The 144179-nt window shown below is 43.2% G+C and overlaps 2 protein-coding genes across 5 annotated transcripts; one reads left to right on the top strand and one right to left on the bottom strand.

Moving 5' to 3' along the window:
• The first annotated feature begins 24170 nt into the window (after window positions 1-24170).
• LOC129863658 (F-box/WD repeat-containing protein 2-like) lies at window positions 24171-33579 on the top strand. Of its 2 annotated transcripts, XM_055935787.1 has the most exons (8): window positions 24176-24778; window positions 25468-25754; window positions 27157-27379; window positions 27803-27997; window positions 28348-28481; window positions 28833-28919; window positions 29144-29313; window positions 29563-33579. In XM_055935787.1, exons 2-8 carry the CDS (start codon window positions 25488-25490, stop codon window positions 29849-29851), a joined length of 1365 nt encoding a protein of 454 aa, XP_055791762.1. In that variant the 5' UTR covers window positions 24176-24778; window positions 25468-25487; the 3' UTR covers window positions 29852-33579. The 2 variants fall into 2 exon arrangements, with proteins under 2 accessions (XP_055791764.1, XP_055791762.1); XM_055935789.1 differs by lacking the exon at window positions 27803-27997 and having other exon boundaries at window positions 24171-24778.
• A 14679-nt stretch (window positions 33580-48258) lies between these two features.
• On the bottom strand, window positions 48259-143586 carry LOC129863657 (solute carrier family 12 member 2-like). 3 transcript variants are annotated; one of them, XM_055935784.1, is made up of 27 exons: window positions 142486-143585; window positions 113142-113261; window positions 110241-110316; window positions 109709-109804; window positions 105651-105790; window positions 104760-104870; window positions 102872-102980; window positions 102305-102432; window positions 102053-102137; window positions 101784-101950; window positions 100289-100396; window positions 99900-100023; window positions 99578-99679; window positions 94597-94752; window positions 92858-92957; window positions 91220-91331; window positions 90187-90327; window positions 86297-86403; window positions 84556-84635; window positions 83690-83830; window positions 75088-75135; window positions 65376-65492; window positions 64807-64918; window positions 60084-60170; window positions 54050-54185; window positions 53676-53743; window positions 48259-52684 (listed from the first exon to the last, which is right to left on the bottom strand). In XM_055935784.1, the coding sequence occupies exons 1-27, from the start codon at window positions 143029-143031 to the stop codon at window positions 52549-52551; spliced, it is 3453 nt and encodes a 1150-aa protein (XP_055791759.1). In that variant the 5' UTR covers window positions 143032-143585; the 3' UTR covers window positions 48259-52548. The 3 variants fall into 3 exon arrangements, with proteins under 3 accessions (XP_055791759.1, XP_055791760.1, XP_055791761.1); XM_055935785.1 differs by lacking the exon at window positions 75088-75135; XM_055935786.1 differs by lacking the exons at window positions 48259-52684; window positions 53676-53743; window positions 54050-54185; ... (2 more) ...; window positions 65376-65492; window positions 75088-75135 and adding an exon at window positions 75154-83579 and having other exon boundaries at window positions 142486-143586.
• Window positions 143587-144179: the final 593 nt, after the last annotated feature.

Here is a 144179-nt window from a genome sequence, read left to right as displayed (position 1 = left end):
AGCTTCCGAGATGAGATCCTCAGACCCCTTGTGAGACCATATGCTGGTGCGGTTGGCCCTGGGTTCCTCCTAATGCAAGACAATGCTATACCTCATGTGACTGGAGTGTGTCAGCAGTTCCTGCAAGAGGAAGGCATTGATGCTATGGACTGGCCCGCCCGTTCCCCAGACCACATCTGGGACACCATGTCTCCCTCCATCCACCAACGCCACGTTGCACCACAGACTGTCCAGGAGTTGGCGGATGCTTTAGTCCAGGTCTGGGAGGAGATCCCTCAGGAGACCATCCGCCACCTCATCAGGAGCATGCCCAGGCGTTGTAGGGAGGTCATACCAGCAGCATACCACCCTGCATACCACTGCTGGCTTGCTTCTGAAGCTAAGCAGGGTTGGTCCTGGTCAGTCCCTGGATGGGAGACCAGATGCTGCTGGAAGTGGTGTTGGAGGGCCAGTAGGAGGCACTCTTTCCTCTGGTCTAAAAAAAATATCCCAATGCCCCAGGGCAGTGATTGGGGACACTGCCCTGTGTAGGGTGCCGTCTTTCGTATGGGACGTTAAACGGGTGTCCTGACTCTCTGAGGTCATTAAAAATCCCATGGCACTTATCGTAAGAGTAGGGGTGTTAACCCCGGTGTCCTGGCTAAATTCCCAATCTGGCCCTCAAACCATCATGGTCACCTAATAATCCCCAGTTTACAATTGGCGCATTCATCCCCCTCCTCTCCCCTGTAACTATTCCCCAGGTCGTTGCTGCAAATGAGAACGTGTTCTCAGTCAACTTACCTGGTAAAATAATGGTAAAATAATGGTAAAATAAATAAATACAGGCACGTGGAGGCCACACACACTACTGAGCCTCATTTTGACTTGTTTTAAGGACATTACATCAAAGTTGGATAAGCCTGTAGTGTGGTTTTCCACTTTAATTTTGAGTGTGACTCCAAATCCAGACCTCCATGGGTTGATAAATTTGATTTCCATTGATCATTTTTGTGTAATTTTGTTGTCAGCACATTCAACTATGTAAAGAAAAAAGTATTTAATAAGAATAGTTCATTCATTCAGATCTAGGATGTGTTATTTTAGTGTTCCCTTTATTTTTTTGAGCAGTGTATATCAGTTCGTCTCTGTGGATGGTTTGTCCTCTGACAAATGAATTATACGTTTTGGTGTCCCTCAAGGTTCCGTTTTCGGACCATCTATTCTAGTTCTAGATTCCAAGAAACATAGATCTGCTGCTTGATGGTTGTGCAGTCATCTCAAATAAAACGAAATACATTTCAGTTAGTGCTAAAAACGGGTGCTAGAATTTTGACTAGAACCAAAAAATGTGATCATATTATTCCAGTGCTAGACTCTCTACACTGGCTTCCTTTTAAAACCTCTTAAGGATCCATCCCTGTTTTTCAATGTTTGCCTAATATGACATACCCAAATCTAACTGCCTGTAGCTCAGGCCCTGAAGCATCAATATGCATATTCTTGGTACTATTTGAAAGGACACACTTTGAAGTTTCTGGAAATTTGAAAGGAATGTAGGAGAATATAACACAATATCTAGTAAAAGATAATACAAAGAAAGAAACCATCATCTTTGAAATGCAAGAGAAAGGTCATAATGTATTATTCCAGCCCAGGTGCAATTTAGATTTTGGCCACTAGATGGCAGCAGTGTATGTGCAAGGTTTTAGGCTGATCCAATGAACCATTGAATCTCTGTTCAAAAGGTTGTATCAAGACTGCCCAAATGTGATTAATTTGTTTACTAATAACTTTTCATGTTAAAAGGTGTGCTCTCTCCTCAAACGATAGCATGGTATTCTTTCACTGTAATAGCTACTGGGAAGTGGACAGTGCAGTTAGATTAACAAGAATTTAAGCTTTCTGCCAATATAAGATATGTCTATGTCTTGGGAAAGATTCTTGTTACTTACAACCTCATGCTTATCGCATTAGCCTACGTTAGCTCAACCGTCCCGTGATTTCAGTGTGTTATTTCTAACCTACAAAGCATTACATGGACTTGCTCTTACATACCTACACGTATGGAACGGTAAAAAGACGCAGGCGTTTCTCCTACAGAGCTACATTTTTATGGAAAGGTCTGCCTATCCATGTGAAAGACACAGACTCGGTCTCAACCTTAAGGTCTTTACTGAAGACTCATCTCTTCAGTAGGTCCTATGATTGAGTATATTCTGGCCCAGGGGTGCGAACAGCAAGGCACTGGAATGACGAACTGCCCTTGCTGGCCGGCTCTCCTCTCTCCACTGGGATTCTCTGCTTCTGTCCCTATGATGGGGCTTACTAGAGCTCTTCCATCCCAAGGAGGGGTGCCTCATGTCCGCTATACTCGACTTGAGTTGGTTGTCCAGTCTTGCGCCCCCCTCGGGCTCATGCAGTGTTATAGATCTTTGTGGACTAAACTCAGCCTTGTCTCAGGGTAGTACGTTGGTGGTCTATTGATATCCCTCTAGTGGTGCTTTGGCAGTGGGTGAGGTTATCCCTGCCTGGTTGGCCCTGTCAGTGGGTATCGTCAGACAGGGCCACAGTGTCCCCTGAACCCCCCTGTCTCAGCCTCCAGTATCTTAGCTGCAATAGTCTATGTGCTGGGAGGCTAGGGTCAGTCTGTTATATCTGGTGTAATTATCCTGTCTTATCTGGTGTCCTGTGTGTGAATTTAAGTATGGTCTCTCTAATTCTCTCCCCCCCCCCCCCCCCCCCCCCCGGAGGACCTGAGCCCTAGGACCATGCCTCAGGATTACCTGGCCGTATGACTCCTGGCTGTCCCCGGTCTTACTGGTAGTGCTGCTGCTCCAGTTTCAATTGTTCTATGGAACTTTGACCTGTTCACCGGACATCCTACCTTTTCCCGGACCTGCTGTCTCGACCTCTGAATGACCGGCTATAAAAAGCCAACTGACATTTGTGACTCATTTCAGGAAACTCCGGTGTATTTCACAGGTCACTACTTCGCAAGAGAACCATTTCAATGTAAACTTATTTTTTAATCAAAATGCCTAGTTTTAAGCCACAGAAAAAGTCAGCAACCTTCCCACTAGCCATTAGATAATGACTGGGCTGGACATGCTGAGTTAGGAGTTCAGATTGGTCTGCTATATAGAAGGCTTCTGTCTATTTGAGCTGGTCAGTTTGTGTTGGTAATCCTGTCAAACGCTGCTTTTATTAATGTATCTAGTAGTGGAGCTGCATAAGTGTTGATCTCCACTTTCTGGAGGATCGAGTTTGAAATGAGTGGAATTACAGTATGATGGCTAAAGAGATGGAGAAAACACCTGTCTCCATATTACATCTTCAAACTAAGGGCAAACATGGCATTTCATCCGTGACCATCATGCGGGTAAGATAGTCTAGCTAGCTATAGTCTAGCTAGCTACATGATGTGTCCATCATGCGGGTAAGATAGTCTAGCTAGCTACATTTTCAGATATGACACATTTCTAATTTTGACAAAGTGGTTTCATTTCAAGCTAAAGTGTACTGTTAGCTAGCTACCTGACGTTAGCTGGTTCCTTAGCTAACGTTACGTGTATGATGTTATTATTCGTATCCAACCTGGTTGGTTAGCTACCACTACCAGGAGAGTCATGCAAGGCGTAGTAAAGTCATGAGTTGGCACTATGTTCATTGTTGTTTAACTAGCTAATGTTAGCTAACTGGCTCCCTAGCTAACGTTACGTGTATGATGTTATTATTCGTATCCCAGAGCCGTTTGCTTGGCTAGTTAGAGCCTAATGTTAGCTAGCTAACATTGAACCTGGTTGGTTAGCTCCCAGCAGATTCTTGCAGGGTAGTAACAACATGATTTGGTGCTATGTTCATTGTTGTTTACCTATCTAACTTTAGCTGGCTGGCTCGCTCGCTAGCCAACGTTATGTGACGTGTATGATCTTGCACATTGTCTACCTAGCTAGCTTGCTACATGTCTTGCTACAAAGACTCCACTATGTAAGTAACCATTCCGGGTACAGTCGGAGTATGCCAGAGCGCAGAATAACTCATGAAGGGGTGTTAAAATATAAATGAAATTGTTGCCAGCAGAGCTGGTTAGGCTGTTTTCATGTTATCCAGACGTAGCTACATTTTTTAAACAAATCATCAGCCAGAGCGTCAAGTGTGCGCTCTGAACACTCCGAGAGCGAAGCGAGATGGGTGGGGCTAAAGCTTGAGAGGGTGTGAACAATGCTGAATGGGTGTAGACAAAGAAGAGCTCTTCACTAGATACCAAAACATTCAAAGGCCATTTTCTCAAAAGTGAGTTTACAAGTTTATCAACTTTCAAAGCAGAATTACTTTCCCATTGCTCCTCAAAAATGCAGTGTATGATATACCATTTTGTAGTTCTGAGTCTCTAATTTTATCCAATGTAAAAAACACAATTTCAAATTTTGCTACGTTACACCCTCTACAACCACTGTGATTATTATTTGACCTTGCTGGTCATCTATGAACATTGGAACATCTTGAAGCACTATCTGACCTTAATGCCCATGTACTATTTTACTCTCCACCTGGCACAGCCAGAAGAGGACCGGCCACCCGTCAGAGCCTGGTTCCTCTCTAGGTTTCTTCTAGGTTCCTGCTTTCTAGGGAGTTTTTCCTAGCCACCGTGCTTCCACATCTGCATTGCTTGCTGTTTGGGGTTTTAGGCTGGGTTTCTGTACAGCACTTTGCGACATCAGCTGATGTATGAAGGGCTTTATAAATACATTTGATTGATTAATGTAGTATCACGGCAGGCCTAAACAATACAATTTACGGGAGCCTAGTATTTTAGGAGAAGTGCGATGTGTAAAGACGTGGGCTAGGCTCGTTGAAGCCAATTACAACAATGTTGACTGCCAACACTGCAAACATTGTCTATTGAGCAAACACTGGATGATTTTTTTTTACTGTTGCTATTACTCATAACTGTAGCCTATGCTATTTAATAAGCTGTAGTATCAATCCACAATGGACCAGGACTAGAATATTCTCTGCCTCCAGCCAAATTGGACTTGATGACAACGCAAAGACCGTCAATAACCTACAGAACTTGAGACAAAAATGGTCAACAGTATTAAGACATGGCATGCATTGATTGGCCAGTGAGTGGAAAGCCTTCCTCACACCTTGTTTATTCATCAAAACCCAGCCCTTTCACACAACCGCCAGACTCCGTTCATAATTCCAGCTGTGAAAATAGCAACAAATATTTCTGACACACTCCCGGACGTATAGCGCTAACACCAGCGTTTAGATGTACTATTGTGTAGGTTTGTTAAAATAGAGCAACTGGTATGACATACTCTGGGATGAATTGGATAACTGTGTTAAGCCCCCTTTTTTTCAATTTTCGCCTAAAATGACATACCAAATCTAACTGCCTGTAGCTCAGGCCCTGAAGCAAGGATATGCATATTCTTGGAACCATTTGAAAGAAAACACTTTGAAGTTTGTGGAAATGTGAATTGAATGTAGGAGCATATAACACAAAGAAAAAAACTAACATTTTTTTCTACCACCATATTTGAAATGCAAGAGAAGGGTCCCAGTTCTAGTCATTACTCTGGTTGTAATTCCGATGGTGTCCACAAGATGGCATCAGTGTATGTGAAAAGTTTCAGACGGATAACTTGAAGTATGAGCGTTGTCCATGACATTTAGTGTGAAGTCACCCAGAACCATTTGGCAAATCGTGAAGGAGACAGTTGCATTCATATTACATTTTTCTGCAGGAATATCGTCAAATCTGTATACTTGGAATTTGATTTAGTTTTTCCAGTATTTGTAGCCATATTATAAGTTCAACATTTACAAAACCAGTTTTCATAACTTGTCATAACTCTGAATTTACTTATAATTTTTGTCCAAAAGGAAAAGGCATGCTGTCGCAAAAGGTTAGCACCTACATTTAGGAGCTCTCCTCAAACAATAGCATGGCCTTTTTTCGCAGTAATAGCTACTGTAAATTAGAGTGCAGTTATATTAACAACAATTTAAACTGTCAGCTGATATAAGACAACTATATGTACCGACATTTGTTGTTTCTCTAAAATCTGCCATCTTGACATAAGGCGCTGCATGATTTACAACTGTCCCGTTGACGGGACGCCGATCCCTAAGAATTAATACATCCAGAAAAAATAGATGAGGTTGTGTGAAGAAAGGTTTCTAATGTGAAAAGGAAATCAAAAGAATTAGGAAAAGCTAAGAAATTAATTTAAAGCTTGTCAATATAATTTTTTGAAAAGATTACAATTTATAACACGTAGATTTAGGCAGGGGCAGGCATTAGAGTTGGAACAGTTACAGACCAATAACCCACAACCGTTTTAGACTTCAGATAAATAAGTTAGTCCTTCTATGTTTGATGAGTTTTTGAAAGAAACATGCTCTTCTTAGAGGAGGAAATAAAGGATTCTTACAGCCCTAACCACTCTTACTGTAACGTCAGGTGAATGATGGGTGCAGAGTCAGGCGCAGAGAGAGCAAAATATTCCGGGTACAAAACGCTTTAATGTCCACAGCATAAAACAGGAACAGGTACAAAAGGGTGACGCCAAAACACAGGCGCAAAACAACCCACAGACCACTGTTTAAATAAAGCTGGAATAGCGAAAATCCCACAAACAAATAATCCACTCACGACGTAAAACGTGAATACACAAAATAAGCCCGCACAAACACTAGCGGGCGAAACTAACCTAAATAGTACCCCTCCTAAAACCCAAACAAGAAACAGGTGAAAACAATTAGACAGACATAAACGAAAAGGAAAAAGGGATCGGTAGCAGCTAGTAGACCGGCGACGACCGCCGAGTGCCACCCGAACGGGAAGGGGAGTCACCTTCGGTAATATTCGTGACACTTACCCTAGAGGAGGTCATAATGGTGGTTGAGCTGGCTAAACCAAAGAAAGCCATAGGAATGAATGACTTATCTAATGAAGTTTTGAAGTCACCTGTACACAGGTAAATGACATGAGGACTGGATGGTTTCTCACTCTGTTTGCGGTCAAACAAGGTGATGTGCTTTCCCCAAAGTTATTTGCCCTTTTAGGGAACGACTTGGCACAGCAAATCAAACATGCTAATTTATGGGTTAAAGTACATGACACAACTCTGGGGATACTAGTGTACGTAGACAATATTGTTTTCAATTTCTTGCAGAGACTGAGCACGATTTGCGATGTATGTTGAACACTGTCAATCTCTGTTGTACAAAGTAGATATTAATGATCAACCAAGTTAAAACCCAGATGATGCACTTCAGAAAAAGGGTAGTGTAGGAAATATGAATTACTTTTCTTTGGAGCAATACCCCTAAGGTACACTTGCTCATATCCTTTTTAAATAATATATGACCTTTGAAGAGGGTATAAAGTCCCTTCTGCAAGTAGAGTGTTGGGGTCTGTTGGTAGTAAATAGAAAATCTGTAAAGACCTTGGCTATTTTACATATTCATGGCTCTATAATTAATGTGTGAGTGTGTCAATTATTGAACTATACTGCTGGAATCTAGGGTTGTAAAGAAGCCAAAACAGAGCCATAAGATGTTTCCTTGGAGTGCAGAAGCTCGCCCCAAATTAACATGCAATCTCAAAATGATCAAACACAAATTAACCCTTACTGTAGTTACAAAGAAAAATGGTCAACTGATATATATGTCTAAAGCCAAAACTCAGAACTTATAACCAAATCAAAAACACATATGATTCAGAACCCTATGTCGCCTGTCACCGAACAAGAAATCAAAGATCCTCGTGTGCCCAGTTGAGAACCAGGATACTGCCTCTGGCAATTGAAGTAGGACAGTTCAATGCCATAAATGAAGATGAGCAGCTTAGATTTAGGGGAGATCGAGAATGAACTGCAGTATTTTACTGTGCTTATTATGAGGATTTAAGAGTAACCTTGTTTGAAGAAATGCTATTCTGGAGTAGTGATGAAGAGAAACTTGAATTCAGAAAAGTATTCCTGGTTGCAAATGTTATTTCCAAAACTTTGAAGACGCGATAAGATAAGTTGTAGAATTGAACGTTTTTTGTTTTGTGTTTTAATTTCAGTAGGAATGCAAATATCTATGTACGTGTGAACATATTTAAGAACGATCATTTTATTTGGATAAAACAAATACAAAGTCTTATAAGCCCATGTGGGCTGGGCACCATGAAGATGCATTCAAATCAATCAAAACCAACCAATTATACAGACACACAGATACGGTATACAACGCAAACATGGACAACAAGCACAGCAAAGAATGTGTTTATATACACTGAGTGTACAATACATTAGGAACACTTTCCTACTATTGAGTTGCACCCCCTTATGCCCTCAGAACAGCCTCAATTCGTTGGGGCATGGATTCTACAAGGTGTCGAAAGCATTCCACAGGGATGCTGGCCCATTTTGATTCCAATGCTCCCTACAGTTGTGTCAAGTTGCCTGGATGTCCTTTGGGTGTTGGACCATTCTTGATACACTTCGGAATGATTCTTTAACCTGTCTCCTCCATCTACACTGATTGAAGTGGATTGAACAGGTGACATCAATAAGGGAACATAGCTTATACCTGGATTCACCTGGTCAGTCTATATCATGGAATGAGCAGGCGTTCCTAATGTTTTGTACATTCCGTGTACATCAGGCACACTAATTCAGATATACATTCTACACAAACGTTCTCACATAAACAGTGACAGAGGCATACCGTGCACACACAAACAAACATGATCTGATATCTGCAGACAGCCGAGAGGATGGGAACCAAACAGAGAAGCTGGATGGATCAGACATTTCTGGGTTATGGCTAATTGTCTAGTAGTGATGGTGTCATGTTCATTTAACTTTTTTTAATGTAGGTTAAGGCTCATTGTGATAAATTGTCTTGTAAGGGTAGCGCAAAAGCCAGAGACATCCTTTCTGACAAGACCCCGTTGAGATGCTGTGGGATTCCTTCCACAACAAATACCATCACACAAGGCCCCCTTGTGACCACATTAAAAACTACAGGTTAAAAGGGACCCCACTTTTGTTGCATCTGTATGTGAGTATGTTAATCAGTGTATGTGTTTAAAGATACTTTTTATTGTGTGTGGTCACAGCATGCGTGTGTGCGTGCACGCTTTCAAATCTAATCCAATTTTATTGGTCACATACACATGGTTAGCAGATGTTATTGCGTGTGTAGCGAAATGTTTATGCTTACAGATCCGACAGTGCAGCAGTATCTAACAGATACTATCTAACAATTCCACAACAAAACCTAATACACACAATCTAGTAAAGGAATGGGATGAGAATATATACAGTAAGTATAGAATATATGGATGAGCAGTGACAGAGTGGCTAAGATGCAATAGATAGTAAAGAATAGATAGTGAAGGATACAGTATATACATATGAGATGAGTAATGTAATGCAATATTAAAGTGGCCAATGATATCAAGTCTGAGGTAGGCAGCCGCCTCTCTGTGCTAGTGGTGGCTGTTTAACAATCTGATGGCTTTGAGATAGAAGCTGTTTTTTAATCTCTCTGTCCCAGCTCTGATGTACCTGTATTGAACTCGCCTTCTGGATGGAAGCGGAGTGAACAGGTAGTGGCTCGGGTGGTTTGCTTTTATGTGCTTTGTCATAGAGAAACTTCTAAGAAGGAATATAAACTTCTTACCAGATCACAGTCCTTAACATTCTAACCCTAACTTTTAAAAATCTCTGAGATACACTTTACCTCAACCTTTAAGGTCTTCTAGTGCAACTCTGAAAATGACATTTCCACTCAGCCATACTCAATGCCACACAGTACGCACAACACAGTCACTCCTTTGGGCCATCACACATTGTTCATTACACAAGGCAATGGAGGCATGAGCCTAATTGAGCATGGCTCTGTTTGAGTCACTGCCCATTTTTCTAGTCGTCGCATTTGTGCCTTTCGTTATGTAGGTTATAGCTAGTCATTGGTTATATAAAAGTGAAGCGTTTTAATTTGAGCAAAACATGTCAGACAGAACTAACGCATTACATCACGCTGTTGACTGGGGGGGTGTGTGTGTACTATAATCCAGTGCAAGGTAGTTCTGTCTTCACACTGATGTGTACACCGTACAGTGTAGGGTAATGAAATGTTCCCTTCAACTCAGCGTCAGCTATTTTTTGTTTAGTACACACAACCAAGGCCTGCAAGGGGTATTCTTTCCAGTTGGTTAGCTCCAAGCCTATGGCAGCTGGACAATAGGCTAGTCTCCCAAATAGCACCCTATTCCTTATATACTGCACTACTTTTGTCAGGGCTCTGGGCAAAAGAAGTGTACTTTATAAGGAATAGGGTGTCATTTGGGACACAGCCTGAGACATAATTAATACATTATTCAACGGGTGGGTCTAATCCTGAATGCTGATTGGTTAAAAGCGCATTCCAGCCGGTGTCTATTCCACAAGTTACCACCAGCTAAATCTATGATGTTAATATGCCTATTTACTCTGTTCCATCTGAATCCACTGTCTCATCAACCCAGGCAGGGAAGTTATAAACTTATAAAAAATTATCTAGACATTATCTCACATTTCTTTTAGACTAACATTTAGTTCTCCACATTGGAGATTTGTATAAAACTTACTGTCTGTCTCTCCGACATTTGCAACATTGTTTCAATATTCAAATTCGATCTCCAACTGTCCAATAGTAATGAATGTGTAGGTGTCGGGAGTCGGGACGAGAGAGGCAGGCAGCATTTCTCAGCCAGTCGAAATCATGAATCAGCTGGCATAATTTTATGGATATATACAAAGAAATGTCAATAGAAAAAAGGTCAAACAAAGTAGAGCTAGATTGCAGTCTTACCAGCTTCAGTTTGAAGTGATTGTGTTAGCTGTGTTGTTGGCTAGCTCCTCTGAACAACAGTGTCCTGACGAGTGAGCACATTTTCTATGCCAGGCAAAATCGTGCCTCATTAGCTCATTGTTATGGATGTATCCCAAAAAATGTCACTAGAAAACAGCTTAAACAAATGCAGCTACTGTTGTTATTCTGTCTGCACTGTTTGACGTGACTGTAAATTAGCCATAGTTCAAATCAAATGTTATTTGTCACATGCGCAGAATACAACAGGTATTCTGTACAGACCTTACAGTGAAATGCTTACTTACAAGCCCTTAACCAACGAGCAGTTTTAAGAAGAAAAAAAAGTTTCATTAAAATAACAAATAATTAAAGAGCAGCAGTAAAATAACAATAGCGAGGCTTTATACTGGGGGTACCGGTGCAGAGTTCAATTAACAGACACATCTCAACATCAACTGTTCAGAAGAGACTGTGTGAATCAGGCCTTCATGGTCAAATTGCTGCAAATAAAGCACTACTAAAGGACACCAATAATAAGAAGAGACTTGCTTGGGCCAAGAAACACGAGCAATGGGCATTAGACCGGTGGAAATCTGTCCTTTGGTCTGATGAGTCCAAATTTCATATTTTTGGTTCCAACCGCCGTGTCTTTGTGAGACGCAGAGTAGGTGAATGGATGATCTCCACATGTGTGGTTCCCACCGTGAATCATGGAGGAGGAAGTGTGGGGGTGCTTTGCTAGTGACACTGTCTGTGATTTAGCTTAGAATTTAAGGAACACTTAACCAGCATGGCTACCACAGCATTCTGCAGCGATACACTATCCCATCTGGTTTGCCCTTAGTCCCACTATCATTTGTTTTTCAACAGGACAATAACCCAACACACCTCCAGGCTGTGTAAGGGCTATTTGACCAAGAAGGAAAGTGATGGAATGCTGCATCAGATGACCTTACACAGCCTGGCCTCCACAATCACCCGACCTCAAACCAATTGAGATCATTTGGGATGAGTTGGTCTGCAGAGTGAAGGAAAAGCAGCCAACAAGTGCTCAACATATGTGGGAACTTCTTCAACACTGTTGGAAAAGCATTCCAGGTGAAGCTGGTTGAGAGAATTCCAAGTGTGCAACGCTGTCATCAAGGCAAAAGGGTGGCTAATTTGAAGGATCTAAAATCTTAAACATATTTTGAATTGTTTAACAGTTTTTTGGTCACTACATGATTCCATATGTGTTATATCATAGCTGTGATGTCTTCACTATTATTCTACAATGTAGAAAATAGTAAAAATAAAGAAAAACCTTTGACTGGTACTGTATAGTATATATTTTTTTATAAGCGACTGCTTATAAATGGTGAATCTGTCCTCTGCAGTGGCCATACAGCATTTACAGAGATGCGGCCTCCTCAAAAGTCTGAGCAATCATACTTCGTGTGCTTTGGGGAGCTGCCAGTATGCATCCAATAAATTGCACTGCACTGCACCTCTCATAGTGATTCAGTGCTAATCTGTATAGCCATCCAGCTAATTACGAGAAACTGGTTAAACAAAAATACCTTACCTCTTCTAAGATATTGGAGTCCGTTTCCCGATGCTTGACATAGGACCTCAGCCAAGATGGCATGAAGTAAAAAGGCTGCACTGTTTCCCACCTGCATCTCCATCCTAATTCTCCCCATTGCCCCCCAGCAAAATTAGCCTATACAGTATGTGTATTTAACATTATGTTGAGGTAAAAATCAGAGTATAATACTTGTATGGATGTCAACCCAAATACTTGTTCATATCATCATCAATCAACTGCATTACAGTTAAAACGACTTATTACCACCACCGATTTCTGTATGATAGCTACATTATGCTACCAGCTTATAGAAAAGGGAGTTGGAATTTAGCAGTCACTTTTTCTAAACCTGAAAAAGGACAACTTCTAAATGTTATGCAGCGAAAACAGCCAAATATATCCAAATCCGATTTTAGTAACCACACTGCGGGCCTGTTACAAAACATCAATCATGATGGATTTGACAAATATCCACTAGATTAAATCAGATTTGTTGAATGTGTGTCCAACCAGCATCCTTCTATCCCCCATTGACCTCTTTACCACATCTATCCCCAATACCTCCCTGATCTCTTTCCAGGAGTTCAAACAAATTTTGGGGTCTTTGAAATCCCTACACGAGGTATCATAAAAATGTATTTTATTTGTGAACTTGTTCTGATACTCGTTTGTCAAAGTTCTCCATGTTTGTTCTCAAGGAAGTGAGTTTCTGTTTATACAGGATGTACCGGCCCTACCATACGTAGCTCGATTTGGCCTCCGAACATTATAAATCAGACCTGTCATAAAGATGTGTGCATGAACAAGCATTATAACTCTGCATGGCTGATGCCCATCATTGTAACGGCTTTCTTCTGTGGACGAAGAAGAGGACCAAAGCGCAGTGTGGTTAGTGTTCATCATGTTTAATAACGACAATAAATGTGAACACTACAAAAACAACAAATGTGAAAAACCGAAACAGTCCTATCTGGTGCATAGACACAAAGACAGAAAACAACCACCCACAAAACCCAACACAAAACAGGCTACTGTCACGCCCTGGCCTTAGTTATCTTTGTTTTTCTTTATTATTTTAGTTAGGTCAGGGTGTGACGTTTGTGTGTTTTTTGTCTCGTCTAGGGTGTTTGTATTGTCTAGGGGGTGTTTGTAGAGTTCATGGGGTTGTGTTCAGTGTAGGTGTTTATGTAAGTCTATGGTTGCCTAGATTGGTTCTCAATTAGAAACAGCTGTCTATCGTTGTCTCTGATTGGGAGCCATATTTAGGCAGGTTGTGGGTAATTGTCTATGTCTAAGTTGCCTGTGTCTGCACTTTTGTTTATCATAGCTTCACGTTCGTCGGTTTATTGTTTTGTCTAGTTTGTATTAGTGGTCGTTTCGTCTTCTTCTAATAAAGAGAAGAATGTATTTATATCACGCTGAGCCTTGGTCCTCCTATCTTTCTCCTAACGACGATTGTGACAGCTACCTAAACATGGTTCCCAATCAGAGACAATGACTAACACCTGCCTCTGATTGAGAACCATATCAGGCCAAACATAGAAACGTAAAAACTAGACACACAACATAGAATACCCACCAACACTAAAACAAAGAAAACACAAAAGAACTATGGTCAGAACGTGACAATCATTCACATTTTATAGTGACAATAACGCCCTTATTTTGCTTTATTCTTTGGAAGTATTGGAATTAGGCCAAGACAATAACTAAAGGAAATAGCACTTGCAATCAAATGTCTTTGGAGGTGATGACAGAATGTTTTCTTTTCAACCAAATCAATCACATGTATTTATAAAGCCCATTTTACATCAGCAGTTGTCACAGAGAGCTTATACAGAAACCCAGCCTAAACCCCCAGTGAGGAAGCAATGCAGATGTACAGTAGAAGCACGGTGGCTAGGAAAAACTTATAAGAGTAGATGGCCATTAAGGCCAGATCGTTCTTTTGCAGTGACATTTGCCGTATCTGATCATTTCTGAAAGACAAAAACAATTGTAAATTGTTGTGGACCTCTAAACAGTTCATTTGAATCGTTTCATAAACATGCTGCACTGGCCGCAAATTCTGAAACATTTGTCTACTCTGAAAAGAATGAACTAAAGTAAGCCTACTTACAGTGGTAGCCTACACACTAGCATCCTGTCGGGCTGTATCACCGCCTGGTACGGCAACTGCTCTGCCCACAACCGTAAGGCTCTCCAGAGGGTAGTGAGGTCTGCACAACGCATCACCGGGGGCAAACTACCTGCCCTCCAGGACACCTACACCACCCGATGTCACAGAAAGATCATCAAGGACAACAACCACTCGAGCCACTGCCTGTTCACCCCGCTATCATCCAGAAGGCGAGGTCCGTACAGGTGCATCAAGGCAGGGACTGAAAAACAGCTTCTATCTCAAGGCCATCAGACTGTTAAACAGCCACCACATTGACTCAACTCCAACCACTTTAATAATGGGAATTATGTAAAAATGTATCACTAGCCACTTTAAACAATGTTTACATACCCTACATTACTCATCTCATATGTATATACTGTACTCTATCATCTACTGCATCTTGCCATCTTTATGTAATACATGTATCACTAGCCACTTTAAACTATGCCACTTTATGTTTACATACCCTACATTACTCATCTCATATGTATAGACTGTACACTATCATCTACTGCATCTTGCCTATGCCGTTCTGTACCATCACTCATTCATATATCTTTATGTACATATTCTTTATCCCTTTACACTTGTGTGTATAAGGTAGTAGTTGTGGAATTGTTAGGTTAGATTACTTGTTAGTTATTACTGCATTGTCGGAACTAGAAGCACAAGCATTTCGCTACACTCGCATTAACATCTGCTAACCATTTGTATGTGACAAATAAAATTTGATTTATGTGCAAAACATCAACTGTCTGTTCACCTGTTAAAATGTATGTTATAAGCCACGCTCCCTTTCAGATGCATAGAGCAAAACCAGAAAATGTAATTAGCCTATCTAATAGGCCTAATTTAACGAGAAATGTGCTTGGTAATTTTTGTATGGCTAGAAAAGGTTGAGGAATGTATTCTTCAATGGTTATGATATAATGTACAGTGCCTTCAAAGTATTTTACTTTTTTCAAATTTTGTTGTTACAAAGTGGATGTCAGCGGTGCGCAGCAGCTGAAACCTGGTCCCGACTGAGTCCGAACGCTCCTTGGCGACAACAGCACCAGGCTCCAGTGAGGTTGACCCGTCACAGTGCTGTCCTTCACAACACCAACAATCTTAGACAAAGTGTTCACTCTGGTCTTTCTGAAGCGCTGCTGGATGAGGCCAAAGCACAAGTCAGGGGCAAACTTGGTGTGGCCTGTGATCAGAAAGTGAAGGTCCAGATTGTGGTGTAGCTTGTGCATGGTCCATCAGGCACAGTACCAGAGCACAAACTTGTTCTTGTTTTGGCAACTGCAGTTATCACAATTCAGGTCCACATGTGTTTTCCCTGGTGCATGTAGTTGCTTGGGCCAGCTCTCTTTTTGATGACTGGTGGATTAGAGTCAGGCGTGTTCTACTGATTAATGCTGAAAGACAAATTCCAGATACAAATATTTTAGCATTATTATACAATAGATGCGAATTGGTATTCTGAGTGAACATCTCTACACACAGTTCATGCAGGTAATGTTAGCTCCTGTAGCTAGCCAGCCATCTAACATCAACTGGCTAGCTAACAGCAAGCTTTAACGAGCAATACAAACAGATTGTCATAGCTAGCTAAAGTTAACCAATAAGTTCAATGTTAGCGAGCTAACATTAGGCTATAACTAGCAATTCAAAATGTCATTCTGAGAAAACAATTTATGTTACACACAAGATAATGTTAGCCGTCAAGCAAGCCAGCCACCCAACCTCAGCTAACGTTAGCTAGCTAACAGCAAGCTTTAACTTGGGATCTTTTGTTTAGACATGTCACGTTAACTAGATAGCTAAATTAACTATAATTCCGATCCATAGAGTAACGTTACTAGCAATACAAACCGGTTGTCATAGCAAGCTAAAGTGAACCAAAGAACGTTAGGTCCATTGTTAGTTAGCAAGCCAGCCATCGAACTCCATCTGGCAATGAAAACAACTTTCTGACTAAATTAGAAACATAATAACTGAATCTGTAGCTAGATTCTTACCTGTTACATAGATGAAAGCTTCTGTTTAGTTTGCAGCTTGTTTTGGCTCGTTGTGTAACACTAATTAAAAAATTTGTTATGAAATGAGAGAGTGAGCATAGCATGGCATGATCGTTGTCCAGAAAGTAGCCCATCCACAACTTTTCCCGCTTACCTTTGTTGATGGTGCCTGATAAATTCAGGGCAGCAACATATTTGTAGTTCTCCATGGCTAACATAATATCTTTTTTTTTTTAAACAGTACGAACAGCTCATTTTATAGACACAAGATGCAACGTGTTATCACTCATTATCTCAACCAATCATGGCTAGCAGGAAGGTTGCTGCTTTTTCAACTAGGCTCGTAATTTAACAATTGTATTCATATTTACAGATGACATACAGGTTTGATATTAAGGCACATGAAAGTTCACATGTTCGAGAAACAATTTCTGCCAAAAAAACTAATTTTGATTAATAAAAAAAAATGTTAGTTCAAAAGGCTCTCCTGTGAAGTCGTGACTTGCGACATACGCCTAGTTTCCTGAATCGGATCACATATTACCTCGACTAATCTGTGCCCCTGCACATTGACTCTGTACCGGTATCCCCTGTATATAGCCTCGCTACTGTTATTTTACTGCTGCTCTTTAATTAAACATTTTACTTATCTATTTATTACTTTTTCTTAAAACTGCATTGTTGGTTAAAAGGGCTTGTATGTAAGCATTTCACTGTAGGGTCTAAACCTGTTGTATTCGGCGCATGTGACAAATAACAATTGATTTGATTTTGATATCCTATTACAGACTCTTCCTAATTTGCTCTAATCTCGAGAAATGCTCACATTGGGAAAAGCCTATAGTGGCCGTCTTGGCCTATTTTACTAGCTATGTTAGTAGATCATAATAATTTTTACTGCATTTCTGGGAAATTAGACAAGTGGCTTAGGAAATTAGATGTGTGCTTGCTGTAATGTCAATGTTCATTTCTGAAAGGAGTTAGGCTTCCATGCAAATATTCTAAAATCTGCATAAAACAATATGTAAATTATTCCACCAGAGATGTTTCCATCAAACGGACTTATTGAGGATAAAAGACAAAAAATAATTTCCATCGCATTTTCAACTCTACTGATGGTTGTCACAAAACTGATGACTTTTTTCACATTTTGTTATGTTACAGCTTTATTCAAAAATGTATTGAATTTAATTTTTTTACCTCATCAATCTACACACAATACCCCATAATGACAAGGCAAAAACAAGTATTCAGACCCTTTACTCTGTACTTTGTTGAAGCAATTACAGCATTGCGTCGTGTTGGGTATGACGCTACAAGCTTGGCATACCTGTACTTGGGGAGTTTCTCCCACTCTTCTCCTCAGATCCTCTCAAGCTCTGCCAAGTTGGATGGGGAGTGTTGCTGCACAGCTATTTTCAGGTCTCTTCAGAACTGTTTGATCGGGTTCAAGTCTAGGCTCTGGCTGCTGGCTGGGCATTCAAAGACATTCAGAGACTTGTCCCGAAGCGACTCCTCCCTTGTCTTGGCTGAGTGCTTAGGGTCGTTGTCCTGTTGGAAGATGATTTTTTTGCCCCAGTCGGAGGTCCTCAGTGCTCTGGAGCAGGTTTTCATCAAGTTGCTCTGTTCATCTTTCCCTCGATCCTGACTAGTCTTCCAGTCCCTGCCGCTAAAAGATATCCCCGCAGCATGATGCTGCCTCTACCATGCTTTACCGTATGGATGGTGCCAGGTTTCCCCCAGACATGACACTTGGAATTCAGGCCGAAGAGTTCCATCTTGATTTCATCAGACAAGAGAATCTTACTTTAGGTGCCTTTTGGCAAAACTCCAAGCGGGATGTCATGTGTCTTTTACTGAGGAGTGGCTTTCGTCTGGCCACTCTACTATAAAGGCCTGATTGGTGGAGTGCTGCAGAGATGGTTGTCTTTCTGGACGTTTCTCCCATCTCCACAGAGGAACTCTGGAGCTCTGTCAGAGTGACCATTGAGTTCTTGGTCACCTCCCTGACCAGGACCCTTCTCCCCCGAATGCTCAGTTTGGCCAGTTGGCCAGCTCTAGGAAGAGTCTTGGTGGTTCCAAACTACTTCAATTTAAGAAAGATGGAGGCCACTGTGTTCTTGGGGACCTTCAATGCTGCAGAAATGTTTTGGTACCCTTAAGCAGATCTGTGCCTCGACACAATCCTGTCTCGGACCTCCATGGACAATTCCTTCGACATCATGGCTTAGTTTTTGCTCTGACATGCACGGTCAACCCTGGGACCTTATATAGACAGGTGTATGCCTTCCCAAATTATGTCCAATCAATTGAATTTACCACAGATGGACTCTAATCAAGTTGTAGAAACATCTCAAAGATGATCAACAGAAACAGGATGCACATGAGCTCAATTTTGAGTCTCATAGCAATACATTTGCAAAAATTTCAAAAAAACTGTTTTTGCTTTGTCATTATGGGGTATTGTGTGTAGATTGGTGAGGCAAAAACATTTATTTAATTCACTTTAGAATAAGGCTGTAACGTAACAAAATGTGGAAAAATGGAAGGGGTCTGAAAGCACTGTATATAGCAAATGTGCCCACTCTTGTCTTTGCACGTGTGCTGTAGCCAATAGCTATGGGCAGGCTACCTACATGATTAAATTATTATGATACTAGCGAGATTCTTTTTATTTGTCAATCGGCAGCCAAGCATCACGTCAACAGAATAAGTACCTTGATATTTATTGGAAAGGAACATCAAGCTCATCACTGTGAAGTTCATCATAATTTATTTAATCTGTAGCCTAATAAACTGCATGCTTTCCCAAGTCATAATGGGAGGATCACACCACATATCATTGAGTGACTCCAAGTTTACTTTAATATGATGGTTATTATACCAGTATTTGCACATACAGTGGCTTGCGAAAGTATTCACCCCCCTTGGCATTTTTTCCTATTTTGTTGCCTTTGTATCATTTGATTTACACAACATGCCTACCACTTTGAAGATGCAAAATATTTTTTTATTGTGAAACAAACAAGGAATAAGACAAAAAAAATGAACTTGAGTGTGCATAACTATTCACCCCCCTAAGTCAATACTTTGTAGAGCCACCTTGGGGTATGTCTCTATAAGCTTGGCACATCTAGCCCCTGGGATTTTTGCCCATTCTTCAAGGCAAAACTGCTCCAGCTCCTTCAGGTTGGATGGGTTCCATTGGTGTACAGCAATCTTTAAGTCATACTACAGATTCTCAATTGGATTGAGGTCTGGGCTTTGACTAGGCCATTCCAAGACATTTAAATGTTTGCCCTTGAACCACTCAAGTGATTCTATAGCATAATGCTTAGGGTCATTGTCCTGCTGGAAGGCAAACCTCCATCCCAGTATCAAATCTCTGAAAGACTGAAACGGGTTTCCCTCAAGAATTTCCCTGCAATTTCCCACCATCCATAATTTATTAAATTCTGATCAGTTTCCCAGTCCCTGACGATAAATTATCCCCACAGCATGCTGTCACCACCATGTTTCACTGTGGGGATAGTGTTCTCGGGGTGATGAGAGGTGTTGGGTTTGCGCCAGACGTAGCTCAATTTTAGTCTCATCTGACCAGAGTACCTTCTGCCATATGTTTGGGGAGTCTCCCACATGCCTTTTGGCAAACACCAATTGTGTTTGCTTATTTTTTTTCTTTAAGTAATGGATTTGTTTCTAGCCACTATTCCGTAAAGCCCGGCAGGTTTGTTTTGGTGCCATATTCTTTCCATTTTTTAATAATGGATTTAATGGTGCTCAGTGGGATGTTCAAAGTTTCTGATATTATTTTATAACCCAACCCTGATCTGTACTTCTCCACAACTTTGTCCCTGACCTGTTTGGAGAGCTCCTTGGTCTTCATGGGGCCGCTTGCTTGGTGGTGCCCCTTGCTTCGTGGTGTTGCAGACTCTGGGGCCTTTCAGAACAGGTGTATATATTGAGATCATGTGACACTTAGATTGCACACAGGTGGACTTTATTTAACTAATTATGTGACTTCTGAAGGTAATTGGTTGCACCATAACTTATTTAGGGGCTTTATAGCAAAGGGGTGTATACATATTCACGTAGCACTTTTCCGTTTTTCATTTTTTCACATTTTTGTTATATTTTTCATTTCACTTCACCAATTTTGTGTATGTACATTACAGGTTGTAATGCAACAAAATAGGAAAAATGCCAAGGGAGATGAATACTTTTGGAAGGCACTGTAAAGGTGTTTCCACCGCCATTTCTCGCATTTTAACAACACAAAAAGATCCCACCATATTGAACGAACAAATTGTCCATTGACATGTGTAAAATTGTACCGGCATTTTCTGTTTCCATCAGCCCGGTCGTGATTATTTTCATGAGTCAGGTAATTCATCCGCATGAATTGTTTGGAAGGAAACCTGGTTAATGTGCTGAATTGTTTGATATCATTTGTATTTTGTGTAAAAATCCTTAAATGCCAAATGTATTTGAAAAAAATCTGAACTAGGACTTTGCATTTTCTCCATCAGACGCCCAGGACAGCTTGGTGACATTGAGCATCATATCTCCTGACTGAATGGTGCAAAATTATGATAATAAAGTGGCTTTATTTTAAATTCTTATGTATCTCAGCATTAAAATACACCAGTAGGTATTTTTCCTGATTTCTACAGTATGACTAGCTATTGAAAATATTGCCTAGTCAGGTTTTTTTTAGATTGGTTCTGTTTGGCGTAGCACAAACATTTTCAACCAACCTTAACGATACTTCCTCAATTCCCGACTTGGAAGACAACCAATTTCTTCTCAACGCCCATGTCTAGTTGCAGGGGGTTTGTTAGAATTTAGCTTCGTTATTAAATGAAATAAATGTTTTGGTCCATGAAGTAATCCAACAATGTGTCTTTCATTGCGACAGGTGGGTGTCCACCCCAATGTCCCGCATGTCATGATGACACTCACCTATCTCGATCAAATAGATAAATTTGAAATAGACAAGATGGCGGTGTACACAATGTTGGATTACTTCATGGAGAGAAAATGTATTTAATTTAGTAACAGGGCATTTCCTAAATTCAAATGAACCTCCTGCATCTAGACATGGACATTTAGTTGTATCCCATGTTCTTTTTTATAATAATCTTTTGGGTTTAGTAAAGTTAAACAGGGCAGCCAAATGCTTACCAACTCCAGAATTCTGGGGAAATTGTGTGTTTGCCTAACTTCTGCTTGCATTTATAATTATTTGCCTCATTTTCTGTTGCAGTTGGGGAGATTGTAAACACAGTTTTTTTTTTTTTTGGTCAATGGTGCTCTCATGTAATGTAACAATCCTTGACAATCCAGACTAGGGCTGTGGCAGTCATGAAATTTTGTCAGACAGTTTTTGTCAAGCAAATAACTGCAGGTCTCACGCTAATTGATCGTTAATTAACATAAACACTTTTAGCCTCTCCTGGCTTCCACTCATAGCCTACAAGCCACTGATGCAAACCTTTGGAACATCTACATTTTAAAAAGTCTAATAAATCCATGTAATATGGCCTACACCATCACAATAAATCCATTATTTATTTTAGACAGGTCTAAAGAAACATAATATGAAGAATATGTAGTCTTTTTCAGAAGAACAGAATAGCCTACTCTGAGTTGTCCTTATTTTAGGCCCTGATCTGGCTATGCCATATGGCTGTGGGCTTCACTAGTTAATTTAGCAGACAAGATAAGCTTTGAATTCTGTGGTATTATTTTATAGTATTAAGAATACAATTGAACATAGCTGAATAAAAAATAAAGGATATTTTCTCAAAGATAGAATAGTGCACACTACTTTAAGTGTTGAGCAGTTAACAAAGAAACAGGTATTCCGATATGCTTAATTTAGTTGATTATGTAACTTTAGTTGTGATACAAATATATTTTTACGTTTTGATATTTACTTTTACCCCCTTTTTCGCCCCAATTGTCCCATCGGTGCAACTCCTCTACGGACTCGGGAGAGGCGAAGGTCGAGAGCCATGCGTCCTCTGAAACACGAGCCTGCCAAGCCGCACTGCTTCTTGGCACACTGCTCGCTTAATCAGGAAGCAATCCGAACCAATGTGTCAGAGGAAACACTGTCCAGCTGGCGATTGAAATCTGCTTGTAGGCGCCCGGCCCACCAGAAGGAGTCACTAGAATGCGATGGGACAAGGAAATCCCGGCCTGCCAAACCCTCTCCGATGCTGGTCCAATTAAGCACCGCCTCATGGGTCTCTCGGTCACAACCGGCTGTGACACAGCCTGGGATCGAACCCAGGTCTCTAGTGACGCCTCAAGCACTGCAATGCTGCGCCACTCGGGAGGCCTTTTTTGGGGGATTTTTTTGTATATATTCTAAGGCTGCATGATGCATTTATAATAATGATTTGAAAAAAGTCTCATGAAAGGCATGAGCATGCTTTGTTTTTTGCGCAGGCTGTACACACTTAATCAGTTTCTCGTTCACAATTTGACGAGCACTTGATAATGCCTCAAATTTTCCGACTGCATCTCCTTTGTGTGGCATAATGCCCCCTAAATAAATCAATGCCTTTTGTGGCCGTTGCGCCCTTGGGCTGAATATAATAATTACATATTTCTGTCAAAATCTGATTGTTATTTGCAAATTTTTTGATTCGACAGAATTGGCTGTAAGGCAAACTATTTTCAACTATCACGATCAGTAGGTTTCCTGTAAAGATCAGTGTATAGAACGTTATCTTCACACAAAATCAAGAAAACTAATTTGACATAAAATTGCATAGTTTATCTCAAATGCTCAGAACAGGAGTTAAGAAAAGCATGGAACGCCTGGAGCTGTTTTGCATCACCCCTCCATAGAACAAAAACATCATCAATATACCCTTTCCAAATAATGATGTTAGGTAAGAAAACATTTTTGAGGATTGAAAATAGACTGTTTCTCCATGTAACCCACATACAAATTAGCATAGTTACGAGCCATGGGGGATTCCATAGCAGTACCCCTCGTCTGAATAAAGAAATAATTTAGAAACACGAAGTAGTTGTGTGTGAGTATTATTTCAGCCAACGTTATAATGCATGCACTGGAAGTTAGTTCATTGGGGTCACGTTGCAGAAGAAAATGTTCCATAGCTTCAATACCGCCATCGTGTGGAATATTTGTATATAACGACTCAACATCAAAAGTAACTAACAAAGTTAGTTGGTGTCCCTTTTGGTAGGCCGTCATTGTAAATAAGAATTTGTTCTTAACTGACTTGCCTAGTTAAATAAAGGTTCAATTCGCAAGAGGCTTTGTATTTAAGTTAAATTATGAAACACAAAGAGAAGAAAGATACATTCTTGTATCTTCCCTACGCATCCATGGATACACACCACTGTGACTATCTACTTCGTTCGTCCTTCACTAACCTGGCAGAACAGTCATTGCGTTCTGTGAATCCAAAATCATAAAGCTGGCTTTTATTTTGGAAAAAATGAGATTGACCCGGAAAACCATCGCTAAGTAGCCGGAAGAACGTTTGCAACATAAGGCATGCATCCATAGAGAATGATAGAGGCCTCTAGTGGCCAAAATTACATTGTAGTATAGGCAGCGCAATTGAGGGCTTCCACCATTTTAATGTGGTCAACTAGGTAGGACTTTCGACTTCATTGGCTGATCCGTTCTGGTGACCCTATTGGAGTCATATCCAACCGGGTCATGAGCAGGGCTAAGGCAAACGCGAAAAAGAAAATGGACTACTTCAAACCGGAGATTGCCTCAATGGCGCTGCCTATGCTGTCACAGACGCTATAATGGCACATAAACAAAAATGAGTCCTCTATCTATCTCTATGGTTCCAGCCATTACCTCAGTGGGTGCATCCATCGAGTTAGATTGGATATAGCTAGCTTAACGTTAGTAAATGTATTCATCTACGTTTAGGTAATACGTGACTGTACCGTTAACTTCGGAAATAAGCGGATTCCCTCATTCCAGCTAGCCAGCCATAAAAGCTAACGTAACGTTTATTTTCTAAGCTGATAAACTAATGACCTTTTGACATCTAGCAAAATTGAATATTCTGATAGTTCTAAGTAGCGTTCTATTGTTTTGTAGAACGCAAAGAATAACAGGTTTTCCCGTCCGCCTTGGCTAGCTAGCTAGCACAATACCTCCCACAGATACGGGTTCTACGGGAAATGGTAAGTTGTACTACCGTTTCTACAGCTAGCTAGATCACCTACATGTTCACGTTAGTGTACAATGCACCTTACTACTGAAACTAACGTTAGCTAGCTAGCTTAGCAACGTTAACTTTACAAATGCTAGTTACATTCCTTGGACTCTTAGCTATTACTTTAAATAAAAGGGGCAAAGCTAGCTAGCTGGCTAGTCAGAACAGTAGATGTCCTACTCAATACAACAGGGGCAGTCTTGTCTTCACGTTAGTTGCCTTAAACTTGTGAAGTATGTAACGTTAGCTAGTTAGGCCTAAGTAAACGATTGAGGTATACATTTGCAGGTAGTGTTAATGAAATATTCTAAACAGTCAAAGGTGATATTTGAGAATGTATTTTAACTACGCTGTAAAGGTAAACTCAGCCAAATGATGTTGCCACGAGCAGCACTGCAGTTGAGATTAGCGATACACAACACTTCACTCTCTCACATTATCCACTCATGTGCACGGATTCGCTTCACGCTGTTAGTTTGGTAGCCACGGGACCAAAACAACCGAGAAGTTGAGCCTCGCTCTTCAACACTCTTAGCTGTTGCAGAAATGCACCTACCAAGTTCTTTGTTTACTTTCTGCATCTACGCCATGTCGCCGAGTCTACCTTTAAACACAATAATAATGGTATGTAACGTTTACTGAACCCTGTAACCGCAGGTCGACGTTCTCATGTGTCCATGGAGAAGGCGGCCTTTGAGGGGTGGCTGGAGTCGGTCTCCGCCTCTTTCCTTACACTGAGCGACCAGCAGCGCAACCAGTCCCTGGACCAACTCATCTCGCTGAGCGGTGCAGTCCAGCTGCGGCACCTGTCCAACGGACTGGAGGCGCTGCTCAAGCGGGACTTCCTGCGACTGCTGCCCCTGGAGCTCACCTTCTACTTGCTGCACTGGCTCGACCCGCAGACCCTGCTCACCTGCTGCCTGGTGTGCAAGCAGTGGAATAAGGTCAGGCTCTCTCTGTCCTGGTGGTTGGATCTCTGGTGGTGTATAAGCAGTACGATAAAGGTCTGTGGCGCATTCAGCAGGACACAATGTTTTGGAACGTTCAGATAGAAAAACATGTTATATAGGACACACATGAACAAGGAATGGCTCTATTCATGGCATTTCTATCTGCAATGTTTTTAAACTGAATGTGGCCCAGGCTTCATGTTATACCCTTTTCACACCATCGTGCTGACCTGAACCATACTGTGCTGGCTTGGTTCTTTTTCTACTTTCACCTTTCCAGTGTGGTTCTGTCCAACTATTGGTGGATGCATAACCAGGCCAGCACAGTACAACTCAGTATGTTTGAAGGGGTATTTGTTAGTAGCTGGTGTGCAAGCAATTGAATAAGGCCCGGGTCTCCCACATGTGACACTAGCTAGGTTTCCATCCAATTGGTGACAGATTTTCATGGGAATATCTTAGAATCAGCATAAAGAAAATGTGCATTCTCACATCAGTGGTGTTTCCACCAAACGTACTAGTTGTGGATAATGAGAGTACACAGAACATTTTCTTTTTGCTTAAGTTTTCATTTACCTAATAAAAATCAGGTTCTCAATGTGTTTCCACTTCATTTTCAACTGTACTGATAGTTTGGTCACAAAACTGTTGTGATAAATGGCAAATGTGCCTCCTCTGGTCTTGGCATGTGCGCTCAAGCGGGTAGGCTAGTCTACATGATGTTATTATGGTTATTGAGAATATTTTTATTTGTCAAGCATCGATCATCATGCCACCAGAATAAGACCCTCAATGTTTATTGGAAAGGAGCATCAAGCTCATCACAATGCACTTTCACCACCCTGTGAAGATCATCATAACTTGTTTCATCTGTAGACTAATAAACTGCATTGTTTGAGTGGTAGTACCACACATCCGTATCATCATGTGACTATAAGTTGATTTTGAAATGTTGGTTATTATATCAATATTGGAGCATAAAGGCATTTCCACCACAATTAATTATACATACACAAAAAGATTCCACCATGTTGAACAAAAAAATGTGTCTATATTTATTAAATTGAACCGAAACTTCCTGTTTCCATCACAGCTGTCATGATTTAAATTTTTTGGTACGCTATGACTTTACTCGCATAACAGGATGGAAACGTGGTTACTGATAATATTTTGGATTGAGAAATGTACTAGTGGTGTGGTGCAAGTAAGGACCTATTTTAACGTGTGTTGTAAAATGGTACTTACTCCAACGTTATTGAGGTGAACTTTGATATTGGACCTCCACATTTTTCCTCCTAAGATTTGCCTCGGTTAGTTAGTTAGATTTGACGTTTGTTTGGGTTGCTTTGTCCTCGGTTCCGGTTGAACTATATAATCCTTTTGATAACTCCCGTAGGTGATCAGTGCGTGCACGGAGGTGTGGCAGGGTGTGTGCCGGGACCTGGGCTGGCGCATCGATGACTCCATCCAGGACGCGTCCCACTGGAAGGGTATCTACCTCAAGGCCAAGCTGCGCATGATGCAGTTGAAGGACCAGGAGGCCTTTGAGACCTCGTCGCTCATCGGGCACAGTGCGCGCGTCTACGCCCTCTACTACAAGGACGGCCTTCTCTGCACAGGTGGGTTATATGCGTATGGTCATTCTGGGGTGTGGTGGAGTGGTCTTCAGTGTTCTCCTACCATACATTTGGCCTATTACTCTTTTGCCTGTTAGGTTGAATTTAAGGTTTAGGTGTTAGCATCTGTGGATAATGCTTCAATTGGCACTTTTGTGCAAAATGTAGTATCTGTAACAATCGCTAGTTTGCTGGAGGTCTTTTGTCGTCTGTTAAAATGTTGTCGTTACATTCATACATGTAATTGTTTAATTCCTTATTGTAAAACTCTAATTATTTTGTAGGCTCTGATGACATTTCTTTCAAATAAAATGTTAAAGCTGCAACCTCCAGCTCCGGTGCGATAATTTAATTCACCAACGTTTCGACAGCCGAGCTGTTTTCACCAGGCTATCCTCGTTGTAAAATTCACAAATGATCTTGTAGGCTCTGATGACCTTTCTGCCAAACTGTGGGACGTCCGCACAGGGCAGTGCATCTACGGCATTCAGACGCACACCTGCGCCACAGTGAAGTTTGACGAGCAGAAGCTGGTGACTGGGTCCTTTGACAACACTATCGCCTGCTGGGAGTGGAGCACAGGTGCCAAGATCCAGCAGTTCCGTGGGCACACGGGTGCAGGTCAGCGTACCGCTGGGGTCCCTACCTTTCCCAGTTCCTGACTTAAGGGTGTTACATCCATTGTTCATTTGGGTTTTAAGAAATAACTTTTGTGAGGTAGGCATTGTTTCTTAGAGACAGCTGGACTGTGCTGATCTGTGGGCTTTTGATTGACAGGCATATATGAACTCTGATTTTATGCATGGGAGCTACCACTCCAAGTAGCCTCCATAGACCGGTTGTAGAGACCTTATCAGTGTCTAAATAGCTCAATTAAAAAAATCTTAAGGCTACGAATTATGATGGTCACAAATGGCAGAGCCATGTGTGTTGGTGTACTAAAGCCAGGTCTCTCTCCTTGCCTCTGGCAGTGTTCAGCGTGGACTACAAGGATGACCTGGACACGCTGGTGAGCGGCTCGGCCGACTTCTCTGTGAAGGTATGGTCCCTGTCGGCAGGCGCCTGCCTCAACACCCTCACGGGACATACTGAGTGGGTCACCAAGGTAAACCTGCCTATCAACCTCCTGTCCTTGGTTATGTTAAGGATTGCTGGAAAATTGAATCGGCATGTTTGTGGGTATCCGTTGAGGACCTGGGGCAGAATAGCAAAAAATGTTGTGCAAATCTTCAGTAGATATTTGGGATGCAAGGTGATTTGTAGGTCAGTGATTGTGCCCATTGTCTTGTGCAAATGGATGAAAGGAGAAGGGTTTGCAGTGTTGCAATCTATAGCAAAGCCCTATCTAGCACATTCACAGCTTTTGTTTTGCTGGTACATTTTGTTTACAAACTGTTCAATAAGAATACTAGATGAAGGACCAAAACTCGTCTCACAAACCATTTCCCTTGTGTAGGTGATTCTTCAGAAGAGTGAAGTAGAATCCATGGTACACTGTCCTGGCGACTACATTCTGTTGAGTGCTGACAAATATGAAATAAAGGTAATATGGTTCATTAATTTGTTCTTTGCATCTACTGCCATTCAAATTTCATGCAATAATTTAACCCTGTGCTTTTTGTCTTTTGTCACTGTAATACTTAAGATGGCTCCATACAGTGTCCCCCTCAGCACAGTTTGACCACAGTCCTGTTTTCTCAACAGAGATGCATATATTCACACACATATAAACAAATCAATGTGTGTGTATCATTGGTTATTTCACAGATTTGGCCTATAGGCAGGGAAATCAACTGCAAGTGCTTGAAGACCTTGTCCGTGTCAGAGGACCGTAGTGTGTGTCTGCAGCCTCGCCTGCAGTTTGACGGCCGCTATGTCGTTTGTAGCTCGGACCTGGGGGTCTACCAGTGGGACTTTGCCAGCTTCGATATCCTCAGGTAAACTGCCCAGGGCCTTGTTTCCTGATAGAAACAGAACTTTAACCCTCAAAACAACCAGGTTGTAAACGACTTGATTCCTTGCTAGACTTGCTGTGAATAAGCCACAGAATCCTCAGAACTTTGGAGTATATGACTCACAATATCCATGGTTGCGAACAAAAGGCGTTGTGTGGGTGTTCATACATGGAATGTATCGGAGCCCTTCATACCTGCCAACAATCAGTTGCTGAATCTCCTTCTTTCCAGGGTCATCAAAACGCAGGACCCCGCCAACCTTTCCCTGCTCAGCTTCGGCGAGGTGTTCTCGCTCCTCTTCGACACCGACTTCCTGTATGTCATGGACCTGAGGACAGAAAAGATATCGGGTCGTTGGCCTCTGCCTGCCTACAGGAAGTCCAAACGAGGTTCCAGCTTCCTGCCGGGAGTCACCTCCTGGCTCAATGGGCTGGATGGGCGAAATGACTCTGGCCTCGTGTTCGCCACAAGCATGCCTGACCATAGCATTCACTTGGTTCTGTGGAAAGAAAACCGATAAAGAAAGCTATCGGCGAAACCTACGAGGGCTAGGTTGTCAATTGCCATGCAAACAGGGTGCTCTGACTTTCTAAACCCAACATCAAGTTAGATAATGCATGGGCCAAAGTTGTTTTCCTTTTTTTGTTTTGACACGTGTTCTCATACATACATGCATCATGCTGTCAGATAGAGTATTGGAGATGGCTTCGCCAACCATAAGACGCACCGAAACGCTGCTATGAATACAAGGGGAAGAAAGGCCCAGTTCAGAGGGCCAAGGCAGCAGTTGATTTTAGTTCCAACCCTGCCATGGGTCTTCTCACTTTGAAGGAAATACAAGGACCGGAACGGTGGCTGAATGAAGACCGAACTCTCGAAAAACTGCATGGTCTACAACCATTAGACTGTGACAACTTTACAAAAACATTGCAAAACAAGTCCGGCTCTACAGCTGTAGACATTTCCCTTGTATTACCATGTATCAGAACTTTTAAACTTTGGACAAGGTTCTTCAAGCAGTTACGAGGCGGGAAGTTGCCTTAACACAATACTTTGTTACAAGAAAGTACATCTATGACTTTGGCACAGTGTGTCCTACGTTTTCCCAAGACTGTCACCAACCATCCCCATGAGAGTTTTATGTTGAAATGTTCAAAGTGGTTTGGTGCATCGGATTTGTACCATGTGAAGCGTTGTTGGATATTCAATGTAAATCCATTGTTTGATAATGCTTTTCTTAGGGGTGCTTGTTTTAAAAGTCAACTTGACATTAAGTTGTGCCTTTTCATTTGATTTGAATATTCACCTAGGTGTGACAAATCAAACTAGAATTTCATTATTACCAGGCACATTGCAATGAGATAATGAATGTTGTAATTGTATATATATTTTGTATTATCTTTCGTACTCTCCATACTATAACCAACCGCATACAATGTATTTCTAAACTTACTAGGCTTGTCACGATACCAACATTTTACATCAGGCCAAGTATCATAATGCCACGTTGGGAAAATAAGTGGGCGACCATTCTGTTCGCCCTGTCCCTCGGAAGCTGGTTTCCTAAACGTTCTCCAAAAACCTGTCACTCAAATTCACACTTCTACTCAATACAACACATTGAATTTAACTTCACACTGTATAATAGAATGGCCGATTTGGTCATATTTGGCTGGAGGAATATACATGCATAATGATCTGCATGTCATTGTCAGTAAGGGGAAAACACTGCTTGGAACCTTTACTCTTCAGTTAAGACATTTCCTCACGCTCATACACACCACTCTCCCTCCCAGAAACACACATAGTCCCATGGTAACAACTTTTAAAAGGATGGCACCAAACAGAATTCAAGGAGCACCAGAAAGTAATCGATTTTTGATATAGTTTATAGTATGATATAGTTAAGTAACAAACCCTTTTCCTTCCTGTGCCAATCAAATGTGCCTAAGCCTACTGTCAATTACCAGGTTGTTGGCTAGCTAGATAACATGATTGAATGTTGTTTGTAATCAAACCAATAATTAACAACCCGGGATTAGTTTAAAACGGCCCGCGACATGGTTTGTGAAATTATATCAAATGCGCACGAATCCCGATAGAAAGGGGAAAAAGGCATTCCGTTAATATGGGTAATATTTTTTGAACATTTAGGCCAACTAAAGACAACGTTTTTTGTTGTTGCTGTAAAGCATGCCTGTCGCGAAAGAGTGCTCCATTTCACCTCTCTGACACTGCATGCCGTTGAACTACTTGGACTGGTCTGTGTTCTTGGTAATAACAGGCGATGAAATAATACAATGTATCAACATTGCTCGCTATTCCAAAGTAACAAATGTACACATCTAACAGAAGACTCTGCGTCCTCGCTCGCCATCGTGCATACATTTATTTTGTCCCTCCACACCAAACGCCATCACGACACGCAGGTTAAAATATCAAAACAAACTCTGAACCAATTACATTAATTTGGGGACAGGTCGAAAAGCATTAATGGCTATTTAGCTAGCTTGCTGTTGCTAGCTAATTTGTCCTGGGATATAAACATTGAGTTATTTTACTTGAAATGCACAAGGTCCTCTACTCCGATAATTAATCCACACATAAAACGGCCAACCGAGTCATCTCTCATCCTTCCAGGTTTTTTCATCTTTGAATTTATATGGTGATTGGCATCTACACTTACCACGACTACCGGCAACACAGTTCGTCTTTCAATCACCCATGTGGGTATAACCAATGAGGAGGTGGGTACCTGCTTCTATAAACCAATGAGGAGATGGGAGAGGCAGGACTTGCAGCTCGATCAGCGTCAGAAATAGAAAGGAGTTCATTTTAGCCCTTGGCAACGCAGACGCTCGTTGGGGAGCGTGCGAGCAGTATGGGTGCAATAATTGAATAACATGGATTTCTACTGCGGCGCTCGCGTCCGGTCTGGTCAGCATGTAAATTCTATATATTTTTAAACTGACGGCGGAATAGACGCGGGTGAGTGAGGGCTGTAGTGGATGCAACGCACTGATTACAGCTGCGACACCTGATACGCGAATGACAGAAGTGGATATCATTGGACCTGCGCATACAAGAGACTAGTGGCTGTTGCTTAAATTCAACTGAATTTAAACATTTTACAGCAGGCTCTTTAGTTTGGCAGGGCTGAACAAGTTGGTAGTATCGTGAAACGGTACAATGGTGTTCTAAAATGTTGGTATTATAAAGATCATCCGTTTTGGTACCTTTTATTACCGTGGTACCGGTATACCGTGCAACACTAAATCTTGCCACCATGTAACACTAAATCTTGCCGCCATTTACCCTACATGATTCACTTGAATATTTCTTGTGAATTGCGGTATTGAAGTATAGACCAGGTAAATGTTTTTTTTTTACAGGATTTGATGTTGGGAAGTTTGCACAATGTAAATGAGAGTGAGCAATTGGTTATCAGCTTGGGAGTCAAAGCAAGACTTGACTCTCAGCTATGTTTTACAGTGACATTCGGTTCAGCAGTGTACTTAGCAGACCGAGTCACTAATTTAAGAGCAAATCCCCATCCATGCAGTTTTTAAATGTCCATTTCAACACTTACATATGTGACTTTCTCAAAAGATCACATTGGTTGCTCAGAGGTGAATTTAGCCCAGAGATGTTTTAATACTCTGAAAGAGACCTCAAACATATCAGGAGTCTTACCAGTTAAGTGGAAAAGACCGGATAGATTTTACACCAAGGCTGTTTCTGAAAATGTTAATGGCTGTTAAATGCATGCTTCTTCCATTCTTGTTTCATCAATTCCTTGCCCTCCCTCTCAAAGCTCATTGGGGGAGGTCTGAGGGAGGGACCTAGGATCTTCTCCAATGAAAGGTAAAGAGGTAGTTGAAACAAGGATGGAGGTAGCAAGGATTTGACAGCTGGTAACATTTTCAGACAGTCTATGCTTCCCTTCTCCCAAGTTCTATAATCTGTACAGACAAGTAGCTCTCCTACCATTCTATTGATGCCTTACTAAGCAGATGGTGAATGGTATGGTAAACCTAGACAATCTCATGTTTCATTAGTTCAAACAAGGCCTCTGAGGTCAGACCTCTACATGCATCGCCTCACTAAACTGTATTGCACTGTAATAGCATCACACACCCAACCAATCTTTTTTTCAATTGCATCCATCAATCAGCTTAATTCAGGTATGTTGGTTGTGTATAACAATATTGCAGTCTTTCAAATAAATGGAAGTTTTGCTAACCTTAATGATAGTTTGTCTTTTTTTCCTCCCTATGTCTTAAATAGGGAAATGAGATATGTTTCCTTACCTTGAAAGCGCCTATGTACAAGGAGAAACCGCAATCGACACTCCTACCCAAATAATGTCGTTGACTTGTTCTATACTCGTATTGGTGGCTAACACAAATTGGAGAAAAAACACATCTCAAAAATGCTTGCTATTTCCTCAGAGAACATGATATTTTGGCTCATTGGCTGAGCTGGCCAATCGGTGGTCTCCTGGCATGAATATTTTTAATGACCAGTATACTGGCTGAAAGCCAATTGGCGAAAGAAGTTGGCTATCACAAGCGATTTTAAGACGAGACCCGGTTAGACTGTTTCAAGTTACAGTGCATTCGGAAAGTTTTCAGACTCCTCGACTTTTTCCACATTTTGTTACGTTACAGCCTTATTCTAAAATGGATTAAATAGAAGTTTCTACAACTTGATTTACCACCTGTGGTAAATTAAATTGATTGGGCATGATTTGGAAAGGCACACACCTGTCTATATAAGGTCCCACAGGAGAGAGAATACAGTAGACGGCACACGTGTGTTTTATGACCCTACTTGATGGGTCATGTGTGTATGCCCATATATGGGCATCCTGCAGGACATCCTGCCTTCCGTTCTCATGGTAGGGGGAGGGTGTTTATTTAACCAGATAGTGCATCTGTTCCTTTGAAGCTGTCATGATGATTGATGTGTAGGGACCTCGTTGAACTGGGGGATGTGTTTACAACAGGGTGGGGGCCATACTCTTTGAAATGTTCAGTGACCTGAGGGCTGTTGTCTATGAAACAGGAATGCCCGGGGTTATTGGGGGGGCAGACGCATTATAAATAAGCCCCAGGACACCAAACAAGAAATTAATAAATAAATAAACCCAGAAATAAACCCAGAACACCAAACTAAACATGTCTCCTAGGCCAATTGTAGGTGTACTTTGTGCCTCGTGTCAAGAACACAGTGACAAAAACATCGAGGACATTCTGTGTGAGGCCCCTGAATGTTTTAATGGAGTTTTGGATATGAATGATGGACATATGGGTTACATTTTCCAACCGGAGGATTCAACTGTGAAGATTTTCACAGACAGCGGCTACAGCTCCCTTTATCAAACAAAACCCGGGAGTTTTTCTCCTGCGCTGCGTATGAGAGAATGGCTTAAGATACTGCTCGGGCTATGCCAGATCGAACACGCCCTGTGTGGGGCAACGCTGCCCGGGTATGCGTTGGAAGAGGAAGTGTGCGGGCGAGCTGATTTGAAAGCCATAAGAATCTCTTCAATGGCGTATACTCCAAAGTGCAACAAAATCAGTTAGTTTGTATATACACTGCTCAAAAAAATAAAGGGAACACTTAAACAACACAATGTAACTCCAAGTCAATCACACTTCTGTGAAATCAAACTGTCCACTTAGGAAGCAACACTGAATGACAATAAATTTCACATGCTGTTGTGCAAATGGAATAGACAAAAGGTGGAAATTATAGGCAATTAGCAAGACCCCCAATAAAGGAGTGGTTCTGCAGGTGGTGACCACAGACCACTTCTCAGTTCCTATGCTTCCTGGCTGATGTTTTGGTCACTTTTGAATGCTGGCGGTGCTTTCACTCTAGTGGTAGCATGAGACGGAGTCTACAACCCACACAAGTGGCTCAGGTAGTGCAGCTCATCCAGGATGGCACATCAATGCGAGCTGTGGCAAGAAGGTTTGCTGTGTCTGTCAGCGTAGTGTCCAGAGCATGGAGGCGCTACCAGGAGACAGGCCAGTACATCAGGAGATGTGGAGGAGGCCGTAGGAGGGCAACAACCCAGCAGCAGGACCGCTACCTCTGCCTTTGGCAGTGCTCATCCTTGCACAGAGTCCTGCAAAATGACCTCCAGCAGGCCACATGTGACTGCTCGGTGTTGTCCTGCACGGTGTTGGGCTGTAAGCACAACCCCCACCTGTGGACGTCGGGCCCTCATACCACCCTCATGGAGTCTTTTTCTGACCGTTAGAGCAGACATGCACATTTGTGGCCTGCTGGAGGTCATTTTGCAGGGCTCTGGCAGAAACGGATGGGTGTCTGCTCAAACGTATAATCATATAGCCGCCCCCTTTATCTGTATGAAAGGAATAGTAAAATTGCTCAACTAATAACATGTTTTAAAAGGTCTGTACTAAATATTTAGAATTAAATAAAGGGTTTTAACGAAAGGAATCTGTCTTTTCTCTCTCCCAGTGTGTCTCAGAGAAAGACGTGTGTGTGTGCGGGGCGTGTTTGTGTTTCAAAACAATGTTTTCGGGTGTTTGTCTATGCGTGTGCGTATGTCTCTTCAATTGTGCTTGAAACAATTCAAAATTAGGGGTCATCTACATATAAGCCTCTCAAAATACACGTTTTACCCCGAGGATGGGGGTTACGTGTGTGTGGGTTGTGTGTGCGTCTCTTCAATTGTGCTTGAAACAATATCGGGTCATTAGCATACAGATTGTCTCCAAAAAAGGAGCTCTAATTCAAACATGCAAAGATATATATTTGATACAATTACCCCGTTGAAAAACTGGTGTTACAATATCACTTCTCATTGTGTATATTTCAAGGTTTCACAAACATAAAACTATCTAATTAATGTTCCTCGGACTAACACACTGTTGAGTTTCCTATTTACTAAAGAACAATCACTAAGACAAAACACAAAAAGTTGTAATATAATCTGTATACATGTCATTCTATACTGAAAACAGGTACATTCTATAAGATGTTGATGTGATAACACATTTTTTTTATACATCTCTCAGTTTAGGATAATACTGTTTATTTTATACTTTACTTAAATTGTATTATTTATCTTGTCTATTTCCCAAAGACAACCTCTGGATATGATGCTGACCACGTGCACTCAACTTCTTTGGTCGACCATGGCGACGCCTGTTCTGAGTGGAACCTGTCCAGTTAAACCGCTGTATGGTCTTGGCCACCGTGCTGCAGCTCAGTTTCAGGGTCTTGGCAATCTTCTTATAGCCCAGGCCATCTTTATGTAGAGCAACAATTCTTTTTTTCAGATCCTCAGAGAGTTCTTTGCCATGAGGTGCCATGTTGAACTTCCAGTGACCAGTCAGTATTAGGGAGTGTGAGAGCGATGACACCAAATTTAACACACCTGCTCCCCATTCACACCTGAGACCTTGTAACACTAACGAGTCACATGACACTGGGGAGGGAAAATGGCTAATTGGGCCCAATTTGGACATTTTCACTTAGGGGTGTACTCACTTTTGTTGCCAGCGGTTTAGACATTAATAGCTGTGTGTTGAGTTATTTTGAGCGGATAGCAAATTTACACTGTTATACAAGCTGTACACTCACTACTTTACATTGTAGCAAAGTGTAATTTCTTCAGTGTTGTCACATGAAAACATATACTCAAATATTTACAAAAATGTGAGGGGTGTACTCACTTTTGTGATATACTGTATACCTTTTTTATAAACATAATACAAATAAATTAAAATGGTTATGGAACACAACCACCATCTTGACCCTAACCGCTATATCTCATACTATGTTGACCAAGTGGGTAATGGATTACCCAGCTATCACGGATCCCCGACCATGTACTGTTCGGGGATAGGAGGCATATTTCGTAACCTCTTTAGGATGGTTTGACCGTTTTATGAAGAGAGGCCAAACCACATTTAAAATCAGCGGCTAAAAATATTGTAAGTGAGGTTGTAGCCAATGCTATGACCAGAAGGGCTTCATCAGATCCCGAGCATCAAGAAGGCTCAGGGCTTATGTTGTCGTCTCGAAGGACTATATTGTGTAAAAACTTGGGAAATTTCAGGATGTTCGCTACCTGCAAATAGCATATCGTCCAAAACCAGCAGATTGTTTTTATGAGGAGGTAAAAGTTCACCATCAGACAGGGATGCGGGTATTCCTTCAACAAACTTGATTTTTATTTTCATCAACAGCTCATCATACAAAGGTTGGTAACATGAATAACACCACACAATATTGTCAGGTTTCTGAGATAATACATGTTCAGAATTCTCTAAAATACTTTTTACAAAACAAGTTTTACCGCTATTGGATGGGCCTGCGATTAAGGCCGTAAATGGTAGTTGCAACCGGGGATCAAAACCTTCTACCTTATGTTACAAGCCCCGTGTGTCTTAAACCTTATGTCAGTAGCCAAAGGGCAAGGTGGTCCCGTCAGGTAAAAGCAATCTCTTGTCATAGACTACCCGGAATCTTTTAGTAAGTGGGGCATTCCTTAGATGGAAACCCTTTTTTTCCCTAACAATCTTTTTGTAGGAGTTCAAAATGTCCAATTCACTATTCCGGTAGTTTATGAACCCCTCATCCAGGCGTGTGATTGATTCCAAGTTGACATGCGGGGCATTTTCATAGTTTTGAGTCACGCCTTCGGCGTGATTGTGTTTATGCTTTTAGGACTAAAGACATTTACATTACCCGGGGGTAGAACATACTTCTTGTTACGTCTTCATTGCACCAGGGCAATGTCTTGACTCAAGAATGAAAAATGTGATATTTCGTATTGGTCCAAAAAAACGAATTCCCTAAATTCTTCGGGGTCTTTAATGATCGACGTTGTTAGCATATTGCTTCTCTGGGAAAGTTTGCCCCAAAGTGAGTTTAAGTACAATTTCGACAGATTTCTTTTGGTTTTGTTGACCTCTATTCTGTCAGGGTCAAGACATATATCTTCTCTGTCGTGATAGTCCTGAATGTACTTGGCTTTGCTCTCTTGATCTGTGACCGATGCAGGATACCCTGAAGCCGTTTGCTTGCTTCTCAAGAAGGTCTTGATGTACTCTTTAAAAATAGAGATTGATTTCCTGGAAAAGTTCCACACTTCAAAGATTTTGGCCACACGATATCCCTTCTCTAGAGCCTTAGAGAATTCAACTGTGACCCATACACCTGTCAGGGCTCTTTCTTGATCTGAATGATCACAAGGCTTTTCCTGGTTGTTGTTTTTACTGCAGGTGCGACAAAGGGGAAAGAAAAGTTTTCCTTGAGGTCCCTTGTAAGGCAACACTGGCAGAAACAAACCCCGGGGAGGGTAAACCGTTGCTTTAATCAGACCAAAATAGTTTTGTGTTAAGTCAAAGTCACGGTGAATAATTTCGGGATGCCCCATAGGATAGCATGAGGAACTCATTACATGAGGATAAAGGGATGTAAAATCTACATATCCTATTGTCTCGTCGGGTTGCGCTACATACCGTAATGTCAAAGTACGACCTCCATACAAGGCCCGTCGGGGTTCCAAGGGTTCTGGTGTGCAAAAGCTGGAAAGGAACGCTCGAACATGAGGATCAGACTTTTGATGAGAATCAGAGTTCGGTCCACTCATGCTCCCACGTCACATTCACTTTCAACCCATAAGTAGCCTGTAAAGATTCCAATTTGTCTTGGAACTCCTGGTACATATCCCCAAAAGTATTTTGGGTTAGGACACACATGGCCTGGGGCACAAAGCAAGATTTACAACCGTGGAAGAAACACCCGTTGTACTCAAACACTGTCTCAGCACCGTCAATCTGTGTGTATACATCAACGTGATACGGCCCAACCGCCTTCTCCCCACTATTCAAAGCATGTTGAATAAAAATGTTTTTATCCTGGGTACTCCAACCATTGAATGGACCCGCTGGAGTATGACTTGAATTGGCGTCGGTAGTTGTCAGGCGATGGAATAGCTATAGATGCTGGAGGTAAAAAGTGGGTACGATAGGTTTTCATGCATGCCGATGCAATAGTTGTACAACTCCAGGGGTCAATGCCGGAATCTTTGATGATCTCTTCTCTGAATCTGAGGCATCCTTCACGAAGTATAACCACATCATGACTCCCATCTCTTTATGGAAATCAAAGGTGTTATGACATACTGCCTCATACCATGTCATGAATCTCTCTCGCTCTTTGGGAGACATTTGACCACACCGTACATTTCGGGGCTGGGATAAGATCAAATATAATGTAGATTCTCCTCAGATGTGAAGAAATGAGGAAACCACCCTTTCACAGAGTGAGGCATTTGAGCCAATCTCATGGGAAAGAAACTTAAACTGTCAATGTATCTCTGGTTGAAGGCGGGGTCTACAAAACACAAGATTTTACTACCTTGCGCCATGACACTGGGTGTAACGCCTTGTTGTATCGGGGTTCAAAAGAAGATAGACACTTCACATTTCTAGAGCCTTATGATTCCTATACTGGGGTTTTCTGAAGAGTTTAAGAAAGAGTAGTGTACAATTGGGCCCCTCTGCTGACCACTTTTCACCCTTGAACGTCATGGTAGATACAAAAATAGGCAAATGAACCCCTGATTGCTGATTAGTGTCAAAATCATAAAACACATATTTCTCTGAATGTTCAGGGGCTGAATGTAACACTCGTGTGGCACTTCTTGACCCACTTCAGCGTCTCTGCTTTTCAAAGGCCCTGTACAGATTGGACGATGTATGATTCCATACACGTGAGGTTTAGGGCTGTCTATTTTAAGGTTGTAATTGCAATGGCATTTTGGACATTTCTTGTTAATGTCACAACTGCTTACAGATTTACATGCCTTGGGGTGCCACGTTTCAATTTTGTGTTTTTCGTAGCAGTAGGCCGAACGACATGTGCGTTGACAATCCGCACAGGGTGTTAGGTTTAAGGGTTGCATCGGACATGTTTCATCCAGACATACTGAACAGTTATAACGACAAGAGTGCCCCCCACCCCTTTCGGGTGCAGCCTGTATGACATGATGGACACACACATGGCGCTCCTAAAAACGCTGTGAAGTTGGTAATAGCATAATAATGGGCGTTTTGCACATAAAAGTACAGAATCTGAGGATGAGGTTGTGGGTTGTTCTGGAATTTCAAGAGAGCTGCATTAGTTCTACCGTGGTACAAAACCACAATCTTGATGTTCAGAAATTTTTCAAATTTGACTATGTCAGAGAAAGCCACATCCTCCTGTATACCTAGACCCACGGCATTTCGTAGCTCCCTAGCCTTCTGTAAAGCCTCTAGATCAGTACATCCAGGGTTGAGTAAATGTGCTAGGCCTATTGCAAAGCATAGCTGATTACCAGGATTGTGAACATTTATGAGATATGCAATCAGAAATCATAAACAATAAAAGGGCATGAGACTATCAAGTTTCCTTCTCTGACTCCCTCCACCTAGGGGTTGACGTACGATTTGCACAACGAGCTCTAGGGTCCTAGCAGCTATGATGGATAAATTAGATTGAACAAGTCGTTCCAGCAGGGCTATATATTGTTCAAGATCTGCTGCGGCATTGGGTAAAACAAGAGACACAGTGTTTCGCATACTATCTCCACAAATTTCAAGCTGTAAGACATCACGAGGTTCGGCAAAATCTGTTGCCCTCTCTAAAAGTTCGCTCAGCGTATCCAAGATCATCACATTAAAAACTGCATAATCAAGGTTCTGATTCATCCATGTGAAATTAAAAAACGGTCGAATCTCTGTATTGCTGAACTTATTTCGGTACACAACACGAACACTTCTATCAATACCATCGCCACTCTGATTTATTACACAATTTTCCAATTACTCAAAAACATTGTGTGGCTGCTCTGACTCCTCGGACATGGTAGTTAAAAGAGGTGTGTGTGTGGGATGGTGTTGAAGATGTTGTGCTCTCGTTTATTTGGTTAATTAAGGTTCTGATGGGATCTGCGATAACAGGTTTTCATCTGTCGGAATGATCGATGGATCTGTTAGCCCTGACGCACACACAACCCCACACACGTAACCCCTATCCTCGGGGTAAAATGTGTGTTTTGAGAGGCTTATATGTAGATGACCCCTCATTTTGAATTGTTTCAAGCACAATTGAAGAGACATACGCACACACACACCCGAAAAAAAACTTTGTTTTGAAACACACACACGCCCGCACACACACGTCTTTCTCTGAGACACACTGGGGGAGAGAAAAGACAGATTCCTTTCGTTAAAAGGCGAGAATTTTAAAACCCTTTATTTAATTCTAAATATTTAGTACAGACCTTTTAAAACATGCTATAATTAGTACAAACAATTTAACATCGCAATATTTAACCAAGCCAGAATGTTTTTTATACACATACAAAAAATTGTTATACATCCTATATATATATATTATTACAGCACAGTACTACACGTTAACACCCTTTAAATGCTTATATTTAGAACTGTCTGTTGTAGGAAAGACTGTATTCATACAAAAATAAAAAACATTGTTTTAAAAACAACTGCAGACCCCCCCCCGAAAAGCCCATTGTTTTGAAACACACACACGCGTCTTTCCTGAAACATTTCCTCCGAGACAGACTGGGAGAGAGAAAAGACAGATTCCTTTCGTTAAAGGTGAGAGACAATTTTAAAAACCTTTATTTAATTCTAAATATTTAGTACAGACCTTTTAACTTCTTTGGGCTGCAGGGGCAGTATTGAGTAGCTTGGATGAAAGGTGCCCATTTCAAACGGCCTCGTACTCAATTCTTGCTCGTACAATATGCATATTATTATTACTATTGGATAGAAAACACTCTCAAGTTTCTAAAACCGTTTGAATTATATCTGTGAGTAAAACAGAACTCATTTTGCAGCAAACTTCCTGTCAGAAAGTGAAAAATCTCAAATCTCAGATTTCATATATCTGTCGAACATGTGTACTATTAGTTTGCGCCCAGATTTTGGGCGCTCTCTCGCCATAACGTAAGCTGCATGTCGTAATGAAGTTATTTTTAGAATTCTAACACGGCGATTGCATTAAGAACTAAGCTATCTTTAATTTGCTGTCCAACATGTATTTTTTAGTAAAGTCTATGAATAGTTATTTGATTAGAATAGGTGAGTGTCAGAAATATATCCGGACATTCTGGGAAAAAGATGCTAAGTTTTCCCAATGTATAACCACGTTTTGTGCCGCTAAATATGCACATTTTCGAACAAACCATATATGTATTGTGTAATATGATGTTATAGGACTGTCATCTGATGAAGTTTGAGAAGGTTAGTGAAATAATTAATATCTTTTGCTGGTTTTGTCGCTATCGCTAACGTGCCTAACGAATCAATGCTGTTGTGTGGTTGGCTATTGTAGTAAGCTAATATAATGCTATATTGTGTTTTCGCTGTAAAACACTTAAACATCTTGTGAATCCAGCCAATATTTCCGATTCTTTGTCTTTAATTTGCTGTACACCATGTATTTTTCATATATGATGAGTATTTAGGTATTTCAATTTGGTCTCTGTAATTTTTCTAGCTGCTTCGGTGCTATTTTCGATTGTAGCTGCAATGTAAAACTATGATTTATACCTCAAATATGCAAATTTTTCGAACAAAACATAGATTTATTGAATAACTTGTTATAAGACTGTCATCTGATGAAGTTGTTTCTTGGTTAGTTTGGTTGGTTCTTGGTTAGTTAAGTTGGTTTTGTGCAAGCTACCTGTGCTGTGAAAAATGTCTGTGCTTTTTTGTATTTGGTGGTGAGCTAACATAAATATACGTGGTGTTTTCGCTGTAAAACATTTTAAAAATCGGACATGTTGGCTGGATTCACAAGATGTGTATCTTTCACACATTAACAAGTCCAATACAGCAAATGAAAGTTAAATATTTCTAAAAAATATATTTTGAATTTCGCGCCCTGCACTTGGACAGGCTGTTGTCATAAGTGTACCGGCACCGCACTGCAGCCATAAAAGGTTAAAACATGTTATAATTAGTTAAGCAATTTTACTATTCCTTTCTTACAGATAAAGGGGGCGGCTATATGATTAACTCAGACACCCATCCGTTTCTAATTCCCCATTTTCAAGCTGTGACCTGATCAGACCTTGTCTCTTCCTCGCAAGATATCTCGCACACTCCACGTTCCGTAAATTTTCTTTCCCTGGATAGATCAACCTTCTTGCAATTATGCCCCGGTTGTGTCTTAAGGATAGAAGCGGCGTAATTGTTCACGATGTTGGAAAAGATTGTCCAACTGTTTCATCATGGCCAGGAATATATGATAATCGCCCCACCTGAAGCTAAAGACAGGCCCCTTAATAGTTCACATCCATGCAGGCTTTTGAAAATATATACGAACTAACTGATTTTGTTGCATTTGAACTATTGAATTGGGCACATGCTAAAATTGATCCTTCGGAGTCTGGACTATACGCCATTGAAGAGATTCTTATGGCTTTCAAATCAGCTCGCCCGCACACTTCCTCTTCCAACGCATACCCGGGCAGCGTTGCCCCACACAGGGCGTGTTCGATCTGGCATAGCCCGAGCAGTATCTTAAGCCATTCTCTCATACGCAGCGCAGGAGAAAAACTCCCGGGTTTTGTTTGATAAAGGGAGCTGTAGCCGCTGTCTGTGAAAATCTTCACAGTTGAATCCTCCGGTTGGAAAATGTAACCCATATGTCCATCATTCATATCCAAAACTCCATTAAAACATTCAGGGGCCTCACACAGAATGTCCTCTATGTTTTTGTCACTGTGTTCTTGACACGAGGCACAGAGTACACCTACAATTGGCCTAGGAGACATGTTTAGTTTGGTGTTCTGGGTTTATATTAATTTCTTGTTTGGTGTCCTGGGGCTTATTTATAAGGACACATATGGCCCCCCAATAACCCCGGACATTCCTGTTTCATAGACAACAGCCCTCAGGTCACTACAACAGGGTGGGGGCCATACTCTTTGAAATGTTCAAACACATCCCCCAGTTCAACGAGGTCCCTACACATCAATCATCATGACAGCTTCAAAGGAACAGATGCACTATCTGGTTAAATAAACACTCTCCCCCTACCGTGAGAGCAGAAGGCAGGATGCCCATACATGGGCATACACACCTGACCTATCAAGTAGGGTCATAAATCACATGTGTGCCGTCTACTGTATTCTCTCTCACAGGTGACAGTGCACAGATCTGGGGAAGAGTACCAAAAAATTTCTGTAGCATTGAAGGTCCCCAAGAACACAGTGGCCTCCATCATTCTAAAATGGAAGAAGTTTGGAACCACTAAGACTCTTCCTATAGCTGGCCACCCGGCCATACTGAGCAATCGGGCGAGAAGGGCCTTGGTCAGGGAGGTGACCAAGAACCCGATGGTCACTGACAGAGCTCCTTTGTGGAGATGGGACAATCAAGGACAATCATCTCTACAGCACTCCACCAATCAGGCCTCTATGGTAGAGTGGCCCGACAGAAGCCACTCCTCAGTAAAAGGCACATGATAGCCCGCTTGGAGTTTGCCAAAAGGCACCCAAAGGACTCCGACCATGGGAAACAAGATTCTCTGGTCTGATGAAACCAAGATTGAAGTCTTTGTCCTGAATGCCAAGCGTCACATCTGGAGGAAACCTGGCACCATCCCTACAGTGAAGCATGGTGGTGGCAGCATCATGTTGTGGGGATGTTTTTCAGTGGCAGGGATTGGGAGACTAGTCAGGATCAAGGGAAAGATGAATGGAGCAAAGTGCAGAGAGATCCTTGATGAAAACCTGCTCCAGAGCACTCAGGGCCTCATACTGGGGGCGAAGGTTCACCTTCCAAGAGGACAACAACCCAAAGCACACATCCAAGACAAGGGAGGAGTGGCTTCAGGACAAGTCTCTGAATGTCCTTTAGTGGTCCAGCCAGAGCCCGGATTTGAACCCGATCGATCATCTCTGGAGACCTGAAAATAGCTGTGCAGCGACCCTCCCCATCCAACCTGACAGAGCTTGAAGATCTGCAGAGAAGAATGGGAGAAACTCCCCAAATACAGGTGTGCCAAGCTTGTTGTGTCATACCCAAGATGCGAGCCTGTTTTTCCTTTGTCATTATGTGGTACTGTGTGTAGATTGAGGCAGAATAAAAAAAAAAAAATACATTTTAGAATACAGCTGTCACGTAACAAAATGTGGAAAAAGTCAAGGGGTCTGAATACTTTCCAAATGCACTGTATGTAGAAGGGTGAATGACTGTGTACTGTTTTGGCAGAGTCAGTGTACAAAAGCTTGCCACATAAGAACAGACTCGCACACAAGAGACACCCAAATTAATCCATCCCCCCAAGACAACGCTCGTTTGGTATCAGTCCTGGACGCTGCATTTGTTAATGACCAAGCTGAAAAACGAGGCCAAATCAGGAAGTTCAGCCCCCCTTTAAATATCAATCACGCTATAACGCTGAACTTCAGCGATACAGATTGAATCCAGCCCTTTGGCTGAGATCTGGCAGCGGAAATGTTAGCTGTTGTGTGCTAAACGTTCTGAGGCAGAGGAACAATGGCTGTTTAATGAGGGAGATAATGCACTCATTTAGCTAGAGACAGAGAAAGGCTTGCCAAGGGACAGGGCGCTCAATGGCCAGCTTATGCTCCATCTACCTGTAATCGTCTGTATTAGGGAGTAGGACAAAGCACTTTTTAAAATGTATTTGTATTAAGTGTGAGGAGGGTTACAACTGTTGCGGACTGTGTTTGGCAATGTGTTTACACTGCATAACAGTTTTAGGCAGGCTGCACAAGTGGGGCTATTATGCTTGCTAAATGAGCTGGTAAATATACCCAATTTCCTTGAGTGGGAGGGCTGGCCATCTTGGCTGTAAATGGTTGTGGTGGGTCACAATTAGCCTATATGAAAGATAAGTTGTATAAAATGAATCATTTGCACGTAATTGCTTGGCCTGCGTACTGTATCTAGTAATAGTTTGGGTACGTACTGCTGGTTTGCCTTCATGGTAAATTTAACTAATAAGAAATGAAGCATCTACGTTTCTATTTAGCAATAATCCACAATGTTTTGGGATTGCAAAACTACAGTATTCAACAAGATGACTATCATGTCTTCGTAGACAGAGCTTGTCATAACTGAGCACATCTGAGCACTAGATGGTGGTAGAGGTGTGGTTGCGTGCACTGGATATTTCTCAGCCAGGTTTACAAACTGAACAGGTCTCACCATGGGATTTATAGTTTCTAAATCAAGTGTCAACTCCCTCCAACCAGGAGATCCAGTGCCTTCAGAAAGTATTCTCACCCCTAGACGTTTTCCCAAATTTTTCTGTGTTACAGCATGAATTTAAAATAGTTTAAATTGCGATGTTTTTTGTCACTGGCCTACACAAATACACCATAATGTCAAAGTGGAATAATGTTTTTATACATTTTTACAAATTCATAAATGTAAAGCTGAAATGACTTATTGAATCAATAAGTATTCAAACCCTTAGTTTTGTTATGGCAAGCCTAAATAAGTTCAGTGACTGAGTGTATTGATACACCATCCAAAGTGTAATTAATAACTTCACCATGCTCGAAGGGATATTCAATGCCTGCTTCTTCAGGTGCCCTTCTTTGCGAGCATTGTAAAACCCTGGTCTTTTTAGTTGAATCTGTTTTTGAAATTCACTGCTCGACTGATGTGTGGGGTACGGAGATGAGGTAGTCATAAAAAAAATTAACACTATTATTGCACAGTGAGTCCATGCAACTTGTGACTTACAAAGCATTTTTACAAATTCATAAATGTAAAGCTGAAATGACTTATTGAATCAATAAGTATTCAACCCCTTAGTTTTGTTATGGCAAGCCTAAATAGGTTGCAGGCGTCCTTCCTAACTCAGTTGCCAAAGAGAAAGGAAACCACTTAGGAATTTCACCATGAGGCCAATGGTGAGTTTAATTAATGGCTGTGATAGGAGAAAACTGAGGTTGGATAAACAACATTGTAGTTACTCCACAATACTAATCTAATTGACAGAGTGAAAAGGAAGCCTGTACAGAATACACATATTCCAAAACATGCATCCTGTTTGCAATAAGGCACTAAAGTAATACTGCAAACAATTAACACTTTGTATTCAGGACAAAAAGTTATGTTTGGGGCATATCCAATACAACACATTACTGAGTAGTACTCTCAATATTTTCAAGCATAGTGGTGGCAGTATCATGGTATGGGTATGCTTGTAATCTTTAAGGACTGGGGAGTTTTTCAGGATAAAAAATAAACGGAACGGAGCAAAATCATAGAGGAAAACTTGTCTGCTTTCCACCAGACACTGGGAGATGAATTCCCCTTTCAGCAGGACAATAACCTAAAACACAAGGCCAAATCTACACTGGAGTTTCTTACCAAGAAGACAGTGAATGTTCCTGAATGTCCAAGTTACAGTTTTTACTTAAATCTGTTTGAAAATGGTTGTCTAGCAATGATCAACAGCTTGAAGAAATTTGAAAAAGAATAATAGGCAATTGTTGCACAATCCAGGTGTGGAAAGCTGCTCGAGACTTACCCAGAAATATTCCCAGCTGTCATCGCTGCCAAAGGCGCTTCTACAAAGTATTGACTTAGGGCTGTGAATACTTATGTAAATAAAATATATTTCTATATTTCATTTTCAATACATTTGCAAAAATGTCTAAAAACATGTTTTCACTCTCATTTTTAGGGCAGTGTGTGTAGATCGATGAAAAATACATTTTTAATTCAGGCTTTAACACAACACGTGGAACAAGTCCAAGAAAATTTTCTGTAGGCACTGTATGCTGCTGTGCAAATCAAGCACTTCTGAAGGTGCTACCTTGTTTAAAATGCTAGTTATAGGTGGGGTAAAAAAAATACCCAAGTGCTTCAATGATGATTGATTTCATTTGATTTATTGCAATAGACATGTACAAAGTATGTTAAAATGTTTGAAAAAAGCAGATCTGTGACAGTTAAACAGTACAGCATATCAATACAAATACAGAGGATGAAGGCGTCTCAACATGGCTAGGCCACAAGTTACAGGCAACATGTTTTGGTCTCTTGGACAGAGCACAGTAGTGTCAGGCTTCGGCTAAATAATGACGTTTTGAGGACGTTATAGTAGTCCTCTCCTCACACCTATACATAGATGGAAAAAAGAACACACTCATGCCAAAAATCCCCGCCCGGTTGTATTGACACACATTTTCGTATTTATATATCTAAATACAAATGTAGAGTAACCCGTGTTTTGTTTGTAACATTGTTGCTTTGTATAGTAACTGAGGGTTGAGTGGTTTACTCACCGATACACAGAACAGATCTTGGTAAGTAAGATTGTACCATCTGGTTTCTAAAAAGCTTTACAATCCCCCACCCATTAAAAAAAACAATGTACATGCTTTGCACATATTTCAAAGAAATATAATTTTATACACTAGTATATTTACACTATATGTGTATATATTCGTTCACAATCACATGGCGTAGTCATTCTCTAGATAAAGGACACAGAACGGTGAGATGCAGTCGTGTGGGTGGGAACAGTTCATTGAGCCTGGAATACAAAGCACACTGCACTTGGATTTCCAGGTGGGACTGGAATCTAAAAGGATGTAGCTTATAGCGAAAACATTGAACTCGGCACTGTAGAAGTAAAAAATAAAATGAACTCTCAGTTTAGTGTTTATCAGATTTACATTCAACTGACCCAAACCTCCTGCCTAAAAAGTCATTCTTTTTGAAGAAATTGCATAAAGGATAAGAACTAGGGAAGAGAGGGGCAATGACGTGGTTGGCCCTAAATGCTATGACCTATAGACAGCGTGTTGGGTAAGGCGTGGGCAATACTGTACATTATAAACGCAAATAACCCTGTTTTGATCCAGTAGCTTTCGGCAGTTATTATAAAACCCTCATTCACAAGTTAAAGAAACAGTTAACATGCACCCTTTGCTTTGGGAAATTTCACCCCTGCGAGAAAGGCCCCACATGGTACGCACCACAACTTTAACTCTCCCGGAACAATGGCAAAGTGTGCTGACAATAGGTTTATGGGCCAGCCTAAATGGTACAAAAATGAACTGAGGGACAGTGAAACCCTTCAAATAAACCATGCATGGGATTCTATCCCAAACCCCTATTACAGTAGCTCACCTGCATAGAGGTATGTATCAGTGCCCTCTTGAAACATGCTAATCCATATCTTCTACCAACAATTGCCCCTCTTTTGAACACCCAAAAAGAACAGCCACGGAAAGATACTCAGCAAAGTGCCCCTACTCATCTTCACAGACCAGACAGAGTGGGAGTCGTTTCTGCATTGAACAGAAACGAACGGAGGAGAATTGAGGCTACTAGTCCAATGTACATCAGGGCAAGCGGACAAACAGTCAGACATGTGGGCATGAAGGACTCCGGTCCACTGTTGAGTGGAATACGTAAAAACAGTCTAGACCAGAGTATGTCCAGGTACCATTGTCTGAGGCAGAATGAGCTAATGCCACCACAACTGGAGAAAAGACTGACACGAAACGGCACTTTTCTATCAATGGTTAAACCTAAAGCAAGCAGATTCCAGACTGCTCCATGTAACAGACTAAGGTGGGCTTTCTTGAAATGGAAACAATAATAAGAAAATGGTACATACATATACAGAATTGTTTTTAAAATACTGGATAAAGTAGAGTGACAGTACATTCTTCTTTATGCAATACTCCTCTATAGCTACATCTGCATTGACCCACGAGTATAATCACACAGCCAGTACGGCTTATAAGACAATGACAACAATCATTACTTCTAGCATTTAAGGCAAAGTTTTAATTCGCGGTTGTAAGGGCTAGACCAGTTCCTTCGTAGAGTCACTCCAATGTGGGGAACCCGAGGGGCCGTGTCCTAACTTGAGATATGCGATAAGTAACTCACTTTCAAGTCTCCTACGGACATCGATACACGAATTCCGCAAACACGTTTGAGTAGAATTGGAGCATCTGAAGTTAGGATTCAGCCGATAGATTCCAATATGGTGACAGACTTCAACGTGGGGACCTCCTCGAGTCCAAAGGAGACTTGGACTAAGAACTTGTTTTTGGTTGAAACACTTGTTTGTGTTAGCAGCTGTTGTGAGACAACTGGCTCTTCAGCAGGGCAAAGCTAATCAGAAGCTATGCCATATTCTAGCCAACTGCAGTCATTTCTGACACAGTGTGGAAACAAGAACCCTGGAACTTCAAATTCTAGACCCGCGGATGCTTTTTGTTACGAGACAATTCTTCTACATCCTCCAATCAACTTTCAGAATTGAAGCAGATTGACTCTAGGATTAAGTAGAGGGTACTGCACTAGAAACTATTTCATTTACACAGCTTAAAAGGAAGACAAACAAACAGATAGAAAACAAAGTCAGAGGCCATTAAAAAAAAACAGGAAATAATTTAGGGATGGAGGAAGGAGGAGGAAAATAAACACCAGAGAAAAGCTTTTTATGCCATCAAGTGGAGACTCTGCTAACCTCCTACAATCAATCCACTACCATAAAAATCCTCAATAAAAATAGCTCTTATACATTTTTCATACCGTTCAATCTGGGTAGAGCGATTAAATAGTTTAATTATTGATTTCAACTGGAAGGCACATACATAAGGCAATAAAAAGTGTTGCAAAGCATTCGACATGACTCTCTCCCAACACAAGAAAATGAAAAATAAGAGAGGCATTATTGCTGCATTGAAGGAAAAAAAAGATATATAACTTAACATGACATCAAGAAGAATTGGAATAATAATAACAATATTAATAGTAATAACAAAATAGTGCGAAGCATGAACAGGCGCTTTCAAGCCAGAGAGGAAATCAACTTTGTAAATTAAATTGTGCACTTCTTTTCTCGCGTTAGGTTGAATGTGTTAGCCAGGGGTGCCGGAAATAACCCCCACGTGTTCTCCAGTTTCAAAAGAGTAGTGGGGACTTCACTGACCGACTGCCCTTTCACATACACTATATTTTCAAAAGTATGTGGACACCCCCTTCAAATTAGTGGATTCTGCCATGCAATCTCCATAGACAAACATTGGCAGTAGAATGGCTTTACTGAAGAGCTCAGTGACTTTCAACATGGGACCGTCTTAGGATGCCATCTTTCCAACAAGTCAGTTCGTAAAATTTCTGCCCTGCTAGATCTGCCCCGGTCAACTGTAAGTGCTGTTATTGTGAAGTGGAAACGTCTAGGAGCAACAACGGCTCAGCCGCGAAGTGGTAGGCCACAGTGCTGAAGTGCGTAAAAATCGTATGTCCTCAGTTGCAACACTCAGTACCGAGTTCCAAACTGCCGCTGGAAGCAACTACAGCACAATAACTGTTCGTCGGGAGCTTTATGAAATTGGTTTCCATGGCCGAGCAGACTCTAGAGCAGTGGGAACGTATTTTCTGGAGTGATGAATCACCATCTGGCAGTCTCACGGACAAATCTGGGTTTGGCTGATGCCAGGAGAACGCTACCTGCCAACTGTAAGTTTGGTGGAGGAGGAATAATGGTCTGGGGCTGTTTCCTGGTTCGGGCTAGGCCCCTTAGTTCCAGTGAAGGGACATCTTATTGCTATAGCATACAATGACATTCTGTGCTTCCAACTTTGTGGCAACAGTTTGGGGGAAGGCCCTTTCCTGTTTCAGCATGACAATGCCCCTGTATACAAAGCGAGGTCCATACAGAAATGGTTTGTCGAGATCGGAGTGGAAGAACTTGACCGGCTTGCAAAGAGCTCTGACCTCAACCTCATCGCACACCTTTGGGATGAATTGGAATGCCGACTGCGAGCCAGGCCTAATCGCCCAACATCAGTGCTCGACCTCACTAATGGTCGTGGCTGAATGGAAGCAAGTCCCTGCAGGAATGTTCCAACATCTAGTGTAAAGTCTTCCCAGAAGAGTGGAGGCTGTTATAGCAGCAAAGGGGGGGACCAACTCCATGTTCATGCCCATGATTTTCGACGAGCAGGTGTCCACATACTTTTGATCATGTAGTGTAAGAGGCTGGACGTCCACAGCAACACCATATCCTTTATCATTATTAATATTATCCTCAATTGCTACTGTTTCTACCTTCATTGAAGAATATGTGTGCGTGTCTTAGTTAGGGCTGGTGTAGGGATGGGAGGTCCCAAAGGCGGCATGTGTGTGTTTATGAGTAGAAGGTGAGGACGCTCTGGTGGTTGCCGCGCACCAGGAGGAGGGGAGGCAGATCCTTGGACAGAGTCTCCAGCCAGGACATGTAGAGAGCACTGGACACCGCACCCTTTCTGGCCAAGGGCATGCTCCTGTAGATCGAGAGAGAGAGTGTGATGTGATGAGTGACAGAAATAGCCCTATCCATTTGGATCCTTTCAAATCTCACCCTCGTGCCCCGTATATCTACAGCACAATAAACTCAATACCACACGCATACTTTAATAAAGTGCAGTATGACTAACAGAGCATTGAAACACCCTATTCTACACATCCATTAATGAGACACAAAATGGAGGTCCAGTGACACTGAGGACAATGGGTTTTTCTATTGCTCTCTGGCCACTGGCCCCGTTCAGTATTAGTGGTGGAGGTGGGGAGAGCAGTAGTGCTGTGGTGTTGTGAATAGGATAGGACAGCAGGGACCGAAGCAGAGCCAAGCCAGTGGTGGAAAGAGACAACGCAAGGGCAATTAACCCACAGCGCTACTTAATGAGTGCGAGTGGAGTATTGTGTGTGTGCGCCCATGCATAGAGAGGGAAGGATGAGTGAGGAAGCAGAGGGAGAATAAATGGGAAGCAGGATGATGGTAGGAAAATGGCGAGGGGGAGAATAGGAAGAGGTAAATAAAGAAGACGAGTGGATTGAGAAAGAGAGAAGGTAGAGCAACAGAGAGAAAAGATGAAAGAGAAGTGGCAGGGAGAGAAGGAGGAGAGAAGACCTAAAGGGGACGAGGAGGGAGACAGAGGAGAGCAAGAGAGTGTGAGGGCAGCTGGCGTCTCAGTTTACAGGGCACCCAGCTGATTCACTTAGCGGCTGTTATTACAATTGACATTTTAGTCACTTAGCAGACGCTCTTATCCAGAGCAACTTACAGGAGCAATTTGGGTTAAGTGCCTTGCTCAAGGGCACATTGACAGATTTTTCACCTATTCGGCTCGGGGATTCAAGCCAGTAACCTTTCGTTTACCGGCCCAATGCTCTTAACCTGCTAGGCTACCTGCCGGCCCCAGACACAAGGCCTCAATACTTTTGCGTGCACACACACCACACAAAAAAAGACATGCTCTTAAATCTACTTGCATGACAATGAGGTTAGCTGTGCTTGAGTGTTCCTTCAGCAGTTCGTTCAGTCTGATCTGACGATTAGTCTGAGAAGAACCAAAACAAAAACACAGGTTAAAACGGATACACATTCGTCGAGAATCCCATCTGAAGCAGCGGCCACACTTTGCTGTAGGATAGGCAGATATGGGAGCACTTTCATCCCCATACATCTCAAAGACATTGGGCACAATACTCAACTCTGGAGGACCCCATTTCAAAACGTTTTATAGGCTGGTTCTATTTGGCTCCCAGCATCCTACAGCTAGCCCCTTACCACTTCCATGTTCACAGATCTGAAATAACTGGATAGGAGTAAGTAATATGGTGATGGCCAGAGTGGTTAGATTTACCTTGGCCCTGTAGAGCTCCAGCTCGTTGTCGGTTATCCTCCAGGGCTCGCTGGCCTTCTGTGCCTCCGCCGTATCCTGCTCCATGTCGTCCTCCTTCAGCCGGTACGGCTCGATCATCTCTTCAAAAGCAGTAACACTGCACAACCATAGGGGTTTAAAGGTTAGTAAATGATTAGTTAGAAACTTTAGTACACACGCACAGTATATATAACAGGCCAGTATATTTGAGTATATACACTGAGTATACCAAACATTAGGAACACTTTCCTAATATTGAGTCACACGAGCCAACACTTTCATGATTATTGAAGGTGTCAACGTTCAACTCAATGCTATGTGAGGGCATAGGTCATCACGCAACAGCCGTCATCAGAGCGGTCTACACTCGGTCTGTTGTTTTCATGAAATCTTTTTTAATCATGTCAACCACATCATCTTTAACCATTGGAAGTTCAGATAGCTGGGAACGCAAGTTTGTGTCCCGGATTCCTGCTAAAAAAAACACAATAGTTAGTGGTTAGCCATCATGCTAAGAGAGCAAGATAACGCTTGCAGTGTTAAGAGTCAAAACAGCAGTGGTATTCGCGTCTACATCTGGGCTCAAATGCGCTAGGTCTGAGATCATATCAACGCAAGAGCAGGATAAGGTGGAACTCAAATGAACGTGAATTCTTTGTCTGATCCAAATGTATCATCGTCAAACAGCTTAGGGAAGCGATTCTCCGGCTGCTACCTCAACTGCGGAAAAACAAGATGTGCTTTCTAAGTACTTGGATGCAGCCCAGGCACACAGAATGTCAGTTCTGGATGCCTCCTACAGCCAAGGGGGTTGATGAGTCTGGCAGTACTGACCTGCTCCAAAGCACTGGATAGATGGTAGGCTTAACTCGGCGGCCAGTGGGAGACACCGGCAATGTGAAGGAGGTCGGGTGGGAGACAGTCTGGTTGTCCTCCATATATCCTAGGAGATCAGATTCAGTTATTAAACAGCTGAAGGCGGACATACCGGCCCTGGGAGTCAGCTCTGATCCTGGGAGTACACCAACAGAATGCAGCCGTCCACGGGCACCCTCCACAGCTCAGCCAATCCCTGACCAAAGGAAAAAAAGGTCTTGGGCCCTCCATCTCCCCGAGGATTCCGACTCCATCCACTGCTACATGTGCTGTGAGTCAGGCTGGCATGAGTCGAAGCACACCTCCTCCCCGAGGCAGGCCCGTTCTGTTCTTCTTCCTTCTCCATCGGATTCCATCACAACCACCATAGTCTGCGTGAACTTGCCTTAGGCATGCTGCAAGGAGGCATGAGGACTGCAGATGTGGCCAGGGCAATAAATTGCAATGTCCGTGCTGTGACATGCCTAAGACAGCGCTACAGGAAGACAGCACGGACAGCTGATCATCCTCGCAGTGGCAGACCACGTGTAACACCTGCACAGGATCGGTACATCTGAACATCACACCGACAGGACAGGTACAGGAAAGCAACAACAACTTCCTGAGTTACACCAGGAAGGCACAATCCCTCCATCAGTGCTCAGACAGTCCAGCCTCTCAGCCTATTGCGGACAGAGGGCTTGTAGGCCTGTTGTAAGGCAGGTCCTCACCAGACATCACCGGCAACAATATCGCCTACGGGCACAAACCCACCGTCGCTGGACCAGACAGGACTGGCAAGAAGTGCTCTTCACTGACGAGTCGCGGTTTTGTCTCACCAGGGGTGATGGTCGGATTTGCGTTTATCGCCGAAGGAATGAGCGTTACACTGAGGCCTGTACTCTGGAGCGGGATCGATTTGGAGGTGGGGGGGCCATCATGGTCTGAGGCGGTGTGTCACAGCATCATCGGACTGAGCTTGTTGTCATTGCAGGCAATCTCAACGCTGTGCATTACAGGGAAGACATCCTCCTCCCTCATGTGGTACCCTTCCTGCAAGCTCATCCTGACATGACCCTGTGCATGATTTCCTGCAAGACAGGAATGTCAGTGTTCTGCCATGGCCAGCGAAGAGCCCATATCTCAATCCCATTGAGCACGTCTGGGACCTGTTGGATCGGAGGGTGAGGGCTAGGGCCATTCCCCCCAGAAATGTCCGGGAACTTGCAGGTGCCTTGGTGGAAGAGTGGAGTAACATCTCACAGCAAGAACTGGCACATCTGGTGCAGTCCATGAGGAGGAGATGCACTGCATTACTTAACGCAGCTGGTGGCCACATCAGATACTGACTGTTACTTTTGATTTTGACCCCCTCCCCTTTGTTTAGGGACACATTATTCAATGTCTGTGGAACTTGTTCAGTTTATGTCGCAGTTGTTGAATCTTATGTTCATACACATGTTAAGTTTGCTGAAAATAAACACAGTTGACAGTGAGAGGATGTTTCTTTTTTTGCTGAGTTTAGTATGTAGCCTGAAAAACAAGGTTCATGAAATGTATTTTCAGAAAACATCCAGGCCATCTCTGAAACACACTTAGATAATTCATTTTGATGCAATAGTAGCTATACATGGTTATAGAATATACAGTGCATTCGGAAAATATTCAGACCACTTCACTTTTTCCACATTGTTACATTAGACTTATTGTAAAATGGAGTAAAAAGAATTCCCCCTAAATCAAACACACAATACCCCATAATGATGAAGCGATGAAAATAGCTGTGTAGCAACGCTCCCCATCCAACCTGACAGAGTTGAGAGGATCTGCAGAGAAGACTGGGAGAAACTCCAAATACAGGTGTGCCAAGCTTGTAGCGTCATACCCAAGTAGACTCGAGGCTGTAACTGCTGCCAAAGGTGCTTCAACAAAGTAACGAGATAAGGGTCTGAATACTTATGTAAATGTTTTATTTTCAACACATTGGCAAAAAAATTAAATACATTTTTCCCCCTTTGTTATTATGGGGTATCGTATGTAGATTGATAAAACAAAGTTGAATCCCCTTTAGAGTAAGGCTGTAACGTAACATTTGGAAAAAGTGAAGGGGTCTGAATACTTTCGTAATTCACTGTATTGGAAAGATAGAAATGTAACCGGAGGAGGTATTTCCATGTACAGTGGCTTGCAAAAGTATTCACCCCCCTTGGCATTTTTCCCTATTTTGTTGCCTTACAACCTGGAATTATAATGGATTTTTAGGGGGGTTTGTATCATTTGATTTACACAACATCCCTACCACTGTTTCACAATAAAAAATATTTTGCATCTTCAAACAACAAAAGAAAAATGAACTTGTGCGTGTGTAACGGATGTGAAATGGCTAGCTAATTAGCGGTGGTGCGCGCTAATAGCGTTTCAATCGGTTACGTCACTCGCTTTGAGACCTTGAATTGAAGTAGTGGTTCCCCTTGCTCTGCTCTGTGGAGCGATGGGTAACGATGCTTCGTGGGCGACCGTTGTTGATGTGTGCAGAGGGTCCCTGGTTTGCGCCCGGGTCGGGGCGAGGGGACGCCGTAAAGTTAAACTGTTACATTGATGCTGTTGACCCGGATCACTGGTTGCCTCGGAAAAAGGAGGAGGTTGAAAGGGGGGTGAGTGTAACGGATGTGAAATGGCTAGCTAGTTTGCGGTGGTGCGCGCTAATAGCGTTTCAATCGGTTACATCACTCGCTTTGAGACCTTGAATTGAAGGAGTGGTTCCCCTTGCTCTGCAAGGGCCGCGGCTTTTGTGGAGCGATGGGTAACGACGCTTCGTGGGTGACTGTTGTTGATGTGTGCAGAGGGTCCCTGGTTCGCGAGGGGACGGATTAAAGTAATACTGTTACACGTACACCTACAGCTGTAAGTCTCTTGGGGTATGTCTCTAAAACCTTAGCACATCTAGCCACTTTAATTTTTGCCTATTCTTCAAGGTAAAACTGCACCAGCTCCTTCAAGTTGGATGCGTTCCGCTGGTGTACAGCAATCTTTAAGTCATACCACAGATTCTCAATTGGATTGAGGTCTGGGCTTTGACTAGGCCATTCCAAGACATTTAAATGTTTCCCAATAAACTACTCGAGTGTTGCTTAAGCAGTATGCTTAGGGTCATTGTCCTGCTGGAAGGTGAACCGTCGTCCCAGTCTCAAATCTCTGGAAGACAAACCGGTTTCCCTCAAGACTTTCCCTGTATTCAATTCTGAAAGCAATGGCTTTTTTTCTGGTCACTCTTCTGTAAAGCCCAGCTCTGTGGCGTGTACGGCTTGTGGTCTGTCCTATGCACAGACACTCCAATCTCCGCTGTGGAGCTTTGCAGCTCCTTCAGGGTTATCTTTGGTCTCTTTGTTGCCTCTCTGATTAATGCCCTCCATGCCTGGTCCGTGAGTTTTGGTGGGCGGCTCTCATGGCAGGTTTGTTGTGGAGCCATATTCTTTCCATTTTTTAATAATGGTTTTAATGGTGCTCCGTGGGATGTTCAAAGTTTGGGATATTATTTTATAACCCTACACTGATCTGTACTTCTCCACAACTTTGTCCCTGACCTGTTTGGAGAGCTCCTTGGTCTTCATGGTGCCGCTTGCTTAGTGGTGTTGCAGACTCTGGGGCCTTTCAGAACAGGTGCATATATACTGAAAACGTGACAGATCATGAGACACTTATATTGCACACAGGTGGGCTTTATTTAACAAATTATCTGACTTCTGGATGTAATTGGTTGCACCAGATCTTATTTAGGGGTGAATACATATGCACGCACCATTTTTCCATTCTTGTTTTTGTTGAATTTTTTGAATCAAGTATTTTTTTTCCATTTCACTTCACCAATTTGGAATATTTTGTGTATGTCCATTACATGAAATCCAAATAAAAATCTATCTAAATTACAGGTTGTAATGCAACAAATAGGACAAATGCAAAGGGGATGAATACTTTTGCAAGGCACTGTATGTCCAGAGTCATATTCCTTTTAGGCTGAGAGCTAATCTCATGTCAGATGACGTGGAAATAATATGGCTACAGGTTCATCTACCTCACGGTTTAGATCTAATAATGAATAATGTGGCTATTGAGAAATTTGAGGAGAGTAAACTGCTGGGTGTAACTCTCGATAGCAAGCTGTCATGGTTAAAACATATAGACTCAATGGTTGCTAAAATGGGAAGAGGTCTGTCCATGATAGGGCGTTCTGCCGTCTTGACATCTCAGTCGACCAGACAGGTCCTACATGCCCAAGTTGTCACACTTGGACTACTGCCCAGCTGTGTGGTCATGTGCGGCAAAAAAGGACCTAGGTAAATTGCAGTTGGTCCAGAACAAAGCTGCACATATCCCACTTAGATGTACACGGAGGGAAAGTGTCAGTCTCGCCTGGCTCAAAGTTGAGGAAAGATTGACTGCATAACTATTGTTCTTTGTGCAAGGTACTGATGTTTTGAAGGTACCGAACTGTCTGTTCAAGCAGTTGGCACACAGTTCAGACACTCATCAGTACAAGACATGCAAGCCAGTAGCCTCTTCAGTTTCCAGGTCCAAAAATAACACCTTACTGCACAAAGGGAGAGCCATTAAGAGAGAGCCATTTGATATATGTTGCATTGTAATTTGCACTGTGCTATGTATTAGACTTAGACATTGTATGTGTGTACTAATATGTCGGCTGTGTGTGATGTTTAAAATGTATGTATTTCAGTCCTTGACTAATAATGTTCTGTACGATGTCATGTTTCATGTGGACCACGGGAAGAGCGGCTGACGCTTTCGCAGCGGCGAATGGGTGTCCTAATAAATACATTTGGTGTTTTGTTAATGGTGGTGGAAAACGCAGTCGCAGGCACTGCTCCAGAATCTCCCATAAGTGTTCAATTCCCTAACCCGGGCGACCCTGGGCCAATTGTGCACCGCCCTATGGGACTCCCGGTCACGGCCGGTTGTGAGACAGCCTGGGATAGAACCCGGTTCTGTAGTGATGCCTCAAGCACTGTGATGCCTTAGACTGCTGCGCCACTCGGGAGGCCTTGGCGTTTTTGCCTTGACATTTCAATTTAGAACCCCAACCCGCCCGACAACCTCAGAACTGTCATGTGAGGGAGAATCAAATCTTGAGAGAAAAACCACATACTTCTCTTTCTTGGGCTTGGTGTTGATGTCTCCCAGTACGTTGATGTCGGAGAAGTCTATCCTGAACTTGCTGAGCAGGGTGGCCATCCTGAGGAGAAAATGTAACAACACATAACACTAAAGCAGTTTTCATGCCGCTTTACATCCAAGAGCTTTGGAGAGACCGCACAAGCCACTGAGGGCATCAAGAAGCCATTTGAAAGGATTGCTACTGTTTGAAGTAGCATAGCGAACAGGTGCGAGCTGAAATCAATATTTTCCAGATATTTAGGAGAAAGCTGTTAAGATGCTTTCTCTTTATGACACTCATTTCCCTAGGTAAAAAAAAAAAGACAGGGATAACTTCTCCTCAAAACATCTTCAGCGACTCCAAACATGTCATGTCCGAGTAAGCACAGCGACTCTTATATACAATGACTTTCATATCAAAGGGATACTTGAATCCTCAATTACATGCCGAGAGTTTGGATGGGATATAATTGCAACAATGAGGTCCAAGTATAGAACAAACAAGGTCCAAAAATATAGTTTGCCAATACTGAAACGCTATTTTAAATTAGCAAGGCTAATATGGCTTGTGACACACACACACATACTCTAAAATGGAAGGCCTGGGTTGCCAGTGCTCATTCTAGCCAACAAAAGGAGGCAGGAGGCAGCTGTGGGGGACAATGAGAGTGAGGGTCAGGACATTTGTGTTGGACAATAACACTGCCGCCACAACAACACAGAGAGAAAAGAGAAAGAAGACAGATGAGTGGGAGAAAGAAGAGACCCTAACCTGCTTCTGTGAAGCAAATATAACAAATTGTTATATAGAAAAACATGCAGATTTAATGTGGTGGTGGAATAACGTGGGTTTAATCCTGTAAGGGCCGTACCTGTGCCAGTCAGTGACTAAGCTGTATTTTTGGAAGGCAATGTAGCATAGGGCTCTGACGGGCAGCTAAGAGCAGAGCAAGCTCATCCCTTGAACCTGTAACACACTGATCTTATTTAGCATTGGCGGTATTAGGGGTTTGAGGGAATTTGCCAGACAGACCTAAATCTAGGATGTAAGAGAATATAAAAATGTATTACTCAATATGGAATGTAAAAAATGGAAGTGGAAAACGCATATAGTATTACAATGTACACTATAGATAGACATTATTGTTCAAAAGCTTAGGGTCACTTAGTAATGTCCTTGTTTTTGTCCATTAAAATAACATAAAATTGATCAGAAATACACTGTAGACATTGTTAATGTTGTAAATGACTGTTGTGGCTGGAAACGGCAGATTGTACGCCTATGTAGATATTTCATTAAAAACAGAGGCCCATTATCAGCAACCATCACTCCTGGGTTCCAATGGCACGTTGTGTTAGCTAATCCAAGTTTATCATTTTAAAAGGCTACTTGATCATTACAAAACCAATTTTGCAATTATGTTAGCACAGTTGGAAACTGTTCAGATTTTTTTTATTTAACCAGGTAGGCCAGTTGAGAACAAGTTCTCATTTACAACTGCAACCTGGACAAGATAAAGCAAAGCAGTGCGACAAAAACAACAGAGTTACATGTGACATAAACAAAAGTACAGTCAATAACACAATAGAAAAATCTATATACAGTGTGTGCAAATGGAGTAAGGAGGTAAGGCAATAAATAGGCCATAGTAGCGAAGTAATTACAATTTAGCAAATTAACACTGGAGTTATACATGCGCAGATGATGATGTGCAAGTAGAAATACTGGTGTGCAAAAGAGCAAAAAAAAGTTAATAAAAACAATATGGGGATGAGGTAGGTAGTTGGATGGGCTATTTACAGATGGGCTGTGTACAGGTGCAGTGATCTGTGAGCTCCTCAGATAGCTGATGCTTAAAGTTAGTGAGGGAGATATAAGTCTCCAACTTGAGCGATTTTTGCAAGTCGTTCCAGTCATTGGCAGCAGAGAACTGGAAGGAAAGGCGGCCAAAGGGGGTGTTGGCTTTGGGGTTGACCAGTGAGATATACCTGCTGGAGCGCGTGCCAAGGGTGGGTGCTGTTATGGTGACCAGTGAGCTAAGGCAGAGCTTTACCTAGCAAAGACTTATGGATGACCTGGAGCCAGTGGTTCTAGCGACGAATATGTAGCGAGGGCCAGCCAACGAGAGCATACAGGTCGCAGTGGTGGGTGGTATATGGGGCTTTGGTGCCAAAACAGATGGCACTGTGATAGACCGCATCCAGTTTGCTGAGTCGAGTGTTGGAGGCTATTTTGTAAATTACATCGCCAAAGTCGAGGATCGGTATAGGGTATGTTTGGTGGCGTGAGTAAAGGAGGCTTTGTTACGAAATAGGAAGCCGATTCTAGATTTAATTTGGATTGGAGAAGCTTCATATGATTCTGGAAGGAGAGGTTACAGTCTAGCCAAACACCTAGGTATTTGTAGTTGTCCACATATTCTAAGTCAGAACTGTCCAGAGTAGTGATGGTAGTCAGGTGGGTGGGTGCGGGCAACGATCAGTTGAAGAGCATGCATTTAGTTTTACTAGCGTTTAAGAGCAGTTGGAGGCCACGGAAGGAGTGTTGTATGGCATTGAAGCTCGTTTGGAGGTTTGTTAACATAGTGTCCAAGATGGGCCAGATGTATACAGAATGGTGTCATCTGCGTAGAGGTGGATCAAGGAATAACCCGCAGCAAGAGCGACATCATTGATAAATACAGATAAAAGGGTCGGCCCGAGAATTGAACCCTGTGGTACCCCTATAGAGACTGCCAGAGGTTCGGACAACAGGCCCTCCGATTTGACACACTGAACTATATCTGAGAAGTAGTTGGTGAACCAGGCGAGGCAGTCATTTGAGAAACCAAGGCTGTTGAGTCTGCCGATAAGAATACGGGGATTGACAGATTCGAAAGCCATGGCCAGGTTGATGAAGACGGCTGCAGAGTACTGTATTTTATCGTTTAGTACCTTGAATGTGGCTGAGGTGCACCTGGAACCAGCTCGGAAACCGGATTGCACAGCGGAGAAGGTACGGTGGGATTTGAAATGGTCAGTGATCTGTTAGTTAACTTGGCTTTCGAAGACTTTGGAAAGGCAGGGCAGGATGGATATAGGTCTGTAAGCTTGGGTCTAGAGTGTCACCCCCTTTGAAGAGGGGGATGACTGTGGCAGCTTTCCAATCTTTAGGAATCTCGGACGATACGAGAGGTCGAACAGACTAAAATTATCCGCCGCCATTTTTGCAACCCCTATTACTAGAGGGCCCAGATTGTCTAGTCCAGCTGATTTGTACGGGTCCAAGTTTTGCAGCTCTTTCAGAACATCTGCTATCTGGATTTGGGTGAAGGAGAAGCTGGGGAGGCTTGGGAAGTAGCTGCGGGGGGTGCAGAGCTGGTGGCCGGGGTTGGGGTAGCCAGGAGGAAAGCATGGCCAGCCGTAGAGAAATGCTTATTGAAATTCTCGATTATCGTGGATTTATCGGTGGTGACATTGTTTCCTAGCCTCAGTGCCATGGGCAGCTGGGAGGAGGTGCTCTTATTCGCCATGGACTTTACAGTGTCCCAGAACGTTTTGGAGTTAGAGCTGCAGAATGCAAATTTCTGTTTGAAAAAGCTAGCCTTTGCTTTCCTAACTAACTGTGTGTATTGGTTCCTGACTTCCCTGAAAAGTTGCATATCGCTGGGACTATTCTATGCTAGTGCAGTACACCACAGGATGTTTTTGTGCTGGTCGAGGGCAGTCTGATCTGGAGTGAACTAAGGGCTATATCTGTTCTTAGTTCTACATTTTTCTGAAAGGGGCATGCTTTTTTAAGATGGTGAGGAAATTACATTTAAAGAACAACCAGGCATCCTCTTTACTACAGTGTTCCAAATTACCTCGAAGCAACGTCAGCAGAACTCTTCGCTGGGAGCTTTATGAAATGGGGTTCCATGGCCGAGCAGCTGCAAACAAGTCTAAGATCACCACACGCAATGCCAAGTGTCGGCTGGAGTGGTGTAAAGTGCACCGCGATTGGACTCTGGAGCAGTGGGAACGCGTTCTCTGGAGTGATGAATCACACGTTACCATCTGGCAGTCCGACGGACAAATATGGGTTTGGCGGATACCAGGAGAACGCTACCTGCCCAAATGCATAGTGCCAACTGTAAAGTTTGGTGGAGAAGGAATAATGTTCTAGGGCGGTTTTTCATGTGAAGGGAAATCTTAACGCTACAGCATACAATGACATTCTAGACAATTCTGTGCTTTCAACTTTGTGGCAACAGTTTGGGGGAAGGCCCTTTCCTGTTTCAGCATGACAATGTCCCTGTGCACAAAGCGAGGTCCATACAGAAATGGTTTGTCAAGATCGGTGTGGAATAACTTGACTGGCCAGCACAAAGCTCTGACCTCAACTCCATCGAACACCTTTGGGATGAATTGGAAAGCCGACTGCGAGCTAGGCCTAATCGCCCAATATCAGTGCCCAACTTCACTAATGCTCTTGAGGCTGAATGGAAGCAAGTCCCTGCACCAATGTTCCAGCATCTAGTGGAAAGCCTTCCCAGAAGAGTGGATGCTGTTACAGCAGCAAAGGGGGGACCAGCTCTATAGTAATGCCCATAATTTTGGAATGAGATGTTCGATGAGCAGGTGTCCACATACTTTTGGTCATGTAGTATACTTTCAATACATTCCCATTGGCAGTATAGATCTACAGCGAATAGAAAGCAATACAGATCTGTAGTGAATAGAAGGTCACTCACGCTCTGCGGTCGTGGTCGATCCTGTTGATCTTGCCTCCGATGAAGACGCGGATCTTGCAGTCCTTCCACTTCTTCTTGTTGGTGAGCAAGTAGGGGATGAGCAGGGTAAGGCCTGGCACAGTCACATTACAGAGACACAGTCAGTCACTACTCTGTGTTTGGTGCAATGCGGCAACACCAGTCTCTTCTTACTGATGTGCAGAGTTATGGGTCTCTCTAAATGTTTCCAAAGTGTCTACATGGCTGCTGTGCCTACTCCACTCATGTTGGTACAATCTTAGTCTCTTGTCCAATGTATATTTTTCTAATTTCTCAGCGGCATGTTACTCTCGTTGCATATGTTACTCACTGGTGATTTCGTAACCAGTAATATTCTCAACCAAAGAGATATTCTAGTTCTGAGTGCAGCACGCTTCAGACTGCTAAGTCATCCTGACCTCTTCCTGAATTGACTGTCCTCAATAGACTGTTTGTCAAACTTCCAACTACAACCAAGTTGCTCTGTAACAGCAACCAATAGGCACAAAGTATCCAGAAAACACCCCCTTGGTCTGGAGGGCCAAACTCACCACCGTCGTCAAAGAGCCACCACACGTCCACGGTGCCCTTGCCCTGTTTCCTCTTGAACAGCTGACTGGCGTCCAGCAGCCTCTGGTCGGCCACGTTCAACCTCTGGGGGCTCTTGTCTGTGTGGCCAAAAAAGTGCTATGTCAGACACTAAGATCAAGACAGGACAGGAAGCTGCATCCTCAATGAGGGAGATGACCTAGCTAGGAATTCCTCTGTGTGACTCAGACTGGGCCCACATTCATAAAGTGTCTAGGATCCGTTTTGTCTTTCAGATCATAATTAATAAAATTATACGGACAAGGGGGACCGTGTGCTCAGTGTAATGTAAACGGTGTGCTCAGTGTAATGTAAACTGTGTGCTCAGTGTAATGTAAACTGTGTGCTCAGTGTAACGTAAACTGTGTGCTCAGTGTAACGTAAACGGTGTGCTCAGTGTAACGTAAACGGTGTGCTCAGTGTAACGTAAACGGTGTGCTCAGTGTAACGTAAACGGTGTGCTCAGTGTAGTGTGAAGTGCGCTCAGTGTAATGTAAACTGTGGGCTCAGTGTAACGTAAACTGTGTGCTCAGTGTAACGTAAACTGTGTGCTCAGTGTAACGTAAACTGTGGGCTCAGTGTAACGTAAACTGTGTGCTCAGTGTAACGTAAACTGTGTGCTCAGTGTAACGTAAACTGTGTGCTCAGTGTAACGTAAACTGTGTGCTCAGTGTAACGTAAACTGTGTGCTCAGTGTAACGTAAACTGTGTGGGCTCAGTGTAACGTAAACTGTGGTCTCAGTGTAACGTAAACTGTGGGCTCAGTGTAACGTGAAGTGGAATCAGTGTAACGTGAAGTGGGCTCAGTGTAATGTGAAGTGGGCTCAGTGTAATGTAAACTGTGTGCTCAGTGTAATGTGAAGTGGGCTCAGTGTAATGTAAACTGTGTGCTCAGTGTAACGTAAACTGTGGGCTCAGTGTAATGTAAACTGTGGGCTCAGTGTAATGTAAACTGTGTGCTCAGTGTAATGTGAAGCGGCTCAGTGTAATGTAAACTGTGTGCTCAGTGTAATGTGAAGCGGCTCAGTGTAATGTAAACTGTGGGCTCAGTGTAATGTAAACTGTGGGCTCAGTGTAATGTAAACTGTGGGCTCAGTGTAATGTAAACTGTGGGCTCAGTGTAATGTAAACTGTGGGCTCAGTGTAATGTAAACTGTGGGCTCAGTGTAATGTAAACTGTGGGCTCAGTGTAATGTAAACTGTGGGCTCAGTGTAATGTGAACTGTGGGCTCAGTGTAATGTAAACTGTGTGCTCAGTGTAATGTAAACTGTGTGCTCAGTGTAATGTAAACTGTGTGCTCAGTGTAATGTAAACTGTGTGCTCAGTGTAATGTAAACTGTGTGCTCAGTGTAATGTAAACTGTGTGCTCAGTGTCATGTGAAGTAGGCTCAGTGTAATGTAAACTGTGGGCTCAGTGTAATGTAAACTGTGGGCTCAGTGTAATGTAAACTGTGTGCTCAGTGTAATGTAAACTGTGGGCTCAGTGTAATGTAAACTGTGTGCTCAGTGTCATGTGAAGTAGGCTCAGTGTAATATGAAGTGGGCTCAGTGTAATGTAAACTGTGTGCTCAGTGTCATGTGAAGTAGGCTCAGTGTAATGTAAACTGTGGGCTCAGTGTAATGTAAACTGTGGGCTCAGTGTAATGTAAACTGTGGGCTCAGTGTAATGTAAACTGTGGGCTCAGTGTAACGTAAACTGTGGGCTCAGTGTAACGTAAACTGTGGGCTCAGTGTAATGTGAAGTGGGCTCAGTGTAATGTAAACTGTGTGCTCAGTGTAATGTGAATTGGGCTCAGTGAAATGTAAACTATGGGCTCAGTGTAATGTAAACTGTGGGCTCAGTGTAATGTGAAGTGGGCTCAGTGTAATGTAAACTGTGGGCTCAGTGTAATGTAAACTGTGGGCTCAGTGTAATGTAAACTGTGTGCTCAGTGTAATGTGAAGCGGCTCAGTGTAATGTAAACTGTGTGCTCAGTGTAATGTGAAGCGGCTCAGTGTAATGTAAACTGTGGGCTCAGTGTAATGTGAAGCGGCTCAGTGTAATGTAAACTGTGTGCTCAGTGTAATGTAAACTGTGGGCTCAGTGTAATGTGAAGCGGCTCAGTGTAATGTAAACTGTGTGCTCAGTGTAATGTAAACTGTGTGCTCAGTGTAATGTAAACTGTGTGCTCAGTGTAATGTAAACTGTGTGCCCAGTGTAATATGAAGTGGGCTCAGTGTAATGTAAACTGTGTGCTCAGTGTAATGTAAACTGTGTGCTCAGTGTAATGTAAACTGTGTGCTCAGTGTCATGTGAAGTAGGCTCAGTGTAATGTAAACTGTGGGCTCAGTGTAATGTAAACTGTGGGCTCAGTGTAATGTAAACTGTGGGCTCAGTGTAACGTAAACTGTGGGCTCAGTGTAACGTAAACTGTGGGCTCAGTGTAATGTGAAGTGCGCTCAGTGTAATGTAAACTGTGGGCTCAGTGTAACGTAAACTGTGTGCTCAGTGTAACGTAAACTGTGTGCTCAGTGTAACGTAAACTGTGTGCTCAGTGTAACGTAAACTGTGGGCTCAGTGTAACGTAAACTGTGTGCTCAGTGTAACGTAAACTGTGTGCTCAGTGTAACGTAAACTGTGTGCTCAGTGTAACGTAAACTGTGTGCTCAGTGTAACGTAAACTGTGTGCTCAGTGTAACGTAAACTGTGTGGGCTCAGTGTAACGTAAACTGTGGTCTCAGTGTAACGTAAACTGTGGGCTCAGTGTAACGTGAAGTGGAATCAGTGTAACGTGAAGTGGGCTCAGTGTAATGTGAAGTGGGCTCAGTGTAATGTAAACTGTGTGCTCAGTGTAATGTGAAGTGGGCTCAGTGTAATGTAAACTGTGTGCTCAGTGTAACGTAAACTGTGGGCTCAGTGTAATGTAAACTGTGGGCTCAGTGTAATGTAAACTGTGTGCTCAGTGTAATGTGAAGCGGCTCAGTGTAATGTAAACTGTGTGCTCAGTGTAATGTGAAGCGGCTCAGTGTAATGTAAACTGTGGGCTCAGTGTAATGTAAACTGTGGGCTCAGTGTAATGTAAACTGTGGGCTCAGTGTAATGTAAACTGTGGGCTCAGTGTAATGTAAACTGTGGGCTCAGTGTAATGTAAACTGTGGGCTCAGTGTAATGTAAACTGTGGGCTCAGTGTAATGTGAAGCGGCTCAGTGTAATGTAAACTGTGTGCTCAGTGTAATGTAAACTGTGGGCTCAGTGTAATGTAAACTATGGGCTCAGTGTAATGTAAACTGTGGGCTCAGTGTAATGTAAACTGTGGGCTCAGTGTAATGTAAACTGTGGGCTCAGTGTAATGTAAACTGTGGGCTCAGTGTAATGTAAACTGTGGGCTCAGTGTAATGTGAACTGTGGGCTCAGTGTAATGTAAACTGTGTGCTCAGTGTAATGTAAACTGTGTGCTCAGTGTAATGTAAACTGTGTGCTCAGTGTAATGTAAACTGTGTGCTCAGTGTAATGTAAACTGTGTGCTCAGTGTAATGTAAACTGTGTGCTCAGTGTCATGTGAAGTAGGCTCAGTGTAATGTAAACTGTGGGCTCAGTGTAATGTAAACTGTGGGCTCAGTGTAATGTAAACTGTGTGCTCAGTGTAATGTAAACTGTGGGCTCAGTGTAATGTAAACTGTGTGCTCAGTGTCATGTGAAGTAGGCTCAGTGTAATATGAAGTGGGCTCAGTGTAATGTAAACTGTGTGCTCAGTGTCATGTGAAGTAGGCTCAGTGTAATGTAAACTGTGGGCTCAGTGTAATGTAAACTGTGGGCTCAGTGTAATGTAAACTGTGGGCTCAGTGTAATGTAAACTGTGGACTCAGTGTAACGTAAACTGTGGGCTCAGTGTAACGTAAACTGTGGGCTCAGTGTAATGTGAAGTGGGCTCAGTGTAATGTAAACTGTGTGCTCAGTGTAATGTGAATTGGGCTCAGTGAAATGTAAACTATGGGCTCAGTGTAATGTAAACTGTGGGCTCAGTGTAATGTGAAGTGGGCTCAGTGTAATGTAAACTGTGGGCTCAGTGTAATGTAAACTGTGGGTTCAGTGTAATGTAAACTGTGTGCTCAGTGTAATGTGAAGCGGCTCAGTGTAATGTAAACTGTGTGCTCAGTGTAATGTGAAGCGGCTCAGTGTAATGTAAACTGTGGGCTCAGTGTAATGTGAAGCGGCTCAGTGTAATGTAAACTGTGTGCTCAGTGTAATGTAAACTGTGGGCTCAGTGTAATGTGAAGCGGCTCAGTGTAATGTAAACTGTGTGCTCAGTGTAATGTAAACTGTGTGCTCAGTGTAATGTAAACTGTGTGCTCAGTGTAATGTAAACTGTGTGCCCAGTGTAATATGAAGTGGGCTCAGTGTAATGTAAACTGTGTGCTCAGTGTAATGTAAACTGTGTGCTCAGTGTAATGTAAACTGTGTGCTCAGTGTCATGTGAAGTAGGCTCAGTGTAATGTAAACTGTGGGCTCAGTGTAATGTAAACTGTGGGCTCAGTGTAATGTAAACTGTGGGCTCAGTGTAACGTAAACTGTGGGCTCAGTGTAACGTAAACTGTGGGCTCAGTGTAATGTGAAGTGGGCTCAGTGTAATGTAAACTGTGTGCTCAGTGTAATGTGAATTGGGCTCAGTGAAATGTAAACTATGGGCTCAGTGTAATGTAAACTGTGGGCTCAGTGTAATGTGAAGTGGGCTCAGTGTAATGTAAACTGTGGGCTCAGTGTAATGTAAACTGTGGGCTCAGTGTAATGTAAACTGTGTGCTCAGTGTAATGTGAAGCGGCTCAGTGTAATGTAAACTGTGTGCTCAGTGTAATGTGAAGCGGCTCAGTGTAATGTAAACTGTGGGCTCAGTGTAATGTGAAGCGGCTCAGTGTAATGTAAACTGTGTGCTCAGTGTAATGTGAAGCGGCTCAGTGTAATGTAAACTGTGTGCTCAGTGTAATGTAAACTGTGTGCTCAGTGTAATGTAAACTGTGGGCTCAGTGTAATGTAAACTGTGGGCTCAGTGTAATGTAAACTGTGGGCTCAGTGTAATGTAAACTGTGGGCTCAGTGTAATGTAAACTGTGTGCTCAGTGTAATGTGAAGCGGCTCAGTGTAATGTAAACTGTGTGCTCAGTGTAATGTAAACTGTGGGCTCAGTGTAATGTAAACTGTGGGCTCAGTGTAATGTAAACTGTGGGCTCAGTGTAATGTAAACTGTGGGCTCAGTGTAATATAAACTGTGGGCTCAGTGTAATGTGAACTGTGGGCTCAGTGTAATGTAAACTGTGGGCTCAGTGTAATGTAAACTGTGTGCTCAGTGTAATGTAAACTGTGTGCTCAGTGTAATGTAAACTGTGTGCTCAGTGTAATGTGAAGTGGGCTCAGTGTAATACGAAGTGGGCTCAGTGTAATGTAAACTGTGTGCTCAGTGTAATGTGAAGCGGCTCAGTGTAATGTAAACTGTGTGCTCAGTGTAATGTAAACTGTGTGCTCAGTGTCATGTGAAGTAGGCTCAGTGTAATGTAAACTGTGGGCTCAGTGTAATGTAAACTGTGGGCTCAGTGTAATGTAAACTGTGTGCTCAGTGTAATGTGAAGTGGGCTCAGTGTAATATGAAGTGGGCTCAGTGTAATGTAAACTGTGTGCTCAGTGTAATGTGAAGCGGCTCAGTGTAATGTAAACTGTGTGCTCAGTGTCATGTGAAGTAGGCTCAGTGTAATGTAAACTGTGGGCTCAGTGTAATGTAAACTGTGGGCTCAGTGTAATGTAAACTGTGGGCTCAGTGTAATGTAAACTGTGGGCTCAGTGTAATGTAAACTGTGAGCTCAGTGTAACGTAAACTGTGGGCTCAGTGTAATGTGAAGTGGGCTCAGTGTAATGTAAACTGTGTGCTCAGTGTCATGTGAAGTAGGCTCAGTGTAATGTAAACTGTGGGCTCAGTGTAATGTAAACTGTGGGCTCAGTGTAACGTAAACTGTGTGCTCAGTGTAATGTGAAGTGGGCTCAGTGTAACGTAAACTGTGTCCTCAGTGTAATGTGAAGTGGGCTCAGTGTAATGTAAACTGTGTGCTCAGTGTCATGTGAAGTAGGCTCAGTGTAATGTAAACTGTGGGCTCAGTGTAACGTAAACTGTGTGCTCAGTGTAATGTGAAGTGGGCTCAGTGTAATGTAAACTGTGTCCTCAGTGTAATGTGAAGTGGGCTCAGTGTAATGTAAACTGTGGGCTCAGTGTAATGTAAACTGTGGGCTCAGTGTAATGTAAACTGTGGGCTCAGTGTAACGTAAACTGTGTGCTCAGTGTAATGTAAACTGTGTGCTCAGTGTAATGTAAACTGTGTGCTCAGTGTAATGTAAACTGTGTGCCCAGTGTAATATGAAGTGGGCTCAGTGTAATGTAAACTGTGTGCTCAGTGTAATGTAAACTGTGTGCTCAGTGTAATGTAAACTGTGTGCTCAGTGTCATGTGAAGTAGGCTCAGTGTAATGTAAACTGTGGGCTCAGTGTAATGTAAACTGTGGGCTCAGTGTAATGTAAACTGTGGGCTCAGTGTAACGTAAACTGTGGGCTCAGTGTAACGTAAACTGTGGGCTCAGTGTAATGTGAAGTGGGCTCAGTGTAATGTAAACTGTGTGCTCAGTGTAATGTGAATTGGGCTCAGTGAAATGTAAACTATGGGCTCAGTGTAATGTAAACTGTGGGCTCAGTGTAATGTGAAGTGGGCTCAGTGTAATGTAAACTGTGGGCTCAGTGTAATGTAAACTGTGGGCTCAGTGTAATGTAAACTGTGTGCTCAGTGTAATGTGAAGCGGCTCAGTGTAATGTAAACTGTGTGCTCAGTGTAATGTGAAGCGGCTCAGTGTAATGTAAACTGTGGGCTCAGTGTAATGTGAAGCGGCTCAGTGTAATGTAAACTGTGTGCTCAGTGTAATGTGAAGCGGCTCAGTGTAATGTAAACTGTGTGCTCAGTGTAATGTAAACTGTGTGCTCAGTGTAATGTAAACTGTGGGCTCAGTGTAATGTAAACTGTGGGCTCAGTGTAATGTAAACTGTGGGCTCAGTGTAATGTAAACTGTGGGCTCAGTGTAATGTAAACTGTGTGCTCAGTGTAATGTGAAGCGGCTCAGTGTAATGTAAACTGTGTGCTCAGTGTAATGTAAACTGTGGGCTCAGTGTAATGTAAACTGTGGGCTCAGTGTAATGTAAACTGTGGGCTCAGTGTAATGTAAACTGTGGGCTCAGTGTAATATAAACTGTGGGCTCAGTGTAATGTGAACTGTGGGCTCAGTGTAATGTAAACTGTGGGCTCAGTGTAATGTAAACTGTGTGCTCAGTGTAATGTAAACTGTGTGCTCAGTGTAATGTAAACTGTGTGCTCAGTGTAATGTGAAGTGGGCTCAGTGTAATACGAAGTGGGCTCAGTGTAATGTAAACTGTGTGCTCAGTGTAATGTGAAGCGGCTCAGTGTAATGTAAACTGTGTGCTCAGTGTAATGTAAACTGTGTGCTCAGTGTCATGTGAAGTAGGCTCAGTGTAATGTAAACTGTGGGCTCAGTGTAATGTAAACTGTGGGCTCAGTGTAATGTAAACTGTGTGCTCAGTGTAATGTGAAGTGGGCTCAGTGTAATATGAAGTGGGCTCAGTGTAATGTAAACTGTGTGCTCAGTGTAATGTGAAGCGGCTCAGTGTAATGTAAACTGTGTGCTCAGTGTCATGTGAAGTAGGCTCAGTGTAATGTAAACTGTGGGCTCAGTGTAATGTAAACTGTGGGCTCAGTGTAATGTAAACTGTGGGCTCAGTGTAATGTAAACTGTGGGCTCAGTGTAATGTAAACTGTGAGCTCAGTGTAACGTAAACTGTGGGCTCAGTGTAATGTGAAGTGGGCTCAGTGTAATGTAAACTGTGTGCTCAGTGTCATGTGAAGTAGGCTCAGTGTAATGTAAACTGTGGGCTCAGTGTAATGTAAACTGTGGGCTCAGTGTAACGTAAACTGTGTGCTCAGTGTAATGTGAAGTGGGCTCAGTGTAACGTAAACTGTGTCCTCAGTGTAATGTGAAGTGGGCTCAGTGTAATGTAAACTGTGTGCTCAGTGTCATGTGAAGTAGGCTCAGTGTAATGTAAACTGTGGGCTCAGTGTAACGTAAACTGTGTGCTCAGTGTAATGTGAAGTGGGCTCAGTGTAATGTAAACTGTGTCCTCAGTGTAATGTGAAGTGGGCTCAGTGTAATGTAAACTGTGGGCTCAGTGTAATGTAAACTGTGGGCTCAGTGTAATGTAAACTGTGGGCTCAGTGTAACGTAAACTGTGTGCTCAGTGTAATGTGAAGTGGGCTCAGTGTAATGTAAACTGTGTGCAGTCAGTGAGTGTCTTTATTGTAACATTCCCTTCTCTACTCGGTCTGTCTGAGTGTATGTCTGTGACTTGGCTAAGTTGACAGGATGGATATCAAACAGATGTACCTGAAAAGCACATGACTATTACAACAGGAGAACGAGACACAGGCAGAGAGGGAGAGAAAGAATGAGAGGAAGAGAGGAAAAACAGACAAACCCAAAGAGCAGCCTGCTAGTAAGGAACAGATCGAGACAGTGACAAAGTACTGAAGACTGTCATCTCTGCAGAGAGAAGAAACAGGCACTTACGACTGAGGAAGTTCAGGATAGAAAAGATTGAAAGAAAATACAACAGAGTGCACACACACACAGCTAAGAACAAAGAGGATGACCCTCTCACACTGCCACAGAGCAGATGTATACACACACACACAGCTAAGAACAAAGAGGAAGACCCTCTCACACTGCCACAGAGCAGATATACACACACACACACAGCTAAGAACAAAGAGGAAGACCATCTCACACTGCCACAGAGCGGATGTATACACACACACACACAGCTAAGAACAAAGAGGAAGACCATTTCACACTGCCACAGAGCAGATGTAGACACACAGCTAAGAACAAAGAGGAAGATCTTCTCACACTGCCACAGAGCAGATGTAGACACACAGCTAAGAACAAAGAGGAAGATCCTCTCACACTGCCACAGAGCAGATGTACACACACACACACACACACACACACACACACACACACACACACACACACACACACACACACACACACACACACACACACACACACACACACACACACACACACACACACACACACACACACAGCTAAGAACAAAGAGGAAGATCCTCTCACACTGCCACAGAGCAGATGTACACACAAACACACACACACAGCTAAGAACAAAGAGGAAGATCCTCTCACACTGCCACAGAGCAGATGTCTATAAACACACACACACAACGGCGCTTCAGAGACTGTGCTAGAGCTACAGGAGCAGGAGCGGAAAGAGGAAAGGAGGAACAAACAGTTATTCCCAGAGCCAGGCAGTTAAGACTACTAGATGACAGAGTAACAAAGAGTGAGAGACAATGTGTTGCATATGAGGGTGAGAGCAATAGAAACAGAGAAAAAGAAAACCAAACTCAACCAGGTTCAACAGCTTTTCGAACGCTCATGACAGAGTGAGAACAAGATAAACGTGTTTTATTTAAACACGGTTACATGACAGACAAAGAATGAGAATGCGTACAAGTGAGTGAAAGTAATAGAAGGAGAGAAAAGGAAAAGTAAGGGAACTCAATAAGGTGGACTGCCTGCCTTTTTTCAATAGGGGCTTCGTTGCGGCTTTGCATTCGTCATCGTCATCTGGATCATGTAAAAAAAAAAAAAAGGGGGGAGGGAAAGAAGAAAAAAAGAGCGAGAGAGAACGGAGAGGTTAACGTTTTTGCTGCTGTCGCCATGATGGGAAACATGCGTCAATAGCACGGCTACAATGAGGGGTCTGTTCTGGGGGCGGGGTGTCAGGTGGACCGCTGTGTCATTTATCCCTGCGCCAAAACGAGATGGAATGGGGCTCCAATGGAAAAGGCATCAGCGGCAACACACAAGCACACACACTTGGGGTCCCTCAGGGAAAGAAATGTTGAATCCAGGCAATGGTTAGAAATTGGGTCATCGGAAAACTCCACCACTGCCTTAGTAGTGGATGAGCTCTTGGGACACGCCAAGTTAGCGAAGCCAGTGTTTATAGCTTTATAGTTTTAAGTTCCGCCAAGTTTCCATGTGTGACAGACACAAATCTCAGTTAGTAACTTCTCTGTTAGAAAAATCGGACAATGCAACAACTAGGATGGGTTGCTAATATGACAAGGATTGTGCCTTTGGCTTCTGGACAACGAAAGAAAGTTGATACGAAAACCAATAGAGCAGGAGAGAAATGGCATAGCGGTGGGTCCAATAGGGGAGTGAATGGACATACATTTGCCAAAATGATGTAATTACTCCTGTCTCTACAGAAACTGACTAAGATTTTTTCAAAATACTTCACCACAGAGGATTATTAGGGAATTCCTCAACTTGGCCGTTTGAGTTGCGGCAGTCAATGAAAAGCATCTAAAATGTGAGTGAAGTACAGTGATGGAAAAAGTACTCAATTGTCATACTTGAATAAAAGTAAAAGACAACTTCATAGAAAATGACTCAAGTAAAGTCACCCACTAAATTACTACTTGAGTAAAAGTCAAACTATTTGGTTTTAAATATACTTAAGTATCAAAAGTAAATGGAATTGTTAAAATGTACTTAAGTATCAAAAGTAAAAGTGTAAATCATTTAAAATTCCTTATATTATATATATTTTTTTTTTACTGATAGCCAGGGGCACACTCCAACACTCAGACATCATTTACAAATGAAGCATTTGTGTTTAATGAGTCTGCCAGATCAGAGGCAGTAGGGATGACCATGGATGTTCTCTTGATAAGTGAGTGAATTGGACAATTGTCCTGTTCTGTTAAGCATTCAAAATGTAATGAGTACTTTTGGGTGTCAGGGAAAATGTATAGAGTAAAAAGTACATTATTTTCTTTAGGAATGTAGTGAAGTAAAAGTTGTCAAAGTAAATAGTAAATTACAGATACCCCAAAATACTACTTAAGTAAAAATACTTTAAAGTACTATACGGTGCCTTAAGAGGTCTGAATGCTTTCTTGACTTTTTCCACATATTGTTACGTTACAGCCTTATTCTAAAATTGATAAATATATATTTTTTTAACTCAGCAATCTACACATATTTGGATATAAGAGCAACGTCAACTCTGGTCAGGCTCCGTAGACGGGCGCACCGCTCCCGAGCATACTACTCGCCAATGTCCAGTCTCTTGACAACAAGGTAGACGAAATCCGAGCAAGGGTTGCCTTCCAGAGAGATATCAGAGATTGTAACGTTCTTTGTTTCACTGAAACATGGCTCACTCGGGATACGTTATCAGTCGGTACAGCCTCCCGGTTTCTTCATGCATCGCGCCGACAGAAACAAACATCTCTCTGGTAAGAAGAAGGGTGAAGGGAGGGTATGGTATGCCTTATGATTAACGAGACGTGGTGTGATCATAACAACATACAGGAACTCAAGTCCTTTTGTTCACCTGACCTAGAATTCCTTACAATCAAATACCGACCGCATTATCTACCAAGAGAATTCTCTTCTATCATAATCACAGTCGTGTATATCCCCCCCTAGCAGACACCTCGACGGCCCTGAAAGAACTTCATTGGACTCTATGTAAACTGGAAACCACATATCCTGAGGCTGCATTTATTGTAGCTGGGGATTTTAACAAGGCTAATCTGAAATCAAGGCTCCCTAAATTTTATCAGCATATCTAATGCGCGACCCGGGCTGGCAAAACCCTGGATCATTGTTGTTCTACCTTCCGCGCCGAATATAAAGCCCTACCCCGCCCTCCTTTCGGAAAATCTGATCACGACTCCATTTTGTTGCTCCCAGCCTAAAGACAGAAAATAAAACAGGAAGCGCCCGTGCTCAGGTCTGTTCAACGCTGGTCCGACCAATCGGATTCCACGCTTCAAGATTGCTTCGATCACGGGGACTGGGATATGTTCTGCATAGCGTCGGACAACAACATTGATGAATACGCTGATTTGGTGAGTGAGTTTATTAGCAAGTGCATCGGTGATGTTGTACCCACAGCATCTATTAAAACATTCCCCAACCAGAAAAAGTGGATTGATGGCAGCATTCGTGCAAAACTGAAAGCGCGAACCACTGCTTTTAATCAGGGCAAGGTGACCGGAAACATGACCGAATACAAACAGTGTAGCTATTCCCTCCACAAGGCAATCAAACAAGCTAAGCGTCAGTATAGAGACAAAGTAGAGTCGCAATTCAAGGGCTCAGACACGAGAGGTATGTGGCAGGGTCTACAGTCAATCACGGACTACAAAAGGAAAACCAGGCTCTCCTTCACTGCAGCCAACGTGAGTAAAACATTCAAACGTGTTAACCCTCGCAAGGCTGCCGGTCCAGACGACATCCCCAGCCGCGTCCTCAGGGCATGCGCAAACCAGCTGGCTGGTGTGTTTACGGACATATTCAATCATTCCTTATCCCAGTCTGTTCCAACATGCTTCAAGAGGGCCACCATTGTTCCTGTTCCCAAGAAAGCTAAGGTAACTGAGCTAAATGACTATCACCCCGTAGCACTCACTTCCGTGATCATGACGTGCTTTGAGAGACTAGACAAGGATCATATCACCTCCATCCTACCTGACACCCTAGACCCACTCCAATTTGCTTACCGCCCCAATAGGTCCACAGACGACGCAATCGCAAATCACACTGCCCTAACCCATCTGGACAAGAGGAATACCTATGTAAGAATGCTGTTCACCGACTACAGCTCAGCATTTAACACCATAGTACCCTCCAAATTCGTCATTAAGTTCGAGACCCTGGGTCTCGACCCCGCCCTGTACAACTGGGTCCTGGACTTCCTGACGGGCTGCCCCCAGGTGGTGAGGGTAGGTAACATCTCCACCCCGCTGATCCTCAACACTGGGGCCCCACAAGGGTTCATTTTCAGCCCTCTCCTGTACTTCCTGTTCACCCACGACTGCGTGGCCATGCATGCCTCCAACTCAATCATCAAGTTTGCAGACGACACTACAGTGGTAGGCTTGATTACCAACAACGACGAGACGGCCTACAGGGAGGAGGTGAGGGCCCTCGGAGTGTGGTGTCAGGAAAATAACATCACACTCAATGTCAACAAAACAAAGGAGATGATCGTGGACTTCAGGAAACAGCAGAGGGAGCAGCCCCCTATCCACATCGACGGGACAGTAGCGGAGAAGGTGGAAATTTTTAAGTTCCTCTGCGTACACATCACGGACAAACTGAAATGGTCTACCCACACAGACAGCGTGGTGAAGGCGGCGCAGCAGCGCCTCTTCAACCTCACGAGGCTGAAGAAATTTGGCTTGTCACCAAAAACACTCATAAACCTTTACAGATGCACAATCGAGAGATACCTACACCCCCCGATGTCACAGGAAGGCCAAGAACAACAACCACCCGAGGCACTGCCTGTTCACCTCGCTATCATCCAGAAGGCGAGGTCAGTACAGGTGCATCAAAGCGGGGACCGAGAGACTGAAAAACAGCTTTTATCTCAAGGCCATCAGACTGTTAAACAGCCATCACTAACATTGAGTGGCTGGTGCCAACATACTGACTCGTCTCTAGCCACTTTAATAAGGAAAAATGTATGTAATACATGTATCACTAGCCACTTTAAACAATGCCACTTTATAAAATGTTTGCATACTCTACATTACTCATCTCATATGTATATACTGTACTCTATACCATCTACTGCATCTTGCCTATGCCGTTCGGCCATCGCTCATTCATATATTTTTATGTACATATTATTATTCATTCCTTTACACTTGTGTGTATAAGGTAGTTGTTGTGAAATTGTTAGGTTAGATATTACTGCATGGTCGGAACTAGAAGCACAGGCATTTTGCTACACTCGCATTAACATCTACTAACCATGTGTATGTGACAAATAAAATTTGATTTGATACCACATAATGACAAAGCGAAAACAGGTTGTTTGACATTTTGGTATAAAATAGGTATCTAAAAAATAATGTATTCAGACCCTTTTCTATGAGACTTGAAGTTGAGCTCAGGTGCATCCTGTTTCCATTGATCATCCTTGATGTTTCTACAACCTCATTGGAGTCCACCTGTGGTAAATTCAATTGATTGGACATGATTTGGAAAGGCACACACCTGTCTATATAAGGTCCCACAGTTGACAGTGCATGTCAGAGCAAAAACCAAGCCATGAGGTCAAAGGAATTGTCCATAGAGCTCTGAGAGAGGACTGTGTCGCGGCACCGATCTGGGGAAGGGTACCAAAACATTTCTGCAGGATTGAAGGTCCCCAAGAACACAGTGGCCTCCATCATTCTTAAATAGAAGACGATAGGAAACACCAAGATTCTCCTAGAGCTGGCCGCCCAGCCAAACTGAACTATCGGGGAGGTGACCAAGAACCCGATGGTAACTCTGACAGAGCTCTAGAGTTCCTCTGTGGAGATGGGAGAACCTTCCAGAAGGATGACCATCTCTGCAAAACTCCCCCAATCAGGCCTTTATGGTAGAGTGGCCAGACAGAAGCCACTCTTCATTAAAAAGGCACATGACAGCCCGCTTGGAGTTTGCCAAAAGGCAACTAAAGGACTCTGACCATGAGAAACAAGATTCTCTGGTCTGATGAAACCAAGATTGAACTCTTTGGCCTGAATGCCAAGCGTCACGTCTGGAGGAAACCTGGCACCATCCCTATTGTGAAGCATGGTGGTGGCAGCATCATGCTGTGGGGATTTTTCTCAGCAGCAGGGACTGGGAGACTAGTTAGGATCGAGATGAACGGAGCAAAATACAGAGAGATCCTTGATGAAAACCTGCTTCAGAGCGCTCAGGACCTCAGACTGGGGCGAAGGTTCATCTTCCAACAGGACAATGACAATAAGTACACGGCCAAGACATCGCAGGAGTGGCTTCGGGACAAGTCTCTAAAAAATCACTGCGCAGCAACGCTCCCCATCAAATCTGACAGAGCTTGAGAGCATCTGCAGAGAAGAATGGAAGAAACTCCCCAAATACAGGTGTGCCAAGCTTGTAGCGTCATACCCAAGAAGACTTGAGGTTGTAATCGCTGCCAAAGGTGCTTTTGTAACGGATGTGAAATGGCTAGCTAGTTAGCGGGTACGCGCTAATAGCATTTCAATCGATTACGTCACTTGCTCTGAGACCTGAAGTAGGGTTTCACCTTGCTCTGCAAGGGCCGTGGCCTTTGTGGAGCGATGGGTAACGATGCTTCGTGGGCGACCGTTGTTGATGTGTGCAGAGGGTCCCTGGTTCGCGCCCGTGTCGGGGCGAGGGGACGTTTTAAAGTTGTACTGTTACATTGATGCTGTTGACCCGGATCACTGGTTGCTGCGGAAAAGGAGGAGGTTGAAAGGGGGGTGAGTGTAACGGATGTGAAATGGCTAGCTAGTTAGCGGGTACGCGCTAATAGCATTTCAATCGATTACGTCACTTGCTCAAACATGAAGTAGGGTTTCACCCTGCTCTGCAAGGGCCGCGGCTTTTGTGGAGCGATGGGTAACGACGCTTCGTGGGTGTCAGTTGTTGATGTGTGCAGAGGGTCCCTGGTTCGCGCCCGAGGTCGGGGCGAGGGGACGTACTAAAGTTATACTTCAACAAATGTAATGGGTCTGAACACTTATGTGAATGTCATATTTCAGATTAATATTTTGTTCTATAAATTAGCAACATTTTCTAAAAACCTGTTTTTACTTGTCATTATGGGTTATTGTGTGTAGATTGAGGGAAAAAAACTGTTGAATCATTTTTAGAATAAGGCTGTTTTATTTATTTAACTAGGCAAGTCAGTTAAGAACAAATTCTTATTTGGTCTAAGGCACTGCATCTCAGTGCAAGAGGCGCCACTACAGTCCCTGGTTCGAATCCAGGCTGTATCACATCCGGCTGTGATTGGGAGTCCCATAGGGCGGCCCACAATTGGCCCAGCATCGTCCGGGTTTGGCCGGGGTAGGCCATCATTGTAACTAAGAATTTGTTCTTAACCGACTTGACTAGTTAAATAAATACAATTATGTTATTCGTCCATAGGTCTGAAAAAAATCTATATTATTATTTTTAGGCCATATCGCCCAGGCCTACCCACAGGGTCACGGACATGGGACTCCCTACGGGAGGAAACAATTAAACGTGACGTGTGTGTCATAAATACAATTCCGTGTCGGGAATCAACTGAAGTTCCCAGCCTGTCCGTAAGACATGTGGGAACAGTTCCCCTGTTTATTTGCCCACAGTTTAAGGAGGCAGCAGACAGACACAACGTTGAAGCCATCTGTGTGTGAGCAGATGTGTATACAGTCGGGGCCAAAAGTTTGGAGTATGACACCAATATTAATTTCCACAAAGTTTGATGCTTCAGTGTCTTTAGATATTTTTGTCAGATGTTACTATGGAATACTGAAGTTTAATTACAAGGCTTTTATTGACAATTACATGAAGTAGATGCAAATAGTCAATATTTGCAGTGTTGACCCTTCTTTTTCAAGACCTCTGCAATCCGCCCTGGCATGCTGTCAATTAACTTCTGGGCCACATCCTGAATGATGGCAGCCCATTCTTGCATAATCAATGCTTGGAGTTTGTCAGAATTTTTTTGTTTCTCCACCTGCCTCTTGAGGATTGACCACAAGTTCTCAATGGGATTAAGATCTGGGGAGTTTCCTGGTCATGGACCCAAAATATTGATATTTTGTTCCCCGAGCCACTTAGTTATCACTTTTGCCTTATGGCATCATGCTGGAAAAGGCATTGTTCGTCACCAAACTGTTCCTGGATGGTTGGGAGAAGTTGCTCTCGGAGGATGTGTTGGTACCATTCTTTATTCATGGCTGTGTTCTTAGGCAAAATTGTGAGTGAGCCCACTCCCTTGGCTGAGAAGCAACCCCACACATGAATGGTCTCAGGATGCTTTACTGTTGGCATGACACAGGACTGATGGTAGCGCTCACCTTGTCTTTACCGGACAAGCTTTTTTCCAGATGCCCCAAACAATAGGAAAGGGGATTCAGAGAAAATGACTTTACCCCAGTCCTCAGCAGTCCAATCCCTGTACTTTTTGCAGAATATCAGTCTGTCCCTGATGTTTTTCCTGGAGAGAAGTGGCATCTTTGCTGCCCTTCTTGACACCAGGCCATCCTCCAGAAGTCTTCGCCTCACTGTGCGTGCAGATGCACTCACACCTGCCTGCTGCCATTCCTGAGCAAGCTCTGTACTGGTGGTGCCCCGATCCCGCAGCTGAATCAACTTTAGGAGACGGTCCTGGCGCTTGCTGGACTTTCTTGGGTGCCCTGAAGCCTTCTTCACAACAATTGAACTGCTCTCCTTGAATTTCTTGATGATCCGATAAATGGTTGATTTAGGCGCAATCTTACTTACTTACTTTTTGTGCAAAGCAATGATGACGGCATGTGTTTCCTTGCAGGTAACCATGGTTGACAGAGGAAAAACAATGATTCCAAGCACCACTCTCCTTTTGAAGCTTCCAGTCTGTTATTCGACCTCAATCAGCATGACAGAGTGATCTCCAGCCTTGTCCTCGTCAACACTCACACCTGTGTTAACGAGAGAATCACTGACATGATGTCAGCTGGTCCTTTTGTGACAGGGCTGAAATGCAGTGGAAATGTTTTTTGTGGATTCAGTTCATTTGCATGGCAAAGAGGGACTTTGCAATTGCAATTCATCTGATCACTCCTCATAACATTCTGGAGTATATGCAAATTGCCATCATACAAACTGAGACAGCAGACTGTGAAAATTAATATTTGTGTCATTCTCAAAACTTTTGGCCACAACTGTACATGCATGAGATGTTTTCGTGTATGTGTGTGTACATGCACAAGTGTGTGTTTACAGGCCCGCCACTCAGTGTAGCCTAGTTACTGGCTGGAGAAGCTTAAGGGAGGCCTTTGAGAGATCTAGAGGGGGATCAGCGTGTGGCGGTAAACTGCTTTCAGAATTCTGAAACCCCTTCCTCAAGAGCCAAAACAGCACGTTCACATTGTGATTTCACAAATGCCTAATTTTCCATATCTCAATGTGAAGTTGTAAAAAATTAGGTGACCAACCTTCCTGCTCCTTCAGAGCTGAAGAGTGTTCCCGTCCTGCACAGCAATCGGAACCTCGATTAGCCGAATCAGGTATGTGCGCACAACCACTGGTGTAAAAAGGCACTCACTGTTTATATGTGGGTTACTTTAGAATGACACCTGACCTTTCTGAATGGCTGGGCTGTTCTGAACACTGGTGGCCTTGGAAAAAGGCTTGGACGAGTCTCCGTCAGAGTCCTTCATGTCGATGGACACCACCACATCCTTCATCCCTGACGTCTTCTCCTGCGACGACAGCAGGTCATCTGTGAAACGACAAAGCTAAACCATTTACCGGACATCTGTTAATGTTTGTTCTGAAATAGTGGCTGAGACATTTGGGACAATTTAGGTGAATTTGGGTGGAAAAGCAGAGTCGCCGCCCACTATTGGCCATGCTACAAGCCAGGTCAACTGACTGGACTAAGGAAGATGAATTTAGACTTGAGTTTTATTTTAATGCTGTTATTATCAACATGCATTGACTAAGAGTTGTTGGTGAACGAATGGTACGTGAGTAACACGTCTACTCTTCAACCAAGAAATTATCTTCCTCAGAAAATGTGAACCTTTAAGCGAAGAGGAATAATTAGGTTAACAGCGAGTGACTGCGTGAGAACAAATCAAAGAGCCTAACTTCAATAATCTGCAGCTGGACTGTCTTTTGAAGGTTAATCTACTGAAAAATGCCTTTTATTCACCTCTCTCCAACTTTAGTTTAACAACCACACCTCAATTGGATGCTCTCGATTCCCTGTGTAGTTGCAAATTGGCCCAGACACAATCGTTGCGCTGAACAAGTTAACAGGACGCGGCAAAATACTAGTGCTGAATTCATTTTCTCAATAACTGAATAAAGCTTTAGGAGGAAACAAATGAGACAAACTGTTAAGATTAGTCATTTGGCAAGAGAGTGTGTGTGTGTGTGTGGGTAAGTATATCATGTAATTTGGTACGAAAGTGTTTCAGTGTGTGTTGTTTGTACACACACCTTGTTCTGAGATATGGGATACGTCCAGTCCCTCCTTCAGTCTGAGGACCACGGAACCGTACTGGAAGTCAAAGGCATCGCTGAAAGGCACAAACAAACAAACGCACTCTGTTTGCATTATACAGGAAGCCGCTTGACACTGAGCAGGGCCTGTGTGTATGTGTACAACAAACTACATGAAACGTGCAGTTTTCCACTCAGACTAAACACGCGTACGCACTTTAACGAGGCGAACGCAAACAAACAAGCTAAGAACTCAAGCCGCCATGAAAGAGGCCAAGTTTCGAAGGACAAAGTTAAATGCCTGACTGGTAGAGATGGGATCTTCACAGACCACGTGAAAGCATGACTTCGCCCATTCTATACAACTGCATTGATGTAAGTGTATAGTAGACGCGCGCATAAAATGAAAACTAAAGAGCACATTGCTTAGGGTATTAGCGTAGGTTTTAATATGCTGGGGCTGAACCATCTCTAACCTTCCAATCTAATACAATGATCCCCACACTTTACGCCAGGTACCGATTCAGCCTAAATCCATTGGTGCATAATCTCATAACCAAGTTATCTTTACTCATTGTGTATAACATGTTTTACTTTTCTATTGTTTCTCTATTTTCTTTCTCTCTGCATTGTTGGGAAGGTAAGTAAGTAAGCATTTCATTGTTCTTTTAAAAAATGTAACTAGGCAACTCAGTTAAAAACAAATTCCTATTTACAATGACGGCCTACCAAAATTCAAATGGCCTCCTGCAGGGACGGGGGCTGAGATTAAAAATAAATTCAATACAAATATAGTACAAAATACACATCACGACAAGAGAGACAACACAACACTACATAAAGAGTCCTAAGACAACATAGCATGGCAGCAACACATAACACAGCATGGTAGCAACAAAACATAACAACAACATGGTAGCAGCACAAAACATGGTACAAACATTATTGAGCACAGACAACAGTACAAAAGTCAACGGGGTCGAGACAACACATAAAGCAGCCACAACAGTCTGTAAGAGAGTCCATGATTGAGAAAACTGTGCAGGTCGACCTTTAACAGAATGTGACTAGCAGAACGGGTGTTGTATGTGGAGGATGAAGGCTGCAGTAGATATCTCAGATAGGGGGGCGTGAGGCCTAAGAGGGTTTTATAAATAAGTATTGACCAGAGATGACCAGTTTACAGAGGAGTATAGAGTGCAGTGATGTGTCCTATAAGGAGCATTGGTGGCAAATCTGATGGCCGAATGTTAAAGAACATCTAGCCGCTCGAGAGCACCCTTACCTGCCGATCTATAAATTACGTCTCCGTAATCTAGCATGGGTAGGATGGTCATCTGAATCAGGGTTAGTTTGGCAGCTGGGGTGAAAGAGGAGCGATTACGATAGAGGAAACCAAGCCCAGATTTAACTTAAGCTTAAATTAAGTTTAAGCTTAGATATGTGCTGAGAGAAGGACAGTGTACCGTCTAGCCATATCCCCAAGTACTTGTTAGTCTACATCTGTTGCTTAACATTTGATTTGCGACTGAATAAAAATTGACAGAAGTCCAAACTAGTGTGTGTGTGTATATGTGTGTGTAGTACTCCATATAGAGTACTTTAGTTGTGTGACAACGCTTGTTATCTTCACAACTCATCTCATGTTCAGGTGCTTTAAAACAATGACCGTTCTAAATCGGGCGTCTTTGTGGACGGCCTTTTGATGAGGAGGCTTGCAAAGCCCCCGTTTACTCACTGAATCATGTGGATGTAGGTCTCCACGTTCATCATGTCTCCGTCCCTCCAGTCACTCTTGTAGCCAATCACCAGAGTGTTGGGCCTCAGGCGACCCAGTCCGGCAGCCTTGGGTAAAACAGAGGGGGAGAACAGGATCGGACCAACCTAAAGCCGCTACTAAATGAATCCCTATCTGTAGATCAATTTGACAGGGTGCTGCACCTCCCAAAAGATCAGCTTAGGCAATCGCTTTCAAGCATGAACAAGTCTGTTTGGCCGGCAATCATAACATTAAAGTATACCACCTGCATTGGGGTTACTTCAATCTTGATCCATGGATCATTTTCTATTCTAGTTGTCCATGTCATTTGACCATTCCATGGAGTTGAACTGGAATTGACCTCAACTCCACACCACAATGGGTTTCAATATATTATCATGCACTTTGACTCAATGTGCTTGAACTTCCGGAAAAAATATTTCAAATTTAGCATAAATCCAAAGGCTTGTGTATCTATGGCAACCAGAGTAGAATTCCAATATATATACAGTGGGGAGAACAAGTATTTGATACACTGCCGATTTTCCTACTTACAAAGCATGTAGAGGTCTGTAATTTTTTATCATAGGTACACTTCAACTGTGAGAGACGGAATCTAAAACAAAAATCCAGAAAATCACATTGTATGATTTTTAAGTAATTCATTTGCATTTTATTGCATGACTTAAGTATTTGATACATCAGAAAAGCAGAACTTGATATCTGGTACAGAAACCTTTGTTTGCAATTACAGAAATCATACGTTTCCTGTAGACCTTGACCAGGTTTGCACACACTGCAGCAGGGATTTTGGCCCACTCCTCCATACAGACCTTCTCCAGATCCTTCAGGTTTTGGGGCTGTCGCTGGGCAATACGGACTTTCAGCTCCCTCCAACGATTTTCTATTGGGTTCAGGTCTGGAGACTGGCTAGGCCACTCCAGGACCTTGAGATGCTTCTTACGGAGCCACTCCTTAGTTGCCCTGGCTGTGTGTTTCGGGTCGTTGTCATGCTGGAAGACCCAGCCACGACCCATCTTCAATGCTCTTACTGAAGGAAGGAGGTTGTTGGCCAAGATCTCGCGATACATGGCCCCATCCATCCTCCCCTCAATACGGTAAAGTCTTCCTGCCCCCTTTGCAGAAAAGCATCCCCAAAGAATGATGTTTCCACCTCCATGCTTCACGGGGTTGGGGTTGTACTCATCCTTCTTCTTCCTCCAAACACGGCGAGTGGAGTTTAGACCAAAAAGCTCTATTTTTGTCTCATCAGACCACATGACCTTCTCCCATTCCTCCTCTGCCAATGACCATCTGGATGATCCAAACTTCAGACGGGCCTGGACATGCGCTGGCTTGAGCAGGGGGACCTTGCGTGCGCTGCAGGATTTTAATCCATGATGGCGTAGTGTGTTACTAATGGTTTTCTTTGAGACTGTGGTCCCAGCTCTCTTCAGGTCATTGACCAGGTCCTGCCGTGTAGTTCTGGGCTGATCCCTCACCTTCCTCATGATCATTGATGCCCCACGAGGTGAGATCTTGCATGGAGCCTCAGACCGAGGGTGATTGACCGTCATCTTCAACTTCTTCCATTTTCTAATAATTGTGCCAACAGTTGTTGCCTTCTCACCAAGCTGCTTGCCTATTGTCCTGTAGCCCATCCCAGCCTTGTGCAGGTCTACAATTTTACCCCTGATGTCCTTACACCGCTCTCTGGTCTTGGCCATTGTGGAGAGGTTGGAGTCTGTTTGATTGAGTGTGTGGACAGGTGTCTTTTATACAGGTAACGCGTTCAAACAGGTGCAGTTAATACAGGTAATGAGTGGAGGACAGGAGGGCTTCTTAAAGAAAAACTAACAGCTCTGTGAGAGCCGGAATTTTTACTGGTTGGTAGGTCATCAAATACTTATGTCATGCAATAAAATGCAAATTAATTACTTAAAAATCATACAATGTGATTTTCTGGATTTTTGTTTTAGATTCCGTCTCTCACAGTTGAAGTGTACCTATGATAATAATTACAGACCTCTACATGCTTTGTAAGTAGGAAAACCTGCGAAATCGGCAGTGTATCAAATACTTGTTCTCCCCACTGTATGTATATAGAACAAAAATGTCGTACTTATAAAAGAAACTACAGTAGATCCCACCGCTTCCACCCGTTACATGTGAGAACAGACAAACGCTGCAACAGATACTGGGTGCCCATGTCTGAATGTGCTTGATCTTCAGGAAAATTTATTCCAATTAGGCATGAATCCAAAGGCATGTGTTTCTAGGGAAACCAGAGTAGAATTCAAATATAAACTCAGAAAACATAAAGAAACGTTCTCTCACTGTCAACTGCGTTTATTTTCAGCAAACTTAACATGTGTAAATATTTGTATGAACATAACAAGATTCAACAACTGAGACATAAACTGAACAAGTTCCACAGACATGTGACTAACAGAAATGTAATAATGTGTCCCTGAATAAAGGGGGGGGGTCAAAATCAAAAGTAACAGTCAGTATCTGGTGTGGCCACCAGCTGCATTAAGTACTGCAGTGCATCTCCTCTTCATGGACTGCACCAGATGTGCCAGTTCTTGCTGTGAGATGTTAACCCACTCTTCCACCAAGGCACCTGCAAGTTCCCGGACATTTCTGGGGGGGGAATGGCCCTAGCCCTCACCCTCCGATCCAACAGGTACCAGATGTGCTCAAGGGGATTGGGATCTGGGCTCTTCGCTGGCCATGGCAGAACACTGACATTCCTGTCTTGCAGGAAATCACACACAGAACAAGCAGTGTGGCTGGTGGCATTGTCATGCTGGAGGGTCATGTCAGGATGAGCCTGCAGGAAGGGTACTACATGAGGGAGGATGATGTCTTCCCTGTAACGCACAGCGTTGAGATTGCCTGCAATGACAACAAGCTCAGTCCGATGATGCTGTGACACACTGCCCCACACCATGGCGGACCCTCCACCTCCAAATCGATCCCGCTCCAGAGTACAGGCCTCGGTGTAACGCTCATTCCTTCGACGATGAACGCGTATCCGACCATCACCCCTGGTGAGACAAAACCGCAACTCGTCAGTGAAGAGCACTTTTTGCCAGTCCTGTCTGGTCCAGCGACGGTAGGTTTGTGCCCGTAGGCGATGTTGTTGCCGGTGATGTCTGGTGAGGACCTGCCTTACAACAGGCCTACAAGCCCTCAGTCCAGCCTCTCTCAGCCTATTGCAGACAGTCTGAGCACTGATGGAGGGATTGTGCATTCCTGGTATAACTCAGGCAGTTGTTGTTGCCATCCTGTACCTGTCCCGCAGGTGTGATGTTCAGATGTACCCGATCCTGTGCTGGTGTTGTTACACACGGTCTGCCACTGTGAGGACGATCAGCTGTCCGTCCTGTCTCCCTGTAGCCCTGTCTTAGGCGTCTCACAGTACGGACATTGCAATTTATTGCCCTGGTCACATCTGCAGTCCTCATGCCTCATTGCAGCATGCCTAAGGCAAGTTCACGCAGATGAGCAGGAATCCTGGGCATCTTTCTTTTGGTGTGTTTCAGAGGCAGTAGAAAGGCCTCTTTAGTGTCCTAAGTTTTCATAACTGTGACCTTAATTGCCTACCGTCTGTAAGCTGTTGGTGCATGTTCAGTAATTGTTTATGGTTCATTGAACAAGCATGGGAAACAGTGTTTAAACCCTTTACAATGAAGATCTGTGAAGTTATTAGGATTTTTACGAATTATCTGTGAAATACAGGGTCCTGAAAAATGGGCGTTTCTTTTTCTGCTGAGTTTATATAGAACAAAAATGGCGTACTTATAAATAAACCACAGCAGATCCCACCGCTTCCACCAATTGCAGCGTTGGTCTGTTCTCACCTGTAACAGATACTGGGTGCCCTGTCTCATGTCGTCGGCAAACACAGGGGTGTAGAAAGCCTTGGTCTCGTTTTTCAGCAGCCAGCGCTGGTAACGCGTCTGGTCGTTGGACAGCTCTTTGAAGTTGGGCCTTCTGGAGCCCTGTGGACACAACACACATAGATAAGAACAGTCACGCTAAAGGCGAAGTGTAGCATTTAGCAACTCATTAACAAACGTAGATGTAGTTCCACCTTGCACAGTCAAAATCACAGGTGGTGGATATATTTACCGTACCAATTACCGTCAAAGGATCTTAAGTTTTCCTGGAAGAAGCCCCAATTCAAAACAGCCACTCCTTAAAAGGTCCACACATGGAGTCTCTTCCTTATTTCTGAAGAGAGGTGCTTTAGCGTAAAAAGCAGCCCTTAGCCAGAAAAATGTACCGCCATTAGGAGGGAATGTTTTTACCATTGGCTGGTGTTGGAGCACTCACTCTTTTTTGACAGTGTTAATTAATGGAAGAATAGAGAAAGTGTGTGTGTTTATGAGAGAGAAAGAGAGAGCGTTGTGGGCACAGCGCGAGGACGATTACATTTCCCCAGTCCCACACCGCTTTAATGGAGCGGAAATTTTATTGCCCCCAGGTAACGCACAAATGAGGGATTTAGATGGGAAAAAAGTCGCTAAAAGTCATGAGAAAAAAAAGAAGAAAATCACTAATTGGGAGCAACGACTCAATCAACATGAAATGTGGATTAGAAAGTAAACGGGATAAATATGAGCAACACAACAAACAAGGTCCAAAACAATAGGGCAGCCACTGTGTTCTGTTTCCCGCAAATTGGTTCTAATGGGAGTTAATAAAGCACTTAGTCACCGGTAGTTAACTAGAAGTAATTATGACATTGCATTGAGATTAGTCATCTAAGGTTTAGGTTATGCTATAAAATAAGAGTGAAACATTGTAAAATGGCCCTGTTGTGTGCAATGGTACAGTTATGTGATGGAGCCAAAATGGGTCTCCAGGTAGGCGAAGTCTCTGGTGACTCACCGTGCGCACATGGCCGCAGATCATCAGGCCCACGTTCTTGGTGAAGGCGTGGACCAGGTGGAGCAGAGCCGGACGGGAGTTGGGGTATCCCGTCATCACCAAGCACTGGGGTCTGTGGTAAAACATAGTCAATACAAAAACAGCATTTAGCTAGTATCCATGCTAACAGTAAATGGTACACATACTAGGGACACCAATATCTAACCCAAGGATGGCCAACCCTCCTCATGGAGATATACTTGATGAGCATTAATCAAATGATTAATCAATGATTCTATTAATCAAAGTTCTAATGAGCAGCTGATTTAGTAGATTTCGGTCAGTTTAGCGCAGAGCTGAAACAAAAACATGCACCCACTACCTCTCCAGGAGGGTTAACCAATGGCCACCGATTGCCTCACCCTTTAGACTTTTTTGCCAGGTCACATGCACACAGTACTCCTCAGTGCGTCATCTCACTCAATGTCTTCTAATGACCTTGAGAGAAGACGTTTGAATCATCTCCTCAGTGAGGAACAAGAACAGACTTGGATGGAGAGCTCCCGGAGTAACGCACATCAAATCAAAGCTATGTTAAGCACATGGGGTTAAGAGAGCCAGGAGGGAGGGAAACGAGAAGTCCAGGAGTAACACGTTTGAATTCCGAAGACAATATCAGACGCTCCATAATCCCTCACCCGCCGGTTTATTGCCAAGGGAACACTTCCAGGACGAATTGCACATTCTGAAAAGCGTCCACAGCAACTCTTACAGTCCTGTGTGTGAGCAGGTGAACAATAGAGCATGAGATTGTCGTGTTGTGGCTCGGACGAGTTCGGAGGGTGACCTGATGGAACGCTTTTCCCTATATCAGTGTTTCTGAACAAGATCCTGAACGAGAGTGTACGCTTGATTAAAATCAAGGTAAGCATCAACTTGATATTGTATCACCAGAACACTAGTACTAGAATATGTCTGCCCCCTTGTTTGTGTGGTTGTGGCAGTGCCCACGTCTTCGAGAAACACGGTTCTATACCCCAACTCCCATGCTCTCCACCGTTTCCGAGGTGTTCGAGAATAGACCATTTAGTCTCACACTTTTGTCCTCTGAGCCAAGGCAGTGTGAAGGATGCCAAGTATCTGCCACTGTTGTCCCAGGTGTGCAGTTACACAACCCTCTCTCCAAGGGGATGTGTCATGCCGAGATGGGAGAGATGGGCTTGCTGTAGCCTGACTGGACAAACGGCAATATCCTCCCCTGCCACCCGGATACAGTCAGCCTGCTGGAGCCTTACCGGATCTGCACACCTCAGTGGGCATGTGTTAGTGACAACTTGCCTAGCAACATGGAAGGGTAATTAAGTGGAGGAGTTGTTCATCTAATTTGCCTATCAGATACTGTTAGAAGTAACAGGGCAACAGCCTTTATGACAACGTGAATGCTGAACATTTTACCCAGTAAATATTTAAAAAGTAGCATAATGAAACTAACGCCAGGAAGGACGCGGGTGGTAAAACTAAGGTGGTTTAGTGAGTGTTAAGAACATAGCCTTTCTCTGGGCCACTGCATTTCAAAGACCATACCATTCCGTTGGTCTAAGTAGTGTGTGTGTGTGTGTGTGTGTGTGTGTGTGTGTTAAAGTGTGTTCTACACTGTACCTGAAGTTCTTGATGTGGTCCTCAACACTGCTGAGGTGCAGACTGTGGGTCAGGGCCTGGTGGTATGTCAGAGCCTGGGTCGAGGAGCCCCAGTTCACATCTGGAAGAGAGGACAAACAGCGTCACATTCTGGAGCCAGGACCCTGTATGGGTGACCATTAAGCCAGTCAGGACATTGGAACAAGTCCCATGCAGTGTGGGCATCAGTAGGGATGCTGTGCAGAGCTGTATGTGAAGCTGTGACTCTGCGTGTGTGAGAATGTGTGTACGTCTGTGAGAGAGAGCATGTCTGTGTATATAGCTGCATGTCAAACGGAGTGTGTGAAGCTAGTTGTGTATGTGTGCGTGTTGTTCATACAAGTGTGCCTCTGTGAAAGTCTATATCGGTGTCTGGTGCTCCCCCCGGGGTTTCCAGCGCAGGTCACGTTTGTTTACCCAGAGCCAGCGGTTCCATATGGGGACTTCCGATCGACCATCTTACCTCTGTGGGGACCTCAACAGTCCAGTTCCCAGCTTGCTCCAGAATAGAATCGGCACAGCCAGGCCAGAGAGCCTGAGCACTAATACAATCGAGCACATGTAACTGCATGTATCCGCACCCTCCCAGCACTAGACATTTAAAAGCCCCCCATTTAAAGTCACGCTGCCTTACGTGGGTGGGCAGCTTAAGAAAAGTGAACAGGAGAATGAGCCAGCCCTTTGGCAAATCACCATAGAAACACCGGAGGGAAAGTCTATTCGTGTACGAGGTAAAAAATAAGAATTTATAAATCCGTATGCTAATTAACAGACTGAATGACGAAGTTGACAGAATATTTTTTGGGTGGAAACATGTGTTCTACCCTGCAAGTAGAGCCGAGAGCCATTGTTTTTTGACAACCCACGTTCTGCCTTCCTTGTCAGCGGCGAGCCCTCTGATTTCAAATGTAACCTTAACACAGCATCACATTGTGAATAGCTGGTTCATTTCGGCTGTAGTCATACTGCCAGTTTCCACAACCCTGCGTTTAGCTAAAAATACATTTCAACCACGTTGGCCTGGGCTGCACTGCAGCAGATGGTGCACAACAAAAACATAATTGTAATGCAAATGCTTACCACTTCCCCAAAATACAGGTATGCATCAGCAATACAAAAAAGCTTGAAATATCAATAGTGGGGCCTGATTCACATTGTGTTCAAAGCATTTATGTTATTTAACTAGGCAAGTCAGTTAAGAACAAATTCTTATTTACAATGAAGGCCTACCCTGGCCAAATCCTCCCCTAACCCGGACGACGCTGAGCCAATTGTGAGCCGCCCTATGGGACTCGCGATCATGGGAACCAGGGTCTGTAGTGACGTCTCTAGCACTGAGATGCAGTGCATTAGACCACTGCGTCACTCGGGAGTGTTCAAAGCATCTTTGGGCATCAGGGGACTTTCAGTGCATTGTGCTAATGTGGCTCAGTCATAAAGGTTTATATTTCAGTGGAATCAAAAGTAGGACTAGGAAAGTATTTACACTAAGTGGTCAGGTGTAATTCACAGCGATTGACCTCTTTTGGGGACATTGTTATATTTTTCCAATTAACGGGTACGCTAATTCATGAAATAATATGGTGATGATATTTGTAAAGGAAGATAACCGTAAGCCATGTTAGCCAAGTTTCTCAACGAGCACCTACCTTGGCAAAATAACACTAGTCGACGTTGAGGCAATCCAAGATGGCCGACTTGGCCTAAATTGAGTCACTCACCGGGCTTCTTGTAGCTCACGTAGATGTAGAGGCCCATGACAATAACGTTGGTCACCAGGGCTGCCCACCAGTTGATGACGAACATGACCACGCAGCACAGCACAGCGCCAGCCAGGGACACCCACATGTTGTAGAACTTGAAGCTGGGGCGCCACCCTAAGGGTCAGAGAAACGTTAGGTGGACTCCCTTATAAGGACCCTCGTAAAAAATGCACTTTGGCGGTCAGTAATACCAAGGGGTGCCAGCATATGACCTTTATCCTTATTGTAAAAGACCGTAGAGAGGTTAGCATGGGTTATATATCCAAAACGAAGGAATAACATACGAACATGAACAGAGGTAGAATCCAAAAGACTAGAACAAATCTGCCACTCATGTCTATGAAGAATCAGCAAGTGTCTATGGAGAGCTGCGGGCTTACCGTAGCTGAGAGCTCTTGTTCATTTATGACTTGCATTACTTCTTCACATATTCCAACAAACATCATTGTTATGAGTGAAATGACTGAATCATAAAAAAGGGGCGGCGGCTTAATATAGCAATGTCGCTAATTTAAGGAAAGAGCATATGGATATGCACTTGGATTAAAAATGGTGTAAAAAAAAAAACATTGAGCAATAATGTTACATCCACTAGTGGATCCCAGTTAATTAGATACTAAAGAGACTAGACTAGTGGGAGTTTAGTAAACGGGTACAATGGGGCACAGTTTAACTGTGCGCACGGTTACGCAATGACAAGAACTACAAAAACCACAGGACATGAAGGGTACATTGGAGTGACGTCATTCTTTGCCCCATGCCCGTTTTTACATACACTCATGGGAGAGCGAAAACGGGCTCTAAAGGTGGCCAGAAAAGAAGGCGTTTGACATTGCCAGTTTGAGTTTCCAGAGGCGAGAAGCCAAGTGTCTTTTGCCTTGCCTGTGGTGAGTCATGTACCCTTTAAATCCGTGTAATTAAATGGTCTGCGTGGACAATGTCCGAATTAGATATAAAATCTGTACCTGGCGTTCTCCTAGGGCTTTTTGTGTGTGGTACTAACAGAAAAACAAACATCACTTTATACAACGACTGCTGGATGACACAACAATGAAATGGTTGTTTCAAATTCGTTGTCACGATCGTGTACTGGAGAGACGGACCAAGATGCAGCGGAATAATGATACATCTTCTCTTTTTATTTAAAGAAGATGAACGAACACGACACACTTTAACAAACTATACAAAACAACAAACGACCGTGAAGCTAAATAACGTTGTGCACATACACATACATGCTACAAACGTTCTGACATAGACAATTACTCACAACCAATGAGAGCCTATGGCTACCCTAAATAAGGCTCCCAATCAGAGACAACAGAAATCAGCTGTCTCTAATTGGGAACTCATTCAGGTAACCATAGACTCTCCTAAACAACTAAACATACATAGACAACACTAGACACATGTACTCCACACAAACCCATATACTATACCCAACAACCCCTTTACCATAAAAACACCCAAAACCAACAAAACACAAACATTCCCCATGTCACACCCTGACCTAACTAAAATAATAAAGAAAACAAAGAATACTAAGGCCAGGGCGTGACATAACCCCCCCCCCTTAAGGTGCGAATTCCGGGCGCACCATTACACAGTCTAGGGGAGGGTCTGGGTGGGCTTCCATCCACGGTGGCGGCTCCGGCTCTGGTTGTGGTCCCCACGTCACCACAGTCCCTAACCACCTCCTAGGCTTCCTCCAAATGACCCCCCTCCACATTAACCCCATTGCATTAAGGGGCAGTTCCGGACTAAGGGGCAGCTCCGGACTAAGGGCCAGTACCAGGGTAAGGGCCAGTACCAGGGTAAGGGGCAGTACCAGGGTCAGGGGCAGTACCAGGGTCAGGGGCAGTACCAGGGTAAGGGGCAGCACCAGGGTAAGGGGCAGCATCAGGGTAAGGGGCAGCACCAGGGTAAGGGGCAGCACCAGGGTAAGGGGCAGCTCCGGACTGAGGAATGGCAGCTCCGGACTGAGGAATGGCAGCTCCGGACTGAGGAACGGCAGCTCCGGACTGAGGGACGGCCCATGGCTGGCTGACAGATCTGGCTGCTCATGGCTGGCTAACGGATCTGGCTGCTCATGGCTGGCTGACGGATCTGGCTGCTCATGGCTGGCTGACGGATCTGGCTGCTCATGGCTGGCTGACGGATCTGGCTGCTCATGGCTGGCTGACGGATCTGGCTGCTCATGGCTGGCTGACGGATCTGGCTGCTCATGGCTGGCTGACGGATCTGGCTGCTCATGGCTAGTTGACGGATCTGGCTGCTCATGGCTAGCTGACGGATCTGGCTGCTCATGGCTAGCTGACGGATCTGGCTGCTCATGGCTAGCTGACGGATCTGGCTGCTCATGGCTAGCTGACGGATCTGGCTGCTCATGGCTAGCTGACGGATCTGGCTGCTCATGGCTAGCTGACGGATCTGGCTGCTCATGGCTGGCTGACGGATCTGGCTGCTCATGGCTGGCTGACTGATCTGGCTGCTCATGGCTGGCTGACTGATCTGGCTGCTCCTGTCTGGTTGGCGGCTCTGGCAGATCCTGTCTGGTTGGCGGCTCTGGCAGATCCTGTCTGGTTGGCGGCTCTGGCAGATCCTGTCTGGCTGGCGGCTCTAGCGGCTCCTGTCTGGCTGGCGGCTCAGTGGGCTCATGGCAGACGGGCGGCTTTGCAGGCTCATGGCAGACGGGCGGCTTTGCAGGCTCATTGCAGACGGATGGCTCAGATGGCGCTGGGGAGACGGATGGCTCAGATGGCGCTGGGGAGACGGATGGCTCAGATGGCGCTTGGCAGACGGGCAGTTCAGTCATCGCTGTGCAGACGGCAGACTCCTGCCGGCTGAGGCGCACTGTAGGCCTGGTGCGTGGTGCCGGGACTGGTGGCACCGGGCTGGGGACACGCATCTCAGGGCTAGTGCGGGGAGCAGCAACAGGGCATACTGGACTCTCAAGGCGTACTATAGGCCTTGTGCGTGGTACCGGTACTGGTGGTACCGGGCTGAGGACCCGCACATCAGGACGAGTACGGGGAGAAGGAACAGTGCGTACAGGACTCTGGAGACACACAGAAGGCTTGGTGCGTGGTGTAGGCACTGCTGGTAATGTGCTGGAGACACGCACCACAGGGCTAGTACGTGGAGGAACAGTAACAGGACGCACAGGACTCTGGAGACACACAGGAGGCTTTGTGCGTGCTGTAGGCACTGTCTTAACCAGACGGCTAGCACGCACCTCAGGACGAGTATGGAGAGCTGTTCCCGGTGACATTAACTCACCAACACGCTCATTCGGACGGATGCCGTGCCTCATGCACCAAACCAGTACATCCCTCATAACTCTCTCCTCCAATTTCTCCATTAATTCCTTTACTGTCTCTGCGTCGCTCACTTCCAAATCCGCCCTCACCGGCTCCTTACGGTAAGCAGGAGGAGTTGGCTCACGTCTCCCGACTGACCCAACTAAACTACCCGAGAGCCCTCCCCCAAGAAATTTTTGGGTTTGACTTACGGGGTTCCAGCCTTGTTTCCGTGCTGCCTCCTCATATCGCCGCCTCTCTGCTTTCGCTGCCTCCAGCTCAGCTTTGGGACGGCGATATTCTCCCGGCTGTGCCCATGGATCTTCTCCGTCCAATATTTCCTCCCAACTCCAATAATCCTGTGTAGCAGGCCACTGCTCCAATTCACGCTGCTTGATCCTTTGGTGGGTAATTCTGTCACGATCGTGTGGCGGATTGATGGACCAAAACGCAGCTTTTGGAAAGTAAGCCATCTTCTTTTATTTTTAAAGATGACGAAAAATAAACACGACACGAAACACTTTAACAAAACGAACAAAAACAACAAACGACCGTGAAGCTAAATAACGTTGTGCACTTACACACACAGGCTACAAACGTTCTGACATAGACAATTACTCACAACCAATGAGAGCCTATGGCTACCCTAAATAAGGCTCCCAATCAGAGACAACCGAAATCAGCTGTCTCTAATTGGGAACTCATTCAGGTAACCATAGACTCTCCTAGACAACTAAACATACATAGACAACACTAGACACATGTACTCCACACAAACCCATATACTATACCCAACAACCCCTTTACCATAAAAACACCCAAAACCAACAAAACACAAACATTCCCCATGTCACACCCTGACCTAACTAAAATAATAAAGAAAACAAAGAATACTAAGGCCAGGGCGTGACATTCGTACACTCATTTGTTTTTTCTGTCTTGACTAAGGCACAACTGATGACCATCAGGTACGAAAAAAATGACAGTAAAGATCTTGATTTCTTGACACCAATAGACTGACAGTTAAAACCGAGTGGACATCATCCAGCAAATCACATCAGTCAGATAAGGGTCAAATCCAATATACGGAATGTGTTGCATTCAATAATAAGCAGCAGTACAGGTTTCCCAGCAGTATTGCTTTCAACCAAGCATCTATCAATCAGTTGCATAATACTGAGAGCCATTGAGACAATCCCATTTCTTCCAATTTACTTCCTGAAGAAGAAAACTGTGGGCCTTATCAGAGAGATCGCAGTTGCCATTCTTTCATAAAACAATTGTCCAGTTATGAAAACGTTCCCGTAACTCAGGCAAGTCATTACATCTGTTATCTCAAGGCTTGAGCCACTTGGGGAATGGCAAAGATAGACGCGACTCGATGCGACACATACCAGTGGAGCCATGCATATCACTAAGAATGACAGAGTGAGGACTGCTCCCACCTATAAATAATTTGTCTGGAAGTCCTATTTCCTATTAAATCTCCCCTTTAAGCCTAATGACTTAACTGTTAAGACTCATGACTTCATTCGGGCCATAGTCAGGACCTTTGGGGCTCTGTTTTTTGGTCGCATTGAAATTCCAGACTTTCTGCATTTTCCTCAGGAAAGTGTTGTTGTTGTCCCAAAAGGACTTACCTGGAGAGTTGGCCAGAGAGGCGTGGAATACAGAGAAGTTGATGAGAGCGTAGGAGGCCAGGAAGAAGTTGGAGATGATGGGAGCGATAATGTTCAACTGGGCTAAAATAAAGACAAAAGCATGGCAGATTAAGTTGTTCATAGGGAACTGTCCATAGACATTCAATAGTACACTTTATACTACTAAATGATATAGTACTGATGTACTACTGAATGATATACTGAGATAATACTGAATTCCATTTTCATGACATGCTACAGAATGCCATATTGTGAATAATAGTGTCATTGTTAGATGGCTAAACCTGGACGGCGTAATTACCGATGAGGATGAAGGCCAGAGCGATGCAGAAGGTGAGGATGTAGCCGCGAAGGGGCTCGTTGTTCTTGCCATACCCCTTGGCGAACATCTCAAGGCCGGGGTAGATGTTGTCTTTGCATAGAGCCTGGAGGAGAAGGAAAAACCATTGGAATTGGACACCGCTATACTAATCAGTAGATGGGACACTAGGTGGATGACCTGAGGAACATTGGGATACAAGATCCCAACCTTGCCTTTGATCTGTGTCTATGGGACAGGAACTGTAACAGGACGCGTGCATAAACTCGGCAGGCTATTCCATAAAGTAAGGATAATATGGTAAAAGCATAACGTGACTAGCAGGGACAGATTAAGGAAGCAGGATCTGAGGACCGAGTCTAGGGGCTTACCTGGAACACTTTGGGGGCGCTGACCAGAGAAGCCAGGGCAGAGGACAGAGTGGCGGAGAAGATTCCGGCAGTGATGATGGGGCCGAACCCGGACACGATGCTCATGACCTAAGGAAAAGGCATGATACCGATTAAACAGCTGAGCCCATAAGGCCATACCTTTCTTCGACAACTTCTGTCCCACCCGGGACGAAGAGGACTAAGTATGTACGTTTCTTCAAGTCCCCCTCACCACTCAACGGTGATAAAAATTGCCACATAATGGCTGCCGTTCTAGGTAGCAAACATCACCCAATCAGACATACACAAAGTATGTGGACACCCCTCCAAATGAGAGGATTCTGCTATTTCAGCCACACCCGTTGCTGACAGATGTAGAAAATGGAGCACACAGCCATGCAATCTCCATATGACAAACATTGGCAGGAGAATGACCTTACTGAAGAGCTCAGCGACTTTCAACGTGGCACAATCACAGGATGCCACCTTTCCAACAAGTCAGTTGATCAAATTTCTGCCCTGCTAGAGCTGGCCCAGTGCTGTTATTGTGAAGTCCAACCATCTAGGACAACAACGGCGAAGTGGTAGGCCACAAAAGCTCACAGAATGGGACCGCTGAGTGCTGAACCGCGTAAAAAATCGTCTCTCCTCGGTTGCAACACTCACTACAGAGTACCAAACTGCCTCTGGAAGCATCGTCAGCACAATAAATGTTTGTCGGGAGCTTCATTAAATGAGTTTCCACGCACACAAGCCTAAGATCACCATGCGCAATGCCAAGCCTCGGCTGGAGTGGTGTAAAGCGTGCCGCAATTGGATTCTGGAGCAGTGGAAACACGTTCTCTGGAGTGATGAATCATGCTTCATCATTTGGCAGTCCGACGGGACAAATCTGGGTTTGGCGGATGCCAGGAGAAAGCTACCTGCCCCAACGTATAGTGCCAACTGTAAAGTTTGGTGGAGGAGGAATAATGGTCTGGGGCTGTTTTTCATGGTTCGAACGAGACCCCTTAGTTTGAGTGATGGGAAATCTTAACACTACAGCCTACAACGGCATTCTAGAAATGCTATGCTTCCAAATGTGCCAAAAGTTTTGGGAAGGCCCTTTCCTGTTGCAGCAGGACAGTGCCCCCGTGCACAAAGTGAGGTTCATACAGTAAATGGTTTGTCGAGATCGGTGTGGAAGAACTTGACTGGCCTGCACAGAGCTCTGACCTCAATCCCACTGAACACCTTTGGGATGAATTGGAACACAGACTGCGAGCCAGGCCTAATCGCCTAACATCAGTGCCTGACCACACTAACGCTCGTGGCTGAATGGAAGCAAGTCCCCGCAGCAATGTTCCAACATCTAGTGGAAAGCCTTCCCAGAAGAGTGGAGGCTGTTATAGCAGCAAAGGGGGGGACCAACTCCATATTAATGCCCACGATTTTTGTATGAGATGTCCGACGAGCAGGTGTCCACATACCTTTGTAGTGTAGCCGTGTAATGTACCTGGAAGTCGTTCTGGAGTCCGTATCTGCAGTTGTACTGGCCGTCTTTACCCTTGCAGGAGGAGAAGTCATAGCCAAACTTGCAGGCGGCGTCGGTGCAGTTGGCCATGAACTGTGCGCCGAGTGTGTCATTGCCGTTTCCTGTGGCATCTCTCACAATGCAAGAGCCTTTAATGAGAAACAAGAGACAAATTGTCACAAACTCTCGATCTGTAATATGTATAATTTAGTCGGTCTTGTTCGGGACAAATGAGAAGAAATTCCACAGACCAGTAGAAATGGCGACCGCCAGGTAGACAATGCCAGTGATCAGAATGGCTAAGAGTGTTCCTCTTGGAATGGCCAGTTGTGGGTCCTGTGAATATAAAGAAATGCCTAGTCCCTCACACTGATTTCATATCAAGTCCCACACATTAAGCTTTTAATCAAGACAATACGAGTTCCATTGATTGTATCCTTTTTATATGAATTGGGATAAGTCATCTCCTTGTTTTGTTCTAAACAATGACCAGGGGTGCTTACAGAAAGATCTCCTGATATGTTGGCGCCAGCCAGAATGCCAGTGGCTGCAGGGAAGAAGATGGCAAAGACGGAGAAAAACGACTCTGTGCCTCGGAAGTCCGGACACATGTTCTCCATCATAATCGCACCTTAGAGCAAGAGAGCAGGGGGAAAGAGAAATAGAGAGAAAGGAGAGGTGAGCAGATCAAGAGAGAATGCAAGGTGGCGCAATAGTCACAAAGCATGCAGAGCGTATCTTAGGATAGTCAGACTCTCGATCAGTTGATCTGTGAGCTGGAACCAGGTCGCAAAGTGAATTACAAAGAATACAATTGGTTCGGTCTTGTGACTTCATCCAAAAAATCTCTAGTACAACTTTGAGTAGCCAGTACGTCATGCTGCATACAGTAGTCATGCAGATCACGAGTTCAGAGAAGAATACATGAATTCAGAATTATAGCTCTGCAACGAAACCACCGGTACTGTGTCAATCTAATTTCGTTTGACACGTCTTGGACTGTCTTTACTTTTGCTTGACAGTCATGTCAGTTTGTGTTGTGTAAAAGGGAGAATCAAACAGGGTCCTACTGTCGTAGCCAAAGAAGCCCTGCGACTCCTTGGACTTGAGTGGGACCAAGGAGCCAATGAAGTAGTTGAAGATGGCCGTAATCAGAACGACCAGCAGGAATATCTGAGCCTGTGGACAGAATGAACATGTTAGTTACAGTCGGAAGTTTACATACACTTAGGTTGGAGTCATTAAAACTTATTTTTTAACCACTCTTATAGTTTAACCAAAACATGTACATGACTAAAGTAATTTTCCCAACAATTGTTTACAGATTGTTTCACTTATAATTCACTGTATCACAATTCCAGTGAGTCAGAAGTTTATGTACACTAAGTTGACTGTGCCTTTAAACAGCTTGGAAAATTCCAGAAAACTATGTCATGGAATTAGAAACTTCTGATAGGCTAATTGACATCATTTGAATCAATTGGAGGTGTACCTGTGGATGTATTTCAAGGCCTACCGTCAAACTCAGTGCCTCTTTGCTTGACATCATGGGAAAATCAAAAGAAATCAGCCAAGACCTCAAACGAAAAATGAAGACCTCCACAAGTCTGGTTCGTCCTTGGGAGCAATTTTCCAAATGCCTGAAGGTACCACGTACTTTGGTGCGAAAAGTGCAAATCAATCCCAGAACAACAGCAAAGGACCTTGTGAAGATGCTGGAGGGAACAGGTACAAAAGTATCTATATCCACAGTAAAACGAGTCCTATATCAACATAACCTGAAAGGCTGCTCAGCAAGGAAAAGGCCACTGCTCCAAAACCGGCATAACAAAGCCAGACTACGGTTTGCAAATGCACATGTGGACAAATATCGTACTTTTTGGAGAAATGTTCTCTGGTATGATGAAACAAAAATAGAACTGTTTGGCCATAATGACCATCATTATGTTGGAGGAAAAAGGGGGATGCTTGCAAGCCGAAGAACATCATCCCAATCGTGAACCACGGGGGTGGCTACATCATGTTGTGGTGGTGCTTTGCTGCAGGAGGGACTGGTGCATTTCACAAAATAGATGGCATCATGAGGTAGGTAAAATTATGTGGATATATTAACGCAACATCTCAAGACATCAGTCAGGAAGTTTGGTCGCAAATGTGTCTTCCAAATGGACAATGACCCCAAGCATACTCCCAAAGTTGTGGAAAAATGGCTTAAAGACAACAAAGTCAAGGTATTGGAGTGGCCATAAAGCCCTGACTTCAATCCCATACGAAAATGTGTGGGCAGAACTAAAAAAGCATGTTCGAGCAGGGAGGCCTACAAACCTGATTCAGTTACACCAGCTCTGTCAGGAGGAATGGGCCAAAATTCACCCACTTAGTGTGGGAAGCTTGTGGAAGGCCTTCCAAAACATTTGACACAAGTTAAACAATTTAAAGGCAATGCTAACAAATACTAAATGAGTGTATGTAAACTTCTGACCCACTGTGAATGTGATGAAAAAAATAAAAGCTGAAATAAATCACTCTCTCTACTATTATTCTGACATTTCACATTCTTAAAATAAAGTGGTGATCCTAACTGACCTAAGACAGCGAATTTATTCTAGGATTAAATGTCAGGAATTGTGAAAAACTGAGTTTAAATGTATTTGGCTATTGTATGTATGTAAGGTATGGCTAAGGTATGTATGTAAACTTCAGACTTCAACTGTACACTTTCACCACACCTCCCAACTAGCATTAACCACAAAACAGAGCAATGTATTACAACTAGCCTACTGCACAGTGTACATCAATGTCTGCATTCAGTCAGTCTGGAAGGAATTCTGCTTATTTGAGGTCAATTTCAGCTTGACGTCAGAGATGAGTTGCAGTTCAATATCACCTTACGTTCTAGATCGAAACCATGACTGAGGGCTCTATTCAATCAATCCGAGTTGTATGTTATCATCTTACCTTAGCTTCCCATTCCATTCCTGCCAAGGAGATACCCAGGAGAAGGATGACGGTGATGGTGCCGATGATTCGGATGTCATTGATCTCATCCGTCATGATGCAATCCACGCTCTGAGAAATCACAGGAGAATATTAACTTCACTGTCAGACCGAGAGGTAGGAGAAACGCTCAAATTCATAACTGGCTGTCTGGTGTTCAGCTACGTTACTGTGATACTGGCCAGTTGAAAAAGCGTTGCAAATATTTTGCTTTATTTTTTCATTTTCAACTTCTTTACAACTGAGTTCGAAACTTAACTCGCAAAATGGAATGTAAAATGCAAAAAAAACATTTTTTTACCAGCCCCATCTAAAAAAAGGCGGAAAAACATCTAACCAAATTTTATTGAAAAAAAAATAAAAACACTACTGAAATGCAAAACAAATTCAGGGGCATGCAATTCTGATGAACAGAGAAAACAATTCATTACACTTGCAGCTTACACTTGACGCCAATGGCACACTGCAATCAGCAAAATGCAAAAAAACTGTGTGGGGGCCACGCTGAGTGAGCCTTGCTTAAAATACTTAAAAGATCTCGAAGGAGAAGCGTTAACTGTATTAACTTTGCATGAGCTGCCCCTAAATAAATAGTGGCTTTTCAGTCCTCCTTGCAAACAACCTAAGAATAAACATTGAACATCAGAAGACCCAAAGCATCCTTCACCGCTTATTAGAGATGTGGAAACTATGGTGTTAAAAAGTAGGCTTTTTCAGCAGTATTATTGAATCTTCAAGTTAACCTTTTGAGGGAAAACCAAATATTTAATCAAAATGAAAAAAAGTAACAAATAAAACTGATAGAAAATGTTGATCTTGGATGATGACGTGGGGAAGGATTGGGTGACTTACTCCGAGGAGCTCCACAACCGTCTCTGCGAAGCCCACCACGTACATGGCGACAGCCACAGCGTTGGCAAAGGCAAAGATCAGACCAATGGAGCCGCCAAACTCTGGCCCCAAACTTCTGGATATCAAATAATATGCCCCTCCTGCAAAGAGACAGATGGACGAAGCATTTACATTTCATTTCATTTGTCTCAGAAAGGCGAAACACATTGTTTAATCAAATAACTGTATTATGTAGGCTAGCCTATTGAATTTGCTTACATCATTAAAACTAACTGCAGTACAGCCTAGTACACTCATCTCAACGACACCCTTAAAACAACATATCTGCTCAAACGAGTGGATAGGATGGAGGAGCTCCAAGATGGGAGACAAATTAATTGACACGTTTAGCTACACAATGAGTTTGTAGTGTGACAGGCTGAGTAGAGATCCTCGTTGATCTCTCTTTATACAACCTCTCTGCTGATAGCTTTGGAGAGCACCTCAAGTGCTCATACAGACACGAGTGGGGGACAAGACAAAGGAAGGAACCAAAACGACTGATCTCTGAGGGCATGAGTGGGTGGACAAATTAATGTGGGGTCATGCTTGAGCACATGGGGGATATTTTGCTGGCTCTATTCGTTCCACCTACACTCAAATCTAGTTTAATTGGTCACATACACATATTTATCAGATGTTATTGCGGGTGTAGCGAAATGCTTGTGTTCCTAGCTCAAATCTAAAGTAAAAGAATAATAAATATATAAATATTAGGACGAGCAATGTCGGAGTGGGATTGACTAAAATACAGTAGAATAGAATACAGTATATACATATGAAATGATTAAGGCATTATGTAAACATTATTAAAGTAACTAGTGTTCCATTATTAAAGTGACCAGTGATTCCATGTCTATGTATATAGGGCAGCAGCCTCTAAGGTGCATGGTTGAGTAACCGGGTGGTAGCAGGCTAGTGATGGCTATTTAACAGTCTGATGGCCTTGAGATAGAAGCTATTTTCCAGGCTCTCGGGCCCCATTCAAGCGTCAACATCAGTACGTTAAATTGAACAACCGTTCAGGAATATCCCCTGAAAGTCAAACTTTCAGAGAGCACATTTTGATTTGCCCTCTGTAAAATTTACATTTTGATATTGAGAGACCATTTGGAGATGTGGGAATATGTGGATTTTTTGGGGGGGGGTAGGATTAAAAACCTACACAGTGCTGTAATTGGGAATATTACAGTAATTCCTACGAATGGCATGTGATTTCAATCTACTCTTGACATCATAATGCACCAACTTTACTTTGCTAGAGCAGGTGCAGTAGCAGCAGGGGAAACGTTCTCTTAGGCAAAGGTTTGTTTGAACATGTTACAGATATTACCAAGGGGGGAAAAAAAGGTTTTAGCCTTGGTGAAAAGTTTTTGCATTCCACCGAAGGGTAATGGATTAGTCTACTTCGAAAGAAAATCAATTCAAAAGGAGTGGATGTTGAAATTTGATAAGTGTGCGTGTTTTGGTTACTCTGCTGCTCTAGACAAAACAATAGCCACTATATGGAGCCTCTCTTGCCGCCTGTAGCCCGAAAACAATCTGGCTGTGGTAAACTGGAAACCTTATGAAAATTAAATCGATTAGGCGGTCTCCAGGAGGAGTACCCTACAGAAAACACAAATATCCTTCACTACAACATGATTTCATCACCAGCGCATTTTAAAATGAATCTAATCCTTTGTTTTCCCTTGCCCTCGCCCATGTGGAGAGTGTCCCAATATCCATTTCAGACCTCCCTGCCAGCATTGGTCTCTTTCAGTGACTTGAGGGAGAACTGCTGCAAATTTAGAAACACAATACTGAATTTCCCCTCATGCTGCGACAACTGGGACAAATGTGTGGACAGCGTTTTCCCCCTCCTTCATTCGACTCCAAATGAATCAGGGAACATCTCATTGAGGCCCTCGACTGATAATACATATTCCGTTCCGTGGATAATGGTAATGATAGCTAAGTCCAGCTGGTAAAAATCACACCTGTAAATCCATATCCAAACGCAGGAGTAAGCAAATGTCACATGAGCCGGCCACTGCTCTGCGGGACGCACGTTTGAATGAATTCCAGAGAAAAGTTAAAAGGTTAGCCTATCAGTAGTGTGGGAGACCTCAGCCCCATTCATCCAAACATGCCAAGAAAAGGCCAGAAAAAAACCACACTAAATAAAAAATCAGCATGAAGCGACCTTGCGCAACTCATGAGAAATATATTAAGGTGGAATTATAAATGCAAAACTGAGCTGAGCTGACTGTTGCGAGAGCCATCTCTTGAATTATTCATTTTTTTCCTACAGTATTAATCTATTGATATGAGAGGCTCATTTCTATGCACCAATAGCCAAGTCTAGTGGTCAGAAGTGCCAAGATCAGACAGCGCAGGTAAAAACGGTAAAGGGAAATTCCACGGTAACAGGTTGATGCTGAGACTCAGATTTTTCACTTTAAAATGTGTCAAACAAGACTTAATTTCCACTGAATATTTTACAAAAACAATGATGATCGTCCTTGTCTTCAGTCACCTAATCTAAAGCCATATTATAAATAACAAGACATTGCAAACGGTTAATGATTTATGAGAAGCATATTTATTAATACTCTATATATACACAAAAGTATGTGGACACATCTTCAAAATTTGTGGATTTGGCTATTTCAGCCACACCAGTTGCTGATGGGTGTATAAAATCGAGCACACAGCCATGCAATCTCAATGGACAAACATTGGCAGTAGAATTGCCTTACTGAAGAGCTCAGTGACTTTCAACGTGGCACCGTCATAGGATGCCACCTTTCCAACAAGTCAGTTTGTCAAATTTCTGCCCTGCTAAAGCTGCCTCGGTCAACTGTAAGTGCTGTTATTGTGCCGTGGAAACGTCTAGGAGCAACAATGGCTCAACCGCAAAGTGGTAGGCCACACAAGCTCACAGAACGGGACTGCCACGTGCTGAAGAGCGCAAAATTTGTCTGTCCTCGGTTGCAACACTCACTATCGAGTTCCAAACTGCCTCTGGAAGCAACGACAGCACAATAACTGTTCGTCGGGAGCTTCATTAAATGAGTTTCCATGGCTGAGCATGCGTTAGCTGGAGTGTAAAGCTTGCCGCCATTGGACTCTGGAGCAGTGGAAACACGTTCTCTGGAGTGATGAATCACGCTTCACCATTTGGGTTTGGCGGATGCCAGGAGAACGCTACCTGCCCCAATGCATAGTGCCAACTGTAAAGTTTGGTGGAGGAGGAATAATGGTCTGTGGCTGTTTTTCATGGTTCGGGCTAGTCCCCTTAGTTCCAGTGAAGGGAAATTTGAATGCTACAGCATACAATGGCATTCTAGAAATTCTGTGCTTCCAGCTTTGTGGCAACAGTTTGGGGAAGGCCCTTTCCAGATCCAGCATGACAATGCCCCTGTGCACAAAGCGAGGTCCATACAGAAATGGTTTGTCGAGATTGGTGTGGAAGAACTTGACTGGCCTGCACAGAGCCCTGACCTCAACCACATCAAACATCTTTGGTATGAATTGGAACACCGACTGCGAGCCAGGCCTAATCGCCCAACAACTCTATATTAATGCCCATGAATTTGGAATGAGATGATGTCGGCATACTTTTGGTCATGTAGTTTAAGTGTGCTGGTATGAATACAGATATGTTTATGAACAAGTTTTATTGAATTTCTTGCATTGTGAATGTTATTTGTTCATTGTGTCATGTCTTCTTTCCTACTAGTGTTTTTTTTTCTCCTTCTTCTTCTCCCCTCTGCTCCACGTACAAATGCTGCTCTTCCTTCAGAAAAGCATGCGTCACAACTTTGTTCATTTGCACAATCTCTCTTTTTCACTCTCAGACAGTCCTAGCTAAATTCTGGCTTGGGAAATTGATCTTTGCTAAGAAGCCACGTTTCTGTTTTAAATTAAAATGGTCAAAAAAATCACAGTAAGGTACTTAATTGTTACCCAGAAATGATTTGATATTGAGATAAAAAATGGCTGCGTTGGACCTTGAAAGATGCAAAGGTTCATACCTCCTCGTACAAAGCCGTTAGTCGCAATCGCTGAGGTCGAAAGGCCGGTGATGGTGGTCACAACTGTTGCCATGAGAACAATCACACAGGAGAGAACTGAAAGAAAATGGAGGACATGATTAACTAGCGACAAAACAAAATCAGCATTAACATTTCTACAAACTCCTAGGAGGCGAATAACTGCAATAACGAGCATCAATAAGCAGCCCATTTTGCTTGTTGAGCCTCTCGCTCATATTCACACATGGGTTAGTGTCAGAAGGCCTGTGAATCGTAGCGGCGCAGCTACCAAAACAAGCTAGTGTGTAAGCACCTGGATGGTAAATGGTCAAAAGGTGATGGGAGAAAGAGGGGTGGTTTAGTGGGGTGGCTGGGGGTTCGGGGTGACATTGTGTGTGAATTAAAACAGTAGTTCACATGAACATGCTTTATCTTGGCCAGGTCGCAATTGTAAATGAGAACTTGTTCTCAACTTGCCTACCTGGTTAAATAAAGGTTAAATAAAAAAATCTACTCCATGGTGTAGTCTTACCAATTCCCGCCTGGCCCACGATCCATGACATGCGGATGAAGAGCATCACGCCCCAAATGTTCAACATGCAGCGCACCTGCACAGAGGAAGGAGTGGCAGTTAGGACGCATGTGAGGTAACGGGAACACTTCACTCAACAAGGTACTTTCCAATAACCTGGCCTTGGAACATTGCTGGTGGGAATCCACTAGATGTCCAAGACTTGATGCAGGATTCAATCGCAATTTGACCTGAATGAATGTTGATGGTAAAATTCCAAACCTAGTGAAAGTAACAGTGTCGCCGTGTCATCGACTAGTCTTAAAAATTGCTACGAGCACCAAGATCGCAACTTAATGTTAGAAGAAATGTTTAAACAGTGATTTAAGTCCTGATTGAAGCCCTTTTCTTTTTGAAAGATAACATTTGAAAACCTGGCCAAGGCTGACGTAAGGAAAAAGTAAACTTTTAAAGACCAGCCTAATTTAAAATCCAATCACTGTCAACCGCAAAGAACATTCATCAGTATCTACCACAGTTTCATCAATTTCAGTGCAAATATCTTGTAATCGAGTAGTATAATAAACTCATTGATTAGTATCATACCCACCAGGAATCTTTTCTCTAGTCAGAATTTGGAATACAGAACAAAAGTAGGGCTGGCACAATTACCGTGTAACCCGAAAGTTATGGATGAAGATCGACATGAAAGTAAAATAAGTCATAATCGTATTTAAAAAAAAGGACAGCCAGGCATTCGTACGGTTGAGTCCGTTTCTTCAGTAACATGGACTCCAAACAACACAATGAAACTTTGCTACAACACAATTTTTTTTTTTTTTTTTCTTTTTTTTTTTACCTTTATTTAACTAGGCAAGTCAGTTAAGAACAAATTCTTATTTTCAATGACGGCTTAGGAACAGTGGGTTAACTGCCTGTTCAGGGGCAGAACGACAGATTTGTACCTTGTCAGCTCGGGGATTTGAACTTGCAACCTTCCGGTTACTAGTCCAACGCTCTAACCACTAGGCTACGCTGCCGCCCCAATTAAGGTGTTGTAGCAAACAAGTCTTCGGTTGCCTAGGCAACACCCCGTCTCCCTGTAGCAGCAGCAGCAGCACATAGAAATAGAATGTGCTTGGAACATCTAACCCTGGCAATTTCACACGTAAACTCATGGGTACACTCGCAGTGGCCACCTGGTATTGTGATGCAATCATTTCCATGGTAATGTGAAATGTTCATTCAAATGATGTTACATCAGATTCCGCCTGCACTGATCGGTCTTGTATCTCGCAAAGGACAATGGGATTGAGCAAACGTAGTCCGGCTACAATGGACTGGGGTGAGGAAGTCTTAGTCGCCCCATTTTACATCTAGCTAAGGAATATTGTGCTTCAAATTAACAGTATTTCTGAAGTTTGACTATGGGCATGAAAACTCGCATTTATTTATTATATATATATATTTTTTTATAACCTTTATTTAACTAGGCAAGTCAGTTAAAAAAAAAATCCTTATTTACAATGACGGCCTACTCCGGCCAAACCCTAACCCGGATGATGCTGGACCCTATGGGGCCCCCAATCACGGCCGGTTGTGATACAGCCTGGAATCGAACTAGGGTCTGTAGTGACACCTCTAGCACTGAGATGCAGTGCCTTAGACCGCTGTGCCTGTCTAAAATGTAAAGTACTTTTAACTACATTCATGACAGCTAGTAGAAACAGTTGATTTCAAGCCATTTCCTCTTTGTTTGAAGTTTCCAGTTCTGACAGATGATGTGCAGCACAGTTAGTTCTTTCTCAGATAATCTCTGGTTCTTGTTACCCAGCTTGTATTTTGACATGTAAAAGCCTTCCTTCCTCTCACCCATCTGACTGTTTTAAAAGCAGCAGAAACTTGTACCACATTTATTTAAGGCTGTGACAGTCATGGAATTTGGGATGACTGTTATTGGCCAGCCAAATGACCGTGGTCACTAACAGCAGTTAGAATAGCATGTGTTGCCAAAGAAATACAAATAATAGAACGGGTGTCCCCATTGAAGTCAATGATGACATAATAGGTGGGACTGACTGCCATTGCGAGTGTACCCATAAAAGCAAAGCAGGAAGTAAAAGCAGGAAGCGTACCCATCAATACTGCATTACACTCGTCCCGCAACCGATGTCTTGTAGGACGTAAAACTCGTATTCAAATTTGAATATTGAGCATCCACTGACTTGCCTAGTTAAATAAAGGTTAAATAAATAAATAAAATGTAATGTGTGACAAATTCCTACAACCCTGACAGATTCTTACACTAGACTCACAGAAACATTTTATGGCCTGGACAGACCACGAAGGATTAATCACCAAAGCATTTCTTGCTAGTTGCACAGAATCTTGAGTAGAATGTGATCGACTCACATCTCAATTATTGAGGTTCCTCTTTGACTGCTGTAGGACTGATAAAATACAATTAGACAGCCAAGGGAATCTTAAGTTGAATGATACGTTAACTTAATACTAAAAGAGGCCTAGCCTGATTGTGGGGTCATGAAGGAATTCCTCTGTACTTTGAATGAGAGGGCAGAAAAATATACTATGGTCAAAATCCCGACTTTAAATACATGTACACCAAGTCAGGATTTTCGTCCATGCCATTGAACATTGTGTTTGAGAATAACTCAAGGACAATGCATTCCCTACAATGTCATATCTACAAAGAGAAGTGCTTATGATGCAGTAGCAATGTAGACGCAGGGGTCAAAGAGAAACGGCAGAAAGTAAAAGACACACATAAAAAGGGAGGGGGAGATGGAAATACAGGGATATTGATGGGGAAACGTCACATTGTGTCACATAACAAAAAGGTAAGCATGAGGACTCTCGGGAGACGCAAAAGGTCAAACAGAGTCTGTCGGGTTGACCACTCACCAGCACCCCTTTGATCCACCCGAACTTGACCGCTCCCTTAGGCTCGGCCGCCTCCTTGGCTGCGGCCTCCTCGGCCGGTGTCAGCTCATCCCCGTTGGCGAAGCCATCCTCAAATGGCTCCTGTAAACAAAATGAGACAGACCGGTATGGTCAGCATGCACAATGGAGAAAGACGTCGGACTAACAATAGCTCGGAATTAAACTGTGGTTCACCCATGTTTATTCATTTCCAGAAACAATCTACTCGATTTTTATTTCACAGAACATTTATTCTCTCACACAGACACGGGTCGATCTGCCCTCTTATCGGCTGGAGAAGGTCAAACACAGGAAACATCCCTCCTGTGCAGAGACAATGCAGTGATGCGGGTGGCTGTCCCACCAAGTCAAGTCTCTCAGGGCCCACCAATACACGGTGTTCCATCTATGTGTCCCAGGACGCTCCCAGCCTGCAGGCCCCCCCCGACCACTCACTCCCTGTCACTCACTCTGTTACCTCCTGCGCCTCTACCTTTTGTTTCCAAGGTCCTCTTTTATTTTTATTCATAAGTGCTTGTGTCAACACCTGCTCCCAACTAGCCAGCGAGCTAGAAAAGATGCAATGGAGCCCGCTTCCCCTGGAATAGCTAACGAACGTTTCCAGCACTGTAGAAGCTGTGTTTATTACGTTCGTCCAGGCCAACAGACAATCCGGTGTTCCAATTAGGCAATTGTTTGCTTGCGCATGATTACAGGAATGAGGTGGCTACCCTTAACTAGCAAATGTCCATTCTGTGCGCACTCATTGGGAAAACACAAATTGGGTACATTCTCGTTCTCAACTCCTGTGGCTGGTTGCCGCACGGGCCTGATGGATGTGTCCCTGCCTTGCCATCGGTCTCTATCCGAATGGCATCTGTGTGCCCTGGAACTTGCCTGCCAAGGAGGTCGCCTCCATCCGCTTCTCCTCCATCTAGTAGTGGAGTAGACAGAGAACATCGAGAGGATTGTTCCAATCAGTGCTGGTCTTATGTCACAAGTCGTGGAATCCAAAAGGCAGCGGCTAAGCGGACTGGAGTGTCTGCGAGAGGTTCGGGGCAGATTGACATAAGGAATAGCTTTGCTGCACTGGTGCCTGATCTACCTGTGCCTTCATCGCTGGGACTGCCTGTGTCTGCGACGGCTGTGCTGACTCCAACTACGCTGACTCCAGAGGCGCACTGCCTGCTGCGGGAGATCTGGACCCATCGCCGGGAGTAGCGGGTGTATGCTATCCTGCTTCTCATGGGCCCGTCAAAGGTTCAACTAATTGTGTGAGGGCTAGGAATGGGCGGATTTATCCATCCCCTTCTCCGGCCGTTGTATTGGGCAGTTCAATGTCTCAGTCCCTGGAGCAAAAACGTTGTGCTATCCAGGAGCACGAGTACAGGACATCAATAACCTGCTCCCAAACATTTTAAACCAGCATCAGGAAATTGAGTCGATCATAGTTCATGTGGGATTCAATGACATTATGAAGGGAAGCTCAGAACAGCTGAAGATGGATTTTAAAGAACCGATTGGGTCTCTCCTTGACACCAACAAACATCCCATAATATCTGGCCCTGTGCCCTCCCTAAATCATGGCATTAAATGTTTCAGCAAACTTGTAGCCCTCTATAACTGTCTATAAGACTATTGCAGCTCTGTGGGTGTAACATTAATTAACAATTTTGATACCTATTGGAAACAAAGCTCGTATTATAAGGAGGATGGGATCCACCCAAATCATTTGGGTTCCTGGATCCTTTCACAGCATTATAAGGCTGCATTGAGACAATGACTTATCAATGACCCAAGCACAGTTCATTTAATCCATACCATTGTGTTGCTCAGTTGTCATAATGCTTCAGCCAATGTACATTATCCAGGGGCATTGGAAGACACAATGTAAGTAACCTCATTTATGTCACTCTGAATGCCTCTGCTGATCCTACAGCTATTGCATGAAGTTATCATGTGCCTACGAACCAGATTTACTGTTAGCACTGAGGCGGTGTGACCTAGCAGGAAGTCCACTGTGTACTGCACTAACATAGATAACATGAGCATGTCTACTTCTGCTAAGCTTCCCAGTAAAAGCAATGAAAACAAGCAAGCATCCCAGAAAAGTGCTAAAAATAGCCCACGTTAACATGTAGCTTACGAAACAAGGTTCATGAAATCAATAATTTAATGACATTCATATTCTGAAGTTAAAAAAGTAGTGATCCTGAGGGAAAACACTTCCTGCGTTACGGGCACTGAACAAAAGGCCGACCCCAAACAACATTTACACATGTATAGTAGTGATGAGGGAAAAAATTTGATAGTTATAATATATCGACGATATATTATTTTGACAATATTGCAATATTATTCTTTCACTAGTTGGCTGTACCTGCATCAAAACTCCACGGTATGTTCTCAATCTTCTTTTTAAAATAGGGAGCCAATTTGTTTTCAGCAGTTTTATTTCCCTGACTGATCAAAACTTGTTTTCTCGTGTTCTCTCTCTCTGCAGCAGACATATGGTGATCAATATGTTTGGAACATCGAATTGCAATAAAATCACAATATCGAATCGCAATACATATAGAATCGTGAGAATCCCAATACATATTGTATCGGCACCAAAGAGACAAGTCACGGTTAGCCACGGTTCCATAGTCTCTGTTTTGGGAGGATTTTAAATAAACATAGGAAAATGATACATTTAATAAAAAACTATGTATGGGTGACCTTGGGTTCATTGATCGCCCCCAGTCCGCAGGGTGACCGGGTCGCAGAGCAGATACAGGCTGGCTGATACATCAGGGGTATTTGCCCTCCATATTCACGACAGTGATTTTTGCCCAGCTCCGGAAACTTTGCAACATTGACTCATCATGCTAGTTATCGGATGGGCACATTTGTTGGCCAGCATTATCGAGTTGCAAAACAACGCGCTACCATCCCACAATCATTCATTTAATTTGCCTTAAACGTACATTCTGCCCTTTAATCATCAATGTACATAGTTACTCACTTTTACCTGCTTGTGAAGTTATGCTGCTATAGCTACTATCGCACAATGAATAATGACTTTGTTGAAAAAATGATTGATCTTACAGGTAGAACATTTGCAAAGTAATGCATATTGTATTAAATGATGGATGAGAGAGTCATACAAACGAGACTAAGCTAGATGTGGTCTATACTCACTCCATGCGTCACTTGCAGCAGTTTGCACTCTGCACACGTCTCTAGAGAAAAAGTGAAGAGGGGACCATCTCCTCCTCACACCACACTTTCCCCTTGGGGTCTTTTGCCTTCTTTCTCAGCATTCTGAGCTCCTCGCTCAAGGTCTACCCCTATCCCGTCACCTCTCATTTGTCTTGGCAACCACTGTGCTGACTGAAGTAGCACCGAGTTGCACTCAGCCACTTAAAACGGAATAGCCTACCCCGAGTGTTTGTGTATTATCTGATGGGAAAGAGGATTCTGTCAGAAGGCTCTGACACCATCACACAAAATGTAATCCCCCCCCTTTGGGGTTTGGGTATACAGAGATTAAACAGCCGCAGGGAGGGACGAAAGCTACGGGGGAAACTGTACCATCTCTACTCTAGCACGTCGGGTAGGTAAACTGAGGTCTAGTGGAGACATGGTTCTATTACAATGGGTATATAAATAGGTGAATAAATTATACGAGAGAAACGGCGTCTCTGGCGTGTACCCCGGCATATGAAGGGTTGGGTTGTGTGGATAGGAGGGCGGGGCTCAGCACTTGCTTCACCAAGGCCATCTGGGGTCTGGCGGTGGCAAGTACACTGGGCTATTGGAGGAGGAGACGAGAGATTCTAGGAATAAAAAAAAAAAGGGTCGGTGTTGTCAGTTGGCTCGGGTGTTGTCAACGCCCGTCTGTGGGGGACCAGGGAGGCGCTGCCAGGGGGCAGGTGAGAGGGGGAATGTGGGGACCAGGTGTGGACAAGCATAGGGAGAGTAGGATGAACAGCAATGTATTGAGCTATAAGAGACTCTACTACTGCATCAATAGGTCTGTCTAGTCAGACTGCTGTAAGTAACCCACCTCTTCTAAAACGAAAGGAGCTAGCCCCTCAGCTGTGATAATCGCAGTGAAATTAGAATTTGGCGGTCACCAGTTCACACAGAAGACATCCTCATAAAAAGCAGACAAACTAAAACGCATGGTATTTGCTCTCAACAAATAAGGAAGAGATCAGGAAACTAACAAACATTGTCCACGCGTTCCACCAGTAGGTCATAGCACATGCAATAGATGAGCTCCTAGTCAGGGGCAAGGCTCAGAGCCTCAGGAAGTGAGTCATGCATTTCATCGCACTCTCATCCCATCTAATTCTCTACTCCAGCGTCAGAATAAAAGATGATCTTGAGTGTTTGCTAGCTCTTCCTAGTCTGGGACAATTGATTATTCTGGCTTCACTACAGCGGCATTGCATTACCCAGCCTTTCAGTGAGTCTAAAAAAGTCACTACATTTTAGAGGGGTTTTACAAAGCTGGTAAAAAAATCCACACATCTAAAGCACATGGCCTTTTCCTCTAATCACTTTTGGGACGCTAACAACTAGAGCTGGAAAACTTACCAGCGCCTTGTTGACTAGGAGCACAGTCTTTAGATATAAAAGGGACCTTGTCAGTCACAAGTACAGTGCCGTGAAACAATATTTGCCCACTTTGATTTTCTCTCATTTTGCATACAATGCCTTCGGAAAGTATTCAGAACCCTTTTACTTTTCCCACATTTTGTTACTTTACAGCTTTATTCTAAAATTGATTAACTAAGAACAATTCCTCAGCAATCTACACACAATACCCCATAATGACAAAGCGAGAACAGTTTCGAAATTTTTGCAAATATTTTTTCTCTCAAATACCTTATTTACCAAAGTATTTAGACCCTTTGCTATGAGACTCGAAAATGAGCTCAGGTGCATCCTGTTTACATTGATCATCTTTGAGATGTTTCTAAAAACTGAATTGGAGTGCACCTGTCCCACAGTTGACAGTGCATGCCAGAGCAAAAACCAAGCCATGAGGTCGAAGGAATAGTCCGTAGAGCTCAGAGACAAGATTGTGTCGAGGCACAGATCTGGGGAAGGGTACCAAAACATTTCTGCAGCATTGAAGGTCCCGAAGAACACAGTGGCCATCATTCTTAAATGGAAGAAGTTTGGAACAACCCAGATTCTTCCTAGAGCCGGCCGCCCGGACATTCTGAGCAATCGGGGAGAAAGGCCTTGGTCAGGGAGGTTCCTCTGTTGAGATGGGAGAACCTTCCAGAAGGACAACCATCTCTACAGCACTCTACCAATCAGGTCTTTATGGTAGAGAGGCCAGACAGAAGCCACTCTTCAGTAAAGAAGAGTTTAGAGTTTGCCAAAAGGCACCCAAAGACTCTCAGACCATGAGAAACAAGATTATTTGGTCTGATGAAACCAAGATTGAACTCTTTGACCTGAATTCCAAGCGCCACGTCTGGAGGAAACCTGGTACCACCCGGTACGGTGAAGCATGGTGGTGGCAGCATCATGCTGTGTGGATGTTTTTCAGTGGCAGGGACTGGGGGACTAGTCAGGATCGAGGCAAAGATGAAGTACAGAGAGATCCTTGATGAAAACCTGCTCCAGAGTGTTTAGGACCTCAGACTGGGGCGAAGGTTCACCTTCCAATAGGACAATGACACTAAGCACACAGCCAAGACAACACAGGAATGACTTCGGGACAAGTCTCTGAATATCCTTGAGTGGCCCAGCCAGAACCCGGACTTGATTCCGATCGGACATCTCTGGAAAGACCTGAAAATAGCTGTGCAGCGACGCTCCCCATCCAACCTGACAGAGCTTGAGAAGATCTGCAGAGAAGAAATGGGAGATGTGAAAAGCTTATAGCGTCATACCCAAGAAGGCTCGAAGCAGTAATCGCTGCCAAAGGTGCTTCAACAAATTTTTTATTTATTTTTTTATTTCACCTTTATTTAACCAGGTAGGCAAATTGAGAACACGTTCTCATTTACAATTGCGACCTGGCCAAGATAAAGCAAAGCAGTTCGACACATACAACAACACATAGTTACACATGGAGTAGAACAAACATACAGTCAATAATACAGTGAAAAATAAGTCTATATACAATGTGAGCAAGTGAGGTGAGATAAGGGAGGTGAAGGCAAATAAAATATATTAATAAATAAAAATATAAAAAGGCCATGGTGGCGAAGTAAATACAATATAGCAAGTAAAAAAACACTGGAATGGTTGGTTTGCAGTGGAAGAAGGTGCAAAGTAGAGATAGAAATAATGGGGTGCAAAGGAGCAAAATAAATAAATACAGTAGGTAAAGAGGTAGTTGTTTGGGCTAAATTATAGATGGGCTATGTACAGGTGCAGTAATCTATGAGCTGCTCTGACAGCTGGTGCTTAAAGCTAGTGAGGGAGATAAGTGTTTCCAGTTTCAGAGATTTTTGTAGTTCGTTCCAGTCATTGGCAGCAGAGAACTGGAAGGAGAGGCAGCCAAAGGAAGAATTGGTTTTGGGGGAGACCAGAGAGATATACCTGCTGGAGCGCGTGCTACAGGTGGGCGTTGCTATGGTGACCAGCGAGCTGAGATAAGGGGGGACTTTACCTAGCAGGGTCTTGTAGATGACCTGGAGCCAGTGGGTTTGGCGACGAGTGTGAAGCGAAGGCCAGCCAACGAGAGCGTACAGGTCGCAGTGGTGGGTAGTATATGGGGCTTTGGTGACAAAACGGATGGCACTGTGATAGACTGCATCCAATTTATTGAGTAGGGTTTTGGAGGCTATTTTGTAAATGACATCACCGAAGTCGAGGATTGGTAGGATGATCAGTTTTACAAGGGTATGTTTGGCAGCATGAGTGAAGGATGCTTTGTTGCGGAATAGGAAGCCGATTATAGATTTAACTTTGGATTGGAGATGCTTGATGTGAGTCTGGAAGGAGAGTTTACAGTCTAACCAGACACCTAGGTATTTGTAGTTGTCCACATATTCTAAGTCAGAGCCGTCCAGAGTAGTGATGTTGGACAGGCGGGCAGGTGCAGGCAGCGATCGGTTGAAGAGCATGCATTTAGTTTTACTTGTATTTAAGAGCAATTGGAGGCCACGGAAGGAGAGTTGTATGGCATTGAAGCTCGCCTGGAGGGTTGTTAACACAGTGTCAAAAGAAGGGCCAGAAGTATACAGAATAGTGTCGTCTGCGTAGAGGTGGATCAGAGACTCACCAGCAGCAAGAGCGACATTATTGATGTATACAGAGAAGAGAGTCGGTCCAAGAATTGAACCCTGTGGCACCCCCATAGAGACTGCCAGAGGTCCGGACAACAGACCCTCCGATTTGACACACTGAACTCGATCAGAGAAGTAGTTGGTGAACCAGGCGAGGCAATCATTAGAGAAACCAAGGCTGTCGAGTCTGCCGATGAGGATGTGGTGATTGACAGAGTCAAAAGCCTTGGCCAGGTCAATGAATATGGCTGCACAGTACTGTTTCCTATCGATAGCGGTTAAGATATCGTTTATGACCTTGAGCGTGGCTGAGGTGCACCCATGACCAGCTCTGAAACCAGATTGCATAGCGGAGAAGGTATGGTGAGATTCGAGATGGTCGGTAATCTGTTTGTTGACTTGGCTTTCGAAGACCTTAGAAAGGCAGGGTAGGATAGATATAGGTCTGTAGCTGTTTGGGTCAAGAGTGTCCCCCCCTTTGAAGAGGGGGATAACCGAAGCTGCTTTCCAATCTTTGGGAATCTCAGACGACACGAAAGAGAGGTTGAAAAGGCTGGTAATAGGGGTGGCAACAATTTCAGCAGATAGTTTTAGAAAGAAAGGGTCCAGATTATCTAGCTGATTTGTAAGGGTCCAGATTTTGCAGCTCTTTCAGAACATCAGCTGACTGTATTTGGGAGAAAGAGAAATGGGGAAGGCGTGGGCGAGTAGCAGAGGGGAGGCCAGTGCTGTTGACCGGGGTAGGGGTAGCCAGGTGGAAAGCATGGCCAGCCGTAGAAAAATGCTTGTTGAAATTCTCAATTATAGTGGATTTGTCGGTGGTGACAGTGTTTCCTATCATCAGTGCAGTTGGAAGCTGGGTGGAGGTGTTCTTATTCTCCATGGACTTTACAGTGTCTCAGAACTTTTTTGAGTTTGTGTTGCAGGAAGCAAATTTTGGCTTGAAAAAGCTAGCCTTGGCTTTTCTAACTGCCTGTGTATACTGGTTTCTAGCTTCCCTGAAAAGTTGCATATCACGGGGGCTGTTCGATGCTAATGCAGAACGCCATAGGATGTTTTTCTGTTGGTTAAGGGCAGTCAGGTCAGGAGAGAACCAAGGGCTATATCTGTTCCTGGTTCTAAATTTCTTGAATGGGGCATGCTTATTCAAGATGGTGAGGAAGGCATTTAAAAAAAATATCCAGGCATCCTCTACTGACGGGATGAGATCAATATCCTTCCAGGATACCTCGGCCAGGTCGATTAGAAAGGCCTGCTCGCTGAAGTGTTTCAGGGAGCGTTTGACAGTGATGAGTGGAGGTCGTTTGATCGCTGACCCATTACGGATACTGGCAATGAGGCAGTGATCGCTGAGATCTTGGTTGAAAACAGCAGAGGTGTATTTGGAGGGCAAGTTGGTTAGGATGATGTCTATGAGGGTACCCGTGTTTACGGAATTGGGGTGATACCTGGTAGGTTCATTGATAATTTGTGTGAGATTGAGGGCATCAAGCTTAGATTGTAGGATGGCTGGGGTGTTAAGCATGTTCCAATTTAGGTCGCCTAGCAGCACAAGCTCTGAAGATAGATGGGGGGCAATCAGTTCACATATGGTGTCCAGAGCACAGCTGGGGGCAGAGGGTGGTCTATAGCAGGCGGCAACAGTGAGAGACTTGTTTTTAGAGAGGTGGATTTTTAAAAGTAGAAGTTCAAATTGTTTGGGAACAGACCTGGATAGTAAAACAGAACTCTGCAGGCAATCCTTGCAGTAGATTGCAACACCGCCCCCTTTGGCCGTTCTATCTTGTCTGAAAATCTTGTAGTTAGGGATGAAAATGTCCGAATTTTTGGTGGTCTTCCTAAGCCAGGATTCAGACACGGCTAAAACATCTGGGTTGGCAGAGTGTGCTAAAGTAGTGAACAAAACAAACTTAGGGAGGAGGCTTCTAATGTTAACATGCATGAAACCAAGGCTATTACGGTTACAGAAGTCATCAAAAGAGAGCGCCTGGGGAATAGGAGTGGAGCTAGGTACTGCAGGGCCTGGATTCACCTCTACATCACCAGAGGAACAGAGGAGGAGTAGGATAAGGGTACGGCTAAAAGCTATGAGAATTGGTCGTCTAGTGCGTTCGGAACAGAGAGTAAAAGGAGCAGATTTCTGTGCGTGGAAGAAAAGATTCAAGGCATAATGTACACACAAGGGTATGGTATGATGTGAGTACAGTGGAGGTAAACCTAGGCATTGAGTGACGATGAGAGGTTTTGTCTCTAGAGGCACCAGTTAAGCCAGGTGAGGTCACCGCATGGGTGGAGGGTGGAACAAAAGGGCGTTCTAAGGCATATTGGGCAGGGCTGGGGGCTCTTCAGTTAAATAAGACAATAATTACTAACCAAAACAGCAATAGACAAGGCATATTGACATTAGGGAAAGGCATGTGTAGCCGAGCGATCATAGGGTCCAATGAGTAGCAATAGATGAGTCAGGGAGCCGATTCAGTAGTCGCTACTACGCTAGGCGAGCTGGGGACACGGCGATTCAGACAGCTAGCGGGGCAAGCAGATGGGCCTCCAATTGGCAAAAGAGGTATTGTAGCCCAAGAATTGGCTGGTGGACCTCTTCGGGTAGCCGGGAGATGGGCCTAGCTCGAGGCTAGCTCAAGGCTAACTGGTGCTTGCTTTGGGACAGCGACGTTGGCCAGGAGTAGCCACTCGGATAGCAGCTAGCTAGCTGCGATGATCCGGTGTAAAGGTTCAGAGCTTGCGGTAGGAATCCGGAGATGAGGTAAAGAAAAAGCAGTCCGATATGCTCTGGGTTGATATCATGCTGTGCAGACTGGCAGGTATTGACCGAGTTGAGGCTTACTGGTGTCCGAGTTAACGGTGAAGACCGCTAGCAGTGGCTAACTGACTACTAGCTAGTTAGCTTGCTAGCTTCTGGTGGGGGTTCCATTTCTAAAGTATAAAAATAGCAGATCCTTACCACATTGGGTGAGGCGGGTTGCATGAGAGTATATTCAGTCCATAGATGCAAAGTGAGATTAAAGTATTTACAAAATATATGTGGGGGGAAAACAAGGGGGAAAAACAATATTTACACAGGACAGGACGGGATAAGACAAAACACACGTCTGACTGCTACGCCATCTTGGAAGCCATTGCAGTTCCACACACTAAGCGCCCTGGGTTCGACACCCAGAGAGTTTGAATATGGGAGATTAATTAAGTGGATGGATTTGTTTTTTTGCAGGAGATTTAAGGCACTCATGCTGTAACATCTGATCATTCTCAGAGACCCAGAGAAAGTGAAACACAGGGCAAAGAAAGATATCCTTAAAATCCATTACTGTTAGCCGAAGTAGTTTGACACAACTTTAGAGTTCAACGTACAAAAAAGAACCCTGTTATTTATGCTCAGTCATGTACTTTTCATGAGTGCGTGTAAGGCATTACATTTACTTTAGAATAATTCATGGCTACTAGCAGTAGGTGTTATATATCGAGATAGCGATCTAGCTGATGTGTTTTGAGTTTCCTCCACCTGCAAATAATTAACATTAGAAACTGTAAATAATACATTATGGCCTTTCTCTTGCATTTCAAAAATATATTTTGCTTCATCTAATGTTATATTCTCCTACATCAATTTCACATTTCAACAAACTTCAAAGTGTTCCCTTTCAAATGGTACCACAAATATGCATATCCTTGCTTCAGGTCCTGAGCTACAGGCAGTTAGATTAGGGTGTGTCGTTTTAAGTGAAAATTGAAGAGGAAAAATAATAACACTTTTGATCACTCAACAGAGTGATCAGGCACGTGCAACTATAGTTTTCCTTCCTTTCACAAGTGCACCACTATTTGGCTGGCAGCCACCTGTAAATGATTTTTGCAAAAACTATGCATGGTCATCATGTTTCTAATGTTTATCATAGACAATGTAACCAGCTACATGTACCAATGTTTTGCTTAAAGTTCATCTTGTTAAAGGCATGAGCCCTGCTTTGTTTTTAGCTTCAGGCTGTACACACTTCATCAGTCTCTCATTCACAATTTGACAAGCACTTGATGTCTCATATTTCCCAGCTGCATCCCCTTTGTGTGGCCATAATCCCCCTAAAAAAATGTATGCCTTTTGCAGCCAGTAGCCATTGTGCCCTAGGGCTGAATATAATTCCCTGCTCCCCACTGCATGCTGAAGCACCTCTCACTCACATGGCTCTGTCACATGATCGGGTCTTTCTCACAGGCTACAAGGGAAGAGACATCGGAGACACAACTACGAGCATCCTTTTCCAATTCCGATGCGCATATTGAAGATATTGGAAGAACTGTCCACATTTACTTTGTCAGCCAACAAGATGAGTAGGCCTAACGAACAACAAAAGCATTAGGTCTATGTCAATCTACAATCCCCCATAGTATAAAAGTTGACCTATTCTATTCTGTGTGAGAAATACATATTCCAAACATAGTGGTGGGATGCGATTAATCCCAAATTATTACAACCACTAGCATAAAAAAAAATGTTTTAAGCAATGAGCCTGAAACAACAGATGAGAACGTTTAGCTTAACATGTTGATAAACTACAATACCAGTCAAAAGATTGGACACACGTACTCATTCAAGGGTTTTTCTTTATTTGTACTATTTTTCTACATTGTAAAATAATAGTGAAGATATCAAAACTATGAAATAACACATATGGAATCATGTAGTAACCCACCCCCCCCAAAAATACAATTATATATATATTCTTCAAAGTAGCCACCCTTTGCATTGACAACTCTGCAAACTCTTGGCATTCTCTCAACCAGCTGCATTAAGTAGTCCCCTGGAATGCATTTCAATTAACAGGTTTGCCTTGTTAAAAGTTAATTTGTGGAATTTCTTTCCTTAATGTGTTTGAGCCAATCAGTTGTGTTGTAACAAGGTAGGGGTGGAATACAGAAGATAGCCCTATTTGGTAAAAGACCAAGTCCATATTATGGCAAGAACAGCTCAAATAAGCAAAGAGAAACGACAGTCCATCATTACTTTAAGACATGGTCAGTCAATGCGGAAAATAACTTTAAACGTTTCTTCAAGTGTAGTCGCAAATACCATCAAGCGCTATGATGAAACTGACTCTCATAAGGACTGCCACAGGAAGGAAGAACCAGAGTTACCTCTGCTGCAGAGTATAAATTCATTAGAGTTAACTGCACCTCAGATTTTAGCCCAAATAAATGCTTCAGAGTTCGAGTAACAGACACATCAACTGTTCAGAGGAGAACGCGTGTACCGGGCCTTCATGGTCGAATCGCTGCAAAGAAAACACTACCAAAGGACACCAAGAAGAAGAAGATACTTCATTGGGCCTAAAAACACGAGCAATGGACATTAGACCGGAGGAAATCTGTCTTTCTGTCTGATGAGTCTAAATGTAAGACTTTTGGTTCCAACCGCCGTGTCTTTGTGAATTCAAGGCACACTTAATCAGCATGGCTAACACAGCATTCTGCAGCCATCCCATCTGCTTGCGCTTAGTGGGACTATCATTTATTTTTCCAACAGGACAATGGCCCAAAACGCACCTCCAGGCCAAGAAGGAGAGTGATGGAGTGCTGCATCAGATGACCTGGCCTCCACAATCAACCCATGCGATAGTTTGGGATGAGTTGGACCGCAAAGTGAAGGAGTAGCAGCCAACAAGTGCTCAATATGTGGGAACTCTTTCAAGACTGTTGGAAAAGCATTCCAGGTGAAGCTGGTTGAGAGAATGCCAAGTGTGCAAAGCTGTCAGGGCAAAAGGGTGGCTACTTTGAAGAATCTCAAATTTTGATTTGTTTAAACTTATGGCTGGGGGCAGTATTGAGTAGCTTGGATGAATACGGTGCCCAGAGTAAACTGCCTGCTCCTCAGTCCCAGTTGCTAATATATGCATATATATATTAGTTTCTAAAACTGTTTGAATGATGTCTGTGAGTTTAACAGAACTCATATGGCAGGCAAAAACCTGAGAAAAAATCCAACCAGGAAGTGGGAAATCTGAGGTTGGTCATTTTTCAACTCATTCCCTATTGAAGATACAGTGGGATATTGGTCATGTTGCACTTCCTAAGACTTCCACTAGATGCCAACTAGTGTCAACTTTTCTGATGCTTCTACTGTGAAGTGGGGGCAAATGAGAGGGGAATGAGTCAGAGGTCTGGCAGAGAGCCACGAGCTCAGTCTGGCGCATTCACGTGAGAGCGAGCTCTGTTCCATCGCATTTCTGAAGACAAAGGAATTCTCCGGTTGGAACATTATTGAAGATTTATGTTAAAAACATCCTAAAAGATTGATTCTATTAATCGTTTGACATGTTTCTACGGACGGTAACGGAACTTTTTGACATTTCGTCTGCAACGCCTCGTGAGTTTTGATTTGTTTACCAAACACGCTAACAAAAGTAGCTATTGGGACATAAAGGATAAACATTATCGAACAAATCAAACATTTATTGTGGAACTGGGATTCCTGGGAGTGCATTCTGATGAAGATCATCAAAGGTAAGTGAATATTTATGTTATTTGACTCCTGTTGACTGCACAATATGGCAGATATCTTTTTGGCTTGATGGGTCTCTGAGCGCCGTACTCAGATTATTGCATGGTTATCTTTTTCCGTAAAGCTTTTTTGAAATTTGACACAGCGGTTGCATTAAGGAGAAGTGCATCTATATTTCCATGTATAACACTTGTATTTTCATCAACATTTATAATGAGTATTTCTGTAAATTGATGTGGCTCTCTGCAAAATCACCGGATGTTTTTGGAACTACTGAACATAACGCGCCAATGTATACTGAGATTTTTTGATATAAATATGAACTTCACCGAACAAAACATACATGTATTGTGTAACATGAAGTCCTATGCGTGTCATCTGATGAAGATCATCAAAGGTTAGTGATTCATTTTATCTCTATTTCTGCTTTTTGTGACTCCTCTCTTTGGCTGGAAAAATGGCTGTGTTTTTCTGTGATTTGGCGGTGACCTAACATAATCGTTTTTGGTGCTTTCGCTGTAAAGCCTTTTTGAAATCTGACACTGTGGTGGGATTAACAAGATTACCTTTAAAATGGTATAAAATACTTGTATGTTTGAGGAATTTTAAATTATGAGATGTCTGTTTGAATTTGGCGCCCTGCACTATCACTGGCTGTTGTCACACCGATCGCAGCCAAAAGAAGTTAACACTTTTTTGGTTACTACATGATTCCATATGTATTATTTCATCGTTTTCATTTCTTCACTATTTTTCTACAATGTACAACTTTTGACTGGTACTGTATATATATATATATATATATGTATTTATGGCATTCTCTTGCTACCGCTCCTTCACAGGTGTCAATCTCAATAAACTTGGGCGTACCTGGACCTACCACCACTCATTGTCGGAATGCATTCGGCATCATGGCTGCAAGGAGGAGGATTCTTGTATGCAGTCTCAGTTCTTTGTCCGCACTGTGAACCAGTAGTTTTAATCTTGTTAATAAAATGAAACCGGATTCTGGGACGTCTCAGTGCGCAGTAATTTAGATTAGCTTGAGCTACACCACAAGTATAAGAAAGTCTGTCAATTCTGTGTCACACAGCTCTTCTGTACGTTGTCAGCCCCTGATGTTGAAATAGAATGCATTGAAACACATTGTATTGAGATGAGGAAATGGCAACAGAGCTTTTTCAGCACACACATAAACCTTTATTCTTGCTTCTGAAAGTAAACCACAATACAAAAGTGTCTGCTAAGAACAGACATGTAAATAAGTATCTATGGAATACAATGCAAGTGTCAGAGTGTAGATAAATATTTCTGAACAATAGTAAAACAGTGTGTTAGGAACAGAAATGTAAATAAAAGTAAAACTATGGAATAAAATGAAAGTGTCTAGTGTGACTCCTGAGATGTCTAAACAATAGAACATTTGACTGTGGTCCCAGTCGTTCGGGTCCATGTCATCTTCTTGAAATCATGCACGAACTCGTGCAGCTGGTGATCGAAATCCTCCCGGAGATTGGTCAAGAGTTCATCCATGAAATCAGCTGTAGCTGCCAGGACCCTGTGGAGAGTATGAAAAGAGGGGGGAAACTATGAGTGTCTGGAGAGCAGTGTGCATGGTGAGGAAGAAAGTAAACAGAAGAGAGGAAAGGGGATCAGAGTAAAGTCTGAAATTATTTGTGTTTATTTACCTCTGGGACAAGCTGGTGGCTTGGTGCATGACGTTCTCCAGATCTTGAGATGTCTTCAAACATTTGCAATGCCTTTACTAGTGATGTGTCTAGGACTGAGTCTGCAGCTCTTTTGTCCCTTCTCACACCCCTGCTACTACTACTCTGTGGCATCGCTGAGGAGCAAGCCAGTGGAGTAGGTCTCCCTTCTCCTCAAACCCCTGCTACTACTGTTGCTACTCTGTGGCGCCGCTGAGGAGCAAGCCAGTGGAGTAGGTCTTGGAGGTGGGCCCAAGATCGAGCTTCCCAGGTCCTGCATTGAGATCGTTTGTAATTCTGCACTGCAACACAGTGCGGGAGATGGGCTGGCTGCAGAGGTAGTGCTTGGGGCCGGTGAACAGGCAGTACTGTGGCACAGAGAACCAAACCAGGTGCTGTCTCCATTCACTGGTGATTGTGCCTTGAAAAAAAAAAAAAAATGTAGAGGTCTATTTAGTACATATATCCAAAACATTAATTAACATCAAATATCATTAACCGAGACTACAACATTTGAGCAGAGTTGAGTATGCCTGGCCTAACGTTAGCTACTCAACTCCGCTCAAACGTTCGCAACATTTACATTAGCTGGACCTTGCTACCAAACTTTGACTTGTGTTACCAATGTGGAAAGCTTATGATTTTCTTTCTATGACAAAATGTTTGATCACAAGTTTACTTGGTTGGCTTGCACGAGTATGATGCTAAGCTAGCTAGACACTAGCCAGCCAAGTAGCTAGCTCTAGCTGGCTAACTATTGTTAGCAAAACATGACAAATACTCTTTTTGTCGACAAATATAGAAAATACGACATACCCCATCCTTTCGTGAAGACGGCACGTTGCTTTCAGTCTTACATGCTTTTCATGCCAGCAGCTACATTTCTGGGGTAGCCTTTCCAACCGCAGTTTCCTTGACGAACTTGTTGCAAACCCTACCCCGCCTTTTCACAAGTGGTTGGGTCAGACCCCAGCTTCTCCGCAATCTCCCTCCACGAATTGGCATTTACATGCTGCTCTTTATATAATGCATGGCTAGAATCGTACTGGCAAAGGTACTTTTGTACCGCCTCGGTCAATCGATGCTCAAAGTTGTCGTTCGCCATGTTGAATCCACACTGAGTAGTAGGCTGAATCGACAAGAAGCACAAACTCACGTCGCCCCTACAGTTGACCAATCACGGAGGAAGAAAAAATGACTAGTGCCCAAACAGCCGACAAAACCCTAACCAAACTCCCAAATTTTGAAAAATGTCACAAAATGTCATCATAACCAAACTCTTTCGGTTGGGAAGCATGTGGCCACCTTTAGAAGGACAAGAGAGCCCCGAGTACCAGGCCATTAGCGACCTGATGATTGTCAGGGAGTTGGGTACATCCAACTCATCTCCAGAGTGCATAAGAGGTGATTCCCGTGACTCAGTCACATGGAATTTTACTGCGGTTATGACTCATGACTGCTGGTGTGGCAGTAATACGGCCACTACAACAGCCCATGGTAGGATTCATCTAGGTCTAATTATACTGAACAAAAATATAAAATGCAACAATTTCAAAGATTTCACTGAGTTACAGTTCATAAGGAAATCAATTGAAATCAATTCATTAGGCCCTAATCTATGGATTTCACATGGCCGTCAGATGATCCCGCAGGTGATAAAGCTGAATGTGGATGTCCTGGGCTGTCATGGTTACACGTGGTCTGCGGTTGTGAGGCCAGGTGGACATCCTGCCAAAATCTCTAAAACAACATTGGAGGCAGCTTATGGTAGAGAAATGAATATAACATTCTCTGGCAACAGCTCTGGTGGACATTCCTGCAGTTAGCATGCGAATTGCGCACCCCCTTAAAAACATCTGGAGCATTGTGTTTTGTGAAGAAAAAAAGTAACTTTTTTACACCCACTTTCTCCCCAATTTCGATCGTTTCATCGCTGTAACTCCCCAACGGGCTCGGAAGGCGAAGGTCAAGTCATGCGTCCTCCGAAACATGACCCGCCAAGCCACGCATCTTAACACCTGCTCACTTAATCCCAAAGCCAGCTGCATCAGTGTCAGGGGAAACACCTTTCACCTGACGACCGAGGTCAGCCTGCAGGCGCCCGTCCCGCCACAAGGAGTCGCTAGAGCGTGATGATCCAAGCCCCCCCCCCCCGGCCAAACCATCCCCTAATCCGGACGACACTGGACCAATTTGTGCGCAGTCCTATGGGACTCCTGATCATGGCCGGTTGTGAAACCGCCCGGGATCAAACCCGGGTCTGTGTGATGCCTCTAGCACCTCAGACCTCTCGGGAGGTCCTAAAACTTTCAAATTTGAAAGTGGCCTTATTGTCCCCAGCACAAGGTTCACCTGTGTAATGCTCATGCTGTTTAATCAGCTTCTTGATATGCCACACCTGTCACTAACAGGGACGTAAACAAATTTGTTCACAAAATTTGAGAGACAAGCTTTTTGTGCCTATGGAACACTCCTGGGATTTTTTTTTTTGCTCATGAAACCAACACTTTACATGTTGTTTATATTTTTGTTTTGTGTATATCAAACATCTCTTTCTGGTGCTCCTTACATTCTGTTTGGGGCCTAACATTTAAGTCGGGAGCAGTGTGTGTTTGTGGGAGAGAGGGAGAGTGTCAAGGCGTTAACTGAAGAGTAGGTTTCATGCAGTGTTTTCCCCTTACTGGCACAATGCCATGCAGCTATGCATATATATTCCTTCCTCCCATTCCATGTTGGCCTTTGCAAATATGAGCAAATTCGATGCAGTATTCTATTATATAGTGAACAGTGTAAAGTTAAACTCAATATGTGTTGTATTGAGTAGAAGTGTGACTATCAGTGACAGGTTTTAGTGTAGCACAAGTGCATAACGTTTAGAAAACGTGAACAAGCGTCCGGGCGACGGGACGAACAAGATGCTAGCCCACTGAATTTTCCCCCCTTGGTATCACAATACTACTCGATATCGTGATACTTTGCCTGGTATCGTATCATTACTCAAATGTTGGTATGGTGAGAACACTACTTACTTAGATAACTAGCAAATTAAACAGAGCAAAATTATTTTTTATACGCAGGGAAAAATATGCATAAGAAATATCATTCTGCGGTTTATAAACGTAGATCTAAAATGCTGCTTAATGTAATTTCAGCATACTGACTGATCTGTAGTTACTTTCTCGGTTACTTTTCTTGGTGTAGCCAGCCTACTTTTATCTGCAAAATGCAAGATTAACCTTAAGCAAAACATTAGGAAATGTAGCTGGCAACATCCCTTCTGTGATCTACATTAGAAACATGAAGGCCGTGCATTGTTGTTGCCAAAAAATAGATGAAAAGGCTAAGCTCATTTACTTGTGTGGTTGCCAGCCAAATAGCGTTGAACTTCTGTTGCCATCTGATGAAAATGAAGCAATTTCTGATGAATGGGTTGCACTAATGGATTTCCTGTGAAAGGAAACTGTAGCTGCCCATCTATTGGGAAAAATAAATAAATAAATCAAACTTGACTTTCAATTTAAAACGTGACTCCTGTCAACACACAGCTGGACTCACATGCTCCCGCTTTCTCCTGTTGTGCTTTTTACAAACACGTGACTGGCTCAACTGTTCTGGGGAACTACGGTAAGCTTCATAATGTTAAATAATGTGACAGGTGAAATGAAGAATGCGATCTGCTCCATCTAAAGTATTGCACAAGTTGACTGCAGGCATTTACTTAAAGTAGCTACAAATATGACAATTTATTGAAAAACCATCCCCTTGACTATTTCCAAATACCCTGGTATACTGCCCAAGCCTAATGCGACCAAAATTGTTGCAAAGTGCAACGCTCTATTAAATTTGGCCACTTCTTAAAGAGAGAGGAAGGGGGTCAAGACTGCACACTACATTTACTAACTGCCAAAGGGATTGGTCAGCGTCTAACATGAGCCAAAGGGAACACAAAAGTATCGGCACACAGCATCACCATCCAAAGAATGTATGAGAACAAAAGCCACATGCTGACATGATTGTAATTGTTATTGTAACAGAGTGATGGCATGGGCATTTTGCAGACTTCGTACACAACTTGAAGTCTGCAAAATGCCCATGCCATCACTCTGTTACAATAACAATTACAATCACGTCAGCATTTTTGCTCAAGAAGTTGTAATCAGAGCAATAAGGTCATTGCATCCAAAGGCTTTAAAATGGACAAAGGTTAGCCAATACCAAAGGCCTACTTACTGTCAACGGTGTTCTTTTCTCTGGGCCACGTGTTCAAATTTCATTAAAACATCTAACCGGGACATAGACATGTCTACTCCATGTCTGGTCCCCCCACTACTAAGGCCAAGAAGCCACACAGTACGGACTCATACTATAGTTGGAAGTCAGCTGGCCTGTTTGGGCTCTCGTCAACTTTGAGCCCCGCACTGTAGTGGCAATAGGAAGACGGCAATATATAACACCACAATCCGCTTCCGCTTGGCCGTCCGGCACTGAATAAATCTGCCCTGTCAGGGTTTCCACTCTGGCTGTTCAATATAACAAGTCGCATGCGGTTATTGCTGCTACTGCTGGGTAATGGGTTCAAGGCCCAATAAGAACACAGTAAAGGCTACAATCTACCCCACCAAAAAAATGGGTGGTAGCCGAGCAGTGCCACATTACAAATGCTGAATGATGCCCCTTTTTATACATTTTCAATGGAATCTGCAACGGCCATTGGTTGCGTCACAGTTTGTGTGTGGAACGGAGCCTGTGTGCCTAGCAATGGTCAGGTAACGTTGGAGTCTATCACTTGACAAGTCCCCTTTTAGCAACACTAACGATGGCTAATTGGTTGACTGATTTCTGTGCAAGTCCACGGGCACAGATTGATTGGCTACACTGGAATTTCCATTTCGCGGTTTCAAACCTTAACAGGCTCTACTGATAAAAGGGAAAAACATTTCAAATGGTAGTAGTGAGACCTGGACTTTGAAGCGACAGGCACGAACTGACTGAATTTGAAAGCCTTCGCTGTGGCACACAGCGAAAAAATAAATAAAATAGAGCAAAAAGGGTCAGGAATCATTGATGTTAATTGACTAGAACGTAAGGCATGTGGACAATTATGTTATACTATGACTATCAATTACAAGTAATTCTAAGGTGGTAAAATAAGTTTAATATAGTCCATCTGCATACAATAGGGCTGCTCTTCCAACTACATCGCACTGGACCAATAGGATGCTACTTTTCATTAAAACCTTGGCTGTCTGGACACCGTGTCACTCTCTTGATACCAATCGATGGGTAGGAGCATAGGAGGGGTTGGGCTTATTTTAATTTTCTAAAGTCTATAGAGGTCGACCGATTACGATTTTTCAATGCCGATACCGATTGGAAGAGCAAAAAAGCCGATACCGATTAAAAATCGGCCGATTTTTATGTATGAATGTATACACGCACACATATACACATACATATATAAAAATGGTACGATTTAAATATCGGCATCTGCTTTTATTGGCCCTCCAATAATTAACCAAATATATATTTACAAATAATGACAATTACAACAATACTGAATGAACACTTATTTTAACTTAATATAATACATAAATAAAATCAATTGAGTCTCAAATAAACATGTTCAATTTGGTTTAAATAATGCAAAAACAGTGTTGGAGAAGAAAGTAACAGTGCAGTATGTGCCATGTAAAAGAGCTAACGTTTAAGTTCCTTGCTCAGAACATATGAAAGCTGGTGGTTCCTTTTAACATGAGTCTTCAATATTCCCAGTTAAGACGTTTTAGGTTGTAGTTATTATAGGACACTCTCTATATCACTTGTATTTCATATACCTTTGACTATTGGATGTTCTTATAGGCATTTTAGTATTGCCAGCCTAATCACGGGAGTTGATAGGCTTGAAGTCATAAACAGCGCTGTGCTTCAAGCATTGCCAAGAGCTGCTGGCAAAGGCAGTAAAGTGCTGTTTGAATGCTTACGAGCCTGCTGCTGCCTGCCATCGCTCAGTCCGACTGCTGTATGAAAGCATAGACTAAATTATAATAAACACAGAAATACGAGCCTTAGGTCATTAATATGGTCAAAATCGGAAACTATCATTGCAAAAACAAAACATTTATTCTTTCAGTGAAATACAGAACCGTTCCATATTTTATCGAACGGCTGGCAACATTAAGTCTAAATATTGCTGTTACATTGCACAACCTTCAATGTTGTCATAATTATGTAAAATATTTAAAAAATAAAAAATAAAATAAAAATCGGGCAAATTAATTATGGTCTTTACACAGTTCGCAACGAGCTAGGCGGCCCAACCTGTTGCATACACCCTGACTTTGCTTGCACAGAGCGCAAGAGAAGTGACACAATTTCCCTAGTTAATATGGCCTGCTAACATCCATTTATTGTAACTACATATGCAGGTTTAAAAAAATATACTTGTGTATTTATTTTGTGTATTGGTGTTTATGGTTAGGTACATTTGTGCAACGTAAGTGCTTTTTCCGTAAATGCGCTTTTGTTAATTCATCACCCGTTTGGCAAAGTAGGCTGTGATTCAATGATAAATGAACAGGCACCGCATTGATTATAAGCAACGCAGGACAAGCTAGTTAACCTAGTAATATCAACCATGTGTAGTTTGGTTGTTTTTTTATAGGATAAGTTTAATGCTAGCTAGCAACTTACCTTGGCTCATTGAAGCCACAAGGTCCTTTTGATGCTGCACTCGCGTAACAGGTGGTCAGCCTGCCATGCAGTCTCCTCGTGGATTGCAATGTAAACCGGCCATAGTCTGCATCCAAAAAGGCCGATTACCGATAGTTATGAAAACTTGAAATCGGCCATGCCGATTAAAAAACGGTCTACGAAACAGAAAACGCTAAGCTTCGGCTTAAGCCTTCTGTGCATACATGCAGAAAAATTTCTATATTTACAGGCCTAGTCACAGCAATGCGTCAAAGTACATTTTACCAGTGTCCGGTGACTGACAACTGCCGATGTACAAATGCAGGCATTTGGCCAAAAATACCACATGTTCAACAGATGCCGCCAGGACAAAAATGGTGACAAGTTCAACAATATGCTGACTAAGGCCCTGTTTGGAATAGTAGAAAACGCGTCCTCGCTTTTTTGAAGTAAATGCACATCTGGAAAGAGTTGGATTGGTGAAAGCAGTATAGGATGGACACCTTCCTTCACTTGTAGATCAGTCATTAACCTACTTCAAGAAAGGGAGGAAAGAGGGATGTGTTCATACATTCAAAACAGGATGTCAAAATGTCTATGGTAATGTGTTGTGCTGCTGGGACACATATCAAAGCTGGGAAAAGGAGACGACCGCAGATCGAACAGTATAAACCAATAGTGGAAACTAAGGAGGGGAGGTTGCACTACTATAGTAGGAAACTGACTAGCATAGATTTTCAGTCTGGGTATGAATTAACCATACCTCCTCATGTAGTCTAGAATATACTGAGTCACAAGAGCATGGCACACAATTTCCCACAAAGGACACAGTCAAAGCTAACATGTTACGGGTTGTTGCTTTATGAGTTCATCATGCTAAATATACTGTTCCACATGTCTTATGAAGATCATAACTGTGTACTCTACATACAAGCCGTAAGGCGTACAGTTCCAAAAAGCACATGGGAACAGTCTCCACCCATACTTGCAGTTAGAACGGACACCACAAGAACATGACTGAAAAAAATATTACCCAAAATGTAGGGATTGAGAGGACATTGATGGAATGTGGAAAAATCACATCTGGAGATATGGAGGCCAAGACGGTTAAACTTGAGCGTCCTCCCGTGTGTCCGTCTGGAATGGCCCCCGCCTCCTTACCATGATGTCTGAGACATAACAGACCCTGGAATGTCAACATGGCATGCGGCCTTCCGTTGTTTTTCTTTCATCTTCCAATAAGTTGAAACAGAACGATAAGGAGAGCTCAGGGCTGGCATGCCATCTCAATGCCAGGCGCATGCCAGGGGAATGGTGTCAATGCTTAGCGGTAATGCGCTGTAATTGAGAGCTACGTTTGTGGTATTATTAGGGGCGTGTTTCAAATAGAGAAGGATTTCCATAGATTTGCTGACCAAATGAAAGGGCTGACATTGTGGACACTAGCCAGTGTGCCTGGGATTGCTTTGTCATGACAAAGTGTTAAAGACTGCTTCAGTACTCAGCTAAACCCAAAGGCTACTAGACATTAAATTAATGTACATTTTAAACAATCATTGTCAAAATGTCAGATAATTTAGAGTACCTTTCGACAGGATTAACTATTTGAGAAAGTAATATTAGAAGTTGCCTAACATCAAAGCTGGAAGTGGGTGTGTCTTGACCGACCACATCAAAAGCCAAGAAAAATGTCTTCAAGCCAATAGAAAACTTACAGCATAGCGTAACCAAAGCAACAATGATTTGAGTGACTAAGTATGAGTAGTGTACATCAGATGGCGTACATCAGAACAGATAAATGAGCTGCGAGATCAAAGATGTTTTCTTTCTATCCTCTTGGCTCCAAGAGACCTGCACACACACTGGGAGACAGGGAAAGTTTCTCGGAAATAGGTCAACCAGGGGGCTGGTGAATACAGTTGAAGTCTGAAGTTTACATACACATGAGCCAAAAACATTTTAAACTCAGTTTTTCACCATTTCTGACATTTAATCCTAGTAAAAATGGCCTGTTTTAGGTCAGTTAGGATCACCACTTTATCTTAAGAATGTGAAATGTCAGAATAATGAGTGATGTATTTCAGCTTTTAATTTCTTTCATCACATTCCCAGTGGGTCAGAGGTGTACATACACTCAATTAGTATTTGGTTGCATTGCCTTTAAATTGTTTAACTTGGGTCAAACGTGTCGGGTATCCTTCCACAAGCTTCCCACGATAAGTTGGGTGAATTTTGGCCCATTCCTCCTGAAAGAGCTGGTGTAAGATAGCAAGGAGGCCTACGAACCTGACTAACACACTTTTCACTTCTGCCCACACATTTTTTATGGAATTGAGGTCAGGGCGTTGTGATGGCCACTAATACCTTGACTTTGTTGTCTTTAAGCTGTGTTGCCACACCTCTGGAAGTATGCTTGGGGTCATTGTCCATTTGGAAGACACATTTGCGACAAAACCTCTTGCCTAATGTCTTGAGATGTCGCTTCAATATATCCACAATTTTCCTACCTCATGATGCCATCTATTTTGTGAAATGCACCAGTCCCTCCTGCAGCAAAGCACCACCACATGATGTAGCCACCCCCGTGCTTCACGATTGGGATGGTGTTCTTCGGCCTCTCAAGCATCCCCCTTTTTCCTCCAAACATAACGATGGTCATTATGGCCAAACAGTTCTATTTTTGTTTCCTCAGACCAGAGGACATTTCTCCAAAAAGTACAATCTTTGTCCCCATGTGCAGTTGCAAACCGTAGTCTGGCTTTGTTATGGCGGTTTTGAAGCAGTGGCTTCTTCCTTGTTGAGCGGCCTCTCAGGTTGTCGATATAGGACTCGTTTTACTGTGGATATAGATACTTTTGTACCCATTTCCTCCAGCATCTTCACAAGGTCCTTTGCTGCTGTTCTGGGATTGATTTGCACTTTTCGCACCAAAGTACATTCATCTGTAGGAGACAAAACGCGTCTCCTTCCTGAGCAGTATGACGGCTGCGTGGTCCCATGGTGTTTATACTTTTGGAAATTGCTCCCAAGGATGAACTACACTTGTGGAGGGCTACAATTTTTTTCTAAGGTTTTGGCTGATTTCCCCATGATGTCAAGCATAGAGGCACTGAGTGTGAAGGTGGGCCTTGAAATACATCCACGGGTACACCCCCAATTGACTCAAATGATATCAATTAGCCTATCAGAAACTTCAAGCCATGACATCATTTTCTGGAATTTTCCAAGCTGTTTAAAACTTAGTGTATGTAAACTTCTGACTCACTGGAATTGTGATACAGTGAATTATAAGTGAAATAGTCTGTCTGTAAACAATTGTTGTAAAAAGTAATTGTGTCATACACAAAGTAGAAGTCCAAACTGACTTACCAAAACTATAGTTTGTTAACAAGACATTTGTGGAGTGGTTGAAAAACGAATCTTAATGACTCCAACCTAAGTATGTAAACTTCCGACTTCAACTGTATATGTTTTCAGGGATACCTGTAACTATTAAAAATCTGTCTAGTCAGACCATTACTCTGTTCCAGCTGGCTGATAGGCGTTATTAGATAGGTACTGTTTGGCGTAGCACAGAGAATTCTCAACCAACCTTAGCTTGTTGATACTTCAAGTACAGACGTGAAAAACACCCCTTTTCTCCAAAACGTCCATGTTTAGTTGCAGGGGTTTCCTTTGAATTTAGAAAATGCTCCATTAAATTAGTTTTGCTCCATAAAGTAATCCAACAATGTGTACGTCGCCATCTTGTCCATTTCAAATCTTCTCTCACTGATTGAGACTGGTGGGTGTGCAGCATGTCATGATGATAGTCACCTGTCTTGGTCAATGTCAGAGCAGCTTACCGATCGCTGCACCTGTACATAGCCCATCTATAAATAGCTCATCCAACCAAATACTTAACTCATCCCCATATTTGTTCGTTTTTTCTGCTCAACGCTATTTCTACTTGCACATCCTCATCTGCACATATCACTCCAGTGTAAATTACTAAATTGTAATTACTTCGCCACTATGGCCTACTTATTGCCTTCACTTGCACACACTGTATACTGACTTTTCGATTGTGTTATTGACTGTACGTTTTTTTATACCATGTGTAACTCTGTTGTTTTTGTCGCACTGCTTTGCTTTATCTTGGCCAGGTCGCAGTTGTATTTGGGGGTGACCAGTGAGATATACCTGCTGGAGCGCGTGCTACGGGTGGGTGCTGCTATGGTGACCAGTGAGCTGTGATAAGGCGGGGCTTTACCTAGCAGAGACTTGTAGATGACCTGGAGCCAGTGGGTTTGGCGACGAGTACGAAGCGAGGGCCAGCCAACGAGTGTACAGGTCGCAGTGGTGGGTAGTATAAGGGGATTTGGTGACAAAACGGATGGCAATGTGATAGACTGCATCCAATTTGTTGAGTAGAGTGTTGGAGGCTATTTTGTAAATGACATCACCGAAGTCGAGGATTGCTAGGATGGTCAGTTTTACAAGGGTATGTTTGGCAGCATGAGTGAAGAAGGCTTTGTTGCGAAATAGGAAGCCGATTCTAGATTTAATTTTGGATTGGAAATGTTTAATGTGAGTCTGGAATGAGAGTTTACAGTCTAACCAGACACCTAGGTATTTGTAGTTGTCCACATATTCTAAGTCAGAACCGTCCAGAGTAGTGATGCTGGACGGGCAGGCAGGTGCAGGCAGCGATCGGTTGAAGAGCATGCATTTAGTTTTACTTGCATTAAAGAGCAGTTGGAGGCCACGGGAGGAGAGTTGTATGGCATTGAAGCTCGTCTGGAGGTTAGTTAACAAAGTGTCCAAGGAAGGGCCAGAGGACCAAAGAACCACCAGCAGCAAGAGCGACATCATCATACAAATGTTATACTTAAATCCAAAATGGTTCTCTAGTAAATTAGTAAGAATGTCTCACCCCATTTTCAAGAATGGCCGTTTTCCCTTTATTCAGATTACAACCGCTCACGTTCGGTTATTTGAAAACAACATAATAGGTAATAGTTATTTTTTTTAAACAATCATTTTAAAGTTGGTTGCAACTTCAATTTAATCCACCTGAAAAGACAGAACAAAAAATATAACAAACATTGTGGTTAACGTCAAATATACTAATTGATTAAAACCCCCTAATTTTTCGATAATTTAAAGAATTTTTGTGAATAATATCATAAATAGGACTGTTGGCGTTTTGCCACACATGCAGCTAACAGACATATGTTAATGTCTGCTCTACCCAGAATTACAACCAACTAATTGCAGCATTACCACAAAAATGGAATGGGCAGGAGAAGGGGGAAAAGTAAGGAACTTGTCTGTCGGCCCTGCATTAAAGACCATAAATGGTTAAAGACAATTGCGATAAATAAAAACATACCAATTTAAATTAAGGACCCCAAAAAATGACAGCTGTGCAATATAAATTGCTAAAATCAAGCCTTTTTGGACGAGGATTACGGCCGATTACATTGCAATCCACGAGGAGACTGTGTGGCAGGCTGACCACCTGTTACGCGAGTGCAGCATCAAAAGGACCTTGTGGCTTCAATGAGCCAAGGTAAGTTGCTAGCTAGCATTAAACTTATCCTATAAAAAAACAACCAAACTACACATGGTTGATATTACTAGGTTAACTAGCTTGTCCTGCGTTGCTTATAATCAATGCGGTGCCTGTTCATTTATCATCAAATCACAGCCTACTTCAACTTCCCCAAACGGGTGATGATTTAACAAAAGCGCATTAGCGAAAAAAGCACAATCGTTGCACAAATGTACCTAACCATAAACATCAATGCCTTTCTTAAAATCAATACACAAGTATATATATTTTTAAAGCTGCATATGTAGTTACAATAAATTAATGTTAGCGGGCAATATTAACTAGGGAAATTGTGTCATTTCTCCGGTTTCTGGTTTTGACCATATTTCCCTGTTTGGGATAGGGGGCAGCATGTTCACGTTCGGATGAAAAGCGTGCCCAGAGTAAACTCGTATTTCTGTGTGTTTATTATATTATAATTAAGTCTATGATTTGATAGAGCAGCCTGACTGAGCGGTGGTAGGCAGCAGCAGGCTCGTAAGCATTCATTCAAACAACACTTTACTGCAATGCTTGAAGTGCTATTTATGACCTCAAGCCTAATCAACTCCCGAGATTAGGCTGGCAATACTAAAATGCCTATAAGAACATCCAATAGTCAAAGGTATATGAAATACAAAATGGTACAGAGAGAAATAGTTGACGTGTCATAATTCCTATAATAACCACAACCTAATACTTCTTAATAATGGGGAATATTGAACCATCAGCTTTCATATGTTCTCATGTTCTGCGCAAGGAACTCAAACGTAGCATTTTTACATGGCACATACTGCACTTTTACTTTCTTCTCAAACATTGTTTTTGCATTATTTAAACCAAATTGAACATGTTTCATTATTTATTTGAGACTAAATAGATTTTATTTTTGTATTACGTTAAAATAAGTATTCATTGTTCATTCAGTATTGTTGTAATTGTCATTATTTCAAATATATAAATAAGAATTGGCTGATTAATCGGTAGCGGCTTTTTTTAGTCCTCCAATAATCGTTATCGGAGTTGAAAAATCATAATCAGTCGACCTCTAATCCAAATGTTACCACACTATTCAAGTTCCACGAATACGTGTATCCTATTCACATGAGTTTCTATCGAAGAATGCGCGAAACTCCTTTTCACACATTGACGTCTCACCAATGTTGCCAATTTAGCCATCATTTTAAACAAGCGCAATAAAATGAGCAATAGAGACAGCAAAATGAGCCACGAAACAATATAGGATTGACAATGTCAAAATTACAACTAAATACAGAAAGCTGGCTAGCAAAAAGAAAGTTGCTTTCAAGACAACTGGGAAATCGGAAGAAAAAAAACGAGATCGAATCATGACGTCGGTGATCTTCAGATCGGAAAGTCTTAGCTCTGGAAAGAGGCCCAGGTTTCCCGCCGCGGAATTCCGAGTTGTTTGACCATTCAAACACATTTCCCCAGTCAGAGCTCCTTTTTCCCTCAGTTGTCATGAACGCACGGAAGTCAAAAATTTCGCAGTTCCCAGTTGTTTTGAACGTGGCATCTGTCCAAGCACGCGCTATTGCTCTAGCATCCGTTTCAAAAACATAAATTCGCGGTTGCTTACCTTGTCAAGTTCGTCGTGCAGCTCCGAAAGGGTGGGTCTTATCAGCTTGTCCCCCAGCGGAGCAGCACTTTGCCGGTAGAAATCAATGTTAGGCACAGCATCGATGGTGTTGTGGCCAAAAGTCCTCAGGTAATAGGTGTTTGTATGGGTGTCGTAGTGGTAGTGATGCTGGCCTCCTGTCGAAGAATGCAGGCTGCCCTCGCTCATTACGGTGTCTCCATTCTGGAAACCTTCAGCGGGCACTACTTCTGGTGGGCTCGCTCCACTGGGATCCATAAAGTTCACCACTCGGAACCGGCCTTTTGCCTCACCACCCGCCGCTGGCGCCGAACCTTCGGGGTTGGCTTTGTCGCCAGATGCGAGCGTGGAATCCGAGCTGGGCGTTTTATCAGCGGCGCTGGCTGCTTCAGCCACTAGGTCCACCTGGAACCGACTCGGGCTGGGTGTCGGGCCGGCGGGCTTCAAACCTGTATCCACGGTCAGTCCCTCATTTTCTGGCGCCTGGTTCTCTTCCTGAGTGGGAGGCGTGGAGGATGGCGCTGACATTGCAAATATTACTGATGGAAGAGCTTGCAGAGACAAACCTAGCTAGCTAAATGTCCAGCACAACTCGTGTACAATAGCAAAGCTACACTGCTGCTAAACCCAAGTTCTTTCCGACATCAAGTTAGTCAGCGAACACTCCTGATACCACCCAGCTGGTGGAAGACCGTCTGGATATTCGCTCCAACAGAAACGCGGTGCATCCGAATTGAGAAAAGGTAGTCCACAGACATGCGGAGAGCTACGAATGGAGAAGGATGGCTTGCTAGTTGCCTCACTAACGTTATATACACTACAAAAAAAAGCGAGAAAAAGGCATCAACTTTCAGCCCTGGCTAACGCGTCTTCAAAACGCTTCACGGTCCTCTCGCTTTCAGCACACTTGTACGAAAGCGAATAAAATCCGCGGTGTTATGTTTTCGGTGCTTTTTAGAGTGGATGCTGCATTGACCTTGGTGCAACACCTCCTAGACTCCCATTGCATCCTCCTTGCAACCAACACTGCAGATAAGCATTAAGATACCGACTGGTAGCAGTGAGTTCCAAACGGGGATAGAGCTCGCGAGATTTCAGCTCATCCTTTTTTTAAAGGGAAAATAGGGGAAGGCGTGTTATTTAAATATTTCCCTTATGCAAAGGTGGTACCAGTTACATTTAGAGTCTGTAGGTGCGGTGGAGAAAACGTTATGCAATCAAAAAAGCAACCAACCAGATGACCATTAAATTAAAGTTGCCTACCACACATTCTAAGGATAGAAACTATTTCAAGTTTGAAGTAGTTTCAATTCATACAGTGTAATTGACAGGATGTCCAAAAAAAACGGAGAATTTTGCCTGAGCTTATCGCTATGTAATAATTTTTTTTCAGTTCAAAGTTACTTTAATAGTCAAACATATCATTATGGTGTAGTTAGTCATGTGTGGCTTATTTTTCCAATTTAATTTATGAAATGATATACTACTTTTCTGTGCTTAGAACTTTTGATGGAATGCCTTTTATGTGGAGATGAGATGTAGACATAGCCCACCCTTTCATTTTCAAAGCTCTTGTCATGATGTGTAGTTTTGTAAATAAAGGTTTGTGCCTAAACTTTAAAACTCATCCACCTGTTTGTGATCATGACAACGGAGAGGGCATGTTGTAGCCTCTA

Source organism: Salvelinus fontinalis, chromosome 10 (assembly GCF_029448725.1).
Source record: "Salvelinus fontinalis isolate EN_2023a chromosome 10, ASM2944872v1, whole genome shotgun sequence".
Classification (NCBI taxonomy): Eukaryota; Metazoa; Chordata; class Actinopteri; order Salmoniformes; family Salmonidae; genus Salvelinus; species Salvelinus fontinalis.
Note: the sequence above shows the minus strand (reverse complement) of the source record. Positions and strands in the feature narration are given on the sequence as shown.

Bases quoted from the DNA above. Each gene is read 5' to 3' on its own strand.
- LOC129863657 (XM_055935784.1), bottom strand. From the start codon at position 143,031: ATGTCAGCGCCATCCTCCACGCCTCCCACTCAGGAAGAGAACCAGGCG. The intron at 92,958-94,596 runs GTGAGTGACTCA...CCTCTCTTCCAG, and splicing joins CGTGAGCTACAAGAAGCCCG to ATGTGAACTGGGGCTCCTCG. The intron at 90,328-91,219 runs GTGAGTCACCAG...TTGTGTCCACAG, and splicing joins TCTGCGGCCATGTGCGCACG to GGCTCCAGAAGGCCCAACTT.
- LOC129863658 (XM_055935787.1), top strand. From the start codon at position 25,488: ATGGAGAAGGCGGCCTTTGAGGGGTGGCTGGAGTCGGTCTCCGCCTCT. The intron at 27,998-28,347 runs GTCAGCGTACCG...TGCCTCTGGCAG, and splicing joins CCGTGGGCACACGGGTGCAG to TGTTCAGCGTGGACTACAAG. The intron at 28,920-29,143 runs GTAATATGGTTC...GTTATTTCACAG, and splicing joins CTGACAAATATGAAATAAAG to ATTTGGCCTATAGGCAGGGA.